The 144,179-nt window shown below is 42.1% G+C and overlaps 2 protein-coding genes and 1 pseudogene across 7 annotated transcripts; 2 read left to right on the top strand and 1 right to left on the bottom strand.

The window, feature by feature from the left end:
• Positions 1-8,270: 8,270 nt before the first annotated feature.
• LOC128413422 (60S ribosomal protein L31-like) lies at positions 8,271-8,666 on the top strand (annotated as a pseudogene).
• A 39,931-nt stretch (positions 8,667-48,597) lies between these two features.
• MYOF (myoferlin) lies at positions 48,598-125,328 on the bottom strand. 3 transcript variants are annotated; one of them, XM_053388730.1, is made up of 54 exons: positions 125,144-125,328; positions 118,050-118,105; positions 116,309-116,400; positions 108,363-108,471; positions 107,850-107,940; positions 101,846-102,006; positions 101,059-101,187; positions 100,512-100,574; positions 100,375-100,425; positions 100,139-100,169; positions 99,468-99,583; positions 97,895-98,021; positions 96,334-96,437; positions 94,748-94,816; positions 94,608-94,651; positions 93,363-93,445; positions 91,640-91,678; positions 89,328-89,452; positions 88,284-88,400; positions 87,557-87,734; positions 87,102-87,226; positions 85,699-85,805; positions 85,234-85,426; positions 83,917-84,069; positions 81,578-81,709; positions 80,847-81,010; positions 77,308-77,422; positions 76,475-76,580; positions 75,693-75,832; positions 75,373-75,546; positions 73,704-73,815; positions 72,864-72,941; positions 71,927-72,108; positions 71,675-71,833; positions 71,459-71,557; positions 69,957-70,118; positions 68,351-68,516; positions 66,907-66,983; positions 63,456-63,467; positions 61,905-62,003; positions 61,307-61,432; positions 60,983-61,138; positions 59,328-59,419; positions 58,468-58,638; positions 57,402-57,550; positions 56,873-57,012; positions 55,877-55,965; positions 55,063-55,158; positions 54,331-54,472; positions 52,822-52,921; positions 52,487-52,680; positions 51,730-51,839; positions 50,032-50,179; positions 48,598-49,267 (listed from the first exon to the last, which is right to left on the bottom strand). In XM_053388730.1, exons 1-54 carry the CDS (start codon positions 125,229-125,231, stop codon positions 49,223-49,225), a joined length of 6,186 nt encoding a protein of 2,061 aa, XP_053244705.1. In that variant the 5' UTR covers positions 125,232-125,328; the 3' UTR covers positions 48,598-49,222. The 3 variants fall into 3 exon arrangements, with proteins under 3 accessions (XP_053244705.1, XP_053244706.1, XP_053244707.1); XM_053388731.1 differs by lacking the exon at positions 91,640-91,678; XM_053388732.1 differs by lacking the exons at positions 100,139-100,169; positions 100,375-100,425; positions 100,512-100,574; ... (5 more) ...; positions 118,050-118,105; positions 125,144-125,328 and adding an exon at positions 99,248-99,326 and having other exon boundaries at positions 99,468-99,569.
• Positions 125,329-129,434: 4,106 nt separating this feature from the next.
• Positions 129,435-143,810, top strand: CEP55 (centrosomal protein 55). Of its 4 annotated transcripts, XM_053388726.1 has the most exons (10): positions 129,435-129,650; positions 132,101-132,292; positions 132,610-132,894; positions 135,902-135,961; positions 139,299-139,440; positions 140,608-140,912; positions 141,642-141,713; positions 142,576-142,701; positions 142,829-143,058; positions 143,454-143,810. In XM_053388726.1, the coding sequence occupies exons 2-9, from the start codon at positions 132,134-132,136 to the stop codon at positions 143,036-143,038; spliced, it is 1,359 nt and encodes a 452-aa protein (XP_053244701.1). In that variant the 5' UTR covers positions 129,435-129,650; positions 132,101-132,133; the 3' UTR covers positions 143,039-143,058; positions 143,454-143,810. The 4 variants fall into 4 exon arrangements, with proteins under 4 accessions (XP_053244701.1, XP_053244702.1, XP_053244704.1 ...); XM_053388727.1 differs by having other exon boundaries at positions 140,611-140,912; positions 142,829-143,810; XM_053388729.1 differs by having other exon boundaries at positions 142,832-143,810.
• The last annotated feature ends 369 nt before the right edge of the window (positions 143,811-144,179 follow it).

Here is a 144,179-nt window from a genome sequence, read left to right as displayed (position 1 = left end):
TCTACAAATAAACTAAGAGCTAGAATGATAAGTGTACAAGTCAAAAATCACCATTGCTAGAAAATCCTGGAAGAGGATAGAGAAAGCATAGGTGGACCAGAGAGGTGAATGTAGGGATCCCTGGGGTCTTGCAGTCATGTGGCCATTGCTGGGCCAGTCACTGGGGGCTGATGGAGCGGGGTGCTATGGCGCTCTGCTGTATGTTATGATGCAGGGCAGCCTTTGGTCCTTAGATGCTGTTGAACTGCAGCTCCCATCATCCCTGACCACTGGCCTTGCTGGCTAGGGATGATGGGAGCTGTAGTCCAACAACATCTAAGGAGCAAAGGTTAAGAAAGGCAGATGGGTGTCTCTCCATCATTATGAGTTCATTGGCTCCCATTGTGTATGGGTGGCATTGTTAGCACAATCCCTGATTGGTTGCCACTTGAGGTGTTTCCAAAGATGTCCCTGCCATTGTTATTCCTTTTTTGCAATTTCTAGCTGGGGCGCTGTGGGTTAAGCCACTGTGTCGCTTGGGCTTGCCTGAGCTCCCGTTGCTCGGTCCCTGCTCCTGCCAACCTAGCAGTTTGAAAGCACGTCAAAGTGCAAGTAGATAAATAGGTACCGCTCCAGTGGGAAGGTAAACGACGTTTCCGTGCCATGCTCTGGGTTTGCCAGAAGCGGCTTAGTCATGCTGGCCACATGACCTGGAAAAACTGTCTGTGGAAGCAATCAAACGCTGGCTCCTTCGGCCTGTAAAGTGAGATGAGCGCAGCAACCCCAGAATCGTTTGCGACTGGACTTAATTGTCAGGGGTCCCTTTACCTTTACTAGCTGTGTGTAGGATACTGATAGCAGTTCTGTCAGCCTGGCCCCAATCCCAGCATAATTAGAGGATATAATTTGTATTTTCCATTTGTTAATTTGAATTGCATTTCAGCACCTGTGGCCCAAGTCAGGGACAATAACAGGATTTGTCTGGAAAAGAAATGTTAAGAAAGATGCTGCCTTCAGGGGTGGAAATGTATTTTCCAGTCTTAAAGGAGGTGCTAAAACATTGCTAAGTGAACACCTTTGGTGTGTGTACTTTGCTTCCAGCACATTTCAATTCAGTTATGGAGATGGGCCATTCTGGCATCCCCATGAAAGGTGGAAATGTTTAAGGGATGATGAAAAAAGGATGTTTACCCTGGAAGAGTGGCAGATGAAGGTGATGGACTATATGGAACTGGTGGAAATGACTGGCAGAATCCGAGACCAGGGAGAAGAGTTGGTGGAAGAAGATTGGAAGAAATTCAAAGACTATTTGCAGAAACATTGTAAAATTAATGAATGTTAAAGTGATGCTGGATTGAAATTAAGTGGCATTAGCAACAAGGTTAATAAGAATATGTAAAAATGGATTGATAACGGATGAAAATATACAGTTATAATGTGTTGAGATACAGAGTTAAGATAAATGAAAGAGGGTAAGGATTTGCTGAACTAACCATGTGAACGGGAATACAAAAAAGGGAGGTGTGAAGAGGTTAGGGAAATAAGCAAACGAAATTTAAGATATGAAAAAATTGATTTGTTTTTAATTTTTTCTATTTATTTTTTATGTATTTTGTATCTTTTTTCTATGTATTTTTTGTATTTTTCTTCTTTTTCTTCTCTTGTTTTCTTTTTATTCTGTAATTTTCTGCTTTTTGTAAAACTTCAATAAATATCTTTTTTAAAAAAAGAAAAAGAAAAAAGGATGTTTAATCTATTTTCTGGAGTACTTTACACATGTTAATTGCCATCATGAAGATGTCAACATTTGACCTTTTGGGTACCAAAATGAGAGGACAAATTCTCGCAAACACACAAGAAATGTTTAAGCATGTTCCTTTGTACATAGAATTGTAAGATTAAATAATATGACCTAGTCATTTACGTAAGTTTACTTCACACTTGAAACCTCAATATTAATATGTAGCCTGTGCAGGAAATTCAGGTCACAATCCTATATGCACATACGTGGGAGTAAGTCCCTCTGAGCCCGAATAGAGTTTATCTCTGAGTAGATGGTAGCAATTTAGAGAGTTGTCCATCTTGATATCAAGGCTGTCTCTTGAATTTACCTTATTTTCCAGGGTACACATCATCAATGGCCCAGGATACAAAAAGGTTCCCCACTCCTGTGGTATTTGGTTGTGCAAATGAAACTGATTTGAAGGAGGTGTCTTTTGTCACCAGGCCATTGGAACATGGTGAACTGCTACGCAACTATCATGAGTTGATGATGCAGGAGGTTACACTAGAAGAGTTGTTCTGCCGCTTCATCTTGCTATCATTTGGTGCAGATTGACAGAGATAATGTGTGTCTAGACAGATGTGTGCCAACGAGGCAGATATGCAGTGTGTAGACATGCTTCTCAGAAGTAAAACACACTGAGTTCAATGGAGCTTACTCTCTAGTAAGCACGTCCGGGACTTTTACCTTGGAGCCAAATTGCATGTCTGTTAAGGTGTTTTGCATTTAATGTGACTGCTTTCAAGAAGCGAAGGAGCAGGGCAATGCTGATACTTGCAGTGGAGGAAAAGGGCATTGAATGCCTCCCACTTTTGCACCCAGAATGTAGAGGTATAAGAAAAGTCTTTGCTGTTCTCCTAGCTGGGCAGTGGCAGGAATAGGGAAATGAGAAAATGTCCTCTGAAAATGAAAGCTCTTCACCACCCCCAAAATCTCAATACTTATTTTGGAAAACATTCTGCATTAAAATCAGATGAACAATCAGTAAAACAACTGTCTGATAATCTGAAATGCTTACCAATTCCTTCCAATACTGTAACAATGACACAAGAGAGATGTAACTGTTTCTTGTTTCTTTTTTTATTGTGCTGCAACTATATATATATATATATATATATATATATATATATATATATATATATATATATAAACTTATCCTGGAGTGCTAAGGACACGGGTGGCGCTGTGAGTTAAACCACAGAGCCTAGGACTTGCTGATCAGAAGGTCGGCGTTTCAAATCCTGCGACGGGGTGAGCTCCCATTGCTTGGTCCCTGCTCCTGCCAACCTAGCAGTTCGAAAGCACGTCAAAGTGCAAGTAGATAAATAGGTACCGCTCCGGCAGGAAGGTAAACGGCATTTCCGTGCGCTGCTCTGGTTTGCCAGAAGCAGCTTAGTCATGCTGGCCACATGACCCGGAAAAACTGCAAACAAACGCTGGCTCCCTCGGCCAGTAAAGCGATATGAGCGCCGCAACCCCAGAATCGGTCACAACTGGACCTAATGGTCGGGGTCCCTTTACCTTTACCTTTATCCTGGAGTGCTAGCTGTGCAGGCTTCACACTGGCCCTGCCAGCAATGTGGGAACCAGGGTGAACTGAAAGTTCTGATGCATCTCTCCCTCCCCCCCCCCGCTGCCACCAAGTAGTGATATTGTGAGCCAGTGTGGTGTAATGGTTGGAGTATTGGACTAGGACCTGGGAGACCAGGGTTCAAATCCCCCACTCAGCCATGAAGCTCACAGGGTGACCAAGGGCCAGTCACTGCCCCTCAGCCTAGCCTACCTCACAGGGTTGCTGTGAGGATGAAACGGTGATACAAGAGCCATGTACACCACCATGAGCAACTTGGAAGAAAAAGGTGGAATATAAATGCAATAAATAAAATAATAAAATACATATGGGGTGTGAATGTAATACTGATAATAATAGTTTCTTCTTTGCTTGGATAGATAATAAAGAGGAATGTGCAAATGTGAAGAAACCAACCTGCTACTGCATAAAAAGTAAAATTCAGAGAGACATTGCACATACCTTTGTAAATCAAGAAAATATTTAATAAAAATATATTTTAAAAACAGTAAAATTCATCTTTATGGCTCTAGCCACTTCTGCCTCTTGCCCTGTTTACCACTGGCATGTTCTTCTGCCCCTGCCTGAAGGTTCCCCAGAAGGGAAGATGGGCCTTTGGTCTGAAAATGTTTGCCACCCGCAGTCTACCTCTGATTGAAAATGGCTTTCCAGGGTTTCAGACAGGGGTCAAATCCAGGCCGAGATGCTGGCAATTGAACCAGGGGCATTTCACCTGAGAAGCATAATTTCTGCCACTGAACGGTGACCCTTCTCTGTTTATGTAGTTAAGGCATATTCTAAAGACATAAGACCCAAAACATAAACTCTGGAAGCGAGTGATAAACACAGCTATGAAGGTGGTTAAGGAGACACCTGTGATGGAGGGAACTGAGGGCCCAGGTGCCATGTTTTATTGGGGCAACTGAGTCACACACAGAGGGCAAGCAAGAGGAAGCGGCCGTCAAAAGTTAAATAGAACCAATGGCTTTGTAACCACATGCTAGAGGGAGCAAGTCAGACCCTGGACTGGCAGGGATTGTGATCAAATGGAGAAAGACTGTAAGCCAAGGTGTTAAAGGAGCAGGTGATACAGCAAGCCTGGAGTGGGAATCTGAACCCCAGGTACATGCGGATTAAAGATGTAGCAAAGGGGCAATAAATATTGATACTACCCTTTTGTAATATCACCCCATGGGAAAGAATCTTTGCCGGATGTTCGGGCCTGAGAACGGTTGGGGCTGGGAGAGCTGTTTTGACAGCAAACAATGCGCTGCGAGCCTGAAAGAATTATATGTTCTGCAAGCAAACCGGAACACTGGAGGGAGAAGGCAGGCAGACCCAGCCGCCTGGGAACGCCAGCCTCCTGGGCGCTTTGAAGAGGCCTGAAACATAACCCTTTTATATAGAACCGACTAAAAAGACACAGCTGGTTCAGCAGTGTATGTCTTAAATAAAATGAGGAGTAATACTTTTCAGAGGAGAATTAGGGCGAAAGATTAACAAAAAGGATCCCAATAGCTCGAAGGTGTTTTGTTTTTAACTTGACGGTGCCCTTAACCAATAAGATAGCAAGGAAGTGTTTGGTTCCCAAGGTGTTCAGAGAGAATAAATGCAGGTGGGGAACTAGATACCCCGAGAAACTTCCCATGGAATCCTATACATGCCTACTCAGAAGTAAGTCTGCTGAGTTCAACTGAATTACTCCCAATAAGTGGATTGCAGCCTTACACCACAAGCAAGGAGGACACTGTCTCTGCGACTTAAAAAAAAGGGTGGATCATGTGGATTTAGAGAAGTACAGTAAAAGTGAACAATTTTTTTTTAAAAAAGTTTTTATTTATGTTGGAAAGCACCTAGAGTTGCCGGGGCAACCCATTCAGATGGGCGGAGTACAAATAATAAAATTATTATTGTTGTTATTAAAATAAAACCAGCTATAATCCTCTGGCAGCTCTCACCTGGGCTGTGTTCCACTAACTGCAATCTAATGCATGCCTGCTCAAAAGCCCCAGTGAGTTCAATGGGGCTTGCTCCCAGGTAGGCATGTATAGAATTGCAGCCTGGGAGTGGGGTGGTATGTGTGAGAAATGGGTAGAAATGCTTTTAGCATTGTGCTCACAGTGTAGGTTCCTCGAAACCTTTGGTTGTGTACTAGTAGTTCGAACTATAGGACAGAAGGAGTGGCAGTTTCTCAGCGCAAGCTTTTGCATCATTGCATGTATGAGTGACATGATTTGATCCCTGGCATTTTCCGTTAAGCAATCTTGTGCGGTCATGCTGATGAGATTTGAATTCAACTCTTCCAATGAGCATGTCCACGTGTCCCACAGTTGTCCATTACAGCACCCAAACAGCAGACTGAATGGGCACATAGGTCACCATGTCACAGCTGTATTCCAATGCAGATTATGGTAGCTATTACTAAATTTGCATATAAGGCAAAAATATACAACACATAAATGCAGATGTCATGCAAATCAGTGCGATCTAGTGCCCCTTTTTGTGTGACACTCCCATTTCCTAGAGAGTGGTCCAAGTGAGCTAGATGGCTCACTGATATAATACAATATCAACAATTCTCTACATACTGTAGGCCAGGGGTTGGCAAGGTTTACCTCGCCTGGGCTGGTTCACTCCAGCAGAGATCCCTCTGTGGGCTGGATTGTGCATGCGCCTGTGTCTATGTCTGCACAGACGTGATTTCCAGCACCTGCATCTGTGTCTGCATCTGCGATTTCCAGTGTCTGCACATGTGTAGATGCAATTTCTGGGGCCGCAGAAGCAAGTCCCCATGCTGCGTTGCACCGGTTTAGTGCAGCATGCAGGGACTCGCTGAATGGGTGGCTTGGTTCGGAGGCAGCTCGTGGGCTGGTTAAAAGACCCCTGTGGGCTGCTTGTGGTCCATGGGCCTTGGGTTGCCTACCCCTGCTGTAGGCTGTCTAGGAGTTCCATATCATTGGAGAGGCTCATCCCACTTGAAGAGTTAGAGTATTTCCCAGTGATCAGTTTCGAAGTGCAGAGGCACCTTATGAGACCTGCCATAGCCACAGTCTCAAGGATGGTCCAAAAATGCAGGCAGCAGTACCTCCAATTTCGTAGGATCAACGCAACTGCAATTCTGTGCACAGTTGATTTGTGGTAAGCTCCATTAAACTCAGTGGTCCTTACTTTCGACAGCAAAGGTCCAATTTGTAAAACACATTGAATTTTAACAAGGAGTTCTCCAGTGAGCTTTTAATTAGTAATGCAAATCATCTTGCAAAGAAGTGTTACCATTTAAACTGCTAGGGTGAAGTGAGAATCCCATCGAAGAGAAGAAACCTCTGGACAATTATTTACCTCATTCTTTTACTTCCTCTGTGCGAATCGGCCTCTTGAACTTGAAAGCCTCCTTATCACCGCATTCACTTGCCAGATGATGTCATCATTCCTGCTCTGAAAAAGTCCCAGAGCCGAACTTTCCTGCAACCCCCCCACCCCACCCGCCGGTAGCTCCTAGAACAGCTTGCCCATGAACAGCTGTAGCAGGAACAAATTTTAAAGTTCACCATCTGATGATTGCACGATGAAATCATAAGTACCTGTAATGTTTCTCTAAATGATTAAATGGTAGAACAGATTTCTTTTTTTAAAAAACCACCAGGATTTGGCAGCTGAATATTTATTTGCTTATTCGATAAAGATTTTCATTAGCTGCCAGCCCACTGTCTGCCCCATTTGTTTCCTCCATTGTTACGGCTTTTATTTGGAGAAAGCATGCTGGAACAGAGGTAGCCACTCATTTTAGGGCTGTATCTGATTGAGGCTACTGTAATAAGCTGCTAATGCTTGTCCCAGGACAATTGAAAGGGTGGAGCAGGAGAGGGCAGGAGGCAAGGTCGGAGGTTGGCTTCCTGAGTAGGATGGAGAACGCAGCAGTTTCAGACTGGAAGTGGCCTTGACACGCCGCTCTCAGTCTCCACAGAGCATTACGAGGGGGGATGGAAGGGTGCCCTCTATCCAACATTAGTCATTGTCATCTGCCTTAGTATTCATGTCAATATGACATTTTTGTAAAAGAAAAAGAGAAACAAAGGACAAGGAGCTCCTTCTCAGGATATTTGAACAAGTTTCCATCAAAAACTCTTCCTCCAGACCAGTGCTGGATTTACGTATAAGCTAAACAAGCTATAGCTTAGGGCCCCACTCTCTTGGCCCCCCCCAAAATTTTTAAAGGAAAAACAACAACACTGGATGTACATTTCCAAAATATAAGATAAAAAACAAAATACCGTATTTTTCGCCCTACAGGACGCACTTTTTCCCCTCCAAAAATGAAGGGGAAATGTGTGTGTGTCCTATGGGGCGAATGCAGGTTTCCGCTGAAGCCTGGAGAGCGAGAGGGGTCGGTGTGCACCGACCCCTCTCGCTCTCCAGGCTTCGCGGACCTCTCCGCAAGCAGCGGGAGCCAGCGCTGGGCTCCCACGGCTTGCAAAGAGCTGCCTGTTCTGGGGGCTGGGGTCGGGGGAAGCTCGGGCCTCCCCCGCCCCCGCCCCGCGCCTGGGGAAAAAATAATAATTTCCCCCCTTTATTTCCCCCCCAAAAAACTAGGTGCGCCTTATGGGACGGTGCGCCCTATAGGGCAAAAAATATGGTAAAACCTGCATACAGCAACAGTGTTTTGTGATGTGTAGGCTCCTATTTGTTATGTGCAAATGTCTTTAGAGACTTATTAGGTCCATCAATTTCCATATAGCATATATTCAATACAAAAAAAAACCACAACAGTGACAATTTGTTGTTGACAAAGGACAGCTGGACATATAAAGGGCCCCATTACCTTCAGTAGCTTAGGGCCTCATCAGACTAAATCCGGCCCTGCTCCAGACAGTTAGTCAGACCTAAAATCCGTCAACATCAAAAGCTCAGCTAAGGCTTTCTGGTCTGGTCCTGAGCAGGATGTCTCCTGGAAAGAAAGGTGGCGAAAAGAAGGACGATCAGCCATCAATGAAGTGGTTACTCGGGAATATACTATAAACATTCACAAATGGATCCATGGCTTGGGCTTCAAGAAGTGGGCTCCTCGTGCTCTCAAGGAGATCCGTAAATTTGCAATGAAGGTGATGGGGACTCCTGATGTATGTATTGACACCCGCTTGAACAAGGCTGTCTGAGCAAAAGCAGTAAGGAATGTTCCTTACCGTATCCGTGTGCATTTATCCAGAAAACACAATGAAGATTAGAATTTGCCTAATAAACGGTATACACTGGTCACATATGTGCCATTTACCACTTTCAAAAGCCTACAGACTGTTAATGTGGATGAAAACTAATCTTTCATTACAATAAAAATGTTATGACATTTTTTAAAAAAAGCTCAGCTAAGTTGCAACTAACGTGCTAAAAGCAAAGGGGCTTGGTCCTCATCATGATCTTTATTTTAGATCTTTGAGTGGGAGTCAATGGAGCCACTTTGTGAATGGAAGGAGTATCCATTCACAGAAGGAGAGTTACACTCCTGGAAGAGGTCTTTCCAAGAGTGTAAATCTTCTTCCATGAATGGAAGCTCCACACCATTGTATCCCTGCCCTTTGTTCTGGGGTGTACCTGCCGGCATTTGATGGAGGGAAAAGTAAGTACATGCTTGTTAGATACAGTATGATTGCATATCACCACCATGAGCCAAAATATCATGAATACACAATAAAAAGGACGTTGGGGTGTGTGTGTGTGTGTGTGTGTGTGTGTGCAAATACTATCTATAAGCCTCCTTTGGATAAAAATCGGAGCTGATTTGCTCCAATAGCTTTTGCCCTTGAGTTCTTTAAAATAGGACTTCTAAGAATCCCATATATAGTAGCTGGCTGAGCAATATAACATATCAGCAATTTGAAAACAACAACAGCTATTGCTTTTGATTTATTTTCCAAACTTTTTCATGATGAGGAGTTTCCTCTGAAGTGTCATACTTGTGCTATAAGTTTACCTTTGAAAAGGACAAGTTCATAGATTGCTTAAATGCTTGCCAGGAATAGTTAGATTTTTTTTTCTTAAAGAATGTGTGAGTAACTATGTGTTATTTGACTAATACTTCCAAATTTTTGCCCATACATGTCAGTTCAGAGACAGGTCATGATCTTGGATGACTGCAGAGAATTAGATTACTTCTCATTGTGATATTTCCCCTGTACTGTTACAGTAGCAGTAGCGACAGAGGATCCTAGATTATGTATTCATTTGTACAGACTCAAACACACATTAGCATGGTAGAAAATGTAAACCATACAGATTTATTTAGGGCTCTGAGGCCCATGTTAAAGGTTGCATGGGTTCATATGGGAGCAGGCAGTTTCTGAGATAGGTAAAAGTAAAGGTAAAGGACCCCTGAATGGTTAAGTCCAGTCAAAGGCAACTATGGGGTTCAGTGCTCATCTCGCTTCAGGCCGAAGGAGCCGGCGTTTGTCCACAGACAGCTTTCCGGGTCATGTGGCTAGCATGACTAAATCGCTTCTGGCGCAACAGGACATTGTGACGAGTGCCAGAGTGCATGGAAACCCTGTTTAGTTTCCCGCCACAGCCGTACCTATTTATCTAGTTGTGCTGATATGCTTTTGAACTGTTAGATTAGCAGAAGTTGGGACAGAGCAATGGGAGCTCATCACCGTCGAGGGGATTCAAACCACTGACCTTCTGATCGGCAAGCCCAAGAGGCTCAGTGATAGGGACATGGGTGGCACTGTGGGTTTTCTGAGATAACCTGGTCCTAAGTCACCACTGAATTCTGAAAAGTCAGCATCTTCAGCCCCTCCAATAAAATATTTGAGCCCCCCCCAAGTTGATGGGCATTGCCATTCAAATGATGTGTGTGCACTGTGTTATGTGGGGTGGGGCTTACCTGCCCCTCTATTTTATTCAAGTTGGCATCCCTGCTGGGAAGTGTAGTTTACCCAGTACCCTGAACAAACTAAGAATCTCTTTGGGAAAGTTGTAGGCTTTAATGTCATGTGCTTTCAGTGCCTGGTTTGTACACAGTCAACAAATGAGCAGTCGGTGTAAATGGAATGCAGTCGATTATATGCTCCTGTATGGATTGTGGAAATTAATCAAATTGGCATGTATTTCTTTTTCTTATTTTGCTTCTCCGTTAGTTGTGGGGCTAGGGAGATTGCATGGAGAGAAGACTGCAACAAGCCTTGTTTGGACATACTTTCATGCCCATCTTCACTGCCTTCAGAATGCCTTGCTCAATGCTAAGTTCCAACATAAGGGTTGGAGAAAGGCGAGGGGAATCATTTACTATGAGATGTCAGCAAAGCACATGACAGTGCATTTTGTCCACCCGTTCCCCTTTTATTCTGTCCCCCAAAGAGAAACTTTAGGACAGTAAATACATGGAATTTCAGCACTAGGCAATTGTGATTAGTGTGTACATTTTTTTATTTTTTTAAAGGGAATATATCATTTACCATTAACTCCCAGGCCTGGAGCATTTGAAATAGGATAGGAAGCTTTGGTCTTGTCACAAATGCTGCTGCAACTTGTCCTGAGGAAGCCTTCATAATGGGGTCAGGTAGAGTTCAATGATCTACCAGCCCAGCACTATTTCAGAAATGCTAAGGTGCTCTTTCTACTGATCTCCCCTCTCTCCTCTCTCTCCCTCTCGCTGCCTGATATTAAATGGGTAGTTTTTACAACATCAATAAAGAACTTTCCTACCCAATTGCCCCAGACAAAGAACTGAAAGCCAGGTTTTAAAACTATGAAAACTTTGTGTTAGGTTCACATTAGATTGTTTTGCTGTGTCAAATACTCATTTGAGTTCAAAAGTTCAGATGAACCATGAACTTTGTCATTTCACAGCAGGCTGTTCTACAAATATAGCCCCAAAAGCAGGACGGGGGCGGGGGGAGAAGGGGGGAGGGAGAGAAGGTGAGATGAGATCTCCTGCAATATTTAGGGTGCCTTTGTTTACTCTGCGCCTTTAATTGTTTATTTAACTTAAAGATGGTTTTGCCAGGTCAAACTATGGAAGAAAGAACAGGTCTTTCTAAAGAACCCAATAACCTCACAATGGTTTAAAACAACACACATTCAGTGGCTAGTTCTTAATGCACAAGCTAAACCCAGCTAATCTTCTTAATAAATTGTGAAGTCTTGTATGCCTCACGGGCTCAGCGATGGCTTCCCTCCTGTCTGGGACAGCACAGAGTATCCAAACAAACGGGTCATGACACTGTGTATTTGTTTAAAACGTTTGAATCCATGTTTTGTAGTGATACAGTCTCTTGAACCGAACAGTTACACAATGGTGTATGGCGCTTCAGTCAGGAAACTCAATCACGGGACACCCTTTTTCTTTCACCATCATCATTTTTTTAAAATGTGGAGGAGACAAAAATCTATTGAAAAAAGCAATTTGTGAGTTAGAAAGAAAGAAAGAAAGAAAGAAAGAAAGAAAGAAAGAAAGAAAGGAAGGAAACCAAATTTCTCAAGACTTGTGCCAAGATTTTCACTGGAACCTTAATTCAGTTGCAGGACGACCAGATACATTCATAGAAGAGGAGATGACAGCAGGGTTAGTTTTCTTCATCCCTGCTGCATCTCAAGACACACCTGTCTAAGGTCTTCTTCTCCATTACTGTGCAGAAGAGCCATGTAATCAACTAGAATATGTGATGGAGAATCGGTGGCCCTTCAGGTGTAGCTGGAATACAGATTCCATCATCTCTGGCCATTGGCTGGGGTTAATAGGAGCTGGAATCAAACAACGTTCCAGTTCTGGGCACCACAATTTAGGAAGGATGCTGACAAGCTGGAACGTGTGCAGAGGAGGGCAACCAAGATGATCAAGGGTCTGGAAACTAAGCCTTACAAGGAGCACTTGTATGTTTAGCCTGGAAAAGAGGAGACTGAGAGGAGATATGATAGCCATCTCCAAATATCTTAAGGGCTGCCACATTGAAGAGGGAACATGCTTGTTTTCTCCTGCTCTGGAGAGTAGCTTGAACCAATGGCTTTAAATTACAAGAAAGGAGATTCCGACTAAACATTCAGAAAAACTTTCTGACAGTAAGAGCTGTTCGGCAGTGGAACAGACTCCCACGAGAGGTGGTGGACTCTCCTTCCTTGGAGGTTTTTCAACAGAGGTTGGATGACCACCCATCATGGATGTTTTAGCTGAGATTCCTGTGTTTTAGGGGGTTGGACTAGATGACCATTGGGTCCCTTCCAATTCTAATATTCTATGATGCTATGAACATCTAGAGAGCTCTGCCATACTCTGTCTATCTCTCAGAATTATCTCATAAGACTTTCTTTCTTGGACTGGTTTTCATTATTACGCACTACGCTTTAATTGCCATATGCTTAATTGAATTCATTTCTTAAAACTTGTGAGCCACTTTGGAAGAACTTTGTTCCTAAAAGTAGGATATAAACAAATGAAAGATGCTGGTAGCATCAGAGACAACAGCGAAGCGCTAGATCAGGCATAGGCAAACTCAGCCCTCCAGGTGTTTTGGGACTACAACTCCCATCACCCCTAGCTAACAGGACCAGTGGTCAGGGATGATGGGAGTTGTAGTCCAAAAACATCTGGAGGGCCGAGTTTCCCTATGCCTACGCTAGATTATGTTGAACTGAGTATTGTGCTAGCAGACATGGGAGCATGTTCCTGCTTTAATCTCACCTCTGCCACAAACATACTAGATATAGCCTTGGGTAAACTACATTCTTCCCTGTCCTCCTTCTCAGTATGGGCTTGATTAAAAACACTCTGATCCATTTCCCCCCATTTTCAAATCTAACAAAGTTGCTATGTCAAACAGTGCAACGGAAAAGTAGTCCTCCTTTGCAGATGAGTAGCAGAGTTTGAATCCACTCTGCTACTCATCTCCTGGAGTACTTCAACACATGACTTCTCCTCAATAGCTCAGTTGATAGAGCACCAGACTCTTAATTCCAGGGTTGTGGGTTCAAGCCCCATGCTGGACTAGAAGACCCTCATGGCCCCTTCCAAGTCTATGATTCTATGAATCATTTCTCCAGGGTGCTCAGCTTTCTTCTTCCAGTGCCATGTTTCTCAATTTAGTTTTGGCTCCAGCAGAAATATTCAATAATATTTTACCTACTTTCACTTACTAACCATGCAGGTAGTCTTAGGAGAGGCTCTCTTTGAGACTCGCAAGGCCTCACATCATTCACAGATTCCTGCTTCCTGTTCACTCATTGTTCATTGGTTTCTGCCCTTCTTCAAGAGCTTCTTTCTTATTAGGAAGAAGATATTTCCTTTGACGGAAAGAGGGAGGAAGCTGGAGTACTTGGAAGGCGGTTTATATCGCTCCCCTCCCCTTTTACTCTCCTTCCTTCTGCTGAGGCCCATATCTTGGATACAAGTGTAGAGGCAGGAAGTGGGTGGGGAGGACTGTTAGTGTTATTGCCCACCAGAACATTGTGTACTTTGTTCCTCTTCAAGAACCGTCAGCCTTGCTTTTGGCCATCTCCTCCTTTTCCAGGTCACAATGAAAATGCATTTTTCTGGGTCAGGGGAGGAGACCATAGCTCAGGGGCAGAGCTTATGCTCTGCATGCAAAAGGTCCCAGACTTAGCTCCCCATGTAGAGCTGGGAAAGACGCTTGTCTGAAACCTTGGAGTCCCACTTCCTGTTCATGCTGCCAGTGGTCTGACTCAGTATAAGGCAGATTCATACATAACATAGGTGCTTTCAGTGCAGGTCAATGCAATTCCTACAGCGGTTTTGTTGTCTGTCTTGGGAGACAACGGAGGAGTGTGCCTTTTGGGGTGAAGTAAAACTGTTGGAAGGTTACAGTGCTAGCTGTGGCTGTAGAGACCAATAAGACATGTTTTGTGGCAGCTGGGGCAGATGAAGGTGTCCAGTTGTGCTGCTGCAGATGCACCATGGCATTTCTCCTCTCTGCTCTCCTCGCAGACGTCATTCCTCCTCTGGTCACTGCTGTGGAAGCACAACCTGACTGTCTACAGGAAAATGCTTTTGAAAAAATATAGTGCAATGCTGTATTAAGAACGTACGGAGCTGATTCCAGGGGTGGGTTTTTTTTTTGGGGGGGGGTTGCATCTGCAGAAGAAATTCTCCCTCTCTGTGTGGCTACCTCTTCTTCTATGGCACATTTGCTTGTCTATTCCTCTGTGCCCAATCGACAACACTTCCTAGGACAAAGTGTGCAAATGGCTGGCCTTGCTTCTTACTCCTCTCGCTCCTCTCACTGCTTGCTTATTCAGGAAGGGCAGATAAACCAGAAGCAACATCAAGGGCGATCAGCTGAGACAGAAGACTCCAGAGACTGGCAGTCTGCCCTCTACTGGATTGAGCCTTGGCAATACCTCTTTGAGGTTTTGGTTTGTTGGTTTGTTTATTATTTTGTTGCATTTTTCAAAACCTGCTTTTCCCTATCAGGTCCCACTGTGGATTATAAAAGCCTGAATATATAAATATATAAAACATATTTTAAAATGATAAAGCATAAAAACACAAGATTAAAACAGGGTGGCTTCATTCAGATAGGTAGACAGACAGACAGACAGACAGACAGACAGACAGACAGACAGATAGCCAAACGGCAGGGTAAAGAGGTGCATTTTCAGTACATGGCAAAATTTGCGAGACACACCTCTATGGAGAGGGCAGTCCACAGCTTTGCGTCTGCCAGACTATATAGAAAGCAAAGAACCACCTTCTGATCCTTTGATTTTACGTCAGGCAGCCAGACCTCACCCATACCGTGGTTAAGGTGAACTTGACCTTCCCAGTCTGCTGATGTTTGGGAAGCAATGCATCATGACTTTTTCTCTCCTTCACCTTTACTGTTTAAATATTACTCATCTGAAAGATTTGACCTGGGGTATGGCAGGTTTCATTTCTGTGCTCCTTGTGTGGGGAATGTCCTTAACAGTTGCATGTACGTGTGATCAAAGCCATTTATGGGTCCCCCCTTTCCTTTGACATTTTAGCCTATTTCCACATGATCCGCATGTGACAATGGAGCAGCATTTAGAATCATAGAGTTAGAAGGGACCCCGAGAATCATCTATCCTGCAATGCAAGGAACCCTGCCCTTGGCCATCCCTAGGTGGGATTGAACCACCAACCTTCTGGTTCACAGCCAGACACCAAGACCCATTGTGCCACAGGAGACTTGTACAGTAGCAGTAATGTGTGCAGCCACATCCCAGTCACATGACTTTGGAATGATTCTACTATGAGATCAGGGCTGATCAGGGCTGGCCCAGGATGTTTCGCTGCTTCAGGCAAAGCAGAAAAAGCCCCTGCCTCGTCTTCTGTCCCTGGCTGCTCCCTCTGCCTCTACATGTCACTGTCCTGAAGAGGTAATTTTTGTGGTGGTGACAAGTTGTGGCAAAGGGAACGACTGGGTGTGGAGGAGGTGGCAATGAACGGGGACAGAGGAGGACAGATCTACCGCTTGAGGTGACCAAGTGGTAGATCTCACTTCATGGGCGGGCCGGTCCTGAGTCTGATTTTGTGTAGATCAAAGTCCTATCACAGGTTCCCCATCTCTGATTTATAGTTATTGTTACAAGTTTTGTAAAAATCATTTTTATTAAAGCTTTTCTTGTGTAACAAACAAACAAAGAAAAGTACACATAGTGTCCAATTATGAAATGCTTTTTCTTTACCAATCCAGTTGAGTCCACTGCACTTAGTTCCTACTGATCTCAGTAGGGTTAACATTAAGTAATGATGAAGGGGATTATTCAACTAGCCCATTCTATCAGAGCTTATCAGAGCTTGCAGGGCAGCAGCAAAAAGGGTTTTCTTGTGTGTGTTTCTTGTGGCTGATTAGCTGCTCTCCCTGTGCAAAGGTCAGAGGGGGCAGAGTTTCTGTTGAGGTAGGTGATTAGCTGTGGGAGGAGCTTATCAGAGCTTTCAGGGCAGCGGCGCACGCAGTTTGATCCATCTTTTAGATTTAGGGGAGCTAGTCTCAAACGTTTGTTGGGGGAGACCTAGGTTTTTTTTGGGGGGGGAGTTATTTGTCCTGTCTTCACGCTTTTTATGATGGAGGACCGCTGTAGTCATCCCCAACGACACGTTCTCAAGATGGAGGGTGAGGGAACAGCTGCTGTCACCTGCGGTTCCTGCGCAATGTTTGCCATCTTGCCAAAGGTTGCAGGCAGCTTTACCTGCAGCAATTGCATGTTGATTGCCCTCTTACAAGACAAAGTCCAGCAACTGGAGGAATGTGTAGCTACGCTCCAAAGAATTAGAGAGCTGGAGCTCTTCTTGGAAGCAACAGAGCACACCGTCTCCACCAAGGAGGAAACAGGGGACTCCCCTGAGAAGGAGGCTAGTTCACCAACAGAGGAGCCAGATATATGGAGAAACGTAACTCAAAGAAGTAGGAGGCCCAGGGTTCACTCTGATTGTTTAGAAATACACAATCGCTTTGAGGTCCTCTGCCCTAGCATGGAAGACGAAGAGCAGACTCCATTTGAGGATCTCTCCCTCATTAGAGTCGATCAGGTATATGAAGATGAGCAGCAAAGTCAGTCCTCAGGGAATGTGCAGGCGACCTTGGAACGGACAGCTCACGGAAGAACCCCGACCAGACCTAAGAGGAGGCGTGTAGTGGTGATAGGGGATTCCCTACTGAGGGGAACAGAAGCAGTGATCTGTGGGCCTGACAAGATGTCTCGGGAAGTGTGCTGTCTCCCCGGGGCTAAGATCCAAGATGTAACTGAACGACTGCAAGGAATCATAAAACCCACTGACAAATACCCCTTCCTCTTGGTTCATGTGGGAACCAATGACACTGCAAGCAATAGCCTCCAGAAGATCAAAAGAGACTACGAGGCTCTGGGCAGGAAATTGAAGCAATTAAATGCACAAATTGTCATCTCATCTGTCCTCCCAGTTGAACGACGTGGCCCAGGGAGAGAGGGAAAAATAGTGGAAGTGAACAACTGGCTTCGCAAATGGTGTAAACAGGAACGGTTTGGATTCTTAGATCACGGACTGCAGTTTCTTAAAGATGGACTTCTGGCAAGCGATGGGCTGCACCTCACAACGGTTGGGAGGAATGTTTTTGCCAAAAATCTCAGAAACCTCATCAGGAGGGCTTTAAACTGACTAATGTGGGGGAGGGAGACAGTGCTCCTGAAGGTAGGAGTCTATCAATTGATGAAGATGATCATCCAAATGTCATAGATCAAATGGAGCAAACAGCATGCAGACCTAGTGGTGGAAGGAAAAAATCCTTAAATAAGAGACACGGGGGAATGATTAATGGACTTCAATGTCTGTACACTAATGCGCAAAGCATGGGAAATAAACAAGATGAGCTTGAGCTCTTGGTACAGCAAACTAAATATGACATAATAGGCATCACTGAAACCTGGTGGGATAAGTCCCACAATTGGAATGTAATAATGGAGGGATACAATCTATTTCAGAGAAACAAACCAGACAAGAAAGGAGGAGGAGTGGCATTATATGTCAGGGATGTGTATACCTGTGAAGAGATCCAAGATTTAGAACCTCAAAGCCAAAGTGAGAGCATTTGGGTCAAAATTAAGGGAGAGAAGAATAACAGTGACCTCATTGTGGGAGTTTACTATAGATCCCCAAGCCAAACGGAGGACATAGATGATGCCTTCCTGGAACAGATGGCCAAGCATGCAAAAGGAAGGGAGATAGTAGTAATGGGGGACTTCAATTACCCGGATATTTGTTGGATGTCAAACTCAGCCAAGAGCATAAGGTCAAACAGATTCCTCACTGGCCTTGCAGACAACTTCATTGTCCAGAAAGTGGGAGAAGCAACAAGAGGAACAGCCATTTTAGATCTGGTCCTAACCAATGTTGATGACCTGGTTAGTGGGGTAGAAGTGGAAGGATCATTAGGCGCGAGTGATCATGCTCTTCTGAAGTTTACTATACAGCGGAAAGGAGCAGCCAAGCATACTAAGACTCAATTTCTTGACTTTAAGAAAGCTGACTTCATAAAACTTAGGGAATTGCTGGGTGAGATCCCTTGGACAGTAATACTAAAAGGAAAGGGAGTTCATGATGGCTGGGAGTTTGTTAAGAGGGAGATAGTAAAAGCACAACTTCAGGCAATACCAATGAGACGGAAACATGGAAGGTACCTAAAGAAGCCAGGATGGCTATCTAAAGAACTTTTAACTGAGTTAAGATTAAAAAAGGATGTGTACAAAAAATGGAAAAGGGGGGAAACCACCAAAGAGGAATTCAAACAAATAGCCAGCACGTGTAGACACAAAGTCAGAAAAGCTAAAGCACAGAATGAACTCAGGCTTGCTAGAGAGGTTAAAAGCAACAAAAAAGGCTTTTATGGGTATGTTCGTAGCAAAAGGAAGAACAAAGAAACAGTGGGGTCACTCAGAGGAGAAGATGGTGAAATGCAAACAGGGGACACAGAAAGGGCTGAACTCCTCAATGCCTTCTTTGCCTCAGTCTTCTCCGATAAAGAAAACAATGCCCAACCTGAAGAATTTGGAGCAAATGATTCAGCAGAGGAAACACAGCCCAGAATAACTAAGGAGATAGTACAAGAATACTTGGCTAGTTTAGATGTACTCAAGTCTCCAGGGCCAGATGAACTGCATCCAAGAGTATTAAAAGAAGTGGCAGATGTGATCTCAGAACCACTGGCAGTCATCTTTGAGAATTCCTGGAGAACAGACGAAGTCCCGGCAGACTGGAGGAGGGCAAATGTTGTCCCTATTTTCAAAAAGGGGAAAAGAGAGGACCCAAATAATTACCGCCCAGTCAGTCTGACATCAATACCAGGGAAGATTCTGGAGCAGATAATTAAGCAAACAGTCTGTGAGCACCTAGAAAGGAATGCTGTGATCACCAATAGTCAGCATGGATTTCTGAAAAATAAGTCATGTCAGACTAATCTGATCTCGTTTTTTGACAGAATTACAAGCCTGGTAGATGAAGGGAACACAGTGGATGTAGCCTACAAGGCATTTGACAAGGTGCCCCATGATATTCTTGTAAAGAAGCTGGTAAAATGCGATCTTGACTATGCTACCACTCAGTGGATTTGTAACTGGCTGACTGACTGAACCCAAAGGGTGCTCATCAATGGTTCCTCTTCATCCTGGAGAAGAGTGACTAGTGGGGTGCCACAGGGTTCTGTCTTGGGCCCGGTCTTATTCAACATCTTTATCAACGACTTGGATGATGGACTCAAGGGCATCCTGATCAAATTTGCAGATGACACCAAACTGGGAGGGGTGGCTAACACCCCAGAGGACAGGATCACACTTCAAAACGACCTTGACAGATTAGAGAACTGGGCCAAAACAAACAAGATGAATTTTAACAGGGAGAAATGTAAAGTATTGCACTTGGGCAAAAAAAATGAGAGGCACAAATACAAGATGGGTGACACCTGGCTTGAGAGCAGTACATGTGAAAAGGATCTAGGAGTCTTGGTTGACCACAAACTTGACATGAGCCAACAGTGTGACGCGGCAGCTAAAAAAGCCAATGCAATTCTGGGCTGCATCAATAGGAGTATAGCATCTAGATCAAGGGAAGTAATAGTGCCACTGTATTCTGCTCTGGTCAGACCTCACCTGGAGTACTGTGTCCAGTTCTGGGCACCACAGTTCAAGAAGGACACTGACAAACTGGAACGTGTCCAGAGTAGGGCAACCAAAATGGTCAAAGGCCTGGAAACGATGCCTTATGAGGAACGGCTAAGGGAGCTGGGCATGTTTAGCCTGGAGAAGAGGAGGTTAAGGGGTGATATGATAGCCATGTTCAAATATAGAAAAGGATGTCACATAGAGGAGGGAGAAAGGTTGTTTTCTGCTGCTCCAGAGAAGCGGACCCGGAGCAATGGATCCAAACTACAAGAAAGAAGATTCCACCTAAACATTAGGAAGAACTTCCTGACAGTAAGAGCTGTTCGACAGTGGAATTTGCTGCCAAGGAGTGTGGTGGAGTCTCCTTCTTTGGAGGTCTTTAAGCAGAGGCTTGACAACCATATGTCAGGAGTGCTCTGATGGTGTTTCCTGCTTGGCAGGGGGTTGGACTCGATGGCCCTTGTGGTCTCTTCCAACTCTATGATTCTATGATTCTATGATCCACAATGGAACTTTGCCTTTCTCCTCTCACCCCTCACACACTCTTCCCAAAGCTGCTGTGGAGGGTTGGGGAACTCCCAGAATGGATTGAGGAGGTGCATGGGTGAGGAGGTGGGGATAATCCTTGCACTGGCAGAACAAATTAGCTGCATACCACCCTAACTTTTCATGTTGATTTCAATGGGATCTAAGTGCAGCTTAGTCCGGACCCAACTCAATATATTTCACATTTCATACCATTCAGTCCACCATGACAGTTCATTGGCTTGGCAGCAAGGTAGAGTGGTAATGAATCCTGTAGAAGCTCTCTTTCACTTTCTGTCTTTCTTCCCCTCCATCTTTCCATTAAAACTATTTATATTTTGGTTTTTTAGGCCACTTAACTTAACATCTGCCCAATATTATATAGCCGTACCTTGGAAGTCAAACGGCTTCTGATTGGCTGCAGGAAGCTTCTGTAGCCTATCAGAAGCTGCGGAAGCCATGTCAGATGTTTGGCTTCCAAAAATAATTTGCAAACCGGAACAGTCACTTCCGGATTTGCAGCATTCGGGAGCCAAAACATTCGAGAACTAAGCTGTTTGAAAATCAAGGTACGACTGTAACGTTGACTTCCCTCTCTCACTGGTTATGTATGTATACATGGGGAAAGGTTGTCACTTGGTGGTAGAGCATCTCTTTTGCATGCAGAATGTCCTGGGTTCAATCCTCAGCATCTCCAGTTAAGGCCGGGAGAGATCCCTGTCTGAAATGATAACACTGAACTGCATGGAGCAATGGTCCATGTAATGTATATGCAGATGTACAGATGTATATATGTAACACACACACACACACACACACACACTCTGCATAGTTTTCTGCTGTGAATGCTTACAGCTGAAGAGGAGTTTTGTGGAACATGGAAGCTTGTTTCCAGCCTTCTTAACGCTAGGTGATTGCAAAAAGTTACTACTTTGCTTGCACTGTTCTCTTTGTCCGTGGAGAGCAAGGCAACTCTCATGAATTTCCCTTATCAATTTGTTATGACCCGGGTGCACCCAGATTGGCTATTTCCTTCTAAAGCTTTAAAAAAAAATTGCTGGCACAAATTCTCAAAAAGGCATCAAATTATTTAAGATAAATATCTGCTATTGTAGACAGCTGCTAGAATACAAGTGGAAATCAACTGGTGAAAGGAAACTGCCCAGTTCATGGAAAGGGCAGCAAGGATATAGTGCAGCAAGCCCATGACACTTTGGGATACACATGCTGAAAGAGTTCCCCCGGCTGGCCTGCTACAAATCTCCCAGTAATTCATTAAGGGGAAACGCTCCTTGCAACATTTCACCCCTGTTTTAACACTCTTTGTCTTTACCTTCCATATTTGATGGGTTCATTCCTATGTCAAGTGAGCCTCAGAGAACCAGTCTTTCATTCTTCATAGAGAAGCCCTCTGTTTGGCTGGAGGAGAAGATGAAACGAAGGCTTTTACTGTAAGTAAAATGGTCTGCTGAGTTTGCCAAGGTTTGGGGTCAAAGAGAGACAGAGAGACAAGCACTTTTCGACCCAGTAAATATTGCAGGGGGAAAACACATCCTAGCATCTCTACTGGCCTAACAGATGTCTGTAGCAAATACATCTCTTGTCACTTTTTTGTTGTTGTAAGGAAGGACGAAGGGGAACGCTTCCGAGGGAGAGTGTCTGTATCGGAGGATCTCTGTGAATTGCATTAAATGAGAGAAAAGTCGAGGCCATTTTGCAGTTTCAAAACTGGAACCAGCATTGAAGTTGAATGGCAAATCCTTAATGTTTTCCTGGGATATTTGACTGAAATACTGGCGAAGAACTGAATAAGTTCTTGGGACATTCCTGGGTTGTTCTAAGAACAAAATAGAATCTTAAATCATTGGTGATTCTAAACAAAACAAAATAAAAAACCGCCCTTGATCTTTTCACTTGAAATTATTCAGATGTTTTTCCTGAAGAAGAATCTCTAAATTCAAATTTCACTTTGTGCAAAATTGGATGACATTTTAGGGATCAGATAGGGTGACTCCAAATTTAATTAGAATTTTGCTTCAGGCAAAATTTCAGGGAACATTCTGATATTCAATAATTTTTTTTTTTTTACACACCCTTTTCATAAAGCAGATTAAATTTTATGGAAGTATAGACACGAAGCATTGAATATTAAAGAACCACTCAACTTATGGACAGCACTCCAGCTTTCGTTCACAGAAACCAAGGCAAGCAGCAAGAGTCCACTGAGGAAAGTGTCCCTCATATCTGTCCTGTTCATATACTTTGGCTGCGGACACATTACAGGCTTAAAATACATCAAGGCAGTTCTTCTTCTCAATTTGGATGGAAGCTGGTTTGCAGAAAAGCAAGTAAGAAATGACAGGGTGCCTACATGAGAGATGTACAGTAGATTGTTCCCAAACCAGGGTCAACAGGTATGTGTACACAGCCTTTGTATCTTCCTTACCTAACCTTCCTCCATAAAAAGAGGCTTATGTTGAGTGACGTCATGTTAGAAATTTCCAGAATTCTTTTCTGCTCTACTCCTCTAATGGGAAGTAGTTCTTGGTCTGGTTCACATGCCATAGGAAGCCAAACGATGGCTTACTCACCCTAGTCCTTTTTGCTTCCATCCGGTGCTGAACCTGGACTTGTGACTAAGACCTAACCACAAGCTGTGGCCAAGAGAGAGCTTAACTATGACAACACACTGAGCCAAACCTTGGCATAGCCTGGTGAGGCACAGCGGTAAAATGAACCAAAGAAGAGCAAAGCATCTGTGAACTTCTCCCCTGGAGCCTTCACATTTGTACAGTCTCAGTAAACCATGGTTTGGCCTAACATTATGTGCAAACCTCTTTGTGGCTGACACAGACATCCTGGCAAGACCTTCTTTTTTTCTTTGGGACCGGGAAAAGTTGGTCCTATTTGCTTGTGCCGTTTGTATTTTAACAATACAATCATACCTTGGTTTTCAAACAGCTTAGTTATAGAATGTTTTGGCTCCCAAACGCCACAAACCTGGAAGTGACTGTTCCGGTTTGTGAACTATTTTTGGAAGCCAAATGTCTGACGGGGCTTCCATAGCTTCTGATTGGCTGCAGGAACTTCCTGCAGTCAATCAGTAGCCACACTTTGGTTTCCGAACGCTTTGGAAGTCGAATGGACTTCTGGAATGGATTCTGTTGAACTTCCGAGGTACGACTGTCCTATGAATGGACTTTGCTGTTGTTTTTACTACTCTCTGATTGGTTACTTCACATCTTATGCTCTGTCTTTTTGTTTTTCGCACTGATGGTTTTAACTGCCATTGGTTGGTTGTTTCTACTAATGTTTTTAAAATGTTTTCAAGCTCTGAAAAATGCACATAGTTGGGGTATGAAATAAGACCTGTGTTAGGAAGATCACGCCTCTCTGGCTTTCAGTAGTTTTTTTATATCTATAAAATATTAGGCACACTACTGAACAATCGCAGATACACTAAGATCCTGGATATCTGTTTTCCCCACTATGGGGCAGTGATTGCTTTTCCACCAGGGAAGACCCAAATCTTCCTCCTTCTCAAGAAGTTCTTTCTCTAGATTATGTCTCTGTCACCCTGACCTGTCCTTTGTCTAATTGGCTAGATCTGCTTTCCTAAATGTCAGCCATTGTCAAGACTTCATGCATTGGCTTAAAATCACTGGAAGGTGGGAGCAGGCTAGTTTCTCATAAAGCAAGTGAGGAACTTCTGGCAGGTCCCTTCCACCATTGCCAACAGGTCCACTGGTCTGGCCTTTCAGTGGCCCTTCAGTGAATCTGAAAGGGGGAGTTGTTTGAAGGCTCAATGTCTGTACCACAAGATGGCTGATTCATCATGTCCCTTGTTATAACAGAGAGGTTTTGAATGAAGGGGAGCTTTGCTATGACTAAGTGCATATTTGAGGCATGCATAATGAATGTACGGCCTGTATCATCTCCATAATGTTTGTGATGGACCTGTTCCAAAATCCTAGTTGGTGTGTTCTAGAGCACCATGAATAAATGCAGATTAGTCAGCCCTAGGGTTCACAATAACCTAAAAATGGAGAAAAATTAGGGTGGGGATTGGCTATATGGGTGTGATGCAGTCAAAGGCACAAACTCTCCAATCTACTGGCCTTCCTGAATAATCATGTGTTTGTTGCTTTGGGGGGGGGTGGTTGTGCATGTCCCTCTCCCCAACGTGGTTCACCTGTGTCTTCTTTTCCCAATCACTCTCAGCCACATAACCAGACTAAACATGCAGTTGGCAGAGTGGAAGTGGCGGGGGGAGGACAGGACAAAGTCTCTGCCTGTGTCTCCTTGTTACCCTTCTCTGTGCTACTAACCACATGTTTAATTTTAAACACCCATTAAACACATGGTCAGTCAATCACTCCTGTTTTGGCAGCCCCAGATCACTCTGGGTGGTCCAAGGCTACCTTGACCAGCTCCGGGTACTTCCCAGATTGACCAATTTGGTTTTGGGTCTGGGATTTGTCTAAAGCCGGTGCACTCCCATGGCACTCCAGAATACAATGAATCGTGTGATGCTGGTCAGTGAAATGGCAACTTTCCATTCTATCCTGCCCATCACTTGGAGGATTGATGGGTGGAAAGATAGTTGTGGGAATAACCATGTCTGGTCCCTGTGATTTCTTGTGTCTCAGAAATAAGTGATGCCAATGGAAAGCATTGCTATGTTTTAAAGGCGGTGGTTTCCTCACTTCCTGTTCTGCAATGTTTTGTAAGGAAATCCTATGAATTAGACCTTCCAATCGTAACCTAGGAGCAGGTCTGTGCTCTACTTTCCCCCCTTTATTTCCTCTTCCTCACCTACTTCAGATGATTTCATCAAGGGACCTTATTCATTATCCCATGGGCAATGGTAAGATGTACCATTTTGGGCTTTGGGAAGCACAAAAGGATTCCAAAAAGAGTGTGTGCAAGCAGGGGCGGTACATCCCATTTTGCTGCCTGAGGCCCCACAGAAAGGTGCTGCTTCCCTCTCCCAGCTGACACCTCACTTACCGGGGGTGCATGGCTGCAGGTGTAGCTTCCAGGTTCTTGCAAGATGTCTCCAGAAGCTCCTATCAGCTTCAGGTATTAGACACACCCATTATAATATTATATGTGTACACAGTATTTTGAAGGTTTCATGCAGCTCTTAGGAACAATGAGTTAGACCCCTGGTCTGTCTAGCTTCTTGTTGTCTGCATTGACTAGCAGTGACTCTCCATGATTTCATACAAGTGTCTCTTCCAGCCCTCCCCGGAGATGGCAGGGTGTGAACCTGGAAACTTCTGCGCGGAAAGCAGATGCTCTACCTTTGAGCTACAGCCTTTCCTTAAGGTTCCTTAAAGTCTTTCTCAGGAGTATCAACTTCCACAGTATCATTGAAGTTCTGATTCAGTTTCCCACTTCTCAATGCAATACCAGTGGCACTACTACCACTGCCACACCTCTGCTTCTCACCCCCATCATCCAGCCCCTCCTCCCATTAGCCCTTTCTTTGTAAGGCTTGTTTATATACTGGTACTTCGCAGATGATACAAGCACTGAGCAACATACACAACATGACAAGCTGTTTGTAACTATATGAATTCTTTTAAAAAATTCTTATTTGGCACTCTTCTAAGTCTTTCGTCTGAAACCTGCATACAAAGAATGCTAGAATTCTTAAAAGCATCTTCCCATGGAACATTACAAGACCAACATAAAAACTGAACAGATTGTATTTGCTGGTCAATCTGCTAGACACTAATTTCTTATAATATGTTTTGTTTATATGATAAGTTGGGCTACAGAACCACATATTTTGATATGACATGTTGAATTGTATTTTAAAAAGAATTAAGAAAGAATTCATATAATTACATACAGCCTGTCACGTTGTGTATGTTGTTCAGTTTTGCATTTATGTGACAAACGGTTTGATAGTGTTTTGATGATACAAGCACCATCAGTTTATTTTTTAAAAAATGTAAATATAAAGCCTATGAATGTGTTAGTACAGTGGGTGATTCAAACAATATAAATAATGGGTATTTTGGAGGTGCTATTTGTGGAAGATGTTCAGCCCAACCGATTCACTGTAAAGTCATGCAAATTCAAAGAGATCCATTTGAATTCTACTGGATCTGACTCCCACCCAGATCCCATGGAAAAGCAAAGTGTTTGTGCAGACTATTCCTGGTGGCAGAGTAGGGAGTGTGAGCCAGAGGAAGGGACGAGAAGCTACCAGAGAGGAATATGCTCAGGGCATTCTTTCAAAAGACCAAATGCGCCCACAAGTATCTCAAGCAAGTGTTGTGATCTCATCATTTCTGGACATCAAACTCTCTAGGGCAGTTGATTTTGGCCCCCTGATAAACCAGCAAATGCTAGCAGATCTCTGCTTTTATATCTATGCAGTCAAGATAGCATGGAGCCTGGGCAGATTGGAAGAGGCTATATCACTAGCTGGCTCAGGCACAACAAAGGAATGGACTGACTCAACTTTCAAAGAGTTTCTATAAAGTGACAACAAACTTGATGTCCCTCTAAAAGGCAGCGCTCATTTTAGGAATTGCGTAACTAGATAAAGGCTGCAATCTTAGATGCATTTTCCTGGCAGAAAGTCCCACTGTACTCGTAATATTTTGATATATTTAATAATGACTGGACATAAAATAAGAGAGCCACGATAACAAATGGAAGACCTGTGCACCCTCCAAAGTTTCAAATCGCAGGCAAAATGTTATACAACGGAAACAATTGGAGGACCCCATTTTATCTTGAACCTCTGCAAATGTTTAATGTGAAAAATGTGTTAATTAGTGTTTCAATACTTATATGCTTAAGGATTCATTACAATTGGCCTTTGTTCGTCCCAGAGTTGGCAGCACAGACTTACTACATTTGAGAAGGGAATGTTTGAGGGTCACTTAACATTGTATCGCCCTCGGTGATACAAGAGCTGTTGTAACTCTGCCAAAAAAGTATACAGAGTTCCCTCCAGTCAGGTTTCATCCTGATTTTGATTATTGTTTATAACTAGACCACGTCTGAATAGTTGTAGTAAAAGGGGAGGAAGTTTTACTCCTGGATTTGAGGTCAGTTTGTAATGAACCATGGTTTCAATTGCAAGAACAGCTGCTTCTTTTACAAGCAAAACGGGTTCACTTACAGTTCAGGGTAACACAGTAATAATTTAACAAGGAAGTGCCTGTGTGTGTGTGTGTGTGTGTGTGTGTGTGTGTGTGTGTGTGTACGTACGCACACACACACACACACACGAGTGCCTTTAGCAGATTCCATCCTGAAGCTAAATCCATTTTTAATGGTGTGGATTGCGGAGGGAAGGGAGTAATAGGATGACGACCACTTCCATTTTACTAAAACAGAGGGCAAAACAGGACACAGCTCTGCATACAATTTTCATATGCATAGATGCAAATCTAGGAAAAATTGCTATAATTTCAATACAAAATACACTGCGACATAGTGGGCTGACTGTAAGCAGGTGACCTGCCTACTTTCTTCCAAGAGAGGCGACGTGAATGTCTTCATATGGCTTACGTTTTCAAATCCTATTGAAGCTGGTTTCGGGAGAAATGCATCAAAAACACGGTATTTCTCAATAAATTATAGGATTGGTGTGGATTGTGGTTAAGTCATGTGTAGTCAGCTTTAGACCTTCAAATACAGGGCTTTTCAAACAGAGGATTGTCTTCCCAGAACCCTTTGAACAGAATATTGTGCTCTATAAAGTAGGACACATGTTTGCTCTTGAAACACTGTACAGCTATGCCTTTCAAATGCCAGATAAAAGGGACTTCCCCCCACAAGGGTGGCATTTATGATTTTGAAATTGTTCTTTTTCTAAGTTGCAGAATAATTTTTTTTAGTTTACTGTTTTTTAGTTTTTTTAAAATTGGTTTAGAAACTGCTTCTGGGTTCTGTTTTGTTTTGCATATGCAGATTCACATATTACAGACATTATTTTCCCATTCATCCCTCTTATTTTCTTTAAACAAATACTACCGTTTTAAAATTGTAGCCAGATGTCATAAAAACACCAGACGAGACAATGCTTTGAAAGATGGATCAAAAGCATTTGGATCAACCTCAGCAAGTAAGATCCACAAACTTCGAGCCACCTACCTTTGCACCTGTGACTTTGCTAAATGGAGTAATAAACCGAATTTAGCTCTGAAGCTAAACATTTGGTAGTAAACTTTAGTTATAAAATTTAACAATAAATTAAATACTGCTAAATACAGTAGTTTGACGAGTCTCTTCTTCATGCTTTGTACTTTGCAGATAAAGAACAAGTACAAGTGTGTGCTTCTAAAATGCCACCTTTAGGAATGGAGGAGGAGTAGAAATCCCCCCACTCACTGTCATATGCTGTTGGTTTCCAGCTCAAACTTGTTACCATACACAGTTAAGTCAAGCGGGTTTAAAAGGTGAATGTAACAGCTTTGAATATTTGTTATCCCTGTGCATTCTGGGTCACTCTTTTTGCCAAAACCCATTGTAGCTATTTAATCGATGTGTTTGCTTTTGGCAGTGCGTAGTTCACCGGAGGGTGAGCCAGCAGACCTCATCTGCGTGTTCTTGGCAGTGTCCGTCATCATGAGATCTGAGACAAGTCATCGTGTGGGCTAGATTACAGAGCTTCACATTCATTCCAGGTAAACCTATTGCTTTCTTATTAGTTAGCAATTCACAGCACAAGTGATGGGCTTGCAGACATTCTGAAATGCCCATCATTGGCGAACTGGTGATAGCAGCTTCTTGCCTGTATTATACAGTCTCTGTTTTTAACATCTTTGCTATGTAGACTCCAAGCCACACACAGCACCGTATAAGGTCTCCCATGAATTCACAAAAGAACTGAGGGATGCATGCACGTTGGACATGGAGGAAATATATACATCCTATGAATCGACCAACATATGTCTTCATTTTTAAGTCGAACATGCTTGTAAAAAAATAAAACACACGCACACAACACAACATGGTATGTCTGAAGATCAGGTAGGCATAAATCAGTTTCTATGAAAGCAATTAATTAGGTGAAGATCCCGGTGCGGTGAAATGGAAGACTTGGAATCGAGGAGAGCTAAGTTTAAATCCTTGACCTTGAACCTTTTAGCCTATCCTGTCTCACAAGGAACATGCCAATAGATAGCCCCAAGCACGTCACTCTGAGTTTTGTGGCGGGGAGTCAGGGACAGGCTTGCCCAGCTGGAGGAATGGGTCTTTGCCATGAGCACTGATTTTGTATTTGTTTTCTTTTAAATTTGTATTTTTAAATTTTAACTGGGGGTTTTGGTTTATGGTTGCTGTTGTTTTTGCTGTTTTTTCACACTGCCTTGATATCACTGTGTAGAAGGCAATTGATGATGATGGTGATGATTGTGGCAGCGATAATATATGAGACTGCCTTACATTAAATTGAACCATTGGCCTGTCAAGCTCGTACTGTGTACTGTGATTGGTGGTTCTCCAAAGTTTTGGATAGGGTTCTCTCAACCCCCCAGCCCATGGGTGTAGCCAGGGGCGCAGAGGGGGAGCAGCAGTCTTCCCCTAAATCAAGTAAAGAAATAAAAAATACTTAACTAAAAATAGAAAGTATCAGAATATTTGAAATTGAAATGCCCGCTGAGGTCACTTGGATGATGTTGTGGAGCAGTCTAGCAATGCAACAGGCAACCTGACTGAGCAATAGGCATGGCTTCAGTGAACTGACCAATCGCGTCGCAGGTAGCTTGGTTCTGGGACAGGACAGGTGACTGTCATAACATAATGACTTTGCCAATGCCCCAGCCATTTTACTTCTGATCATAGGGACCTTCTGCATGCAAAGCAAGTGTCCTTCTATTGAGCCATAAGCCTGGGGGTGTAAAAAATGTATATTTAACATAATCATTTCTTCTATTTCTAAAATTCAGAGTTGAGTGTAGATCTTTATATAGCTAAAGTGAAACCATCCAATTCACAATAGGGAAGATTTCAACAGTGGTGTTCCCCCCCCTTTAATGGGAACAATAAGGCGGGGGGACAGTCTTAAAAAACAGTCAGATGATGACTGTGTTCAGTGATCATGGAATGCTGATGGACAGTTGGAGGAAAATCATAAAAAGTCAGGTGGGAGAATGGAATGGTGTGCCCTAAAAACAGGCACAGCTGGAATTCTGGACAGAAGTCCTCCACATTGCAATGCTTTGTTGCAGGTCCTACTTGTTACTATATATATTTGTTACTGAGCCTGCGATGCTAACTAGGGTTGCCACACACCCAGAAATACCTGGACAAAGGAGTAATATGGCAGTCGGAAGCAGTGTCCAGGCGGAAATTGCTGAAATGTCTGGGGAAATCTAGACGCATGGCAACCCGTGTCGGAAGTCTAGATGTTTCCAAATTTCCTTAAAAATAGCTCAAAAACTCTAAAAAAGCTTTGGCAAAAGAGAAAAGAAAGCTCAACAACTTCTGTGTCCGGATTTTCACCTTTTGAAATAAGACAACCCTAAAATATACTTAACTGGTTGTAAGTCCTGTTGAATTAAATGGGGCCTTCGTTGTCCTCAGACTTGCATAGGATTTCACTGTACAAGTTTTAAAAAGAAGAGCTATTTTAAAAAACCAACAATTAAATACAATGTTTTTAAAATCCAACATCCCACTTATGGGATTTGCAAGCATATAAATTCTAACTTGGAGCGGACCACAAAGTGAACCAAACTGTTGTCCTGGCAAAGACAAATGTCACCCCTGACTTCAAGATCTGGGAACTGGCAGGAATCAATGCATTTGAACGGGATTTTCTGCTGTTGCTTCTGCACTGCTGTCACTTCTGTTTTGGTCATGCGTTTGCTGTATGAGAAAAGAGACTGTGCGGTGGGGAAATTTGAGCAGGAGCTAAACCAAGCAAAGAAACAAGAGCTGGAACTCCTGCTTGGTCAAAACAAATGTGTCAAAACAAGGGGGCGGGGAGCAGCTTTACAGTTAACCATCTTGGAATTGCTGTGAAAGCAGCTCACTGATAACTGCAATGTTTGCAATATTTACATTTTCTTTGCAGAGAGAGAGAGAGAGAGAGAGAGAGAGAGAGAGAGAGAGAGAGAGAGAGGCTCATGTTCTCATACAATGTGCAGCCTACTTCCATTATGATGGGTGAGCAAAGGAGTTTCTATAAGATCAGCTCAACTTCCCCCTATTTATCATAATTATAATTATTATTACTACTACTACAACCAAAGGTCCCAGGGTGGGTTACAACAATTAAAACACAATATTAAAAACAGTTTAAAACAATTTAATACGATCTTGACCAGAACCCTTACTTAGTGCTAAAGTAAAGTGGAAATAATAAATAGCTTGACAGTTATCCTCCTCCTCCTCCTCCTTCTTTCTTCTTTGGCAATCATTTGTAGCCGAGTAAGATTGTCTTCCATAAACATGTTTTTAACATAGAAAATGGTTAGGAATGATGGGAAGTTTAGTACAAAAACAACAAGGGGGCAACAGGTTTCCCCACCCATACTTCAACCCTGAAACCATATGATTCTTTTGCGAAAAGTACAATTTTTAATGGCATATAGTTTTTTTAAAATTATTTATGATTTTCATTTATATACATTTCAGTAGTTTTACAATCATTCTAACATTGCAAAATTCGACTTCCTTTCTCCTCTTTCTGCAGTCCCTTAAATTTATTTTGGACATTTCCTGCATATTCTAAATTAACTTGACTTATTTTTTATCCATCTACTTTAAATACATGCTCTTATAAAACTGCAGGTTATTACAATAATCCTGCCAATGTCCTTATCTGTTTACAGTTTGTTTGTAAATATTCAATAAACCATTTCCGTTCTTTTATGAAAAGTTTGTTATCTTGATTTCTTATTTTTTCCGGCAAATTTCACCATTTCTGCATATTCCGTAAGTTTTTGTATCCATTCTTCTTTCATCGGGACTTCTTCTTCTTTCCATTTTTGGGCAAGTAGCATTCTTGCCACTGTAGTCACATACATAAAAAGATTTCTATACTGTTCAGGTATCACCTTGTGAGTCAACACCCAGACACTGTTTGGGTACAGTGTTTCTTCTCTAACAATAAAGGCTAACAAATAGAGCCTCTTTCTGTTCTTCCCTTGGGATAGAGGCATACAGGGACACAATTGCCCATTTTTCTAAACTATTGATTATATATAACAGTGATTAAGCCCCTTTGTGGGAAGAAACATTGATTGTACCGAAACAGTGTCTGGGTGTTGACTCACAAGTTGATGTTGCTTCTACCAAACACATGAGTAAAGAAAAACACTACTTCTGTAATTTGTTTGTTTCTTTGTTTATACTCCTAATTGTGGAGCAGTTGCCCTTGGCGATACATTTTTGGGTGACTTTGGCTGTAGGAGTTGCCAGAAGGGACTTGACTTCTTAGCCTTTTCTTCTCCCGAAGATTTCCTGCAAGGCACTGGGTACAGATTTTTCCTTGGGGTTTACTCTTGAAACCTTTCTCACAAATTAGTTTAGCTACAAGGCAGTGGAGGTTTAGTACCAGAGTTTTCCTTCTCCTAGATGGGCTACTTTCCCAGGTTGACGAGCCCCATCTGCCCTTCACTTCCCTCTACAGCATGTGCAGCAATTACCTTCTTGACTGTTGGACCCACTATTGGTCTCATCCAGTGCTATTTTTCTAGAAAAAGGTGCAGGCCTGGAACTCACCAAGAACACCTCCCTTGTTCTCATAGAATGGCAATGGCACCCACCTGAGAGGTGCCAGAACTGAGTCCTGGCAAGTTCTGGTGAAAAAAAGCCCTGGTCTCATTCACTCAATCTGTCGGAGCCTAACTCTCCAAGGGGTTGTCCTATAAGCCACCCTCACCTGGTTTAGTCAGCCAGTTGAAGCAATTCCCAAGCTGTGGCCACTGTCGCATGCTGACAGCTTCTAGGACCCACAGGTGAAAGCTGGATGCAGGGTGGGGACCAAAGGTGAACATACTACCCCAGAAGGAGCACAATGTGTCCCCCATCAGTACAACCACTCCCTGAACACTCTATACACTGTTTGAAATATACCTTGGTTTCAGAGAAATATGAGAGGAGTTCAATTTACCCTGTACTTTGTTTGCCCCTTCCCTCCATAGTCCCTTGCAAGTCCCTCTAAAACTACTCCAGAGGGTCAGGGGACCCTTTAAAATGGGGGTGGCACTGGGGTCTGTTGCAGGTGGAAGCTCTGACAATTTTATGCTGACCTCCCACATGTTATAAAGCCATTGAGTCACCAATGGAATTGATCAGAGGATGCTAATGTTCTTATAAGCACCCTGTAATTATTTTTCCTGCCATGTTCTGAATAAAGCAATGAATATTTGGGCCTGTTTGGAATAGAACACTAGTTATTTACTTATCTGTTCATTAAAAGGGGATTGTGGTTTGAGGGAGGGATTGTTTTCCACAATGCAGACACATTGTCACATCTGATCAAGCAGGCCTTTCAAATTTTCAGAAGGACACAGGCCAAATCTGTTGAGCGGAGGTCAAAGTGGGGTGGATGCACACACTCTGAGCAGCAAACTGTTTTCAACTCTCTGAAAAACAACAACAACTGCCACCTGTCTGCAGCAGCCTGCTATTCAGTGTTAATGGAAGTCAGTTCTCTTAACAAAAAATCCTGCTTCTGAGACTGCAGAGCAGTCTGCAAATTAGCATCTGTTTAATTTGCAGGTACCACATTGATTTCAGTTATTCTTCTTTTTCTTTTGCAGAGATTTCAGTTTCTCTCTCTTTCTCTTTTTTCAGAGTTCAGGAACTGGAAGAGATGTAGAGAGAAGAAGTAATGAAAGCTAGGCTGAGGCAACCGATTATAGCAGCAGGGACTCGGAAGAGGCTAATAATTGTCCACAATGAAGTGCCATCCTTTAGCCATTGAAACTCTTCTTTGATCTCCCCATCACTTTAAATAGCCCATCTGCAGAAGATGCCTCTAGTTTACAGGAAGCAGAAGAAGCAGTGGAGCTATTGCTAGCCCCAGAGTAGGAGGTGCAGGAGAAACGTGACAGACATGATGAAATGACTTATATTATAATTTGGCAACCTATAATGGAAGTTTACTGAGAGCTTATAATCCACCTGAAAGTGGGGTGGTGGTGGTGCAAAGGAGGAAAAGGAAATACAGAGGTTTTCTATGCAGACATATCTTCTGAATTAAAAAAGCTCAATTTAAAACACTTTTGCAGAGTTCCCAAGGTGTGCAGTTTTAGTTCAGCCAACTGGCTACAGCCAGAAAGTCAGCTCCTGTATGCTAGATGCAGATAGTGAGAAAGTGGGCCTTGGATTTAGTACTTGGTGGATTAGAGTTTGATGTTTGCATCTCTCTCTATAGCAGTATTCCAGCATGTTGTGAATTGAGATTCTACACAAATTTGTGGGTGATCTGTGCAATATGACTTGTCTGCAGACTTGGTTTCTGCCGGATCTGAGAACTAAAGTGTGAATCAGTTGACTTCCCCATATATATATATTTGCAAAATGAGGTATAAAGGTGTGATTTGCAGACCATTTAGCTTGGTAGGACACCTGCACAAATGATCAAAGAAAACTGCTTTAGAGTGCTTTCTATTTATCTTCCTCGTGTTTCTTCCCTGGTTGCAGTGCAGCCCCCACCCCACCCACCGCCATTAAGGAATGAATTGCTTCCTACCGACTTCAAAAGGAGAATTACAACAGCATGTCATCAAGTCAAGGATATTTCAATTTCATCTGGTAATTGCGTTAATAATGGTGTGTTTAGTGGTTTGTTTACTGTGCTATGACTTCAAACCCAGGTAACCTGAAAAGCGCTGGTGCAACTAAAGAGAAAGGAATTGTAGGTGCTTCCCTGAAAGATTATGCCTCTGTTGGTGAGATTAGCCTTTCCCCCCCAAAAGAGTGTGCCTTCCTTAAGACTTCTGCATTTTTCAAAAGGATTCTTCTCTATATGGTTTCCAGAGAGGTAGCTGTGTTAGTCTGTTGCAGAAAAAACAACAGAGAGTCTGTCATGGAAGACTTAGAGCATCTGGCATCTCCAGGTAAAAGAGCCAATCAGTATATCGGAAATGGGAAACCTGTGGCCTAACAGATGCTGTTGAACTACAACTCCCAACATCCCTGACCATTGACTGTGCTGGTTGGGGCTGATGGGAGTCGGAGTCCAACAACTTCTGGAAGACTCCAGATTCCTCATCTGCACAGCAAGAAATAGGAAAGGTTCAATCCTGCAGAGCCAGTACTGTACTGTTATAGTAGGGAATACTGGGCTAGAGGGAGAAAAATAACCTGTCCAGGTACAAGACAGCACTCCACATTCCAGATTTCTTTCTCTGTCCTTTTAGAGAACTGTCTCTTTGGAAATGGGCGACGGATTGCAAGACCCACACCTCTTATTTCCTGCTACAGTGGTACCTTGGGTTACATACGCTTCAGGTTACAGACTCCGCTAACCCAGAAATAGTGCTTCAGGTTAAGAACTTTGCTTCAGGATGAGAACAGAAATCATGCTCCGGCGGCGTGGCAGCAGTGGGAAGCCCCATTAGCTAAAGTGGTGCTTCAGGTTAAGAACAGTTTCAGGTTAAGAACGGACCTCCGGAACAAATTAAGTACTTAACCTGAGGTACCACTGTACTGTGTTGGAAGAATGAGCTATAGAATGACTATTATGACACCATTCCTATTCCCAATCAGAATGCAAACAAAGATGTCATTTTGTAGGGTGATGGCAGTTTATTTTTTTTATCCACAAAATTTGCTGAACATGAACGCTGAGCTTTTTCAAGTACATGGAAATCCCCAGGTGTATTGTTTGCCCAAGCGTGGGGGGTTTCCAGAGATATATCAAGCCCTAGCTTAAGTTCAGAAGTGTGGATCTGCATCCTGGGTAAGTATATCCGTGTGACCTGTTATTGTAAAGGTAACAGATTTGCTGCTTTCTCCAGCTAATACAAGCATTTGGGGGGAGGAGATTAGCTCTACTGAACCCTGCTGAAAACATGTGCACAGATACGGAGATGCAGCTGAACAAGAGATGTACCAAAGGGGCTCTGTGTGTTCAATAAGGCTACTGAGGAATAGCAGGAAATGGTGCATGCAAGTACAGTATGTTCAGAAGACACTGAGAAATATATGTGAAAAGACAGAAGAAGAACAGAATTATCTCTCCATGTAGAACAGTGGTGTCCAAACTTTTTTCAAAGAGGGCCAGATTTGGTGAAGTGAAGGGCCGTGAGGGCTGGCCAAAGGGCCAACCAAAGTTGAGCTTTTTTAAGGGTTGAAGTGAAGTTGTTGAGGTTTTTTTTAGGATTTTACCTCAGAAAACAAACTGCCACAGGGGCCAGGTTTAACTGGATTGTACACCCGAAACAGACTTTGGACATGCCTGATGTAGAAGAACTGTAGAAGAACTGCAGTGGCCCAGAGAACCAAGTGGTAATGGATTAGTGGTGGAACCAAGTGGTAATGGGTTAGAACCAGACCAGGGGGATCCAATGCATGGCTTGAGGGCCGAGAGTGTTGGATTCAATGCAATAGAGAGAAAAACAATACTGGATAAATTTTAAATCTGTTCACCTTTCCTACAAAGACAAGAAACTGACTTTTAAAAAAAGCAACAACAAGGCTTTTATGCCTCTAACCAAAGTCCTCTCCACTAAACTAACGCAATGAAGCTATTTATTTATTTTGTTGCATTGAAAAAATGCACAAAAAGCAAAGGTCCTAGTGCACAAGGGGGAGCCTCCCTCAGTACGGATGTCCCATTTCTGAAGGGTGACCAGTTCATGGACAGTGACCAGCATGGCAACTGTGACGTAGAGCTCACATGCTCTTCATTGCAGGGTCCAGCTCACATGTTGTTAATACAAATGTCAAATATTTGAAGTGGGCTAAAGGGAGAGATTCCACTATTTTGGACTAACTGCATGTCCTGATGCTAGGGGGGAGCGGGTGGCGCTCTGGTCTAAACCACTGAGCCTCTTGGGCTTGGCGATCAGAAGGTCGGCGGTTCAAATCCCCGCGACGGGGTGAGCTCCCGTTTCTCTGCCCCAGCTCCTCCCAACCTAGCAGTTTGAAAGCATGCCTGTGCAAGTAGATAAATAGGTACCGCTACAGTGGGAAGGTAAACAGTGCTTCCGTGTGCTCTGGTTTCTGTCACTGTGTCCCGTTGCACCAGAAGCAGTTTAGTCATGCTGGCCACATGACCCGGAAAGCTGTCTGTGGACAAACGCCAGGTCCCTCGGCCTGAAAGCAAGATGAGCGCCGCAACCCCATAGTCGCCTTTGACTGGAATTAACCATCCAGGGGTCCTTTACCTTTACCCCCCCTTTTTTTACCTGATGCTACTATGTCTTCCACATCTGTGCATCATAATTTCCTGGCGACAGATCCCAGAAATCCTTCCCTTTCCATCTTGTGTATCTGAGTTGCAGAAAAGTGAGATTTCATCCTAAACTAGACCACATAATCTGACTTGAAAATCAAATCATATTATTAAGACCTACAATGTAAACTGCCATTTTCTTTCTTCTTGACTTTGCTTTTTGCCCAGGAGGCTAAAAATATGAGCATGTTGAAAGAAAGAAAGAAAGAAAGAAAGAAAGAAAGAAAGAAAGAAAGGAAGGAAGGAAGGAAGGAAGGCAGGCAGGCATAGGCAAAGTTCTGCCAACAAGACAAGCTGCAATTTGAAAATATTTATGCATTGTCAGGTTTGGTCTTAATCTTTCTCAATCGAATTGGCACACACACATGTCTACAGGTAATCCAAACTGTCAAGTGTTGTGTCTGAAAGCATGGATGGTGAATTTAATAAGGTCTAACTAAATTGCTGTGTGAAAATGCTGATTCTGAAACATCCTGTTTACCAATGCATGGGTAATTTTAATTAGAGAATGCAGCTCGGGATTTCATGTGGCCGAGAACTGCATTAAAACAAGTTAAACCAAAAACGTCTGCTTCCTGGAGTCCAAAATTTTGGATGGTTGTAGAATCCCCATCCTTGTTATATACAATAATCATTCTGTGACACATAGAGGGAAATATTCCACACACAGGATTGGGGGGGGGGCTTTCTTAAACATTGGGTGATTTTTCTACATTTGCCATTGCAGCTGATCACTTATGCAGCTCTTCAACTATGCTTGCTTTTGAATTTTCTCTCATTTTGTTCCATAAAACTACATCGCCTACCACTAATGCAGTATCTGTGATAACCCCTATTTCTTTTTGCTTGTTTCACGTGATTCTGTTTCCCAAGCAAGTCAGCTGGAGTCAACAAGAGGACCGTGAATGTATGTTGGTGTAACTTGGTTCAGATTTAAAACTGTGAAGGTAATAATAATTCTGCTTTGTAACAAGCAACCATGCGAATCTTTTAACAAAGTTCCAAAATACGCACAGAAATATCTTGCATTGTTTCCCTCTTTCTTGCACTAAACACTGTCAAACACACTTTATATTGTTGGTTCTGTAAATTCTTCACCCCTTTGTCTAGCTTCTCCTCAAGCTCTGGTGGCAACAGTAATGACTACAACCCCACCACCACTCAAATTTACTATAGTGCAGACATATGACCTTAAGTGGGTCAGAAAGGTGGGAATGTCCTCCCTCAGAAAGTAAAAAACAAATAGTTCTGCTTGATCTGTGACTCATGGTAATTATAGCAGGTTGGAATTGGCTGGGTTGTGCTTTGCAACTTTTGGCATATCTTTGCAGTACAGACACATTTTGGCAACGAAAGTATGTTAAAAAAACAACATGGCCTCAAAGCTGTAAATAAAGTGTTACACCCAGGAAACATGGTGTTGCTAGTCCCAGATTATGGCATATTGGTGCTTTTCCAGGATCATCCGAATCATAAATCAGTAGGTCCTGAAATATTTTGTAATCCTTGGGAGGTGCAAATAGGTGTTAAAATCTGCCGCAAGGCAGCAAGTCATCGCTAGGACTTTAAATCTCTCTGCTGCCTGTGAACTTGCTGATACTTTCTTGCTTCATTCTGTGTTATTCAATATCTGTCTCACTTAGCAGCATGCACAGTTTTAAAAGAAAGTTGCAAGGCGGTATGGCCCCAATCCAGCAGGGTTTAGTGCACTTAAGCTCTGATGCTCTTTGCGGTGTGGCAAATACTACTCTATATCTGCAGCAGTGACGGGTGAGAGTCAAGTGTACAATTCAGCCAGGTAATGTGATTTGATTCTACAGCAGTGCTAAATCTCCACCAATTGTATGGTTGGTACTTACGTTATAATTGCAATATGGAGCCCCAACCACTTTGTTGAAACAATGGGCTGTATTCAACTAAATTTCACTCCGAATAGGTTCATTGAAATCAATGGCCTTGACTAACTTAGGCCTACTTAGGGGTCTACTCTGAGCAAAAGCTTGTAGAATGCAATTCAATGTTTGGGCACTTACCATGGAAAAATACCAATAGACTTAATGGATGAGCCTAAGGCACATGAATCTAAGTCTAGATGACTATGCAAATATGGCCACACATATTCTTTTTTCCTCCCCCTAGGGTTTACAATGTAAATTATTTGTGCTTAACCATTAGAGCCAACTCCTTTCTTAATGGACATTTGTGGCCAGGTGTTTGACTGAGCATACAAGCTTTGTATTTGCAAACGTGTGTGCATGAAAGCCCCACCTATTAACTCATAGCCTCAGTCCCTGACAATCCCTATGTGTGTGTGTGAATATGTTTTTATTAAAAGATTTTCCACAAGTACATTCAATGTCTCTTGTTTTCAAATTGTAGAATGCTTCATACAGGTCAACTGCAGCTAATTCGAGATGTTTTTTGTTGTAGGCAATATGGGGTTGAGGGGGAAAGAGATGTGGGGAGAGAGGGAGGAGAAAATAGAAAGAGAGAGAGAGAAAGGGAAGGAGGGGAGATAAGGGAGACAGTAAACTTTTATTCTGAGTGGGGTATATAAGTTGAGCTTTTTGTCAGTGTCATGTGGCTGTTGGGATACTGCCAGGGAGGCAAAGTCCATCATAGCCCCCAAGCCTGCTGCCGGACGATCCATCGACCTCCCGTAGACAGGCAGTATCAGCAATTAGCGACACAAAGCCTCAGAAATAGATTGCCACATTCTTAGGCTGGTGCACACTCTATCAGCAGAATTCACACAGCGAAAGATGCACAGCAGGAGAGCATTTTTCCAAGTTTATTCAGCATTGATCAGAACAAAGAAAAACATGACTGCCTGTTTCGGTATGCTCAGGCAACAAGAGAAACGAAAGCAAAGACACAACAGAAACATCCTGTGAAAACAGGAAATACGCAGACTCTGTGACTCACAGCCTGCTCCCTTTTAAGGTGGAACGGAAATATCCTAACAGTGGCTAGGTGTCTTATTTTTGTTGGTGAAGCAAGATATCAGAGGACCCAAAGCAAAGGTTAGTTGCAGCTGATTAGTTGCAGTGTGTTTTGATTGTGTGTGGGGGGAGGGGAAGCATTGCTAGGTTAAGTTAGCCATATTGATTTATATGTTGTGTGTGTTGGTCATTGACTTGTTGGCCTGTGTATGTGATAAGAGAGAGCCACACTGGGGGACAATGCCTGTGTTGAGTGGCTGGGGCAGAGATCCTCCGTGGGTTGTGCCCTCCACCCACCCACCCACAGCTCCTGCCCATACCTGATTGCATGAAGCGTTCTGCTCATATTCAATAAAATGTGAATGGAATCTCACCACATACCATACACCATTTGAGCATTCATGTATTCAGGCAAATGCCCGAACCAGCCTTCTGGGTCCAACAGCTTTGTGCTGCAGGCAGTTGGAACTTTCCTTATTACTCTAGCTAGGGTCTAACAGTGGGACGCGGGTGGCGCTGTGGGTAAAAGCTTCAGCGCCTAGGGCTTGCCGATCGAAAGGTCGGCGGTTCGAATCCCCGTGGCGGGGTGCGCTCCCGCTGCTCGGTCCCAGCGCCTGCCAACCTAGCAGTTCGAAAGCACCCCCGAGTGCAAGTAGATAAATAGGGACCGCTTACTGGCGGGAAGGTAAACGGCGTTTCCGTGTGCTGCACTGGCTCGCCAGATGCAGCTTTGTCACGCTGGCCACGTGACCCGGAAGTGTCTCCGGACAGCGCTGGCCCCCGGCCTCTTGAGTGAGATGGGCGCACAACCCCAGAGTCTGTCAAGACTGGCCCATACGGGCAGGGGTACCTTTACCTTTACCTAGGGTCTAACAGTAGCTGCTAAGGCCAGACACAACTGTCAATAAAAAGTAGGTTTCTGCTTTAGAAGCTAGCCGGTATGTTTCTTTCCGAAACCATACATTTGCAACACATTTATAGTGCTTTAAAAGTTTGGTTTCTCCCAAAGAATCATGGGAAATGGAACTTACCACTCACAGGGCTAAAATTCCCAGCAGCCTCAACAAACTACAGTTTACAGCATTATTTGCGGGGGGGGGCAGGGGCTAATGTGCTTTAACTGTATGAGGTGGATGAGAAATAACTCAGAGACAGTGTAAGAAATATGAAAGTCTATAGACCCAAGGAGTCATGGAAAGGAGAATGTTAACTTTTTTAAACAATGATTACTGTTGTTTAGTTATACGTCACTTTTCAATACAAAGGCTTCCAAATAATGATAGCATATTGATACAACAAAAGATACAATAAAATGCAACAAATCCTCAATATAAAGATAGCAAAGTCACAAAACAGAAAGGGAACAAATTGGTTCATTTTTAAGTTGTGCAGTAGAGGGAAAGGTAGGATTTCATGTTGAAGAGGACTAGGAGGTGAGGTCATATTTACATAAAAACATTGCCTGCAGTTCAGGCTTTTACACTTGGAAATGAGATGTTTTCAAGTCTATTTTATTCCTATTGTTATGGACTTTAATTTGAATGGTACTGTGTTGGGAAGTCAGATTGTCTGCCTTTCAAATGCATTGAAAAGTATTTAGTTATTTACCATGGGTTTTAGCAGAAGACTGTTTACCAAGTGGAAGGTTATTATTTTTAACCATTTCCAGAGCAGTAACTGTGTTTGCTGGTTGCAGCAAAACAAAGAAAGAGCCTTCTGGCTTTGTAAAGTATTGATGCATTCATTAAGATACAAGCTTTCATGGATTACAGTCCATCAGATTTCTAATTTCACACATCTGCACATGTGCATGTCCTAAAAAGGTTTGTTGTCAAAGCTAAATGCTATCAGATAAGGCCTTGTGATATTCAGACGAAGGGCAGTATACAAATTTTGCTACTGCTACTACTACAACAACGACAACCACGGTAATACTGCTTCTACTTCCAGGAGTTCAAGGAAGTTTAGACCTTGTTTACTTGAACAGTGGCTGCCCCACGCTGTGGGGCAAACTTTTTTTTTAACACTGAGAAGTGTTTCAAAAGCAATTTGCATTATTGCAGAGGATGTCATCAATTAGGGTGCAAGGAGTTAAAATGCTGCATTGGCCTAGCACTACCCTCTTGCGGGAACCTCATTCTTCAGCCCTTGGGATTGTGTCCCAGGTTTCTAATTCTAGGTGACTCAGAAGGAAGTGGTTGATTTTGTATTTGTTTGTTTGAGGTACACACACACACACACACACAGAGAGAGAGAGAGAGAGAGAGAGAGAGAGAGAGAGAGAGAGAGTGTACTGTCAGAAGTGCCAGTTCGGACCCCCTCAGGTTCCAAATGCCTAAAGAGTACTAAAAACATTACAAAGGATGCCCTGAGTCACAGAATAGGCCACCTCTTTCCAGGTGATCCATGCAGTTTTGGAGCAGCTGAATACTACCACCTAGAGCAGGGGTCGGCAAGGTTTACCTCGTCTGGGCCAGTTCACTCTAGCGGAGATCCGTCCATGGGCCAGATCGCATGTGCACGTCATCACGCACACACGTGATTTCTGGCACCTGCGTCTTCACAGATGCGATTTCTGGCACGAGTCCCCATGCCGCGCTTTGCCGGTTTAGCACATCGTGCGGGGACTTGCCAAGTGGACGGCTCAGTTCGGGGGCAGCTCGTGGGCCGGTTAAACAACCCCTGTGGGCCGCTTGTGGCCCATAGGCCTTAGGTTGCTGACCCCTCACCTAGTGACAATGGCAGTTGCCTTGTTATTTATGTATCGGCAGGGCTGTCCTTTTAACTTCAGTGATTCAAAGAATCTTGCTTTTGCTTTTCAACATTCAAATGATTCTCTGATTGCCACAACCAAAGCATTCAGTTAGCTTCTTATTAATGTATCTTAAGAAGGATATCTATTTTCAGTTGAAGAAAAATGAGCCCAATTGCTCTGGATAGAACCATTGTATTTTATCACCATTAATTTCTATTCAGAGCAGCCCATTGAATTTAATGGGCCTAAGTGAGTCTGCTCCAAGTAGGATTATAATTAGATACCCCCCCCCCAAGATGCCAAATATTGGTACATTTAAAACAAGGAATATTTCAAAGCACTTTTCAGCTTTCATTATTGCAATGTGCATGCAGGAAAATTGCACCTTGAACTGTACTAGTTTTCTGAATGTTACATTAGACAGTTACAACATTACACAAATTACACATCCCTCTGCATGGGCACTGGAGTCTGTTTATGCATACAGTATATCAAAGTCATTTGACTGGAATTTTGGTGTGTATACTGACATCTTGTGACTAGCAGAAGAAATACAAGCAGATGTCAGTAGAGTCAGGATGGTGAAACTTGCGGCCTTCCAGATGTTGTGGGACACCAGTAGCTCCCATCAGACCAAGCCAGCATGTCTGGTCAAGGATTATGCAAGTTGTAGTCCAACAACATCTGGAGAACAAGTTTTACCACCCCTGCAGAGCTTTGTGTACAATGCATTTAGGAAGGGCAGAGGCAGGTGGATGGGTATTAGATTTTTAAAAATTGTGCTGTATACATTGAGCTGGTAAAGAGAGAGGAAATAATCACAGTACGTTGTTTGTCTAGACTTCTATTCAACATAAATGAACTCTTCCCACCAAAGGCTGGTATAGTTGAAAGAGAAGTGGTGGAAGGAAGAACAGAGCACAACAAAAACAGCAGAACAAAAGAATTGAGGATGGGACATGCATGTTTTGTTACATTAGGTCAAAGGTTGCCAGCACCTCCAGTCTGAAGAAGCAGGAAGCAAGTGGTGTACCTGAGAGGTGTCGCTAGTCATAATACCTTGCAATGCAGAAAGTCCCTGTTTTTTTGAAATGAACACCCGTTGTGGTATGTCTCAGTATGGACTGAAGCCATAGTGTTGGGGGAGAAGCTTTCACCCAACCACTTTTCCTAATTTAAGGCCATCAAGCTATTTGCACCACGGAAGAAAACATTGGAATACCAGTTGCCAGGGTGCAGGGAGGGATCAGTTAAATTGGGGGGGGGGGAATTGTACAGAGAAAAAGGATATATCCCTATCAGTTATTTTTAATTGCAGTGTTTGTTTTTTAACTTAAACAAGCAAAGGTGCACAAAATCCCAAACATGGAAGGTCTGCTTTGGCTCCAACAGTAAAGCGCTTTAGCTTGATTTAGTTAACTGTTGGATATGGGGTGGGGTGGTCTATAACAATGGTTCTCTGGGAATTAGTGATTTTGAAGCATTTCAAAATGGTTTCTAAGAAAATGAGGTTGTTTATAAACTAAGAAGTCATATGCTTGCCAGCGCTGCCGGAGAACCTTGAATCCAGATATTGACTGCAGTCCTCCAGGTCTATTTTTTCCTTGGGACTCTCCTTAGACCACATTCCCTCCCCAGGCCGTCAGCCACTCTCCCTATGTTGCATCCCTCCTTAGCCCTGCACTGCACCCTCCTCAAGGCTGAAATGTGCTTCTTGCTTGCCTGAATGGAAGTGGGTGCAGGTATAGAAATCTCTAAATCTGACAAAGTAAGAATCACACCAATTGCTCCCCCACCCATTTTTGCCTCTGACCCCATTTCCACCATGTGGTTCCCGCAAAAGATTCCCAAGAGGGAATGCAGCCCTAGTACTGAAAAAAGATCCCTCTCTCCTGTCCTAAAGGAATTCTATCCTTGGCAACTGCTTACAGGAGTGGGTTCACAAAATTTTATGAAATGCTCTTTCAGTACCCGCAACATCTGTTAAATACGTTAAAATGCCAATCTCAGCAGAGAATAAATTTTATTTTCACTCCACTAGCTTCTTCTTTGCTTACTGTTCTTCCCCTCTCCCTCCTCCCTTTCTTCATCTGCACTGTACATTTAAAGCACATGTATATCATGGGACGTGGGTGGCGCTGTGGGTTAAACCGCAGAGCCTAGGACTTGCCAATCAGAAGGTCGGCGGTTCAAATCCCCATGACAGGGTGAGCTCCTGTTGCTCAGTCCCAGCTCCTGCCCACCTAGCAGTTCGAAAGCACGTCAAAGTGCAAGTAGATAAATAGGTACCGCTCAGGCGGGAAGGTAAATGGCGTTTCCGTGCGCTGCTCTGGTTCTCCAGAAGCGGCTTAGTCATGCTGGCCACATGACCGAAAGCTGTACGCTGGCTCTCTAGGCCAATAAAGCGAGATGAGTGCCACAACCCCAGAGTCGGTCACGACTGGACCTAATGGTCAGGGGTCCCTTTACCTTTATATCATCATAACAGTCATGGCTTCCCCCGAAGAATCATCACAAAGCCACAGTTCTAAGTCCCCTTAACAAACTATTTGGGGGAAGCCATAATCTTTAAATGTATGGTATGGATCTCTCTGCCTTCTCTCCTTCTTCCTTTTCTTCAGTTCCCTGTCAGTGGCCAGCAACTGTCTTCTTCCTCTTTTTCACTTACCAGTTGATATTCCTAGGCCTCAGGTTCCTTCAGTCACCCAGCGTTCCACTGCTTGCCAACTGCAGACATCATGCTAACCATAAAACACAGACTATGGGGTAACTCTAACACCTTAAGTTCCAGCTTTTGGTTATCATAAGTTTATGATGCTATAGCTGTTTTAGCCAAATAGCCTTTCTCCTGCAACACATTTTCATGACTGAGGCAACAGGAAAAGCTTCGTAGGGATAGCTCCCTTAAGGCAGGGTACTCTTACAAAGCACGGTGCTTTTAAAAGTGTTTGAGCAAGTCGTAGGCATTTTTGCTGTAGGCTTTGATGAGCAGTTGTTACATATTGAAAAGATCTGCTCAATGGTTTTAGGGCTGTGAGCGGCTGATGCATTGCCAGTTCAAAAAAAATAACTTCTTGTCACCCTCACACTCCAAGTGTGAAGGATTGCTCAGGTTCCATTTTCATTATTGTTTCCCCCAGAATGGCGTTGACCAAATCTCTCTTTAATAGTATTTTAGCCTTTGGATGAAAAGCAACTCTTCTGTGTTTTCCATCCCCTGTTAAATTTGTGTCACTGACTGAAAGGCCTTAAATCAGGAGTGATCAAACTTGCATTGACACAAGTTGCTGGTTGCTGCCAGAGTATTACAATTTCAATACTGAAGTGACAATCCATGTGGATTGTGATTAGTTCCAGCTCTGAGCTGTCACGTTTAGGTCATGCCTCTCAAGTCGGTTCTTTCCAGTCCCAAATAAAAGGCTATTATATCTTGACAGCACAACCGTTCCACGCTGGCACATAACACTCCGCATTATGGAAATGATTTCCTGAAATTATACCCACCAGCTTACCTCAGAAAAATTTAGCTGATTATCATTTACCCACAAAAAGGTGCAAACCGACTGAAATCTACACATCTTTTTACACAGACGCAAGGTCTGCCCTGTCATGACTCATACCAATGGCAGAGAGAACCTCGTAACATCTATAGCTGCCATATTCTTATTGGTAGTGACAGGGCAAGCTGGCCTCCAACAGGAAATAAAGCCAAATTGCAGAATCCTAAATGTTTGCTCATAACCACACTTCACATATAAACATATGTTAAAACTACAGTTTAGGGTGCCCTACAATAGGGGTGCCTATTGTATTGTAACTAAAGCCTTTTCTTTATTTCGTTAGTGACATCTGAGGATGAATTGGGCAATGTCAAAAGAGGGGGGCTGGTTCACATGTGCACATATACACCATCTTGGTTATACAAGATTTGATTCCTCTCAGCTGCGTGTGTGGACTTGCTCTGTTTTAAAAGATTGTGCTAGATATTGGTGGGCATGAAAGTTCTGTCTGTGATGGCTCATTCACACATGTAAGTTACAGAGAGGGCAGGATGGACTTGCAGGATGTTTAAGGCAGCAATGCTATATACACTTACTGTACTTTTCCGCGCATAAGACTAGGTTTTATCTTAAAAAGTTATGTTAAAATTTGGAGGTTGTCTTATGCACGGATAGTGTATCCCTCCATTTTCTTAATTTGGAGTCCCCCCAAAAGGAGCGTCTTATACACGGGTGTGTGCGTGTGTGTGTGTTATACACAGAAAAATACGGTAACTGGCTAGCGGTTGTGGTTCCTTAGGGAGCAACAAAGCACATTCCCAGGTACAAATATAATGGGAAGCCAAGGTGATTGGATAGTGTACCCTCAACCTCCTGGCTTGCTGTAGCAGTCAATCCTATATCAGGGGTCAGCAAACTTTTTTCGCAAGGGGCCGGTCCACTGTCCCTCAGACCTTGTGAGGGGCTGGACTATTTTTTTTGGGGGGGGGAAATCTCTCCCCACCGACTTTCCCCTTCCTTCTCCACAGCACCAGACGAGCCCCGGTGGCTGCTTACCTGTGCCTTGCGAGTGCCAGGGGCTGGCGGTGGTGGCAGTGGAGGGATGATGAGTGGCACGAAAGGGGTGGCTTTGGAGAGGCGCTGCTTAAAATGGTGTTCAGCCAACCATGGCTCAACAAAGCCCAGCCCCCTTCCTCCTCTAGGCAGGGCGCGGAGAAGCCAGGAGGCGCCGCCACGGTGTGTGTGTGTGGGGGGGGGGGTAAATGGTGCGGCCCGAACAATCAGAATCCCCACACTGATCCACGCAGCGATTCCCGGACTGACCGTGGGCCGGATCCAGAAGGCTATTGGGCCGGATCCAGCCCCCGGGCCTTAGTTTGCCAACCCATGTCCTATATAGTTAATCCTCACTCACCCCATTCATTGATTTCAGTGGGATTATGGGTATCCAACTGCACAGGACTGTAATTATGATACTACCACCGTCTTGACATCCAATTTTTGCTGTTGTGAACACGTAATTGAAATTAGAAGTAACTATAATAATCACAATGATAAATCACGAGTTTATATTGCTTTATTTCATCGTTTTGCTCATAAAGTTGAACCACAGAGAATAGAAGCTTGTTGCTGTAAATATGACCTTTTTAAAAACATGAGGTTCACACAGCTGGTGAACAATTTTTATTGCACTGGTTTTTGGTTTTTTTTATTTCTAAAAATGTAAGTAGTGCCTGCTTTTTCCATAAATCAAGAGGCAGGATTTCAAAGTGCTCATGATAAAAAAAATACTTTAAATAGAGTGCATCTTTAAAAAGGAGAGAGAAAGAGAAAGCTTTCTGGAATAATGTTTTTGGAAAGTAATTTTTAAAACAGATGATAACATAACGAGAAAATGAACTGTTGTAGTCAAAACGCTGAACTGTAGCATAGTATTTTACAGTTGGCACCACCCAATACATCATACATAACAGTTCAATTCTTAGAAATGACCCTCTTCCTGGTTAAAAACACAAGCAGCTTGATTTATGCAGCGATCCTATCCAGGGAGTAAGTCCCACTGAATTCAGGGGGGCTTGTTTTTGAGTAGATATGTATAGGATTATCAGGTGGTTATGTTGGGTCCAAAGGCGGAGGTTTCAAAACCTTACTGGAATGTAACATTTTATAGAAAAGGGTATTCCTTAACCAGATGAAAATGGATTCACAATCTTCATTGACAGGTAGTTCTACAAAAAAAGAGAAGGAAAAGTGATCAAAGTGCATTCTGAATTTAAACACACACTTATTTTAGTTGAAGAGTGAGTAGCTAAAACTCAGTTCAACATACTTTTAATTTAATTTAGGCTCTTTATATCCTGTCCCACACCCACAGATCTCTGGGCAGGTAACAATAAAATTCATAAAACCACATTATCAATTAAAAAAAATCACAACAATACAATCAAAATAGCAATTGAACCCATTTCAAATGGCAGTGAAGCTATTGTCAAAGACCTGGACAGGACAGCCTGGCATCTAAAGATCAGCAGTTTAGGCACCAACTAGATTTCAAGGGGGAGGGAATTCCAAAATTAGGGCGCCACCATTCATATCTGCCCTTGTTTCCCAGGAAAATGTACCATTCTAATGCTGGGATGCTAAGGATCATCCTCCCCAGATGCATCATCTGTAAAATTTGGATTTGGCTGGGAAATGTATTGGCAGAGCTTTGAGAACTGGAGTAACTCGGCTAGTGGCCTCGGTCAACAAAGGAGCTAGCTGCTACATCTGCATTACATCTTGTTCCAAGTTATCTTCAGAGATAAACCCTCCAAAGATATAAAATACCCTTAAGGGAAATGACAGGCAATTTATTTCCTCCCCTTTCCAATGATGGTAATTCATGCACTGCTCCCTGGACAGGAGCATCAGGCTTGTATCCTGAATTTAAACCTATAACAGACGCAATGTCACAAGCAAAAAACACTATTACACATTTTTAAATGCTTACCGGCAGTGAGTACAGTAGAATTGCTACAAACAAGAGCACAATCAGGAGGAGGAGGATGCCAATGAAAACCCACTTAAATCTGCGCCACACAATGAACTTCATTGTCTTGCATGGATTTGTGAACCAAAGGAAAGATGTATCTGGTCGGCTATATTTTGGAACAACAACAAAAAAAAGTTGGTTACCTTAGCAAGGAACTAGGATACCAAGTAACTAGCATATTTATTGCTAATGAGCTGTGTTCTCGATTTTGTGTAAGACAACGATTGCCAACCTGGTAGCCTCTGAACAACTTGGACTACAGTTCCCATCAACCCCTGCCAGCAATAGTCAGGGATCATGGGAATTGTAGTCCAGCAATATCTGGAGGGTATCACCTTGGCTACCCCATTATAGTTGATCATGCTTAGAGCATCTCATACAAAGACAAAAGGCAGATGTTTTAAAATAAGACCAGTTTGAGCCAATTTGCTGTAAATTCACATTTCTACTGCCTTTATCTTCTTGTATGCAGGGTAGGAGTCTTCAGGTGAGAGTCTTCAATCTATTCACTTCTATGGAGCTGAGCCTGCTATTCCAAATATTGAGTTGGGGAAAGGAAACTGGGTTTCTCCCATTCAGCATTTTTCTAGCTGCATGGTGCCTTTGGAATTTTGCCAGCCCTGTAGTTGGGCCAACCTTGCTTATAAATCTTACATGGTAGTTTTCTGTCCCTCATCCTTTTCATTTTCTTGCAGTGTTTGCCTGGCCTTTACCTCTCTTGATGCCACTACCAGCTGTGCTCTGATGTCACACAGTTGTAATGGTTCCTCCATGACTTCCATTGCCTACTCTGCTCTGAGAAGGTTCAAACAATTCAAGAACTAGGGAGCCGAATCCCAATATGAAATCTGAATGCCAAGTTTCATTGACAATTTTTATTAATGAAATCACATTACTATTACCTACATGTTGCATTGGGCTTTTACATGACTCCTTACTGGCAAATCAGTCAAGTGGGGTTTAAATGAAAACAGACACATGATATTTGCTGCTTAGGTATAAAAGTTAAATTATCTGGAAACTTAGTAAAGCCTAGCATATAATGTCTCATATTTATAAAACTAAAGACCAGATAGTTCAGAATTTTGATTATGTGCTGCAGAGAGGGCCTATATATCATGGATAGATTCTATAAAGCATCCAGTATATTGTTGATGCTAAATGTTTTAAAATAGTTGATTTGTTTAATTCATATTACAGTCTGTTATTTCTTGAGAACACTGTTGGATCCTGACTTGGTCATACTTAGAATAAAATCATTTATTTCAATGGGTTTACATTAAGCCTGATTAAGGTCACACCCACACAATACATTTAAAGCACTCTTATATCACTTTTAACAGCCGTGGCTTCCCCCATGAATTGTAGTTTGTTAAGAGTGCTGGAAATTGTAGTTCTGTGAGAGGTCTCCTAACTTTCAACACCATTAACAAACTGTAGCTCCCAGGATTCTTGGGGGAAGCCATGACTTTTAAAGTGGTATAAGCGTGCTTCAGATGTCTAGATTTGGCATAGCATTCATTCATTTCCCATCTCCACAACTTCCATCATCCACAGCCAGCATAGCCAATCAGGGATGCTGGGAATCATAGTCCAACAACATCTGGATACTCAAGGTTAAAGAATATTGAATTCAAATATAGCAAAGTATCTTACTTTGGTTGCTCTAATTTGGGGTTCATATTAGGTTCATCTCTGCCTTTACCAGCTGGCCGTTCATCAATGTCTTTTTCACCAAGAACTTCCAGAGTCATCTCAACTTTACCCTTCAAATAAATGAAAATACCATCAAGGATTTCACAATGAAAGTAAAACAGACCTCCAGTGTCAGGCATTACAGATGAAGAAGAGAAATTACACAGGATGGGCTTGGTTCTTAATGCTTCCCATTAAGTTTTAAGAAACAAAACTGGAAATTTGTGTGTGTAGAATCCTTGGGTTTATATGCCACAAAACACTAATTATAATATATTTTCAAGCCATATAAAATTGGGGGGGGGGCAGCATGCATGGAGATATAGATCACAGCTCTTGAATCAGAAAATATTATGAATGCATTAAAATCAATGGGAGATAAGCTATTCATGTCAATTGGTCCTGGCTGCAATCACTGGATCTTGTTGTGCACATCTGGGGCAGGTTAATGGTAAGTTATTCCAGTCTCTTCCAACCTGGTGCCCTCCATATGTTTTTGACAATAGCTCTCATTAGCCCCAGCTCTGATGATGGACACAACATCTGCAGGTCACCAGTCTGAGGAAGGCTGATATTATGATATTATGATATTTTGCTCATGATATTTAAGGAAGGCGGAGAAGTGCTGGAGGGGAAGGGAGTTATAAGAGATTTAGAGGCAAAATGAAACCCTGGCAACTAATGATGTAATTATTTATGCATATTAACGGGGACGTACAGCCAAAACACGGGAGCCATCTTTTTCTGCATAGCATGGCCACCATCCTCTCATGGATTTCTGTTCAAAGAGTGAAGCAATCTTAGGGGTCTTGAGAGTGTTAGTTGGCTTGTATTCTGGAATCATGTCCAAAGAGCACTTTTCTGGAGACTTTGCTGGCACAATTGCATTGTGCAAATCAAGTTCAACAAAACCTATAGGAAAAGACAGAAGGGTGGGTGGGTGGGAAATCTGGTCACACACTTCGTTTCTCTCCAAATGAAAACTTGACAAAAATCTCCCCCTTTGCAAAACTCCCCACCCAACCAACCCATATTATACTTCAAAGGGCATACCAAGATAGTCATCCAAGGAAAACTTATCATTGTCCCATATTTGAATAAGCAGCTTGGGTGGAATTCTGAATTCTGTATTGTCAAGGCTCCAAAAGTGTTCCTAAGGAGAACAAAACCAGTAGAAAGAAATTGTAATTTTCATGCCTGTAGCGGTGCCCCAACCTGCCTCCCACTGCGCCTAATTCCATCTCTCTGTCAGCAGCATTTCCACAAATAGGGAGTTGTGACTACAGGAAATAAGCGTGTGCCTAAAGCTGGGTTGGGCAACCTTTTGGCCCACTGAGGGACCCAATTCCCCAAACCACATCTACCTTTCAATCAGCTAATGTTTGGGCAGGTGATCTCAGATGATGAACAGAGTTAAATTCTGCATTGGCCACACTCACCGTTTCCTACAAGGAAGAGCACTATGCAGCCACAGCAGCACGCTCAACATCAGCTAATGAGCAAAGAGTAAAATCCTGCTCAGTGCTCATTTGCTGCTTAATATGTCCCTCCCCCCACCTCTGCAGGTCAATTTTGATGAGTCAGACACCTGACATCATCATGACTGACAGTGAATGGCTCCACGCACCTGTCAAAGTTGACCAGCAGAGGTGGAATGAGATAGAGATTTGGTCTGCTGGCCAAAAAGGATCACATTCAAAAGCAATTCATTAGAAGGTCCTCTGCTTGCCTAAGCTGGTGAAAACTTTTGATGCTGCACTCACAGCAGACAAGTAATTGGTTTCCTTGCATCTGAACTGTCAAAATAGTTGCTTTTTTATTTTAAAGAACCCTACCTGAAATTTTCACACAATGAAACACTTTTATATTATGCAGATTTGTAGTTCTGGAGGTTTCTGGAGGTTCTGGGGTTTATTTTTTGTATCTTAGAACTCATTATCAGACATAGTGGAAAGAAAACTATCTCAGGGATATGCAAAGCAAGGTTCATAACAAAATATTTGCATTTTAAAATATTCAGGTGGCAAGGAGTGACAAATATTTTCTTGAATGTGTGAATTTGGTAAAGGCCACAATCTGACCTACCTATGGGCTACTCTAGATATGACATTACAGACACCTGTAATAGTTCTTCCAGTATTAAGGCTGTTTTTTTTAATATATGAAAAGCAGATGTGGGAGGCTGAAAGTTTCAGTGGAAGAACAGTAAGTGGGAAGGGCTTCTTAACCCTTTCTACTCTGGTCATTTCCTTCCCAAAATCATGTTCTTACACTCTGCTGCTTTTCCACCTGTGTCTTTTTCTCTATGGATGGAAAAGCATCTGTGCAGGGGAACAGCAAATCTGAGCAGAAAAAAACAAAGGAGGGGAAAGAACTTTTCTTCCATCCCAAAAAGATCTACCAAAACATGTGGCTGTGGAGGCTGCAGTTCGCTGTGTCGTTTTTATTTATTTTTAAAGCTTCGGGGAAAATCTACACACAACTCAGTGTCCTGGTGCAAGGCTTTTGGCTGTGAATGGCCAAGCTTAATTTTTATTATTAGCATAATCAGAGAAGAATCACCTTTTTTGAAACTGTACAGAGCTGCTCAGCTGGAAAATACTCAAAAGGAAAAATAAATCTCCAGTTGAAGTTCCCTTCCCCGTCTAGGGACCTGTAATGCACATCTGTTTTCTGCTTATTTTCTTCATGGCCAGGCATCCATCTGAAAGTCAGAAACAATGACATTTAGCTGTGCACAGTGAATAGGACTGATGGCTTTGCACAATGCAGCAACACTTCACTGCAGCTTCGGTGCGGTAATGTTTACGTTGCAAAACACCAGAACTGAAACAAAGACCCTGGCACTCTACTGTCTGATTTCATCCCAAATAGCTCCACTAATCTCAGTGTAATGTGGCCAGTTCTGCCATATTGCCAGTAATCGGTCCCAATGTCCCCATTAAACTTCCTACACCCAAGATAACAAAGAAGTCATTTGACAGGGCCAGCTCAAGACATTTTGGTGCTTGAGGACAACGTTCCAGCCTTTCATTCATTCCTTCTTCCAGTAATGACATCATAGGCAGCTGCCTTGTACCAAGTCCATCTAGCCCAGCTCTGTCTGCTCTGACAGGAAGTGGCTCTTCATGCTTCCAGACACGGGTTTTCCCCTCCTTGAGCTGCTGGGGATTGAACCTGGAAACTTCTGCAGTCAAAGCTCAATGCAGTGGTACTCTTAATGAGAACCAGACCTTTAAATTGATCTTACAGTTGTGTTCATCATTAACAAGATCTGGGATATGGGTCTCTTACCCTTTCACATAGATATCACTCATTTCTTCCCCTGTGATGCTTTTTTCATCCAGGATGACATCCTTTGTGTTCCACACAATTACCCGCAGCTCATACCTGGAATACAGGATTTGCTCTTAGGTTTATATCCAGCAGATCAGAGGGAGCCAATATGGTTCGTTCCTGATGTTTTGGACTACAGTTCCCATCATCACCACCCAGCATGGCCAGTGGTCAGGAATGGTTAAACTTGTAAAGGGTTCCCATTCATCTTTAAAGTCACAGTTATCATTGTCATGTAATTTGTGTGTCAGTATTTAAAGAAACAACAAAATGAACAGGACTCCTTGGCAGGTTTTGAATAAACATTCACAAACTTTTTATTGATAATATTTAGATAGATAAATTAAGGATCTGTACAGTTTTGTAACATGCAGAAAATAACATATGTTGGTAAACCAGAGAGAGGAGCTGAGGGAAGTCCGGGGGGGGGAGAAGGGGAGGGTGGGTTATGTTTTGGTGAGGGGGGAGGGAAAAAATAGGGGGGATTTAAGGATGATATGCTTTTTGATAATATGTTATGTTGAAATTACTAATAAAAAATATTTTTAAAAAAGGAATGGTTAAACTTGTAGTCCACAACATTTGGAAGGCACTTGGTTGGATATCCCTGTTGTGGAGTATAAAGAACACATTTGTATTCTAGCAGTGGAAAGGACTGGAACAGAATATGAAGTAAATGCAAACGCTGTGCTCATAATCATCACTGCAGTTAAAGAGTCAACATGGAAGTTCCAAAAAAGCATGCCACCTACCGTAATCCTTATTTACTTACTTCTTAGCCTTGCGAGGAGTGATGTTGAAAGGAGGGCCGGGTGGACCCATGCTTTTGGGGAAAACATCCACCCACATCTGAAGCTTCCCCTGTATCAAGTAAGGCAATCGTGTCAGGTCTTTTTTTTTTAAAAAAAAACCCTGTTATATGACATTATCAATATTCCAATTTGATATCATGCCCTGAATCCAAAGAACCATGCAGCTTATTGCATATGCACAGTTAGACCTTGGGCTTGATTCTCCACTCTTACACCTGCCTACCATGTCACATGGCAACACATGGTTGAAACACATGAGACCTTTCAAAAGTAATTTATGACATGGCATTGCTGGGTTTCCTGTTGTTTCAAGGTGAAGATGTCAGAAATTTCACTTGGAACGCCCAAGCCCTTGCCACAGTCAATACAGCGCTTGAAGTGCTGTGAAAAATTACAGGTCTTTACCAAAACATCAAGAACGGAATACTGCAGTGACCCATGAAACAGCTTCTCATACCACTTCATATAATAACAAAACAAAACAAACAAACAAACAAACAAACAAACAAACAAACAAACAAACAATGCTTAACATGCAGGGGGGAAACCAGAAGCTCACCCTGCCCCCAAATGACAAAATATGATAAAGATGAAAAATCCTCATCCAGCTCTAATTGTGTGTGGTATTTTTTTGAGGGGGGGGGGTTGATACAGCTAGAGGTCCCAGTGGATACACAGTGCACTTTTTTTCTTCTAAAAAATGTTTAGGGGTACTGTCATTTTCCTACTCCTATTGAAATACTGCCCCTCAATGAGGCCAAACTTAGATTCATAAAGTGTTTAGGGGTAGGCGTCCCCCTGCGTCCTCCCAGAAAAAAGCACTGTATCTACATCAGGTATGTGATGCCAAGCCAGTCACCAGGGGACTTGGTGGATGTAACTGATGTAGAGATGAGCTCCTTGAAAGAAAAGTGGGATATAAATGCAGTAATAAATAAAATATAAATGTATAGTACTTGTGAGATGTTTGGCTGGAAGGTACTGAACAAAGTTCTTGTCTCTACATGCTCAGGCACCAAGCCCTGAGTTCTGAGAATGTAAAGGGCAAGCCGTTCTTCACCAGGCCCAAGGTGTTCATGCAGTTTTTTGTTGGCCTCTGAAGTAAAGAAAGAAAAATGTAAATCAGTAGGCATTCACAGCCAAATACTGAAATTAGCAAGTATAAATATATACAATCATTCAATAGATTTATTGTGGACCAAGAACAGCCTGCTAGATCTATGAGCATATAGGGTTTTCACTGCTAGCTATGGAAAGGCAAAATTCCACTCAGTCATGCATTGCATCTCTTTCACTTTCCTATAGCGAACAATTGGAAAGCCCCAGTTCCACATGCTGATCTGGTTTTCCACGTCAAAACTACTGGCTACAATTGACAATGAAGTTTCAATTCTATATTCTTATAAATATAAATGCTCAAGGAAAACACAGTGGGGACAGCACAAACACAAATCAGCGAAACTCAATAACAAGGAGAAAACTCACCAAATTCTTCCAAAGTGTATTCTCTTCCTCCATAACTAATCCTCCTCCCGTTTTCAGAAAGGACTGGGGGAGAATAGCCTTTGACCCTGGCTAAATTTTGCAAGAGTTGTGTTGGCTTCAGTTGGTCTCTCCATGTATTGATACCTGAGCTTTTTTAGGAATTAAGAGAAATGTCTCTTAGCATGTCTCTTGGATACAGGCACATCATTTCTTAGTAACACTTTGCCATATTCCTCAATATGATGAATGAATGGATGGAATTATGTTGAATTTAAAAGACGGGAATTCGACTCCACAATAGGGTGTTTTGCGAAACTAAAATATGCTAGGCTATTTTGGAGCCCATGAGAACTAGTTTAGCCTTCTTCTGAGCCCAAGTGATTTTCCCTCCATTGCCAATCACCTATTTCAAGCCTGGACAAAGATTAACCACATTTTATGGTTTGGAGGATACACTAAACTGTGGCTAATCTAAAATGGAAGCGGAGCTTCTAATTTTTTTCTAGCCAAGCTGGAGGAAAAGAATGAAGTACCGTATATGAGTCTGGGTGGATGCTATGCTCATTCCTGAAACCATGGTTTAGTGTTATGTCTGAATGAAGCCAAACATACACACACTTCTAGGCTATATTTTTTGTTGCAATGAAAATGAAGTGCCCACATGAAGGATGCTTCCCCCTTGATTTCTTACACACACTGAAGCTGTAAAATATTATTTGGCACTGCTCACAAGGGCTTCCCATTTCCTGCAATGAAAGCAGCAGTCTTGGATAAGAATCCTTTTTACTTATGAAGCTGCCTCATTGAGAAGCTCACATGTGCAGGAGCTTCTGGGGCACATTGGCATATATATAGGATTCTGAACTGAGGTAAGTTCAGTGCAGACAATGCTTTAATCAGGAAAGTCATAGCATATCCTATCGCAGTCTGTGAAAATGCAGTAAATATGAGACGTTAAGTCCAGCCAAGATAACTGCTTCTAAGGAACGTCGTTTTCGCAGGGAGACATTTAATCATGGGCTTAGGTTTTCCATGTTTTTAATAGCTATAGCAGTGAGCAACTTACACACAGTACTGCTGTGGTATTCCACATTGAGATCCAAAGCGGGAGAGAAATCTGTTTTCCAAATCAATGATGGTTTCACCAACTTTTTCATCTCGAGTCAGCATATCATAGTCATAAACAGAAATTTTCAGATCCTTCTCTTGAGGCAAGAAGCAACTCAGTTCGTACATTCTAAACACAGGAATATTTGGCATGTTTGAAATTCAGAAAACTAACCACCCTGAAAACATTAGTGACACTCACAACAAATACGATCAGCATTTTTCATAAACCAGTAAGCCACTGCAATTGGAATTACTAGTTAAACTCCCTGCAAGGGTCACTATGGACCTGTGGACTGATAAAGATAATTAGCTGATAGAAAAAAAAAACAGCAAATGAGTACTAGAAAAATGCTTATTTCTAAATTATAAATACATCTTATTTCATCACATTCTGAGGACATTAGCATATCATTAGCATAAGGATTAAGCCCTCTACCTTCTTCCAAAATCCCCCACCCCTTTAAAAAAATTGTATACAATTCCAGGTTATTAACTGGAATATTAGTACTATCAGTAGAATATATAAGCATTTTTAAATGGGAGAATTTTCCTTTTCTGTAAATTGAGGTGAGTGTTATAGTCCATCCCTCATTGTGTTCTAATCCAATTCAGGATCCTTCCATAACAGAAAACCAGAAGAAGAGCGTGCCACACTTTTCCCCCATTCCCCTGACTTTTTTTTTATAAGTAAGAGTAAGGTGAAATAATGATTTATTGAAACAAAATTAAGGCTATAACAAGGCATAATTGTTCTTTAAACTATGAGAGGATTAGAGCCATTCTAATCACACAGAAGGAGGAAGTCTTAAAAGTTACCTGCCAAAAATTGGATTGGTAGTGTTGGGAATATAATGATCTCTGTCTTCCACCACTTTTTTGCCCAAGGTGATTTTAATATAAGGATCACACTGTTTGGAAACAAGGGTATTGTTAATTCATGTGCACTGTAGGATTGATAATTAATACAAGCCACATTTTCTACGAAGGTCCATGTCTATATATGGAGCTCCTACACAAGGAAATTTCCCAAGGAAATTTGGCAGACAGAACAGCTCTGGGCATGCAGCCTTTTGTGCAGATAGAGCTGGCCCTTTCACCTAAGAGGCTGGGGAACCACTCCAGCTCTTCCCAGCAAGGAACTCCATTTATGCCTTGGTGCACTGGTCCCTGCAAGTACGGTAATTGCTATGTCAGTCATTACAGTCCTTATCTCATCTATTGCTGTGACACCACTGTGAGGCAGGTAACAGATGCTGCTTTTTAAGAGATATAGATGGGGAAGTGACTTGCTTAGGAGCACCTGGGGGAGTCCACGTCCACCTGAAAATTTCAGCCCAGATTCTCAATTCCAAGTCTGGCATTCTCAGTCATGGTATTATTTTATAAAACATTTCAGTATTCATAGCTCTGTACAGTCCTACCTTGGATCCCAAATGCCTTGTGAGTCGAACGTTTTGGCTCCCGAATGCCGCAAACCCAGGAGTGTGTGTTCTGGTTTGCGAACGTTCTTCAGAACCTGAATGTCTGACATGGCTTCTGTGGCTTCTAATTGGCTTCAGAAGCTTTCTGCAGCCAATCGGAAGCTGTACCTTGGTTTCCAGCCCTGTATACCTGAAGGAGCGTCTCCACCCCCATCGTTCTGCCCGGACACTAGGGTCCAGCGCCGAGGGCCTTCTGGCGGTTCCCTCACCGTGAGAAGCAAAGCTACAGGGAACCAGGCAGAGGGCCTTCTCGGTAGTGGCGCCCGCCGTGTGGAACACCCTCCCATCAGATGTCAAAGAGATAAACAACTACCTGACATTTAGAAGACATCTGAAGGCAGCCCTGTTTAGGGAAGTTTTTAATGTGTGACATTTTAATGTATTTTTAATCTTTGTTGGAAGCCACCCAGAGTGGCTGGGGAAACCCAGCCAGATGGGTGGAGTACAAATAATAAATTATTATTGTTATTATTGTGAACATTTTTGGAAGTGTAATGAACCGGAACGGATTCCGTTTGACTTCCGAGGTACCACTGTATATATCTGCCTATTTCTTCCTGCAAAATTATTACTATTAATAATAATATTACCCGAATCCTGGTCTAAACCAGAATCCTGGTCCAAAGCTGTACTACAACTTGCAGACCAGGGATGTCTAACTGGTCAATCATAAGGTTCCGGTGTTGATTATGGGCTCCCTTGTGGTGGCATAAGAGCATCCGGCCCCTCCCCCTCCTCCATTCACGCATGATCGTTAGAACAGAAGACAGAGTTTTCACTGCGAGGAAGATTGTTCCCTAGGTGAGCGACATTTTCCTCTCCAAAATGGGACTTTCCTCCCTAAAAAAAGCTCAACAACTCAACACCTCAGGGGTAGATCACTGCTAGTTTTTTATTCTGTGAGTAGATTGCAGTCTCTTGGGAGTCGGATGTCCCTGTTGTAGACAATAGTGGTCTAATCTTAACGCTCATCTGGAAATGTTAACTCACCATTCCATTGTTATCCTTAGGCTGGAGTTCTAAGCCTCGGACTATATAAATCCGAATGATACACTCTTGAGGCCCACTGTCTGGAAGTTCACGGAACTGCCGAGGAGGAGGTGGTACATTAGGGTCATCTGGTAATGCGTAGATCCTAAAAGAGCCCTATGAAGTTAAACAAAAATGAAAAGGTAAGTCCAAACCAAAACAAGCCTTTTTTACTTGGTTATTACGTATCTGTTCTGTCTTAGGAATGGAGTACTACGCAGAACAGTACCGTACTTAAGCTTGGTTTTCTGCCTAATAATGTAATTTAAGGTGTGCGTGTTTTACCTTAAATTCTCCCACAACACTAGGGTCATCATTTTCTTCAGACCTGCCCCGATGCAGCTTGAAAGTATCACAAAAATCTGTTAAACCCCTAAAATCGGGTACATTCTCCAGTTCACTCTTGTACACCTTGAAACAAAAGTTAGGTAAAATTACAAAAAAGCATTAGAAACAAACAAGTGGCAAACTTCAATAAATGCACAACTTTGCAAAACATCCCTAAGTTTTAAAGAAAGTGACTGTGTGTATATATATATAATTCATGGTGCATGTGAAAGAACTTTAGATTGCCTGGGATAATAATACAGTAAGCAGCAATCTGTTATTTGGTGGCGTGATCTTGTCATTTTCCCATAGCACTCATGCAAAATGTGCAGTGATCATGCAAGAGAATATGCCTCTTTCAAGGTAACTTTGGAGTTTCCCCCCTGGGACCTATTTCACAACCCCTTGTACAAAAATAAAAAAGCAATATACCTCAAGTTTTTTTAAATTGAGGGTGGCAAGTTCAACCAAAAACAGTGCATTGAACTAAAGTCTGCTTATTTTTAAAGTTGCCGACATCTTTAAACAACAACAAGAATGCACTCAAAACAAATACCTTTAGCGTATCGTATCCCTTTGCAATATATTGTCCACATTTCTCAGTATCTCCTATTGAAGCATAAAACTTGCTCCACCAGTCGACAATTTCTTCCTCCTATATAAAAATGGGAGATTATAGGTGTATGTAAAAACAAACTGAAATTCCAGGATGATCTATTCTAGCCCATGGATGGGGACCCTGTGGCCCTCCAAATGTTGCTGAAATACAACTTTCACCAGCCCTGGCCATGTTAACTTGGCCTGAAGGGATTTAGAAGTCCAGCAATACCTGGAAGTTCCCCACAGGCTCCCCACCTCAGATCTAGTCCTTAGGTGTGGAAGCTAGGCAGCACACATGTATAGCAGGGGCCAAGCCTTAACCAATCACAGCAAGCAGAGGAAGGGGCACCTTAAGCTGGATATGTGTGCTGTAGACCTCACCAGAAGACATTCTGATTAAATGGCCAAAAAGTCTATGATGGGGCCAAGAGAGATTCACAGATCATACGGTTCCTGTAGCAAAAAGTTGCAAGGCAGAGAATGGCTCTAGATCTAACAGAGCCTCAAAGCCTCTGGAATGTTGCCAGATTACATTGGATATGCCAGAAAACCCTCTTCCATGAGATGCCTTTTCGTGGCATAGGACCTCTTCCCCCACAATCCCAGCAAGGGCTCTTCAGAGTAGGTGCACTCAACTGGCAGACTTGGCTCTGGGTGACCTGAGGGGCACAGAAAGGCCTCCAGTAGTTAATATTCACATTGGCACATCTATGGCAAGGTGTCGGGAGCTCTGCACATTTGCAGTTCCCTGACCCTAAATTTGGGCGCTGGTGACACTCAACCTGCTTGCCATGCAACTTGTACAGGGAGTGCACTGCGTATAAAAGGCAGAATATGTAAGAAGCTAAAGATTTAGTCCGAAATACAGAGCAGAAAACTGAAGTGACAAAGGTGCATCTGGCTAATTGCTATTGCTTTGTTATATCTCTTCATTTCAACAGAGCTTCAGTGGTTCTCTTGTGGATAGTTCATTAAAATAAATACAACGAGGAATGGGGAACTTTTCTTCCAATAGGTCCTCCTTTCAAAGCTGCTTTTTCAGAGGAAATGGGTGGGCAAAACTGCATGTAGCTGCACCCTTTTATTAATACAGTTGTACCTTGGAAGTTGAGCAGAATCCATTCCAGAAGTTTGTTCGACTTCCAAAGCGTTTGAAAACCAGAGCACATCTTCTAATTGGCTGCAGGAAGTTCCTGCAGTCAATCAGAAGCTGTGTAAGCCCCGGCGGATGTTTGGCTTCCAAAAGAACGTTCGAAAACTGGAACAGTCACTTCTGGGAGCCAAAACATTTGAGAACTAGGCTGCTTGAAAACCAAGGTACAACTGTATTCTTCCTTCAATAAATTTAAACTCATACAGCCGCCACTGACCAGGTTGAGACTGGTTAACTTTAACAATGTAAAGTTATTATGTGCTGTATTACCACATATTTTAGAACATGGTGAGACTTCTCAATAAGTACAAAGGGAACAGTTTACATAACCAAAATCAGGATAGATTTCATTACCTTTTCTGTGAGCTGTGCAGGAGGACACATCCAAAGGGATGGGGAAGGAAAAACCAAAGAAGAATAGTTAAAATTCAACCAATATTTCCCCCCGGTTCTATACACTGAATAAAATAAATTGTGGGTGTTTAATGAATATATTAAATGTGCAGGCAATATATTTTTTTATTTGTGTCTCTGCATATTGACCAAGTATTTATTAGGGTAGTATGTCCATTTCATAACCAACAGACCTGTTAATCCAACAATTTGATACTCCAGAAAATTAATGTAGCAATTTGATACAGTTGGAAAATAAAGCATTTAATGGAACTACCACAACGGCTCAACCTGATTATCAGCCTGGCAGTTCCAGGCAGGACTCATTCATTTGTTCAGAATCTCCCAAGTAACTAAAACTGCACTGGTGATCTGTTACTGTTAAAAGGTGAGTAGGATGTGTTATATAAGAATTACATTTTATTTTCAGTTTTATGAAGATTGCGGTCATACGCCATGTGATTCCAAATCCACACTTTAGATAGGCTTATTATTTTGAATTGCATTGTTTTATCACAGGGCTCCTTTGGGAGGGTAGTCAAGAGAGAAAGTTAATAAATAAATATCTAAGCACTTTACAGAACCACCTTCTGCATGTCTGTTGAAAAGTAAGTTCCAGTGAGTTTGACAGGACATATTTTGGGGTTGCATCCTTAATATCTGTTTTATTTTATTAGTTTACCATGATGTGAAAGCCAGTCTTTGTGCAATAAACACTTTCCACACAATATTGTGCCCTCAGCACCTGGTAAAGCTCTGACCATTCGGCTATTGAAAGTTGCAGTTCTATGAATTATTCTATATTGGTGGGGGGAGAGAGAAACTGTTTTTTTTTCTGGAGTAGAAAACTTGTCATCTCCAGATGTTGTTGGATTCCAACTTCCATCAGCCCAAGCCAGCATGGCCAATGATGAGGGACAATGGGAGTTTAGGTTCAGTAACATCTGGAGGTTCCCAGATTCCCCAGCCCTCCTTTAGAGCTTGAAACAGAGAGAAAGTATTGTGAAAATTATTATTTCAATTGGCATTCTAATGAAAGAGAGAGAAAACACACGCAAAATGAACCATTATTTTCTTGCTGCCCTTTGTACAGCTACCACCACCACTTCTGCCCTGATATTTTGAAAATATAAACTTGATGATTCCTTAAGTCTGTAAAACAAATTCCCACAACAAACTACAATTATAATCTCTAGCTGTGAATGCCACTGATTATAGTACAGCCCATGAACACTCATTGTGTCCCCAAAACCAATTACGTTTGAGATTTTGGAGAAAACATCCAGGTAGAGATCAGTATCATCTACTGCAGGGGTCGGCAAGCTTACTGGACGATGGGCCAGTCCGTGCTCTGTCCGTCAGAGGATGGGCCGGAGCGTGTGTGCACACTAGCACTTCCAGATCGGAGGAGCGCCTGTGCGCCTGCGCACACGCTATTTCTGGCACACATGCAGGTCGGAGGATGCTCATGCGCACAGGCACCATCAACCCGGAAGTTGTTCCCCGCACTGCGCTGTGCCATGCCGCACTGCACCGTGCCGGTAAGAGTGGGCGGCAGGGGTAGCAGGGGTCGCCATGGGCCGGATAGAGGAGCCCCATGGGCCTTGGGTTGCTGACCCCTGATCTACTGCATGTGAAGATAAGAATTTTCCTTCAATATCCAACTTAACTTTTTAAAAATATTTTTATTATGTTTTATTTGTATATGATTCCATCTTATCGTCAACATCCAAATCCACACCCTACGTGAATTGCTAATGTGAATGCAAGCTTTCCAGTTCCAAATGGAAATACTGCTCTGCAAATGTCCAAATGTGAATGGAAATTTATTTTCTAAGTAATCATTCTGCTTTAAAACCTGAAACTTGGTTTTCTCCAAAACCTCCCTGCAGAAGATTCAAAGGAGGAATGAAAGTTCAGTGAACCAAAGCACCTACGGCCCCAGGTGAAAGTGCACATGCGTTTTCTTCATACATACATGCACTGTTGTTGGAGAAGCCATTTTGCTGAGTGCTGTTGACATACCGCTTAAACACTAGAAATTGGAATGTAGTTTAGGAAAGTTCTACATCTGTTATTCTAGTCTGTTAATGGCATACTCTTTTTTAATGTTTGCTTCCCCAAGAAGCCTTTATTTTGTCTTACCTTTAAAATATCTCAAATAATTGAAGTCCATATTTTATTGATATATTGATTTTTTAATTTTTTTAAAAAAGTTTGCTACGTTGATCTCTTCAGGACCTGAGCATACCACTTCTTCCTTTTCATTCATAAGTGTAATCCTACAACCTCTAGGTAAAATGTGAAGTTATCAAGTAAAATATTACAAGCCACAGGCAGTATACAACCCTACAGTCCTTCCTTTCCCCAATCTTTCTTGATAGTGGTTAGTGAATGATGACCTCTAATTATTACAGTCGAACAGGAAGACTGACTGATACAACGAACATATGTTATTATCTGCAAGGACATGGACCTCTGTGGTTTACTTTATCATTCTGTTTACAATAACACAATGTTTGCTCATCTAATTGGCTCTCTCCATATGGTACAATTAAAGGGCAGCTATACTACATCAAAGAGTAAATGAAACGGCAGTCAACGAGGGAGAAGGGGCTTCTCAAAGCAAGACAAACACGGTTTTAAACAACCTGCAATTACACAGAAACAGATAAATCACAATTTTAAAGCTTTTGTATTAAATGAACTTCAAATATGTTCATCATGTGTTAGCACGCAAGCTAAAAAATGCATTAAGTATTAGCATTTGGACTCATATTTGCTATTGATGAACAATCTTGCATATTAGTTAACTGGCAATACTCAGTTTACAGTAAATAATATAGGAGTACGTATTGATGTTCAAAATCACTTTGAACTTGCTAAATGCAAATGTGCACTACATGCCTCTAATTGAGCCATTCATCTTGCCATGTAATTGAGGAAATAACAGGTAGGCCATGCAACTGACAGGTGTTTTGCTTAACAGCACCTGCATGAAAATGCTATTTGGGCTCCCTAAATTCAACCAAATCTAATTAATATTTCGGATTTTGAACCTCAAGGATTGCCAGTGAACAGGATAAGAGTTCAAACATTATTCATCAATTTATTCACTGAATAATTTTGAACAGCAAATATGTTCTAAAGCTGCTGGCAAACAATTCACAACCAGCATGAACATATACAAGTAAGAGATTTTCATTTCCACAGAGCAATAAAATAGTAAGACTGGAGAAATAACAAAGTATATGCCATAACATATACTTCTACATTGTATTCCCAGAGCTCCCTCCAACTTTTACAGACACTTTGCCTGGTTAGGTTTGTGTCTGCTGAAGTTGTAGGCTAAAAAGCCAATGAACTGACCACAAAAATGGAAAGAATTGAACCTGCAAATTAAGGCAATTACCTGCGCTGCTAGTAAAGGTTGCGTGTCTTCCACTTCAATGACCACATCTCGCCGAGGTGCAGCTGACAGAAGAGTAACTGCAAATCAAACATTCCATGATGATAAGCAACTCATGGGGGGGGGGGAATCACACCTGTAAACTTTTCTTTAGTCATAATTTTAGCCTTTATTTTTTCCAGTTCCTCCTGCTATCTCTCTTTGTCTAGAAAAGTCTAGAGCCTGCACCAAATTGTCAGCTGCCTAGAGCTCATGTACACACAAAACATGTACACACAAAAATATTCTTGAATATATTGTACTTTTGTGTGGATTTTATTGTACACCAATTTGGGAGAAAATCTTGCCTAAAAAGCAGGTAGTAAGTCAGGCTTTATGTTGGGCGGGGTGGGGGGGCAGAACTAAGATATCTGTAACGCAATTGGTCAGTTAGTTAAGTATTTTTATTTATTTCCTTGATTGGGGGGCAGTTGCTATGCCCATGTAGCCAACAAGGTTATTCCATTTGTACAATGGAATTCCCCCCCAAAATCTGTTCTGGGAGGGGGAGGAGAAGTTCTACTGCCTTACTGTGACAACTTTATTGGATACAAGCCACAATAAAGATAGATGGGTTGGATCTAACTGTTAGTCATACGTAGGTCTCCCTGAAATTAATGTAAAAAAATAGTAATGACTAACTTCAGCCCTGTTGATTTCAGTGGGAATGTAACTGGCTTAGGTTCGAGCCAACCCGTTTGCTTTCCACCAGGGAGCTGAAAACTTTTAACTCCATAACTCAGTGTGCAGAACAATTAAAAAGGTGGGACTGGGTCACAGCAGTACCGAGGGTGGCATTGCAAAATCATTTGCTAATATTCTTGCTACTTTCTCAACTTTCTATCATTATGTGTGAATACTAAGGATGGACTTATCAAGACTGTGACAGTTTTGCATGTGTTCATTCATAAGTATATCCTGTCCTGTTTCCACATTAATCTACATTTTTTAAAAAAATCCACACAATAACTTTAGATACATATTTTCTCTCAAAACATGTATTCCCTCAAAGCACCCATTTCTAAATGAATCACCCAACATGCAGAGAACTGCACCACAAAATCTGAAGAAGTATAAAAACCAAAGGAAAACTGCATTCAGGTCCCCACCCCGGTCCAGAAGATATTGGTACAGTCAATTTGTATCAAAATTCATGAATAATGATTTCCTCAAGCATCCCTAGTGAATACTGGTTCTTTAAAAGTGGTACTGCCAGGCGTGCTGAGTCAGTCTAACATCCATGGGAAAAGTTGACCTCTACAACCTTCACAAACGAATGGAAGCTACAGAAAAGTCGGTGTACATTTACTTCAAGAGATTGCATGTTTGCTATGTTTCCTGCAAATTGTGTTGATTGTTGCAAAACCTACATCCGATAAGAAAAATGTCATTATTATGGGAGCTCTACCTTTCATCTGTGGTGCAATGTCGGCTTTCGTCGCATAAGGATCACAGCGAAAACGCTCCAGTGCCCCAATGGTACATTGTCCCACGATAGGTTTACGGCCAAATTGCCTGTGGTCTATCACTTTAATAACTAGTGATGGCGTGTACAATTCCTCTTTGGGCAGCGACTAATTCAAAACAAAAAAACAGAACTCAGTTCCTTAACTTAAAACAAATACACACCTCACAGGATTCCTTTGCTTTCGAATGAGCTGTACAACCTGCCCTGATTCTGGCAACTCTTAAATGTATGTAGGTCTGTACCAAAGAGGAATGTGGGTGGGCCAACTTTAAGAACAAAAGGGATGCATGGATGGGGATGCTAAGCTTCCTCACATCCAAAACTTATTTCCATTCAAACTCTACCCCTGAGTGCTTCCCTTTCAGTTGGGCTCCAGGACTGGATAATGGAATAGTTTCTTTTTTTTTTTACTTGAAGGCACCCACAAGAGAGAGCTTTATACACCCGTAGTATAACCTTGAATCCAGCTTGGGAGCAACTAACAGCCAGTTTGTGAGTTGTAATCAAGAACGGATGGGAAATCCACTGGGCAAAAAGTGAAGCATTCTTGCAGTAGGCATGAATGCACATGCACGGGCATGCATGTGCTATCTGTGCTACGTGAGTTTCCCACCCTCTTACACAGCCCTTCCCTGGATGGGCATGCAAATATACATCCACATCTAACATCAGTGCCACTGAGCATGACCATCCATATGCAACAATGGCTTTACACAGTGCTTTGCTGCACACAGGACTCTCTAGAAATATTTAAATCACCTCAAAGGTAATTTCCAGGGTGGGTTCATTTACTCAATCAGAGCTGCCTCCCTTCATGAGGCTGGGTGATGCGTTTGCCTCAGGTGGCACTCCTGAAAAATGTGTCACCTCGTTCTGCCACCCAGCTTTGCCACTGGTTTCCCTGGCCTCTAGGGACAGAGAGGGACTGGCGGCAAAGCCTGAGTCAGCAAGAGGGGATGTGTTCCGCCATCCAGCTTTGCTGCCGGGTGTGTGGGGAAAGATCTTCCCCGCTTGGTGGTGTGGTGGGGTTTTGCACTAGCTTATCCTGAAGGAACAGATTCAAAGGCTCACTGGCAGGCAGGAGGGGGGATCCAGAAAGACTCTCCCCCCTATCCGTCCATCAGGGAAGACTCCTTATCGAAAGTCAAAGAGAACAACAAATACCAGATTTTTAGAAGACATCTGAAGGCAGCCCTGTTAAGGGAAGCTTTTAATGTTTGAAGCATTCCTGTATTTTAATATTTTGTTGGAGGCCGCCTAGAGTGGCTAGGGAGGCCCGGCCAGATGGGTGGGATAGAAATAATTTATTTGTTGTTGTTGTTGTTGTTGTTGTTGTTGTTGTTGTTGTTGTTGTTGTTGTTGTTGTTATTTGCACTCCCATCACGGGGATGACAGCAGGCTGTTTAGCCTCAGGTGCTAAAACACCTCAGGCTACCCGATATCCACTGCTATTGCTCTAATATGAGCATACTAATTCAAATTTCCTCCTTTACCAGCACCACAAGTGTGCTACAGATCTTCAATAAAAGAGAATTCAGCACCATACCACTGTCATGCAGAGAACAGATCCGGGAAAATTTGGTGTCTTCTTCAGGTTTTTAATCACAACAGATTCTATCATTTCACCTCCACACTCTATAATGAGACTAGGGGAAGTAACAGAAGCCATTTGGTAGCTTTTCATGTTGCGCAGTCCCCAGGCAAGGATCTGTTTCAAACAAAAAACAAAGCAAAGACCGTCAACGTTGCTAAAGGAAAACATGCTCTGTTGCCTGGGTCTCCAACCTTATCAGACCTGGGAGCACACTTAGAAACCCGAGAAACGCTCATGAGAACCACCTCAAAACAGTTCAATGATTAAATCTCCATGTTTTGTCACTCATTTAAACCACGAGTTAAGTTACAGTTGTATATCACTGGGAATGTTCTCAGCTGCATGCACTTACACAGAGCTTGGTGCATACAGTGCTTAAACAAGCCATACTTTATGGCATATTGTCATGTCTGCTTGTGACCACCATATAGAATACACACCTGGCCAATGTAAGGAAATGGGGGACAGAACTCATCCCCTCCCATCTGTATAATGAACAGTGTGCTGGGGCTGGGTTCAAGGAAGTAGAGGACCCACAATGGTAAGACTACATTGTTTATTAATTCAAATACATTGTATAAATGTCAGCATTTATGCAACACTTTTTGTAAGCACTCAGTGTCCATCACTCATGGGATCTCATTGCAGCCCTGTAAGATAAGCTGGTACTGTCATACCCACATCACATATGCAGGGCTGAGAGACATTTGCTAACCGAAAGCTAAGTTCATGACTCTGATTACATTTGGACAAGGAACTTCCCAACTCACTTCTCAAGTATTCCATTGGTTACACATCTGGTGACAGTTTACCATGAACAGACTTTTATCTGCTGCCAACCTGGCAACCTGGGGTAGAAGCTTGCACAAATAAAGCCGTATCCCCAAAAACATTCTGAACACTTTAATGCTTCTTGATCCAAAACAGCACCTGTTGTTTCCACACAGCCTTATGAATATCTCATGTTTTGGCATGTCTTGGTGTCTCCACCCCCATCGTTCTGCCCGGACGCTGAGGTGCAGCGCCAAGGGCCTTCTGGTGGTTCCCTCATTGCGAGAGGCCAAGTTACAGGGAACCATGCAGAGGGCCTTCTCCCGCCCTGTGGAACGCCCTCCCATCAGATGTCAAAGTGATAAACAACTACCTGACATTCAGAAGACTTCTTAAGGCAGCCCTGTTCAGGGAAGTTTTTAATGTGTGATATTTTAGTGTATTTTTGGTTTCTATGGAAGCCGCCCAGAGTGGCTGGGGAAACACAGCCAGATGGGCGGGGTACAAATAATAAATTATTATTATTATTATTATTATTATTATTATTATTATTATTACTACTACTACTACTACTACTACTAGCACCTGGCCTTATACATGCAGGTATCTATGAATTACTGTGAATCTTATTAAGCACATGGCCCTGTGCATCATTGTCCATTTTCAAGTAACAACAACAATACCTCAATAACAGTCCGTTGAACCACGGGTCTGATTCCTTGTGGCACCATGTAAAGGTTTGATGCTTTTTTTGAAGGAAGAATTGGAAGGTTGGTTCCACCCTGCTCAAAGATACAAAGAAAAGGGTTTCTTCATGTATATAAAGCCTGAGTCATACAGAACAATCATCTCGTCACGGTGGCTTTAAGTCTGAAATCAATATATTTGTTTTCTGTTACCTTTTCACTCAGCAAAAGCTCAGCTGCTAAAAGCACATCTCCACAAGCCTTGCCCCCATTCATAACTGGATACCAGAGAAGTTTCGGACTGATGTCAATATCTGGGTTGAGCTTGACCATAGGACAACAAGAGGTTCTTCCAAGGAACTCATCTTTGCCCTGCAAAAATGGAAGAATCCAAAATAGTGAATTTGTAATCACCTGCTGTCATTATATAATCAAGAGGAAATCTGGAAAAAAGCTGATACCTACCACTTGGTCACTATCGAAGAGTTCAACAACCACATGAGGAGGGTTTTGTTCTACCGTGTAGGGATCTCCATAGATTTCAATTTCATCAAATATGATAGTTTGATCCCATGTTGGGTTCAATGTTGACTTGATGGTTTCGGTTGTTTTGCTTCGGTGAAGGAATGAAACATGAGCATATGGATCTAAAAAACCACAGGAGAACAGATATGTGTATAGTGATCCATTTTAAAAGACTGACTTTTACATTCCCATTCTCTCTTTCTTCTATAATTGGCAAACAAAAGTTGATCTGACAAGCTGTAGATATGATAGACAATCCAATTTTAAATTATTCTTGTGCATGGTAACCATTCTTTAATACATTTGTATCTAAGGTAAAACACCCAAGGACACATGAACAAGAGAGTCATTCCACCTGCAACTTAAACAGTACATCCCACAAACTGAACACACAGATCTGACATGAGTCTAAAACGTAGTTATTTATGGCCTTATTATGAAGCAGAGGTGAATGATTAAAGAGCTCTAGGCCTCCTATTAGAAAGACTTTTAAACCATCAGTGTCTCTGAAGAAGGTACCTGATTATGGGTATTAGCATTTCCTGTACAAATTGTCATTACCCAGTGCTCAGAGCAATGTAAAATGTTAGATGGAGGCCATACTCACTGACCTCTTAACAAGTGATCTAATTTCATTTAACTTTTTTTGGTCGTTAACAAGAAAAGGTGTTAAATACATTCTTTGAAGAGACAGGTTTTCAGAGGGTTACGGGAGAAAAAATGGGATTGGGGAGCGGACATGAAAAAAAATCAAGAGAAACTCCCAAAGCCTTGAACATTTCAATCTAACTGCTGCAGAAAAAAAAAATAATGGACTTGCTTTGGCAGACAAATGTGTCCTTTGGATTTAATAGATCCCCACCTCCATCCTAAGTACCTGAAAAGCTGTCTTTATCCAAAGCTATTAGATTTCTTGCTTGATAGATATAACATCGAAGGTGGTAACTGTAGACTCCTTAAAAAGAAAAAGGAAAATCAGCTAAATCAGAAGGCTGTAGCAACTTCACCTTTTCAGCTCTAAACTTCAGCATCACTGCTTCCTCCCATCACTTGACTCTTGGTGTGCTTTCCATGGCCATTCCCCCACCCCACCCCGCCTGATTTTAGTGGTCCACAAGCTTCGTTCAAGTGGTTGAAGATGAGAGGTGACATATCCAATGCATTAAATATTCACAATGATTTTTAATTGTATTTTTTATTATTTCTTTAATTTCTTATATACTGCATTGTTTTTCATTTGTTCAGTGGAATTCAAACAGTAATGCAATGAAATACAACATGTAAGAAATTAAAGAAGCAGTAGAATTAAAAATCATCCAGCACCTAGGACAGCACATTGCAATTGCTGCAACACAGAGAAAAATCATGAAGTGGTTCACCAAGACCCTCAGCAATTTTCAAGTGGTCCTTAGGGAGAAGGTGTCTGAGAATCACTGGCTTAGCCTATTGTGCAACCAAAATCATGGTTAAGGTATCTGCTTCTTAACCACATTTTGTAGCCAAGGTTTGTCCCGGTTTGTTACAGGTTGTGGTTAAGGACGAGAGATCCATGGAGAGGCAAAAATAGTTATTAATATTTTGATCACACAGAGAAAGCTGTATCAGATGATGAAAAGGGTAAGGCCTTTAGAAAACTAGTCATGCAGCCAGAACAAAAAGTCTTGCAGCACCTTAAAGAAATATACAGTCTCAAATAAGGAATTTCACATGAACTTACTGTCAAAGTTGCAAGAGATTATAGGAGTGCTTGCACCGAATATACGTGTTGCTGCTGCCTCTTTGGTCTTCTCAGAAGATTTTTCTCCCTCATCAATGCTTGTATCTGCTCCCTAAGATTTTATGCATATTATTATTGTTTCTCATTTATAAAACTTGAACGGAAAGCCCAGTTATTGATTCAGATATTCCTGGAAGGAGTTGCAGTTGCTGTTTTAAAAAGTACACTAATATTTATTCACTCATGTGGGTTCAAAAGAGTAATGTCAGGACCCTAAACCAGTCACACCCAGAACACTTCAAAGAAAGGGAGAGACTGAAATTCACTTCTACAGGCAATTGATGATCATAGATAGTAAAAATAAGCAATTTCTATTCCTTGATCCCTTCCACCACTCCTAGACATAATTGTCCATTATTAATACATTCTTACAAGGTCAATGCTGTTAGATAAAAGTTCATCAAAAGACTGCATGAAAAGATGAAAAGTTAAGCCTCATGTTTAACTCCACATGTAGTTTGGGAGGAAGAAGACTGAGAGAAGACAGCTTGGGATGATCGTAAGTATTCGTACTTTAAAACGTCAAAAAACAGGATTCTGAAGGCCCTGCTTTAAGCTGAACTTTCTATATTGCTATTACAAGCTGCCGGATGAAAGCATTAGTTGATTTAATTGCCTTCACATAATCCAGCATTTTACAGCCTCTCCTTATACATTGCTTTCAATTATTCCATCAGCTATGGTAAAATATAAATACACTTCAAGCTCTGTCGCATTCCTTTTTCTCTCTACAGCAGACAGACTCATCTACAGCATTTTGGCATTCTGCTGAAAACTCTCCCACACCTTCAAGTACTACTTAGAATGCAGGAATATAGAAATTGCCTCATGAAGTCAGACCATTGATTTATCTAACTCAGGGCTTAGCCATACCTTTCACCCTGCTCTTTCCAAGCACAGGCCTGTGCTGTAATGCTCAATATCCAAGCCTTTTGCAGGGTTCCCCCCACCCCCAGAGAAAACCCGCTCTTTGAATCAGAACAAAGTCATTCTGGGTTTTCCACGGACTGCTGTTTGCTCTGGTTGAGCTTTAAAGAGCAGGTTTTTGTGGTGCACTCGGACATGGGGCTCTAAATCACGGACCGTGCCTGGAAAGAGCAGAGGAAAGGAAAGTGTGGATAAGCCCTCAGGGTTATCTACGCTGAGAGCTCATCCAGACTTGCACTTGTCCTGTGCCTAGAAAGTACGAGTCTGAGCAGTTTTCTGCTTATGAACAGTTTTGCCCTTACTCCATCACTTCCCCTGGAAAACTCACTCTTTAACAACAAATTGGAGCAAACATCAATCCAGAGAAAACACAATTGACATTTGCTTTAAATCAGTGGTAAAGATGGGGCTTTCCCAGGGGAAAGTGGTAGGGTAAGGGCAAGTCTGGGTGAGCCCCAACTGACACTGACTCTCCATGATTTCCAAAGGGGTCTCTTCCAGCCCTGCCTGCCGGCCCTACCAGCCAAGGATTGAACCCAGGACCTTCTGTTTGAAAAGCAGGTGCTCTACCACTGAGCTACAGCCCATTCCACTTGGTGATTCTCATTTAACTTTGAGATAATAATTAGTGCTGAAGTTAAGCGGCATGAACAAGCCAGCAAGTTAAGTTCCTCTTACTTACAAGAGCTCCTTCAAGCTTAAAGATGGCTGATGAACCACATGTGTCAGAAGGAATCATTTCTCTCCTCCACCGCCTGCGGCGGAAAGTGTCGGAACTGCGCTGCTTCCAGTGAAATTTCCATCCAATCAGTGATGCAAATTCCCATCCTTCTTGATCTTCATAGGGTGTGGTTGCCTAGAAGACAATTGCAAAAACTCAATCCACAATGGCCAGAATGTAGGGTTAATGACGAACTCTGTAATCAATGCATGCCTTATTTTCTGATACACCATTATTTTTCTAAATAAACATGCACAACGTTCTAGTAAATGCCATTTTACCCTTGATGAAACTGTTTGGTTTGGATCTTTTCTGCGTCTTCGAACCAGCCTTCTTCTTCTATGAGTATGATACATTTTCTCTGCTGCAACCCACGACTTGGGTTTATCGTCAGGGGGAATGGTAATTCCATATTCCCAAGCTAAAATAACACAGATAAAATATACACTGGTTACCATAACAGGATTTTGACTCAGTGACCAATATGGTAGCTGATTTATCAAATTCGTAGCTCTGACAAGCCAAACCACACTAATTCACTACCCCTAATTATTCAAATAACTTATTGTATCATGCTTCTTAACCTTGGTGTAGTTCCTTGGTGTAATTCTATGAAAAAAAATCACCATTTACCCCCATCAGTTCATCTGTGTCTTCTACATTTCCTAGAGGTTATACTGTTTTTCTAAATATTTTGATTAGACTAAAAATCACACAAAAACTAATGTAACTTATTTCTTTGGGGTACAGTGGTGTACATACTGAATAAGCAAAACCAAATGTATATTGATGCCCAAATGTGTATTGATGTATTGATGTTTGTGAATGCCTATGGGTCACACTGTAGGACTTCTGATATGTCCCTAATAGCTGGCACTTCACCCCATGCCATCATGCCAACTCTCCTCCAATTTAAACAGATTTTGCCATGCAGCATGTAGAGGTCTGCATTTCAAGGAACAGAAGTTCAAAGAACAATTTGGAATGCAGAAACAGTTGCCTGGTGCTAGCCCACGGATTAAGAATCTGACACGAGAGGTATTCTGTCCATTCTAACCCTTACCTTTTTCATCCACTGCTCGGTTTATATCGTATATCCAAGCATCATCCTCCCACATCCAACCTGGAGGACAGGTTATTTCACCTGGTGGTGGTGCTTTTTCTCCATTCTTTGAAACAGAAAAGGCAACACACACTTACACACTCCAAGACAGTGATACCAATACTTAAAAAGTAGTAATGACTAAACATAACACACATCTAAACTTAATAGGATTTCACACACAAAAATCAAAACAAAATTTTTGGACAACCTTTAAGACTTAAATCTAGTCCAAAAAAACTGATGTGGGAATAAATGTAAATGGTACAAGACTTTTTGTTGTTTTGGAGGCATGAGATCAACAAAAGTTGACCCTCAAAAGTAGCCTTGTTGTTTTTACTCTAGGTCTGCACAACTTGGGGCCCACCAAGCCAAATGCCGCACACCAGCCATGAATTTTGGTCTGTCTGGTGCTGGCAATGTCTGTTATTCCAATCCAAGGCATGAATCTAACACAGAAACTATATAGAGCCCCTGATGGGTGCTTAGTAGGCTGGCTTTGGTTTGGTGGATCAAAAGGTTGTACCTGTTTTACTGAAATGATGCCGTCCTCTGTAGGAAGTGGGAAGATGCTATGAAATTGTATTTCCACTTCCACTTTGTATGATCAGTTCACTCCATTGTCTGCTTTAAATTTAGCGGCATGCATTCTGTTTTTATACTGCAATTTGGATTTTAAGTATATTTTGCTGTGGAAACTAACAATCTGCCTTAACTTACATGCATTGCAGCTGTAACCTAAAGAGAGGTTATTGAAATTAAACACATTGGCTCATCAAAAGCGTGATCCTCACCACATCTGTAAAAGTGTCTTCAGCTGCTTTCCATTCTCCTCCAGGATAGCGGCTTTCATTTTGATACACTTCATCAGCAAACTCAGTGTGACCAGCATCTGCTTCCGTCAGCAAGCTGTGAAACCAGAAGCAGACCTTCCAACTATTGTTAGGTGCCAAAAGACGTTCACTGGACACATTGCACTGACAGAATCATGCTGTGCCCACCTGTCAAAGTGACTCACTGGGGTTCGGGAATTCAGGATCTGACCTATCTGCCAGATCCATTTCCCAGAGTCCCACAACCACTTAGGAACCACTTATCCACGAGCAGCTGCCACAGAGCTAGAAGAACGTTCAAACAAGCCACGTGGTCCCATGTGGGTAAGTGCCATGTGATCAAACCTTTTAATTTTTCTTCCAGATGCCAGGATTTGAAGCCAGTTTGACACCCTGATTAAGTGAGAACTTTTACGTAGCTTTAACTGCAGTCAACATTGCTGCCAATGAAATGCTTACAGGTTAATGCAGGGAGAGGCAAAAATTGTTTCCAGGAAGAGAGGGAAAGGCAGCATGTGTTCTTGTGGCTTATTATGGTGGCTTATCATAGTTAAGAGCATATTTGCAGCTAGGAATGGAAGGCTCTGCCAATTAAAGGTGTGGGGGGGACTTACTGGTTTGTGTGTTCTTGTTTTTATTCTGTATTTTGTGTTTTTATTTTTTATGTTGTGAACCACCCTGAGATCTGTGTATGAAGGGCTGTATCCAAACTTAATGAATAGTAATAAATAATAATTTTGGTTCTCCCATTTTCTCGTATTTTTTCTAGACCTAAATTCAGTTCCCTACATTTGGCAGCAATTTGCAATTTTCTTGTTCAACACTTTAGTGTGAATTTCTCCTGAGAAACACCTTTTAAAATGCACTTTGTCTAACGTATGCTCTTTTGCAAGCACTTTCCTCTTATATAATGCATTGTGTATGGCATTTTCACAAATATCTTTATTTTTATGCACATTTTCCTCCAATATCTGCATTTTTGTAAACACTGGTTAGTTGGAGAACTGTAGTGCAGAAGTTGGATGTGTGTGCATATGTGTATTTCAGAAAGTGGGGGTTTGACAGATTCAGTTTTAATTGCATATTAAATCAAATTTCTCCTTTGTTTGTAGCCAATGAAAACCCTAACATAGTTTTTTAATTTTACAGTCTTGATCCATTGGGCTGTGTTAGAGGAGAGCTTTAGGAGAAGAGGCTGACAGATCTAACACCCTTGTAGGCCACACCTGGGTATTTTAAATAATAATAATAATCCTAATTTTTATTGGGACCACAACATGTGGTGAGGAGGGGAGGTTTAATCCTTACCTTCTCAGCTGTAATCCCACTGCAAACAAGCCCTCATGCTGCAATTAGAATAGGGTGTCTGTGGAATCTGTATTAGGATTTTCTATTGTTAATTGCAGCACAGCTAATTGCTAATCACAACAATTAACACAACATATAGTCAGGTCCACAGTTTACCAGGGTGGCAGTCATGGAGAAAGTGGACTGTGTTGGAGTCTACCTAAGGGTGTTAGCTAATTGGGGTTGCCAATGTGACCCGGGCCAATGCTAACCACTCCAGTAAAGACTTTATCTGGGGGGAAAGGATGTTTCTCTGCATGGCTAGACTTGGTCCAAACCACGCTGGCAGTTTGTAAATAGTCTCACTAGGTAGGAATCAGTGGCAACATTTTTAAATATTTTGAAATCACGAAGCTATTCCAAAGTGCTGAAATGCATAGTTGCAATCTGGAAACTATTATTCCTTTCCTGTCTCCTGGGCACCGTCTAGATAAAGAAATGGAGGAAGAAGGCAATTAAGCAGGCTGCCAGGAATCATTTGTGGCACTGAATTTACAATGAGCTATAAATGATCTGCAGCCAGTACTGTAAACTGTTTCTTCCATGGCACAGTGGATCACATTATTCCATTAAGCACATTATCACTGATGTAGCACACTCTTATTAATATATGCCTTTGAAAAACACACACAAAATAAACACATATATGCAATGTTATAAAAAATACTACTACAACAGAGGAAAACACCTCATACAAAAGATACTCAGCTATTTATAGCGGGGATCAAAAAGAGCCTACAACTGTTCTATACTACCATCTGTTGGCCAAAATACAGTTTGTAGATTTTCCGCCCATTGAAAGGCTGCTTCTTATTACCTCAACCTGTCTTTCCGTCAGGCTTCCCTTTCCTTTGAAATAGCATTTGAGAGGCACTTCAATGCGAATGAACATTCTGGCCAGCATAGAAGAAGAAGAAGAAGAGTTTGGATTTGATCTCCTGCCTTTCACTCCCCTTCAGGAGTCTCAAAGCAACTAACATTCTCCTTTCCCTTCCTCCCCCACAACAAACACTCTGTGAGGTGAGTGGGGCTGAGAGACTTCAAAGAAGTATGACTGGCCCAAGGTCACCCAGCAGCTGCCTGTGGAGGAGCAGAGACGCGAACCCGGTTCCCCAGATTACGAGTCCACCGCTCTTAACCACTACACCACACTGACTCTCAAGATTTTCCAAATTGTGCTACAAATTGGATTGGAGCAAATTTCACCTCAGATGGTGAAAGCATCTTAAGGCTGTAATCTTGCACTCCAATCGCCACCATCCTCATAATGGTTTATTACAGATGATTTATTCTTTACGCCTCAGAGGTTCAAATCCCTGCTCAGCCACAGAGTATCACCGGGTCATCTTAGGCTAGTCGCCATTCCTAATCCAATTTGCAGGGTAGTTGTGAACATAAAGGAGAGGAACGATGAGCTCCTTGAAATTCAGGGGGTGGGATATTATTAATAAATATTTTGCTCCAAGCACTAATTAGAGCTTGATTACCACAAGGTCATTGAGAAAGCCTCGCATATCAAAGCTACTTCCAACCTGATGAGGAACCACTGTGTCAGAAAAGCATGTATTCTGTATGGAGCAGGCATAGGCAAACTTGGACCTCCAGATGTTTGGGGACTACAATTCCCATCATCCCTGACCACTGGTCCTGTTAGCTAGGCATCATGGGAGTTGTAGTCCCAAAACATTTGGAGGGCCGTGTTTGCCTATGCCTGGTATGGAGCATAGTTTGAGTGTGCTTTACACTTTGTTTAAAGAGGAAGGGTGGGACACAAGCAGGAAGTATGAAACATCTGTCCAGACTAACTGTGTAAAAGCTTGTTAAAATGCTGTTCCTCTTTTTTAAATGGTCTATAAAATAGTGACACATCCTGTAATGTAGCACAGGCTGCCTTGCCTCCCAAAAGACATCAGTAAAGTTATATTAATGAAATTACCAGTGTGGACATATCCAAAGACAGGACTGACTCCACTGTTACTCATGACAACTATAAACATCTTCACTTGGGAGTTCCTAATGGAGCTGTTTTGTACTGAAACTTGGCATTTTATTGCCTCCCTCTCTTTTAGCAAGAGTTTTGAAATTTCCTTAGTGGGAAATTACATAAGCCCCCCCCCTGTCTTATTTTAGAGGAATCCAAACAAGAAACTGACCTTCTTTCAGGATCAATGAACCAGTCGTCTTTCCAGTCCCATCCTTTGGGAGGCAGAAAGTACTCTCTTTTCAGTTTTATTTTTCCTGTGACATCGGAAAACTTGTGGCGGCCAACGAGTCCGGAAGTTCCCCACTTCCCAAACATAAGTGCCTGGTTTTCATACTGTTGAGAAAGTAAAATAAAATAAAAATAAAGCAACTGCACGGACTGCAGAAAAAAGTTTTCATAAATCAAATATCTATCTTCCTGACAGTATATGAAGCCTTCTGCTCAGTTAGACAACTGATTCCTCTGGGTCAGCACTGCCTACACCAGGCTAACATTTTTTTGGGCACATTTGAAATTTTGAGAGAGTGCCTTTAAAATAGTCTGAAAATGCTAATTACGGCACCAAAGGAACCACAGGTGTTAAAAGTGATACAAAAGTCTCTTCTCTTTGACGGGACTGCTGGGGCAAAGGTTCTCATGTACATCTGATCTGGCATTTTAGGGCACAAACCCTTGGGACGCTCTCCTCTGCACACACCTGTGAAATGAGTGGGAGCTGCACCAGCACAATTGAAATGGGTGCGCTTTTTGCATGACTCCCATTCATTTCAATGGTGCTTGTGCAGGAGAACTTCCTGGTGGACTGTACCATTACAATTCTTTGGGGAAGATGCAATAGATAAATAAATAAATTCAAATCCCTGGGACCTTATCTTAAATAGTAATCTTTACTGCACATACCATTTCAGCAAAGACGCTAAATGTTCCTTCTGCGAAGCTGTTAAACTTCTTTTCTACTGCACTCAAGCCAAGCCAAAAACTAATTCGCAACTGTGCGGGTATTTTGTTGCCATTGTTTTTGTCCTGTGGATACTAAACAAAACACACACATACACAAAAGCAGTTACTTTCCAATGTGTCAGAAGGACTAACAAAAGATATACAATAGAAATATTTGTAGTCTGTGCCCCAGTGACAGCTTATTGGCATGTATGTTCCTGGCCAACATTTTCCTGTGCCAGAGGTTACTTCATAATGGTAGGAAAAGTTAAGGTGTTGAAAATTCAGCAGTGTCCCCAAATCAACTTTTAAATAGAGCAGTTTCCCTACATTTAGTAGACAATCACAGCCAGATTGTTAATTCTTTTCCTGTTATTCCGTTCTTGGCTCTTATCTAACAATGTGTTTACTCCTGCCTATTTCTGAGAACTTGGCAGTACCAGTCGTTAGTATTTCCTCGCCATAAGTGGTCTGAAAAGCAGTTGTGTGATGTGATGTTTGCATGAGTGTATCCACCACTACAGATAGTGGGAGAGGGAGCCCTGACTACAAGAGGTCAACCCCCCCAAAAATGACTCACACAAAGGTGGGCAGCCATATGTTGGGGATGCCCCAGCTCTGAATTTCCTGCACCGGGCAGGAGGTTGGAACAGATAAGCCTATTCTGTGACTCTGCGCAGAGCTACAGCAGGCAGTCTTCATGAGAGAAGATCGGAATGAATGAAAGCAGTGCCAGTTAATGAGGCACAACATGGTGCCAGAAGGATAGGAGCTTTTCTAACCTTACTGTTCAGCATGGGAAGGTGGTGAGTGATGCAGACACAACCATGCAAGCATATGGCCACTGACCCTAACGACATTGGCAGCCTGTGCCCATGCCAGAATGACTAACAACAACAACAATTTATTACTTATACCCTGCCCATCTGGCTGGGCCTCCCCAGCCACTCTGGGCAGCTCCCAACAGAATATTAAAAATATGATAAAACATCAAACATCAAAAACTTCCCGAAACAGGACTCAGCGACTGTTGCTTGCACAGCACTGGCAGTGGCTGTCGTATACACATGCACTTCTACCACCATCTTTCCCAGCTAAAGGCAGGAAGCCCCCTTTCCTCTATTCTGCCATGCTGTACAGGTTTCACCTGGCAAACCGCTTCAATGGCCACCACTGACTGAATCATCAAGTCCCACCTGAGGCAAAGACACTGTGTGTTTACCCATCTCAGCAAAGCCAGGTTGGAAAAAGGCAGTCCTCCTGAATACAGGCAGAGACCATTTTGCATGGGGGTCTTGTTCTTGACCCTGTGTGCAGATGGTGGAGTGTGCATAAACCACCCCACCCTGCCCTGCCTCCCTCCTCTGGGTCTGAAAGGACCCGCACACTGGCAATTGCACATCAATTAGATGCACCTAAAATGGTCGCTGCCTGGAGTCAAAACCAGGGGTGACAGAGCTTGGGAAAGCTCCAGGTCGGTGGCAGCCCTGAAGTCCTCCGACCTCTGTTTGTTGTTTAGTCGTTTAGTCATGTCCGACTCTTCATTACCCCATGGACCAGAGCACGCCAGGCACTCCTGTCTTCTCCTGCCTCCCGCAGTTTGGTCAAACTCATGCTGGTAGCTTCGAGAACACTGTCCAACCATCTCGTCCTCTGTCGTCCCTTTCTCCTTGTGCCCCCAATCTTTCCCAACATCAGGGTCTTTTCCAGGGAGTCTTTTCTTCTTATAAGGTGGCCAAAGTATTGGAGTCTCAGCTTCAGGATCTGTCCTTCCAGTGAGCACTCAGGGCTGATTTCCTTAAGAATGGATGCGTTTGATCTTCTTGCAGTCCATGGGACTCTCAAGAGTCTCCTCCAGCACCATAATTCAAAAGCATCAATTCTTCGGCACCCTGTCCCAATGAGCACAGCATTTCTGCGACTGGCGGAATGCAACTGCCTCTGCTTCCTGCCCACCCCTGGTGAAAACACACAGAGGAGACACAAGCAGGCCCCTTCCTTGATAGATGAGAGCCTTTGGACTCTGAAGCCTCTGTTTATTTATTTTATTTATCACGATCCATTTGGCTATTGCAAATTAAGAGGAAATAGATCCGTACACAGTTTGTATGCATGTACATGGAAAGCATAAATTTATTTCAGTGTTATGCTTTCAAGCAGCTCTGCCAGGACTACTGTATTTCCAGTAGCGGCATTCTGTACCAGGCTGACTCTGAAAAGGACTGCTCTCCAGGCCACAGATTTGAACAAGCACTGGAGACCTAACCACGTTGGGCAGACAAATGTTTGGCTTAGGTTACCTTTAAGAAGACGGTCCGGGACTTCCCACAAAATTTCCCAGATGCCCCAGGAATTGTGGAATACAAAACCTCGTGGGCAGGAATGCGAGCGTAGGCAAGCCTCTTCTCCCCCCGGATCATCCAAACGATCACGTCAGGCATGCTGTTCTGTGGCTGTTGTTTTGCAATGAGAGGAGAAATGAGACAAAGTTTCCTATTAAAGGCATTTGTAGACTCACATTTAAGGGGGAGGGGGAAGGCACTACAGATAATTTGCTCTAAAGAATTATATCACATTATACAGTAACAAAAAGATATGGCAGGTCAGAAGACATTCTGGTATGTTTCATATGTTGGCCAAGTTTGTTATTGAGTGTGCACTCAAAAGGGAGTTACAGCCAATCCCAGGTCTCTGACGTGGGTGGCTGTATTAAACATGTAAAACAACAGGCAAAAACATTCTAATACGCAAGAGTTTCTGTCTTCAGCACAACTATAGGCTATATGGGAATAGAATATGGAGAATGTAATGTTTTTATTTCAAGACCATGACACATGAGTCACAGAATACCTTGTATCTACAGTGTTATTCTTCTGGTAAGTTGCCCTGGGAATGCAATTCCACAAGCAGCTACCACCTCCAAAAAGTCTGCCTTTCCTGTCACTACCAGTCGCAGCTCAAATACCAGGTGACTCATGCAGATCCTCAAAAGGTGACCTCAGTATGGCCTAGTTTCCATGTAATGCTAAACCATGGTTTAATAAATTACGGTTTGTCAATTCACGGTTTGTTGGGCTGTCTAAACCCTGACCAGCACTTTAACTGTGGTTTGCTTACTAACAAGACATCATGGCTTGCTGTTCACTTACAAACCTTGGTTTGTTTAAACTATGGTTTGGCATTGCCTATGACTCCTTCCTTTTTTCTTGAATTACTTCTTGCAGTAACTCCTGATCAGAGGGTGAAGAGGCACATTTGCAAGGTAAGAAGACCTTTGAAATGCTTTGTGCGTCCTCCCTATTATAGTGCTGGGGTAGGACAAGAATGCTGATGTGGGAGGCAAAAATGCTTCAGTTTTTCTCCACAATACAATATTGAAGCTAGCACTGTAGTGGGGAGCAGAAACACTGGGCACTGCTGGTCTGCCTGCCTGCCTGAATGTGCGAGTTTGCTTCTGCTTGCCTGCTGGAGCCTGTCTGCCTCCTGCCTGTATGAGTGATAAGCATGTGGCCTCTATGTGCCTGTCTGTCTGTTTGTGTACTAGCAATGCCCACCGCTAGCTTGCGACCCTCAGAAGAAAGAAAAAGTTAGCCCATTATCAATATAGAGAGAACAACCTCTTCAGATAGCAGTATTAATTTTTCCAGCCAATCCTCAATTTCTGTCAGTGTGGCCTTGATATCTGTGGCTTCACTCCTCATTTTCAGAGCTGCCTCCTGAATCTGTCTGATCGATTTCTCCCGCAGTTTGTAGATCTGTGTATCAAGGACCGTGACATTGTGTTTGCCTTGCTGGCTTGGGAATTCCTTGCTGAAAGAAGAAATGAGTAGGCTTTCTTAGTAACAAACATACCAATCAACCAACAGTTTGTGGGAACGGCTGTGAAACCTGACGTCCATTTTCAAATAACATCACAAACATTGGTGTGTAAGGCACCATGGTCCCAAAGAGACTCTGGCTCAGGAGTTTTGCTCCCTCCCTGAGGAACTGGGGCACTTCTTAAGCAGAAGGAACCAATCTCTGTAAGCAGCACTACTGAATTTCTGGGCAGTTGTGAAGAGGGAAGATACAGAGCAACTTACCTCAGGTCCTCCATAAGCTCATCTATTAGCTTCAGCCATGTTTCAGTCAACTGGTTTTCCGAAACCTTTGCTTGTATTCCTGATTTTAAGGCTGTCAGGTTTGTTTGCTATGGATTTAAAGAGTTGGGTAAGTCCATATGTGCTACTCATTTGCAACCTTTTCCCCCAGTGAGATTCTCTCATCGGTGTTACAGAAAACTGTTTGTAAAGAACACCAAACACATAGTCGGATCCAGATTTAGACATATGCAGAGCTGACCCACTGAAATCAACGGGGCTTAAGCCAGCCATTGTGACTAACTTAAGTCTCATTTGTTGCTTATTTTCATTTTCAAATACTATATACAGTCATACCTCGGGTTGAATGCGCTTCGGGTTGAGCTCGTTCGAGTTGCGCTCTGCAGCAACCCGGAAGTAACGGAGCGTGTTACTTCCAGGTTTCGCCGCTTGCGCATGCGCAGATGCTCAAAATGACGTCACGCGCATGCGCAGAAGCGGCAAAACGTGACCCGCGCATGCGCAGACGTGCCGTCGCTTGTTACGTTCACTTCAGGATGTGAACGAGGCTCCGGAATGGATCCTGTTCGCATCCCGAGGTACCACTGTACCGTATTCATAATACCAGAGTGGTTCACAAAATACACATTAAAACTATACCAAATACCTTTGGCATGGTTTTGTTCTGTTTTCATGCTGGTATAAGAATTTATACTGCTGTGACTGTTGTTATAATTGTCTTTGCTGTAGGAAAATTGTGGAGAAGTCCACACTGATAATTTCTTTAAAACTTTTAGGAAAGTTAAAAACTTGTATTAAAGGTATTGGGGGGGGGTTATTCAGCTGACATCAAGCCTGACCTCATGGCATGTGCCAGGCAAGCCTCCCAAGGGGCAGCGTTCCACAAATGGGGAGCCACTTTCCAGAAGAACCTTACCCAGGTATCTGCTCAGATCAAAAGTCCCAGCATATGCCTGTTAATACAGTGCCATATGTGGAGAAAAGTGATCCTTTGAGTGCCCTCATTCCATGCTGGAATGGACTTAAAAGTCATGAACCAGCTCTCTGAATTGGGCCTGGAAATGGACCAGGAACCAGTGCAATGTATGAAGCATCAGCATAATTTGTTCATAATGTCCAGGCCCAGTTAACAGCCTTGCAGCTGTATTTTATGCAGCTTATATCACACACAAAAATGTTTCTTGCATTTTTCACTGGACGAGACTGAAATTCTGCCTGCTGTGAAACCAGAAGCCCAGTTTCTGCCACAGTTTTGATTACATTGCTGCATGCAAGAATACAAATCCAAGAAGAAGCTTTATAACTTACTTACTTATTTTATACACAGCCACAACAATATTGTATATATGAATTATGGGAAAGAGAAACAGTTGTGATTAACTTACCAGTTTTTCCACTATGGCAAGAAGAAGGTTCAAAGGGTCCAGTCTATGACTTATATCCTCCCAATATGAAGTAAGTGTCACCACTGGCTTCGTGTTTGCCCATGGCAGGTAGTAATAGAAGTTTCCTGGAGTAAAATAGGCACATTATTTGGGGGAATATGTCCTCTTACAAAAATATATACAGTATAGCTGTTGGTTTTCAACAATCTTTATTCACATTATTTCAACCAAGACTAGGCAAGCTATTTTTCTACCTAAGGTGGAAAATGCAAATTAATATCTCAGGTTATTAGATATATATGTATCTAAAAATAAATAACTAATAACCTGATGCCCTACAATGGCACCCAAAATCTACCTCGCTCTGCCTAATCGGAAGTACAGATTTAAAAGTTACAGCCCCTACCCACCCAAATACGTCTTTATGGCTAGTTTTGTGCAGAAGTAATACTCACCATCAAATACAGCCCGACTGTACTGAGTTGTTGATGCCAGCGGTTTGCAGGTGGTATCAAATTTATTGCCATAGTTCCCTATGCTGACTTCAAATTGGATGGCTTCGCCAATATCTTGCAACATGGTGGCAGAATGGAACACGGCGCTGAGGCTGTACTTTCTTCTCCGTTGATATTTCTGTAGGTTCAAACAAGAACAGTGGTTTAACAAACAGTGGTTTAATTTTTGAAGCAAAACCCCACCTAAAATACATATAGGGGCACACACACACACATTTACCAGTGTGGAGAAACATTAAATGTCAAACGAAACCACACATTTTAAATGATTTGCTGGCTACCAATACAGTGGAACCTCGGGTTGCGAACATGATCCATGTGGGAGGCACGTTCGCAACCCGCAGTGCCACGTCTGCGCATGCACGGGTCGCGATTCTGCGCATGTGCGAGCATCAAAACCTGGAAGTAACACGTTCCGGCACTTCCAGGTTCGGCGCGGTGTGCAACCTGAAAACACATAACCTGAAGCGTCTGTAACCCTAGGTACCATTTATGTGGAAAATAAATGCAAAAGGAGGCATAGTATTCTTTTCTGCCCACTCCAAAGATATGTCTAGGGGTGTGATTTGCCTAACCACCTTATGAGATCGTGCAGTGGGCCTTGCCCAAAAGGAGCAAGATTGAAATATTTCATATTTCACATATTGGGGAACAAAACAGCACTTACCTCAACCACTAGTACATCATCACTGGGTATCATTTCAATCTTTTTAGAAAGCGGTTTGCTGTCAAGCAGTGTGGTTAGTTCAACCAGGATCCGGCCTCTGTAAGATACCCCCTCTCCCTGAAACACAAACGCGATACTTCAATCTATAGTACGTAAGCTGCAAAGCTAGTATATTCTTTTAAACTGTGAGTATCATCTCCACCCTCCAATTTGCATGCTTTATCACATCCCACAATAAAATAGGCTCCCCCCCCGACATAATTTAAGTCAACAATCCCAGTTTTTCTACTGAAACTAATAAACACGGGCCATTGGATACAATTTTATAATATTGATCCTGAGCGTATTTGTTTATTTGTTTGATTACATCATTTGAAGATCCCTGGGTGGGTTACAAATAAGCTCAGTTAAAAGCAATAAGATCATTAAAGTAAGTAAAACAGAACCACTTCTTCTCAGGCAGCTGGAATCGGGCCAATTAACTGCTTGGCAGGAAGGGGTGGGGAGATTGAATCCAGGCTGTTTTTGTGCCCTCCAAACAGTTGATTGATGTAATTCCAGCTTCCTTTACAGACCTAAGCATGCACAATCTTAGCTGCTGGGGAGAGAGGCAAGCAGCAATTTGTGTGAGAATCTCCCAATCCTGTTTCTGCATGCCCAGGGCCTAAAGATGGACTAGACTTTGCAAGGTGTGCATGTTACAAAGGGCCACAGTGGTTTTTGGTACCAGAGAAATAACAATATTTTATTTTTAGCATCAATACAATTTGCACGTTATGTTTGAAGACTACAAACACTGTGTTTTGAGAGTCGGTACTATTGTTGCTTGAAAATGACATCACCAAATCAAATTCTTTTAAAAGGTACACATTATTTTATACATGTGGTGGAGTGTTTAAAAGGACAACTGGTGAAGGAGTCATAACACTATATTCTCAATGGTGAACTCCCTGGCGACATTCTTTCTCCTGACATTGTGTGGAAGCAAGAGAACAGCAAAAAGCAGATATTTTGACTAAGAGATATTCCAAAAGATAAACAAACCTTTCCAGAATTTAGATCATCGTACGGATCTGGGAATCCAGTATATTCTCTTGGACTTCCATAAAGGTTTAGATAACAAGGCCCAAATGTTGGTAAGAAGCCCACTTCTGTCTCTCCGGTATTTACTGATAAGCAAACATCATAATTAAAACATGTTGTATTAGGGGCTACCTTAAGAGGGTGTGAACATTAACTCTGGATGCAGCAAACTAAAATGTTAAATGTTAGTTGTTAGTCAAATAAGAACATTTTATTCTATGGGTATAAAGAAAGTCCAAGTGCCGGGAATATCTCTCAATAGATTAACCATGACCCATAAACTCTTTGTGACTGGGCCATCTCTAATCCACGGTGACCAACCTGTGGTTCTCTTCATGCTGTTGGACTCCAAATACCCTCAGTCCCAGTTATGCTGGGAATTGTAGTCCAGCAACATCTTGAGGCCACACTTTCCCCACCCCCTCCTCTGGGGTGCACTGGGGTAAGGAACTGCCTGTCCCCGGGAAAATCTAGCCTCCCAAACAGGAACAGTGCAAAAATTTGGCTTCCTGCAAAAGAGCAGTGAGTGAGCAGGATCTATGGCAAGACCTGTTTGTGGATACACAAGGATGTCTCCATACACTTCAATGAAAGGAGCCCACTGCACATGACAGTGTCTGGAGAGCTCTGGGTCAGAGCGGTGATGCATACATTTGAATTTAGTCAAAACTTTATGGGAAAAGAACCCCATAGAATAAACTGGCTGTGCTACCTTCATGCTAAGAGACCTTCATTTATTCAAAAGAACCATAGCACTGAGAGATATGTGTCCTGTATTAACATCTTTTTTCAGGAGCCAAAGGAAGGCGATGTAAGCATAGGAGAGAACTACAGGCACAACCAGAGCTTTGACAGCTGTTATTCTCAGCGTAGGTTCCTCTGCAAAAAGAAACATCCAGAAAAAACTCCAGCTATACTCATAGTTCTCTCATCACTGTGCTTTTCTCTCTTCTTTAGTTCCTGATCATAAACATTAATGCATGACTGCTTTTCACACATTAATAAAACTGAAAAGAGATATTAGTCACACATTCTATCTAAACTACTGTTACAGTCACAGGTGAAAGGTTAGCGTAGATCAGTACATGGTTGTAATAACTGAGTTATTTAATTGTATCAGATGTTGCAGCAGAAGACTAGTAGAATCAGTTGCTGTTAAATGCTGGGCACAAATATCCAAACCAACTCATAGCCCCCTAGAAACACAACCACAGCTGCTCTCCAAACTGCAGAGTGAGAGCAATCTACGAAGAAGAGAGATTCAGAACTCTTCTTTTTTTGCATTTAGGGTGGGCAGATGCAAAGGAGGTTGGGGCTCCTGTAGTCACTAGTTGTGCAGAAGCAGGTGTAGTTTGTCACGATATAATCCCCTATGTTTGCCATGATAAAATCCCTATTATACATCACTAATAAAAGTGCAGGTGCACCCTCCTGTATTTCACCCAACCATCTTATTCACATTATTTCCGTAGGAGTGTAGAATTAGAAGTGTGAATCACTCTCATCCCACAACTCTTTGTAATGTGAAAAAAAATCTAATCTTTTCTTCAAGTAAATGTGCCGAGGTCAGGCAAATATAAAGTTACACACTATATATATATATATATATATATATATATATAACTTTAAAAGTATTCACTGATGAGGCAAAGGTTTCTTAGAAAATTTCACAGTATAATTACTGTTGCATAATTAAATTTTCAGTGCAATTCAGCACAGAAATGTGAATATTTTCTTTTTAAACTGCTGCTAAGAAATCTGCACTACATATTTTTAAATACTGGATGAGAAAACAAAGTTTTATGGGTACCTTTCAGAGGCAGATCTTTAATATTGCACCCATTTTTATGAAAGGTTTTTTTAATCTTTGAGAAATCAGGCACAGAATTTGAGGCAAATGTATACTGCCTGTGATAGTTTTCATAGATAAAATCTGTTTATGTGCTCTCATTAAACACAGCAAGCCATTAACGGCCCAAACCATCAAGCACTGTCTCCAAAGCTCCTGCATATATCTTTAGTACTACAAGTTGAGGTATAGAATAAATTAAACAATTGCATGCAAAAATATACAGTAAAGCCATGCAAAAGTCAAAGAAAATCTCATGCAAACGTGATCCAATGCCCAAACTGTTAAAAATTATCATCATAAGTATCATCGCAGCTGCTAACATTAATGTAAGTGTATGGGTTACACATTTAGGTTTAAAAGGAAATATTAGTTTGCAGAAAGGGCAAGAATTTGCATTGAACTCCAATATATGATTATGAACCTTCATATGATGAAGCCCCAGCTCCCGAAGATGAAAACTCTATAGATTATAAAAGACAACACATTATTTGGTATGTAGTACTGTACAGATAATGTACAACAAATAAAACATTTAAATCAAAGTGAATCTGGAGTCTTGCTCTAAAAATATGGTATGTCCTGATCCTAAGTCTTGCTTCTAAATCACATAAGTACTTAGGATGGGTTGTGCCGACAGCTTTGCCGGTATCAACCTCACAAAACAAGAAATTATAGCAGCATTTTACGGCTATTATGCAGGCATCACAGGATGACAGACAAGTGCAAACATTTAAGATCACAGGTGCCACTCTCATGCAGTCCTCAAAGGAACTAGTCCTCAAAGCTAAATCAGCTTCAGAAGAAAATATAGCACCCCATAGTGGTAAGGAAACTCAAGATAGCGCATGGTATGCATAGACCTATAGCAACCAGTTTTCATTTTTCAACAATAGTGTACTACACACTCATTATGAAGCATATAATGGATTGGTCTAAGAGAGACACCTCCAAAGAGTAGTAACTGTTCTTCCAAAATGTGGGAAATTTCACTGGGGGAGGAGGAAGGCCAACCAACTTTCATCAGGGCAACAACATCTATGGTGGGAAGCTAACCACCAAGACCACACTATTCCTGAAATAGTCCCTGTGGAGAGAAAATGACTACTCCAGGGGCCAGCAACCTTTTTCAGCCATGGGCCGGTCCACTGTCCCTCAGACCATGTGGTGGGCTGGACTATATTTTTTTTTGGGGGGGGGATGCATGAATTCCTATGCCCCACAAATAACCCAGAGATGCATTTTAAATAAAAGCACACATTCTACTCACACTGATTCCCGGACCGTCCGCAGGCCTGAGTGAGAAGGCGAATGGGCCGCATCCGGCCCCCGGGCCTTAGGTTGCCTACCCCTGGACTACTCTAGGCAGGAGTTACATGCAGACTCATATGGCACTTTGTACCAATCAGGTAGCAGGACGTATGAATAGGAATGTCAGAAGGAACTGAGTTGCTGCTTACCAGGAGGAGGTGGGACAAAGGAGCAGGGAGGTCAGTGCTGTGCAGGCATATCAGCAGGAGCATCAGATTGGCTCTGCTGATGTGTCTGCACAGCATCCAACCTTCCTAGCACCTGGTCTCTCTTCCCTCCCGGCAAGTGGTCCTTCAGTATACCTGAAGGAACGTCTCTACCCCCATCGTTCAGCCCGGACACTGAGGTCCAGCGCAGAGGGTCTTCTGGTGGTTCCCTCCCTGCAAGAAGTGAGGTTACAGGGAACCAGGGAAAGGGCCTTCTCCGTTGTGGCACCCGCCCTGTGGAATGCCCTCCCATCAGATGTTAAGGAAATAAACAACTACCTGACTTTTAGAAAACATCTGAAGGCAGCCCTGTTTAGGGAAGTTTTTAATGTTTGATGTTTTATCATGTTTTTAATATGTTGGGAGCTACCTAGAGTGGCTGGGGAGGCCCAGCCAGATGGGTGGGGCATAAGTAATAAATAATTATTATTATTATTATTATTATTATTATTATTATTATTATGCCAGAAGGCTTGGTATGTGACGCCACCACTCCTCTCCAACGGCTCCGTACATTGAACCTGAGTGAAGAAATACGATTTCTTACATTGTCCTTCCTTCTTCTTTCTTCTGTTTTGAACTTACAGGTGCTCCTTTGAAGAAACAACATTGAAAGAGAAACTAGCTTACCTTCAACTTCTCCCCCCGAAGCAGCAATTTTGGAGAGGCTCAAGTATGTGGTGCCTACAACATCATTTCTGGTGAGGCGATCCCTTCATGAAATGATGTAATCGTCAGTATTCATTTTAAATATTCAGATGTGGGTGTGGTCTTAAGCATATAAAATTGTAGTACTATATAGGTACTGTTTTAACCATGTTCTGTATTGAAAATTCTATATTTATCACTAATACCACCATTATTATTTACTGCATTTGTAAAGAAACTAATATATATATATAATATAATATAATATATATATATATTGCCATGGGCAAATCAGTCAGTTTCAAGTTCTCTCAGTTTCTCATTTTTCAATGTTAAGGTCAGTTTACCACATTTCTGCAAAAATACCCCCCCCCCAAAAAAAACCCCTCCTCACAAAATCTTTTGGCACTTACTACAAATTCCTCCTAATATATAATTTTTTATATACTTTTGCAAGCAGTTTCCCCAGATATGATGCATTTTGTATGTTATTTTAATTAAAAAACCACACATTTTTATGCACATTTCCCTAATATATGCATTTTAGTACACTTTTTTTTTTGTTGGATAACTGCATCACAGAATTAGGAGAATTAGGAGAAATTCACATTTTGTTTCAAGAAGTATGAATTAGGCAGACTTGCACTAAAATACAAGCTGAACCAAATTTCTCCCCATTCCTAATCCCAGGTCAGCAAGGTTAGGAGAAGACAACACAAAAGGTGTTGCTACACTCACCTATACGTCCGTGACAGGATTTCAGTTCCACCAGTAGCCATCAGATGGCACAACGCGCACTACTCAATTGTTAAAGGATGTACACTTTTAGCACCTTATAGAAAGACTATGTGCCTGTATTACCCCCTGCCTTGACAGCTGACAACCCTGACAGCAGTAAGCCTAATGGACATAATTATCCATGAAACAATTCTAATGATCTCTATAATCTTTATAATGGTTCAAGCTGAGTAGCTAATGAATGAGAACTCGTGGGAATTTTAAACAGGCAGGCCTGTCATGCTCCATAACAGCGGCAATTATTAAGAACACCAAGCTATAACCAACTTCATTACAAATAATCTGAGCACCACTCTGCAAAGAGCACTTAATTAATTCTGCGATAGCTTGTGCGGCACAAGTCACCAACGTATGTTAAAACCTTTTTGTTTTGAAGCATTGTCATTGTTGCTTCGCATGCAACTCTATAAACAACAAAGGAGAACTCACCAATCGTACACCACCAGTCTTATTTTTTCACACATCGAAGGGAACTAGAAAAAAGAAGAAGGCTGTACTAATTAATCAAAGTCTTATTTCTAAATAAAACAACAACATTGTAATAGTTTTTTGTACGGCAACAAACCAACCTTGATCTGAAGATTAACAAGTTGATTCCACACTGGGTTAGCATTTTTTTCAATTATATTTGTGCAAACCTGGAAAAAAAATCCCCATATGAAAGTTATGAACAGTTCTATGTCTAGGAATAGCTTTTATTCAGACATAAGGAAGATTAACAAATGCTCACAAAATATAACGGGTGCTCTGCATAGTAACTGTCGGTATACAGTCGTACCTTGGTTTTTGAGCAGCTTAGTTCATGCCACAAACCCGGAAGTAGATGTTCCAGTTTGCGAACTTTGCTTTGGAAGCCAAATGTCCAGCGCAGCTTCCATGGCTCCTGCAGCCAATTGGAAGCTGCACCTTGGTTTCTGAACATTTCATAAGTCAAACGAACTTCCGGAACGCATTCTGTTCAGAAACCAAGGTATGACTGTGTTCAGTTTTTGGCAGGCATTGGCCTGAATGCTAGACCAGGAGTCACCTATATGGCCCCAGAACACAGGAACCAATTCCTAGGGGCTGAGGTCCCTTAGGCCTCCCCAATAAAATATTTGAGGGGGCTGCCCCCCCGCAAGTTGATGGGCATTGCCTTTCAAATGGTGTGTACACACTTTGTCTTGTGATCAATAATGCAGGGCGGAACATACTCCCCCCCATATTTTATTCAAATTTGCACCTCCTGCCCCAGAAGTACATATGCAGAAGGTGTAGACAGATGCCTACCCTGGTGCCCACAGGGTTGTCTCCTCCCACTGAAATCAGGTTTAAAAGAAGCATTTCATTGTAACCAAATGAATGTGCTGGTGTGTGTGTGTGTCCATCTGTGGTCATGACTGTTTATCCATTTTGCAAATGTGCTCACAGGTCCCAAAAGTTTGGTGACTCTTGGGCTAATCTATAGCATAACGTGCACAAGACTTGGATTTGTGTGCAGCTGAGTGAAGTTCAGGAGCATCTGCTTGCATTTTCAAATAACCACAGTTTGCTATTATGTTCGAATCAGAAATTATGGTTGGCATTAAATGGTTTCTTGAAACAAGCTTGGATCATTAAACATGATCTGAAGTTGGGTTGTTCCAATATCCCACAAAACCAAGCACATTTTGTCCAGGTTCAGATATAACAAAAACCCTGCAGTTAGCTGAACATATCACTATAAATGTCTGAGGAGGGGAGGAAGAGGAAGAGAGGGAGGGGAGAACACATGACCTCAGTGTGCAAGTCCAAGGCTTCAGCACATAATGGGAAACTGTGTTGTGTCTCTGAACCCAGGCAAGATGTGACTACAGTGGTATCTTAGGTTAAGAACTTAATTCGTTCTGGAGGTCCATTCTTAACCTGAAACTGTTCTTAATCTGAAGCACCACTTTAGCTAATGGGGCCTCCCACTGCCGCCGCGCCACGATTTCTGTTCTCATCCTGAAGCAAAGTTCTTATCCCGAGCTACTATTTCTGGGTTAGCGGAGTCTGTAACCTGAAGCGTATGTAACCTGAGGTACCACAGTATTCTTATGGCTTATTGAAACAAGCCAACTTCAAACAATGATTAATGATCCTGACTGGTTTCAAGCATATTTATTTATATAGTTCTGTTATTAGCACTGAATACCTTTTTCCCAGCAAAGCAAACTTCCACAAATGGATCCACAAGGTTTTTCTTATCTGCTTCTCCACCAAATATTTCCTTTACAGTCTGTGCAAAAGCATCATCCACTGCACAGAAAACATACAGGAGAGAAAAAAATGGCAATTATTTTTCACAACCAAGATCTTGGAGCCACAAAGTTGGCATATTTCATGAACATGCAGCAATGTGGCAGCTGGGTATGGTATTGTGGAACTTAAATAGCATGATAGTGAAAATCGAATCCAGCAAATGAGGGATCAGCAGCCAGAAACATGGGGCTCAGATATGGCCCTTTCTGGAGTGATGTCTCGCCATGGAAACACCAAGCTAGAGGTAACAGAGAAATGAGCAGGGATGGCAGCAGCTAAAATGACCCCAAATTCAGGGGCAATATTCACTACAATAGCAGAGGGGCTTACTTTTAGGAGTGGTGACAACTTTTTGGCTGCTTTTTTTTTTAAATGGTGGCTGCCATTTTTTTGCAGAGGCTAGCTAGCCATTCCCCTACGATGCTTTGTCCCACAATGCTTTGGAATGAAATAAAATGGTGGCTGGAACTGGTCATTCCTGGGTGGATCTGAGCCCTGTCAAAAGCAGCAGTGCTGAGGGGGTTCCAGCAGGGAGCTCCAAACTAGTGGGGCTTGCATTTGGCACCAGATTAAAACAATGCTGAACACAAGTCCGAGCTGCAATGCAATCTGGAGAACACTTTAAGACTCTTGATTTTTCCTTTGATGCCACAACTTTACCTACCCTGCCTTTGATGGCAGGTGGGTGTAGCGAGGCCCAAATGACCTTGTAGGCCAAATTGGTCAGTTTGGCAAGCCTTGAATTCTACACCCATGGTAGTAGAAGAAGAATAAATCTTTATTTGCATCAGCCATTAGCCACAGCAATAAAACAACAATATGACACACACAGAGTAGAAATAAAAAGTCAATTATATAAAATACATTTTAGGGTTTTGAATCTATAGTCAAATAGTGGATTTTATTCTAATTGCCCCAGCTAAAAACCTTGCAACCTTTGCCGTCACCTGCTCATCTTGATCTGCCAAAAGAAAGGACACTGTGGCAGTGGCTGGGTGACCCAAAATGGACAATGAAAGAGGGGTGATAACCTCATTCCTCAAGTCTTTATAAAGAGTGCAAGCCAGAAGGACATGTGCCACAGATTTGGTACTGACATCTACACAGGGACATAAGTGTTTTTTGTGTGGAATCTGTTGGAATCTCAAGTACAGCCGAGGTCAAAACATTCAATCTTGCGAGAGTAAAAGCGCGTCTATATTTTATAATTGCTAGTTATGCAGATATATGTAGAGGATTTTTTAAAAAAATTAAAAAGGTTATACAGTTATATGAGCCCCTAAATGAAGTTTGAAGCAGTACAGCCCAGACACAGGCTTACCACATAGGTAAGAATTGATTCTTAAGCATCTCTTGAGCTCTCAAGAAACTAATATTGGTATAAAAAAAATCAGTTGCACACAATTCCAACTTTAAGAATGTGTAACTCAGAAAATAAAACAAAAAGTTTATACTCTGAGGAATATCTTCAGCTCTGTAGATCTTAAGAACGAAAGTGACCCATCGGAGCACTATCCCAGCCGGTAGCAAAAGATTACTTTCTACATCATCGTTTTCATTCTCCCGTTCTCTATTTTCCACCTGTTGGAGAAACATTCAAATGCATTATTCTTCTTCCCCTAGCAAACAGCAAGCAAGCCCTTGTTAAATAGCCACTACCTGCAACCATTTCAGAGTGAAGTGCAGAGTTGTGTGCATACAGGGCATAACTCTGGCAACTTCACTTTGAAGTGATTCCTCTTTGCCCCTAAACAACCGCAGCTTGCAAGAAAGCTGTGCCTTTCACAGATCATAGAATGCTGGGCTGTGAGCTTGTACTGGAATTATGCATGCATATAAATCTTAGAAGACCACACCCAGGGTGTTTTCACACAGATGATTTAGCCACCACATGTCACCAATGCTATTCTCCTGCAAAGTGGCATTGGGAAGGAGTAATTGGCAGGGCAGCAAAGCTAAGCAGAGGTTCCCCTACTTTCCCCTGCTAGCTGTTTTTCCTCTGTTTCACAATCACAAATCCTATGCAGAACCTATAAAAGCAACGATGTACATCATACAGTGTCATTCTGTCTTCTATTCAGCATTAGCTAAATACATGGTACAAAGTGTGTAAGAGGCTGCAAGGCACTTTTTAGTGTCTTAGACAAGGGTCTAAGAACTGGAGGGTCAAAGTTTTGAGGAAACCTTCCATAAGGTCAGTTTCACTAATCTTCAGTACAAAAGAATGTGAGGATTATCGGCACAAACCTTTAGGCTGACTAATATGTCCAACAATTTGAATTTTGCAGGTCAAGACTTGCACATAAGATTATGTAGCACAAGTTTAGCTAAAACATGATTGGCATTTTGTTTGCAATGTATATAATCTTAAATGGGAAAAAATGGGCTCACTCTACACTGGATTCTTTCCGAATTACAATTTTTTGACATTTTAGAAGTCAAATTTAATGTGAGAATATTGTCATAAAAAGCAACAATAACAACATTCCAGAAGATTTTTGAAATGATATATATTATTGACCATGAAATATTGCCTTGGGCTAATCAGAATCCTTCAGCTTTACGCACCTTACAAAGCTATTGTGAAGATAAAATGGAGAGGGGGGGTGGCATGTATCCTTGCAGATTTGAAGATCTACCCATTTTAATAACACTCCCAAGAGCATCTGGAGAAAAAACCCAAAATTCAGTCTTTTCTGTGACTGAATGAAGCATCTGGGAACAGCAGAGGGGAGAAGCAGTACCATGAGCAAGAAGAGGCTGTACCCCAAAGATGAGAAATTGGGAGAAGTTAAGGGGAGATGTACCTTTGAAAGGCAGCGATGCAGAAGGCCATGGGAGAGAAGCGCTGTGGCGATAGGGTGGAAAGTAGCGGAGCAAGCAGAACTGGGGAAAAGAAACATACAGTAAGCAGGTTCGGTCATTAAAGTACCTTCAAATGTAATTTCTGGCACCAACATAAGCACAGATTAACCTGTGTGAAGCATATTAGTAGAAGGAAAGTATCTATTTATGAATGAAACTTACAGGTGGCTCATCTCCTGTTCCGAGAACGAACATGCTGACTTTCAAGTACCCTTTGGCACCTGAATTTGAATCTTCAGGGTCATTTAGAAGCAGCCATTTTCTCATGGCCGCGTGTCCTGGAAATAAAAAAGAGAGAAGATAGCATCCCTTCAGGGAAATAATATTCTAATTCTCTCAAATAAGCCATATGCAGGAGGTGTTTTTTCTTCTTTAAGGAGTCACATTTAAACTGTGATGATAACTAGTGGCAGTGAGAAGCAGGAGTGTCAAATGTGGAGGGGAAAGGGGGAGGAGGCCATAGCTCACTGGTAGAGCATCTGCTTTGCATGCAGAATGTCCCAGCTTCAAGTCCCAGCATCCCTGGTAGGGGCTGATAGATGCTCCTGCCTGAAACCCACTCCAGAGAGCTGCTGCAAGTCCCTATAGACATTCCTGAGCTGGATGGAACAACGACTTGGTATGAGCTGGATATGATTGGTAGGTGGAGTGGGGCAGACCAGACCAACTCCAAAGATGGCTGCTGTTGCAGGAGTCAGCACACCCGAAGTGCAATGGATGACCCACACCCTAGGAAAACCACCTTCATAATCATGGTCTGTCCCCTACCAGCTATTCCCCTTTTTTCCTAGGAGGGAAATACAGAAGATAGTGCCTTAAAGGCACATACTCACCAGGTTCATCGTAGACATAGCCAATGTCAATCTGAAACAAAGGTTTAGCATATTAACACTCCAGAAACAACAACAACAAGGAAAGTACCATAGCAGGAAGTATAACAGTTTTCACAAATAAAACTTCAGAGCCTCCATCTTTTGTGAGAAATGTGTTCCCCTTTCCCAACATTTTCATTACAAATCTGGTAAGAGGTTAAACAGAAAGCATGTGGTGAGACATCAAGAATACTTACTTTAAATTCCCCCATTAGACTGTCGGCACGTAAAGAATAAGAGTCATATACCTATAATTGAACGATAGGAATGGAATAATGTATTACTTTTATTCAATAATGAGGCAGTTATAAAGAACATTGTTCGTTTTACTTACCCGAATGCTTATTGTTTCATCAAAGAGCTCTGAAGGGGTCATGTGGACATTGTAGTAAAACATCTGTTAAGTCATGGGAGGAAATAGCTTGGTTATTAAATCTGAATATTCATGGGAGTTAAAAGACACCAAGGATTCAGATGAGGAATTTTATTCATGATGGAGGAAACTCTCTGTTTGAATCCAGCACAAATGCATGTTACATTTCTTCATATGACTTTCAGTCCAAGTTCTTTAATCATTTTACAGCGCAAAATGGGACTTCTCAGTATAGGAAAGCCCAATGATTTCAACAGTTTACTTCCAAATATGTTTGTTTAGGATTTAGCCATCTTATCCATCTCTCTCATAAAATATGGCAACTCGACTTAGATTGTGCACAGATAAGAAAGTAGCTTTGCTTTACTATTTTTTTACTGAGAACAGTTAGCCACAAGGAGTGGGGTGAGAGTTAAAGATAGAAATAGATAAAATAAGTTTTTATTTTTTTCCAGGTAAAAAACCTATGCCTTTCAGCTAGGAGATTATCAAATATGCAATACAATACCTCATCAAAATAAGGATTGTTGCCTCTTTTGATTCTTGTTCTGTGTGTCTGGCCACAAATGTGTACTTTCACAACTGGCTTTATGTTATTCCCAGAGAACTGACGTCCTTCAATGACCCTAACACGAATCTAACACAGGGAGAAAAACAAATGCAAATATTAGATCACTGATGTGTTCCTTTTATCGGCTGGTTTCTCATCATGTCACATTGACAAAGTGTTTCTTTTCTTTTATTGTTAAAATAAACTAACCAGCAGTACTGGAATGTATCAACCAAAGCTAGACAAGCCAGAAGAACATCTCATTCCAATGGGCAGAATCTAGAGTTTCCACTGGCTATATGGAACATTCCTGGGCCCAAACAAGAAAGAAAACCACTAGATTTATGGAGTGCTGCATCCTCACTTTTAGCTCTGCTGCTTATCAAATATTGATGAGGGGGGCAGGAATACTCCAGACTTGACTTTTAAATCCTGAGATTTATTCATACTGTTCCTTTGCTATTCTAGACTGGAGCCAAGAGACATTACACTAGGGGAAAGAATCTTCCAAGATTTAAATGAGAGCTTCTGAAACGTCTGGAGATTCCGGAACAGAAAAATTACACATGCTTACTATGCATGAATTTTCCTTTTCACTGATATTTATCATGCAATCCTATGTGTTACACCACTGTGTTCAGTGAGGCTTACTCCTTGGCACCTGTGCACAGGATTGCAGCCTGCGGTCATCCTGAAATCTGGCATATTAGGTCTTGCAATGCATATGACTTATCAACTCTACAACCTGGAAGTCTTGAGGCTTGTTAGAAAGCAGCTTCCGGTTTTGCTTTCCTTTGGCAATTCGACGAGCAAGCTGAGTTTCGCGGGTGGCACGTGGACCGCCCTGGGGAACGGGACCAGCTCCACCATCAGGCGACTCCTCATCACCTCCGTCTTCTTCGCCATCTGCCAAAGATATAAATCAGTGCGGTGACTGGAGAAACAAGATGAACATAAGCAAAAACAACAAGGACTGGTGTGCTCATTCCTACGCCTGCAACTACACAGCGTGACCACAACTTTACCTAAATACAATTGAGCGTATGCTGCTTGAAGGTGCAATTAGGCAGTGACCTCATTTATCTATTATAACCAACTTTTCTATACGAGGATATTCAAGGCAGTTCACAGCTAAATAAAAAAGCATCGATCCGAAAACCAAAACCATAACAAAAAAATTGCATAATATAAAATGTTATACGGGCTACCGGGGAGGGGGGAATAATACCGAACATTAGGATAAAATACACATTTCACAACAGTTCAAACTAAAACAAGGAGCAACTTAATGGGAGGCTTGTTTTCAGCTATTCCGCCCCCGCCCCTTTGCCTTTGGAAGCCTTATAAAAAGTTTCTGCAGGAGAGAGACTCTGAGCAACATCATGGAGGGCTATTTCTAGGACCAAGGTGGAACTGTCCAGCTCCCTTGCTTTTTTTGCTGATGAGAATTGCTAATGTAAACTCGCTACATTTATAGTATTGAAATGTTGCTTCTCGTACGTTATTATATTTGCTATTGTGTTGTTTTGCTATGTTATTATGAAATTGCTTTTGCACTTTGATTTTGAAATGCTTTCCTGTTTTCTTTGTTGTAAAAGCCACTCAGAGGCTGAGAAGGGGTTTTTTTTGGGGGGGAGGTTTAAAAGTGGCATATGAATAAAATTATTAAGTTAATTAAAAATCATTATCAGTAGGCATAAGACCCAAAGCGTTGTTGGAATAGCTGTGTCTTCACATATTATACCTCCTTTAGAAAAGTTTTTGTTTGTTTTTTACAATTCCCATGTCACTTTCGCATGCGCCTAAATAGCTCTGGTCATAGAGGGCATTTGATGTTCCATTGAGATAGAGAGTCAAATAGGAAGTTCATAAAATATCCAACTCTCTGGCAATTTAGGCCTGTAAAGGTCAAAAGCAGCACTTTGAATTGGAATGGAAACAAACAGGCGACCAGGGAAGATGAAAAAAAGTATCAGAGTGATATGTTCCTGTTTGTATGCTCCATTTAGCAATCTGTCAACTGCATTTGACCCAAGTTTCGTTCCCACATTGTCATCAAAGGCAGCCTCACAAGGGGCATGTTATAACTCTCTAATCCAGAGGTTTTCAACCTTTTTGAGTCCACGGTTCCCTTGAGCAACTACATTCTTTCTGTGGGACCCCTGTGGGGCTCAGGGGCCCAGTTACGTCACTCCTTGCCTGCCAAGTTGGCAGCCTCTCACCCTTTTTCGAACACCCTCCCTTGTAGAGTGTTCCCCCAGCCTCTGCTTCTCTTCCCTTTCCTTGGGAGTCCTCCAAGCAGCCACCGCAGCAGCACCCCCTGATCTCTGAGCTGCCTCAGCTCCTGGCAACCAGCACTCCCTGGCCAGATCCAGAGGCACCATTTGCCTGGGGAGCTTGTAGCCAGGTGTGCTGCAACCTGTGCAAGCCATTGGGAAGCAGAGATGCGAGAGGGTATCAGAGGAAGGGAGGGAAGGAAAGAAGGGACAGAGGCCAGCGTTGCCCATGGCACCCCTGACCATCAATTCAAGACACCCCAGAATGCCACGGCACACTGGTTGAAAACCACTGGTCTAATCTGACTCTGCATAGGATATGAATGACAATTGCATAATCTGCACTACCATAACATTGCACTACTCTATGTGAAACCATTTTATTTGGAATAGGCTGGGCTGAAACACAGAAATAGAATTTACTTCAGGATCCTGGTTTTGACCTATAAAGCCTTAAACGGCTCAGGACCGCAATACCTCAAGGACTGCCTCTTCCCATATGAACCTATCTGTACCCTGAGATAATCTTCCGAGGCTCTCCTTCGTGTGCCTCCTGCTCAAAAGGTCTGGAGGGCGGCAACACGAGAATGGGCCTTCTCTGCAGTGGCTCCCCATCTATGGAATGCTCTCCCCAGGGAAGTTCACCTGGCGCCTTCATTATACACCTCTAGGTGCCAGGCAAAAACGTTCCTTTTAAACCAGACCTTTGGTCAATCTTATTGACATCCAACACCCTTTTAGAATGTGGTTCTTTTTTGGGGGAGGGGGTTATTGGGTGATTGTTTTTGGTTTGATTTTATATGTTGTGGTCTTGTTTGTGAACCGCCCTGAGACCTCCGGGTATAGGGCGGTATATAAGCTGAATAAATATCTAAAATATAGATCCTCTCTTCCAGGTAAATATGATATTGTGCATCCATCTTCAACCAGGAACTGAAACTGTGACATTCACAATAGTGTAATAAAATGTGGCAAATCCTCAGAAATTCTGAATTACAAAACTTTTCCACAAATAATTAACCCACAAAGGGTGTCTCCCATAACGTATTTACTCATGATACCTAAATAGAGGGTTTTGAATAAATTTAGTAAGACTTTATTGGGAACTCATATTGTTTATTCATACTATTTTTCTCTTTCAAAGTAGATTTCATCTTCACATACTTTACTGATCAGAAACCAAATTGATAATTAAAAAAACCCCTAAGTATCTGCTTATGTATACAAGATACAAACAGCTGCCGCAGAACTTCCTAATAATAATAACAATAGTCAATTGTGTGATTAAACTATCTGTAGGCTGTACCACTTCAAAGTATAGATGAGGGGTTGCATGTTGTGTTGCAAAAATACCTTGCAAAAGTAAACTCTTATTTTCAAGCAGACACCTGAAAGCAATACCTCCTTCTGTGTCACAAAGCACATTTTGCATGAGTGCTTTTCTGATCTAAGAGAAGTTAATGAAACATTTCTCTTGTTTAGGCCAGTTCCTACCTTCCAGCATGTTCCGTTCCTGGGGAAAACACAAGAGCCTACCAGATTCACTTTCCACAATACAATTTAAAGTTTAAAGGTGACGCTACTTGATGAAAACTGGAAGAACAAGTTTCTGTAGCTTGGGGAAAGGTTACACCCTGGCCTCTAAGTATATATTTTTAACTAGCAAGATCCTCCTTTCTCACCTGGGAGTCAAGGCCATACAACCTCTGACAATACATGAGGCTTTCTGTAAACTAACAAATTGGTTTTCAAGACATAAAAAGCTAACATTTGGGAGAGGCTTTAAATCATAACAGTGACTATCTTCGGCAGTAACTGCTGAAACAGAGAGCTTCAGGCATGAATTTGATTTATAGAGGCAAGCAAGGTGACACCTTGAACATTTAGTGAAGTGGAGTGTGTCATAACTCTGAATTAGAAGAGTTAACATAGACTTTGGGATGGGGCCGGCTCAAGGCATTTTGGCACCTGAGGCAAGCCACAAAATGGTTAGAAACAGAACTGTAGAGTTGAAAAGGACCCTGAGAGTCATCTAGTCCAAGCCCCTGCAATGCAGGAATGTTTTGCCCAATGTGGGACTTGAACCCACAAACTGAGATCAAGAGTCTCATGCTCTACTGACTGAGCTACTTAAGGAGTGCCCCCTCCTGCCAGGGTACAAGGGGGTGAGCAAAGTTCTACATAGGGAGCAAGGGAGGGAATATAATCAACCTTACCCAATGGTTGAACTGCGAATCAAAGGTCATCATAGGGGGAAAGAGGCCCACTCTGAATCATGCTGGTTGGATGCAAAGCCTAAGAGACCCCAGAGGGCAGACTCTGCCATTTCCTTCCTAAGGGTGGGAACAGAGCAGCAGTGCCTCCTATTTGCCAAGAGGCCGCTGTGGAGGCAGCATGGGGAGGCTGTCAAGGAGGTGGTAGTTCCAAGGAGCATGTGGCAGTCACAGCTGGCATCACAACATCCGGCAAGGTGTTCCTTGGAAGCTGGATTTGTCACCTTGCCTGATGGGTGGGCCAGCCCTGATGTTGGGGATTTACAATATGGACCTTTGAAACTTAACTTGAGGTACGATTACGGGCAACTTTACGGGGGTGGGGCATTTGCTTCCAGAAAAAAACGCATCACTTCGAAGGAAGAAAGGAAATGGGGGGAAACAGAACTCCTCTAAAATACCAGAGAAAGTGACTGGAAAGGATAAAAATTGGTTTGCAAGTGTCCCAGGTAGCTCACCTCCCACAGTGCATCCCCACAAGCAATTTTCTCCTCAGCCAGCTGAGCTGGGTTGAGCTAAGAAAATGTGCTGGTGTCTGGGTGGAGCCCAGCTAAAAAAAAATGTTCCTGCACCTAGCATATCCTGTCTAGTTTGGCTCTGAAGGACTATCATAGAATAGATAGGCTGTTTTATTTGTTTCCTATCAGCCCCATTTGGATGTAATGGTAACTTTATGGCCTCCTACACCTTTACCAGCCCATCTTATGGCACAGCCATAAGGAGGTAAGTTATACTTCCACTAACCAGAGTTCCAGTTATATTTAGGCTATGTACACATAACTGGCTTAAAGTGCAACAAGGTCTTTCCCTCCCTGCTGTGCTTCAAGCCACATTTGCATGTTGCCAAACACACCAGAGAGGGCGGGCAGATGTCTCCACCTGATGCACATCAAGTTGAAGCTCTGGCTTGAGGGCAAATGCTTCAGACAGCAGTATTTCTCAAGAAACCGCAGGATGACTCCGCATCATGGGTAACGCCTGTGTACACCAATTTGAGAGCTAGTGGTGGGAGCACAGTGGATCCAGAGTAAACAATAATGTGCACACAGCCTGGTTACTCCGAATTATGGTTAGTTCACCCAGGCCTGTGCCTAGAAATACAGAGCAAAGGTAAGTCTGGAAGAGCCCTAACTTCTGTGTAAGCTTTGTGCAAGCAAATCATCCTGAATGCTCAATAAACAGGGTTGCCAGAAAGGGTCTGAACTGTGGTTTATGGCCGTGGCATGTCCTGCAGAGTTCAGAAGAGATGGGAATCCCTGGTCAGTTTGAAAGCAGAAAGATCTGCCCCAGAGAAGGAGAAGGAAGAGGACAGGCAATCTGTGAGCCCAAGGTTTATCAATTCTCCATAAGAACCTCACCCCCTGGCTGCTTGGTTTTCCTTCTGGAGGCTTGTTGTCTTGCTGTGTGCTTGTAAGAAGGAGATTATTTACCTAACGTTCTTAGCTGACTATTGAACTCTGTTGGTATTTAGAATATGTAGGAGTTATTTCTTAATCTTATGGGATCTGTTAGGGTACCAAGGGGTTGCTTGAGAGCAAGTAGGCAAATGCCTCCCTGCTCGGCTGTGAAGCCTTGCTTTTGATGCCAAAATAACCTTTCTCTGTGCAGAGCGCCACTCTCCCATGGCTGGCTCATTCATTCACTGACAGAAGCTGTGAGTGGGCAGTCCTTAAACCTTCCCCAGCAGAGTAGTTTCTTGACACCCAATCTGCGCCTCCCCCCTCGGCGCGGAAGCCTACTGCGCAGGGAGGGCGTGGGTAACGGAGAACCTCTCTCCTCCCCGCTTTGCCCAGGCAAGGTTTTCCTGGCACCGCCTCGCCTCCTCCGAGCCCTGAAGCTCCTCTCCACTGGAGGCGTGGTTACTCTTCTCCGCTGAGGAGGTGCTGCTTCCCACGATCTTTGGGGGCTCTCTGTAATCCATCCGGCTTTTCCCCTCTCGCCCCTGAGCCGATCGCAGTTCCCTGACAGGATCCTTACCTCTGCTCTTTAAAAAAATAAATTCCATAATATATAAAGGTGAGGAATGGCTTTTACAACCAGTTGAAGTCCCTTTCAACCTCAATAAAAATACATTTTTTAAAAAAGGAAACAGTCTGGCTAGAAACTCTCTCTAAAAATCTAGTGACCTTAAAAAACAACAACATTCCTGTAGGGAACAGAAAAGGAGGAAGGATTCGGGGGGTGGGGGGAGCTGAAATACCTTCAATGCCTTGTGCATCCGTTCCCCCTGGGTCATTTGGATTCGGAGGTCCAGCTGGTGGCTCATACCCCACCACCAAATCAATTGTTGCCTAAATTAAAGGAAAAGAAAAATCACAAACATATAGGATCGAAAGAGCTACTTAGGTTCATGCAGAGGGATCGGGCAAAAGCCTATGAGGCCGCCAGCCACTGATTTCATGTCACAATAATTCTTTTCAGATTTTATTGTGCTTCAAAAGAAACATAACCCAAACTCTTGTTTGATTGCAGAAACCAATGTGCATAATGGATAGGAAATAAAATTGCACCTGATGCCCAAAAAACTGTGCAAAATGGCACCCTCCTTACCCACCTTAACACCTACCTCCACACACACTTTCCCTCTCTATAGCAATTTTTAAATTGATCAATGCAGCTTCCATGAAATATATGTTGCCAAAATGTTTCCTGTGCTGTTGAAATAGATTATACTGTAAAACATGCAACTATGAAAAGTAAGGAGGTCACTCACGCCGGTTTCCAGTCCCTTTTCATTCAGCAGTGGAACGAGCTTGAATGGAAGCGATCTGCTTTGTGTGCCTACTAGTTCTTTGAGGGATACAGTTGCTGTGCCAATTAACCTGGAAGACAAGAGGGAAGGACGTTGCCCAGGGATACGCTTAGCGTCTTATATAAAGGACAGAAAACCTTTCTTTGATCAGTTGCCATTTCTTGACTGGCATTTTTGGCAGGAGGGCTCAAGTCAGTTCTAAAAGTTTAGGTGTTGTAAATGAATATGGTACAATTTATTGCATTAACAAATAATGACAATTTAAGATAGACATAATATATCACAAGAACAGGAAGAAACATGATGGACAGAATAATTGCCACATACAGGAAGAACAAGGAGAGAGTTTGAATGCTTCACCTGTAGGTGTATAAATCATTTAATGTGTCAATACGAAGGGAAGTCATTAAAACTGCAGTTGCGATATAAGGGATTGTTATTTTGATGGGAGCGTAATTGGAATTTCTAAGATTTATAAATTTATAAGAATGCAGAAATAAAGTAAATAATCAAACCATCAATTCTAGCACGCGGGGGGGGTCACTTAAATTGCATAATTTGGCATCTCAATGATTGGTATTATTAATTGTATTATGATTTGGCATTGTTATAATGAGGCTTTTATTGGATTGTTGTGATTGAAAACTAATAAAAATATTATTTTAAAAATAATAATAATCACAATTTGTTAAGTTTTTGGTTTTTGCATTCAAATGCATATGAGATATTAACAAGGTGCTGGGAGATACTGGGCCAAGTTTTGCAGCTTTTATCTGTACAAAAGAATTATTCTTTTGCTTCCAAGGTCATCAGCACTGATCACCTTTTAACAACACTTGTCCAGGTGTTGGAAAGGGAGGGGAATGGCATTCCTATCTTGGTCTGGGTCCCCAACCTCCACAACAATTATCAGCTCTGTCAAAGCTGACATAATATATTTTCTGTTTGATTGTATTTTCACTATGTAAGAGTAAGTCCCCACATGAAAATCCTACATGCCCCATGTGCAAATACGACATTATTTTAGCTAAGGGAAAAAATACAGTGACCGTGCTCCAAAGTCTTGCCAGCAGATGAGACCTTGTTCTTTCCTCCTCCTCCTCCTCCTCCTCCTCCTCCTCCTCCTCCACCTCCTGCAGTCCTTGCACCCTCTTGATCTGTTCTAAAGGGTCCCCCAATGCTTCAGATTTTGGAGCAGCACAGGGGGTTGCATGAAAGAGGGGAGGAAGGCTAAGTCTCATTTGCACAACTGGACTGGCACAGCTGGATGTTGCCCAGCAATTTCCACTTAATGTTTGTTACAGCAAGTGTGACTTCTGTACGTGTAATTGAAATACTGTATTTACTCGAATCTAATGCTCACTTTTTTGGCCAAATTATGTTGTGAAAATTAAGGTGTGCATTAGATTCGAGTAAATCTGGCAATACCTATTCTTTCCTAGTCTACTCCTCCCCTTACCCTCTTTTCTCCCTGTGGTGAATTATAATATTGTAAGCTCCTTGGAGACAGGGGCCTGTCCTCTTGTACAGTGGTACCTCGGGTTAAGTACTTAATTCGTTCCAGAGGTCCGTTCTTAACCTGAAACTGTTCTTAACCTAAAGCACCACTTTAGCTAATGGGGCCTCCTGCTGCCACTGTGCTGCCGCTGCACAATTTCTGTTCTCATCCTGAAGCAAAGTTCTTAACCCGAGGTAATATTTCTGGGTTAGCGGAGTCTGTAACCTGAAGCATATGTAACCCGAGGTACCACTGTACTGTGCAAAGCTCCACACCCAATGATGGTGCTATAGCAATAAACAAATAAATAATAAACCAGGATTCATATGGAGATGTAACCCTAATGCATGAACAGTTGCAAATTAAGACGGCACTTCATATATTGCTGAAACTGTTGTCCCCATAATTTTAAACGTCACTGAAAATGGAGGCGGCATTCAATTCATTTCTTAAGTGTAATTTGGTTAGACAGTCCCTCACACTATGAGGAAATGGTATCGAAAGTTGGAAAATTTCAAAACCATCCTGACTGTAAATCTGTTCTTACCCAGCTGTCATAAGGTACAAGGGTGTGGCTGCTCACACTGTCAACAAGATGAGACAGCTTCATTTCCATTATCTTTGTTTAAAGACATTTCCTTACAGAAGCCTGCTTGTATTCTCAGACACAGAAGTGACATAGGTAACTGCTTTTAATTTGGGCGGGGGGGGGGATGGATCACTTCAAGCTGCATTTGTACCACTGCATTTGTACAAGAAGAATTACAGGCCCACAGCTCTCAATCTCCACATCATCCTCTTGTTGAGGCACATGAAGGAAGAAGTGACGAAGCAGAGGTTTCAGACTGGCCAGTTTCTCCAACAATGCAAGCACAAGGACCATCAGAGAGGCGTGTGTGGAAAAGGCAGGTTCCAGGTTGCATGGCGACCAGTTTTACCCTTCCAGCTTCTCCTCCTTTGTGTAGTAAAGTGGGCATCTTAGCTGGTCCTGAGTAGGGGTGAGGACTTCACCAGGATGGTTGCCTTGGGGAGAGAAATTCTATTCTGGGTTTCCATCTATTTCTGTATGCTTCGGAAGCCTGTTGTGCATCTCACTTCCTCTTTTTCAGGGTAGGAGCCACAGTTTCCATTTTTGGACAAGTCTGTTTGAAGCTCCTTGAACATGCACATTCCTGTCAGCTCTTATCACACTACTGTACACAAGGCTGTGAAAAAAGTTTGCAAGAGTTTTGGGTTCTCCCTGGATTCAGCTGACTCGTTTTGCATTATACATTTGTGTGGGCTTATCTATAAATTGCCTCTAATTGCAGAACAGAAGCTCACTTGCACATTCTATTTTATAGTGTTAATTTAGAGCTAAGGACATTGTGTTTCTTAAAGGCTGTATTTTAAAAGAAAGAAAGAAAGAAAGAAAGAAAGAAAGAAAGAAAGACAGAAAGAAAGAGAAAGCTCATACAAAGGAGCCTTCCTAGATAAGTATAGCCATCCCCATTTTTCCACCACACACTTTAGGGCTCCAAGAGCAGCTGTGTTTAGAATATTCATTTCAACAACATTTCCCATTCCAAAGTTGCATCTGTGCCCATTAGGCTGCATGCACACCACACATTTAAAGCATGTGACTCTCCCCGCCTCCCGGAATTTCTGAAACTGTAGTTCACCCTTCTAAGAACAATAATTTCCCGTGCCCTTAACAAACTGGACTTCCCAGCATTCCTTTGGCATGTCATGTGCTTTAAATGTATGGTGTGTACACAGCCCAAGTCTCAACAGCTGTCTTTAGGGAAATTGCTTTCATGACTGAAGGATTGATTACTTTAATGCTCTTATCTAAGATGCATAATCCTTCTCTCTAGGCATCACAGATAATAACAAACTCCTCCCTTGTTGAGTACTATTGTCCCTACAGATCATATTCTGAATTTTACATTACATGCATTGCAATCTGTCCCTTTGCTGCCACTGTTTTTGTTGGACACTAATGGGACTTAAGCAACCTTCGTGCCAAGTAACTTCTAACCAATTTTCCTTCCTGCCAATCAGTTTGTTTTCCTTTTGCCCTGTGACTTCATTCACTAGGCGAGGTTATGTGGATGATCCCACAAGATGCATGGCCAGGACTGATTTATCTCCAGACTGGGTTATTGTTTAGTTTGTTTGTTTGTTTGTTTGTTGGTTGGTTGGTTGGTTGGTTTGGTCTACCAAAATAGTTGCATTATCGAACAATTGTTAGGGATAACAATAGAACAATTATGTCAATGCAAATTGAAGAAGTGGGGGTGAACCTCAGCACAAAGTGCTGCCTGTAAGTGGCATTTGCAATGTTCGTTTTATGAGACCCCCCTCGCCAATTCACACAGGATTTCCTTCATTTAAAGCAGATAAAATCTAAACTGGGGGCATCCCTAAACCAAGATGCATAAACTCCTATTGCCTAAGGTTGTTGAGTGGCAACTTTTTCCTCTACCTCCTTCAACATTAAATGGGTCAGGATATAGCCTAACAAAATTTCTCATAGGATTGCAGACAGCACAGAATCTCTACTACTTTCAACACAGGTGAAAATTCAAGTGGTGTTTCACATACCATTTCTCAGGCTAGTGAAAAGTTATGTGCTTACCCAGGTTTGGTTTTCTTTGGGTGTAGCTCTCTGGAGGCTTGTTGGTATATTGTATTTATTTAGAAATATAAAGGCTGAGCACATCTTTAACACTCTTACCAAGCAGCTACTCATATTTCTAGAGAGACAGAGATCACCTGACATAGCTGCTTGAGGGAAGCAATGTGCTTTAAAATATGGTATGTAGTAAGGGATGGGATGAGGAACTGAAAATTATTTGAATAGTTTCATTTACAAATCTAAGACTACAAGCTTATGGGCAATTTCCTGGGAATCAATCCTATTAAATGTTGGACTTACTTTAGACTAAACATGCAGAGGACCAGAGCTGGAGAAGTTAACTGTAAATTTACATTCCTCACTGTGAAGAAATGACTGTTTTCTTGAGTAAAAGTCTGACCTACCACTTTTCTCTTCTGTTACTAGGCTACCAACCTTTCAGTGTCTGGAAAAATATGTACGACTGTTCATTTCTCCTCCCACTTATGGAATAAAACCACGTGACACATATTTTTGGTGCAACTTGCTTTCTGTAGCATGAACTTCTATTCTATACTATGCAGTAGCAGAAAATTTCCCCCCTGTGTTACACTTCTTTTGTATTTCTTTTTTACATGTAAAATAAAAGAATAAGAAGCTGCTTTAGCTAAATGACAGACTTCAAAGTGGAAGCTAACATAACAGAAAGCAGATGTGTGTGTCCCCCTCCATCCTCTCTCCCATCTTCCTTAAAAGGGAAAACTTAGCTGTGCAAATCGTCACGTGAGCTGGACCTTCAGCAACTTTTGTATCATGCATGTTAGCATTTTTCAGTCAGGGCTTTTAAAATTGCTTTTCCAGTGAGGTAAAGCGTCTGTTACAGCACCTGCACATTAAGCCTGCTCTGATCTGAAGGTACGATAAAAGTTTCTGCAAGTCAAAGCATGTTTCAGCTTCCAGGAAAAGGGGGCGGGGGCGGGAATATGAAGTGGCTGTGTTGGCTTTAAATACTGGGACAAACATGCCACAGCGATGAGTAGTTTGCTGGCAGTACACAACTGCAAGGAAACATTTACCAGGCTTATTCTCCAAAGAGCAAACTCAGTAAAGACTTCAAAAAAAAAACCACGAACACTCCTTCCACCCTGGGTTTCTCTGCAAGGAATTTCCTCGATTTGTGTTGCTTTGGCACAAATGCAGTTTGAACTTCACCAAGACGTTTTTCTGTACCAGCCCTACCGGAATGAGAACATCTTGGTAGATTTTGCTCAGACAGAGCAAGTAAAACAAGAACTATGACAGACCATGAGGAAAAGATGTTCCCCCAATCTCAACATTCATGTAGCACAGGCGTGGGGAATTTTTTCAGAGCCCGAGGGCCACATTCCCTTCTGAATGGCCTAAAAAGGGCCAAACGCTAGTAGTATGCAGGGCCCTGAGGCAAAAGCGGGTGAGGTGAAAAAATTCAGGGCACGAAGCAGGGCTAGTGAGAGGAGTTGCCTGAGGAGATTTATGAGGGCCAGGTAGAGAAGTCTGGGCCTGAAGTTCTCCACCTCAGTGTAGCACTTCTAGCAAGTCAATTTAATGCAGGGCACAACACATCCTTCTTTTTTAAAAGAGGTTTACTACTACAAGAAGAGAGAGAGAAAGGTGTTGTATGAGAGGCCTGAGTGGGCAGGGAGAAGCTACTTATTCCCAAGAAGTTTTCTTTGTTTGCTCATTATTTTTACTTAGCATGACAAGCTGGAAGCCAACTCCCTACTCATAAATAAGAAAACCAATATTTGTAATGATCAGCACTGGGTCATCATGTGAAACACAAACAGAACAAGTGGATAGCTGCAACCATGCCCTTCGTCTAGAAATGGATATATCTGGTTTAGAAGGGGGAAAGAATCACCTGGAATCCGAGGACGGATGCTTGACTGAACCTGTTCAAGAGTACAGATAAGGATCTATCCCATTTTTGTGATCTCATGAGCATTCTATTATAGTCAGGAGGCCTGTGCCTGAGTTTCTCTCACCAGAAAACACATACCCCAAAAATTCCATGAGATTTGAACTACAGTGTACTTTCCTAGTATACGTAATTGGAACTGGCCCTCTCATTAAGCAAACTGAGGCAGCTATCCTGTGGATAGTGGAGGCCAGCCCGGTTGAAGTAAGATTCGACTGAATGGTATTGGGGATATCAGCATGTCCTTCACCGCAGACAGCAGAACGTCTTGGACTGGCCCTAGTTATCCAGGTAAATGAGAAGCTCTAGAGCTTTATTGCCCTGGTTGGTTTTTAAGTGTCCCATGAATATTGTATATTCAGAATATTCAGAACTGAATGCAGGATTAATTTTATCTCATTCTTCTTCTCAAGTTAACAGCGCAATTCTATGCACATGTACTCAGCAATAAATCCTTCTGTGGTCCATGAGGCCTACTCCCTAATAAGTGTGTTTATGATTGGAGCCTAAGGTTAAAATCTCATAGACTTACTCGAGAGTAACCCCTTTGAATTCAATGGCTCTTACTTCTAAATAGACATGTGAGGAATTACACTGTAAACATATCATTATTATTTCGATCTGTGTGTCTGTTTCCAGATATTAAAAGCTCTAAGTAACTGGGAATTGCCTTTTTCTTTCAGAAAGTAGAAATTTTGTGATTTGGTTCCCTAGCAGCAAAAGCAAATGCAGTTTGCTTAAAATGTGTTGCAAAGTGAGTGAAAGAAAGAATTGTTTGCAGGAAGTGGGTTTTTTAAATAAACATTGCTTGGTGAACTTTTAATCATTTCCTAGGAACAATATTTTTACCCATGAATCAGAAAGCAAACTGTACAATATGTTAAAGTTCTAAAAGAACTTTGCTTTCCCTTTCTGACATCCTGAAATGAAAGGGTGTGTCCATAAGGACTAGATCCAACTGTCTCACACACCTACGCTGGTATTCAGAGATAAAAATCACAAGCATAAACACATCTGTGACGCCTCCAGCATCATCTCCATGCATATCTCCACAACAATGGGAAAATATAGGGAAACACACTTTGCAAAGGTAGCTGGTTTGTGGCTGTAGTCCTCCTTACAATTAGGCTGTTTAACATCCCACTGAAGTATATCCATAAGATGTATGGCCTGGGCTACTCTGATTGAATCCCTTGGACACAGCTGCAGTCCTGACCCAAAACATACGGAAGAAAGCAACTCATTGCAGTTTCTCATCCCTCTTCCAGATCTTTTCAATGGGCATTGCACAGGCTAACCAACCTCTCTTGCCACACATTGACAAGCTCCATGCCTTCTGCAAAGCATTATAATTAGAACAGCTACTCCACCCACAACTTCAAAACTCACTTCTTCAAAATCTTTCCTGAACAAGCCTCATTTCCTGGGCACTTCTCAGTTACAGATTAACTCTCTCCTGAACGCACCCATCCTTCCTATACTTTCTTGAGGCCACCTCTCAGCATCACTGTTGCCTTGCGACATTATATTGTAAGCCCTCTAGTGTGGGCTCCATCACTGTTACATTGGGTGCAACACGCAACGTATTGTCAGGATGCTGAATAAGAAAACGTTATGTTTACAGAGATCTTGTCCTCCCATAGTTCAGAAATATGGCTGAAAGGTTAGCTGAAGTACAAGGCAGAAGAGCCAACAGTAAATGATCCAGTAAGATGTCTGAAGTCCTTTCTAACCATACACATGTGCTGCAAAATTAGAGCAATTAGTTTTTAAAAGACACCTTTTGCACGAAGCAAATTGCACTGAAAAAGAAATATATCCCTCCCCTTCAAAATTTCAAAAAGTCAACATACTTGTTTTGCCCTATAGTTTCGAAATCTTTCACAATAATCTGCAGGACTGACGAAATATCCAGAGCGATTCCTTTCAAATCAAACTCAAGAATCTGCGCAAAAATAAAAAATAGAATAACCCTTAGAAGTTGAAACAACAACATAACCATGCAATGAACAGGCAATAAAAAAAGATTTAAGGAATCAACATTTTTCATCAGTAACACAATTAAATAGATAAGTGCAGACTATATTTGCATGTAGTTATCTAGGTTGAAAATGCCTGTAGAACTCCAGGCCACTTCAGACAATATCAAATGTGTAACTGCTATATGTTCATGGGGGTGTACAAATGTACATCTATGTGCACAATGGGATAATCTACCAAAGGTTAGTCATGACTATGTCCCATTGAAAGGGATGCATAGTGAATACAATGGAACCAGCTTCCAAGCAGATGTGGACAAGATTGGGCTACACTACGGCATGATTAAGAAAGCCCCACTGATTTATCTATTATTAGTTCTGAGTCTAACTGACCTTTGCTAAACTGTCCAAGTATGCTGGAGTTTTGCAATCTTTCTAATATTTATAAAGTGGAAGGTGACAGGAACGTGACAAGAACCAGCTGTGGAGGAATACACACAAGCTTGTGTTGCCCTGCCCTACCATGCATCTGAAGTATGTTGTTACTACTTTTTTTTTAAAAGCAACCAAAAAGTCTGGAAAAGACTTAAAATAATCCTCTGCTGGCACCTTGACATCTAATGTTGAGCAAGGTCTTAAGATTCATATATGGCATTACAATATGTGTAGTTTGGGGTTCAGCAAGCAGAAATCAAGATATTAGACTAGGTTTTAAACAACAACAACAAATTATTTATACCCCACCCATCTGGCTGGGTTTCCCCAGCCACTCTGGGTGGCTCCCAACAGAAAATTTACAGCACAATAAAACATCAAACATTAAAAAATTCCCTAAACAGGGCTGCCTTCAGATGTCTTTTAAAAGTCAGATAGTTGTTTATTTCCTTGACATTTGATGGGAGGGCATTCCACAGGGCGGGCGCCACTACCGAGAAGGCCCTCTGCCTGGTTCCCTATAACTTGGCTTCCCGCAGGGAGGGAACCACCAGAAGGCCCTTGGAGCTGGACCTCAGTGTCCTGGCTGAATGATGGGGGTGGAGATGCTCCTTCAGGTATACAGGACCGAGGCCATTTAGGGCTTTAAAGGTCAGCACCAACACTTTGAATTGTGCTCAGAAACGTACTGGGAGGTCTTTGTGCAGGTCTTTAGAGATGCAGACAATGCAGTGGATGATCTGGGAACACCAAATGCTCCAACATTAATGAAGCTAAGCAGTTGCGATCTTGATCCATGATGGAAGCTCACTTGGAATCCCATAAAACAAGACATAGATAGAATAAATCAGGTTGCAGGTCTAAGTCCTCATATGTGGCAAAAAGCGCTATTGAGTTCAGTGGGAGTTACTTCAGCATAGGGTTGCATCCAATAAAGTTATTCCACCTGCACAAGGACTTCTCCCGCTAAAGTGAAATAGGGAAACTGTACCAGATATTGCACATCTCCCCTTAGCAGGAAATGTGGAAGTTTTGTTTCTGGATACAGAGAATCACAGGAACAGTCGGTTGTGACATGTGATTTCTTGTTCCATAATGTCATACAACAGAGAATAGGGCTGAACTTTGTCACACATGCTATGCCTTATCACATACAACAGAACCAATAAAAAAAAGTCACCTCATTCCAAACAGGGTTGAGTTCACTATCAATTTTCTTTGTTTTCTTTTTTTCATCTGGAAATAAACAAAAGCGTGCTTACTGATTGGAAGATATATAAAACAGCAATCACAATATATTAAAATAATATTTTTTTAATGCAAGAGGGCTGACTTGATTTATTTGGTTGCTGGCCATGGTAGCTAATCTATACAGAATATTTTGTGCTTGTGTACATAATAAACCTGCCTCCCAATAAAGTTGTTTTGGCCTAACTATATTGCCAGCTCCCCCCATACCTTTCAAAACAGATATTTTCTGTTAGTGTACATTCTGCTGTGTCTGTGGTGAAGCCGCTGTTTAAGACACACCTTGATTTAACCTCATTCACCACAAACAATGGTGCAGCAGGGTGTTGTAGGAGGACAATAGCTCAGCAACAGAGCATCTGCCTTGCAGGCAAAAGGCCTTGGGTTCAGCCTCTGACATCTCAGATAGGCTGGGAGAGACTCCTGGCCCCAAACCCTGGAGAGCTGCTGTCAATCAGCGTAGAGACAACACTGAGATAGATTGACCAATGGTCTGAGTTGATATAAGGCTGTTTTTTAATGACTGCGACCGAGTGATCCAGTAACTGCTTTACTTTCAGGAATTGTTGAACTATAACTCCCACCTTCCTGAGCACCAGCCACACTGGCTGAGCCAGCTGGGAATCTGAGTCTAGCAACAACTGGAGGGGTACAGGTTCCCCATCCCTTCATTACAGTGTTCATAATCTCTGCACCTTTAATGGATCATGTTGAATTAAGGCTAACACAGGTCTCAGAGAGTAAGACCCACTGAACATAGTGGGGCTGACTTCCAAGTTGGCACGAACAAGATTGCACTGTGTGTTGAGGAGGAACACAAATCAACAAGTTCCCCCTTCCCTTCTCTGTCTAACACTGAGTCAGTCAGCTCTAATGTACTCCTGATAGTTCTCTGCTGGATATATGGAGGAGGCGATGACAATTAGCCCTTGTGCAGGGAGTGAGGAACTGACTCACATTCCAGTAACAGGAATCATTTTAGAAAGACTATGCAGGACAATGACTCAGACCAGACCACAAAAACTGTAAATTTGCAACTCGTACAGGAAAATATCTACCACAATGCTATAAGTCTAAACTGAATTATATTGTGGCTCATTGTGCTTTAACATATATTTAGTAATATCAGGCATTGGTCCAAACTAATTGTTTCATGTAGAAGAAATGAATGGAAAAAGCGGCAGTAGCCAAGGATGCAATTTTCCTTTGGCAAGGACAGGGGCTTATTATGTAGGGCAGCTAAGTGACACGGTGATACAGAATTCTTTGTTATCGTCTTTCTAATTCAGGGTTGGGGGTGCTGTGGCCCTCCATATATTGGTAGATTCCAGCTCTGGTCAGCCTCAGCCAGCATGATAAATGGCCATTGCTTTAAAAACACTTGTGGGGCGGGGGGGGGGAGCTACAACACTTTGCTGGCAGAAGAAAAATGGGGCATGTGGCTTTGAATAGGGATTATTATTATTATTATTATTATTATTATTATTAATACCCCGCACATCCGTCTGGGTTTCCCCAGCCACTCTGGGTGACTTACAGCATATCTAAAAACATAATAAAAGCATCAAACATTAAAAAACCTCCCAATTCAAGGCTGCCTTTAGATGTCTTCTAAAAGTTGTATAATTCTTTATTTCCTTGACATCTGAGGGGAGGGTGTTCCACAGGGAAGGTGCCACTACCAAGAAGGCCCTCTGCCTGGTTTCCTGTAACTTCACTTCTCGCAGTGAGGGAACCAGCAGAAGACCCTCAGAGGAGGACCTCAATGTCCAGGCTGAACAATAGGGGTGGAGACACTCCTTCAGGTATACTGGGCCGAGGCCGTTTAGGGCTTTAAAGGTCAGCACAACACTTTGAATTGTGCTCGGAAACATACTGGAAGCCAGTGAAGATCCATTAGGTCTTGGTGGCCACTCCCAGTTAACAGTCTAGCTGCCACATTCTGGATTAGTTGTAGTTTCCGAGTCACCTTCAAAGGTAGCCCCACGTAGAGTGCATTGCAGTAGTCCAAGTGGGAGATAACCACTATGGTAAGACAGTCTGCAGGCAGGTAAGGTCTTAGCCTGCGTACCAGATGGAGCTGGTAGACAGCTGCCCTGGACACAGAATTGACCTGCACCTGCATAAACGTATTTGGTCTAACTCAGTATATGTTCCTATATGCTTCCTATATTCCTTTTTGCCATTATCAACTGGCAGTCAGAAGGACAAGCAGGACCTTCAACAGAACCTTAACCAATGTGAAGTGTGTCTTTTCAGTATTGCACTCAGTCCATCATGACCCCCTTCAGGATTCTCTAGTCCATTCCCCCTACCAGTTTTTCTGGTTTTGCCCCTGTCAGTCAGCATTCCAAGGCTATTGCTCAGTGGTTATTGGGCAGTTTTGGAGACTCAACCTTCCCCTACCCAGATGCAGTGGCGTAGCATGGGGGGTGCAGGGGGGGCCGGCCGCACCGGGCGCAACATCTGGGGGTTAGGGCAAATCCACGGGTTAGGGGGCGCAAATCCACGGGTTAGGGGGCGCAAATTAGTTGCCTTGCCCCGGGTGCTGACAACCCACGCTACACCACTGCCCAGATGAAATGCCCGTCTTGTGCTGCACCAACACTCATGCCTTAATATCAGAATTATTATTACATATTTATTTATACCCCACCTTCTTCCCTGATGGGATTCAAGGCAGCTTACAGATAAAAACAAGAATTTCTAAAGACATAGAAAAAACAGAAATAGATGGAATTGTGATGATACTGTTTCTAAATATTCTGCTGATCAACCTATCCCTGTGCTTGCTGCTGGTAGGATATTCTCCTGGTTCCCAAATCTCTCTCCTTTGCTTGTTCTTGACTTGCTTCTACTCACACTTACGTTTGGCTCTGATCCTGTAAATACCACCCACATCCCAGGCCCTTAGAGGCTCTAGAATTACTGCATCTTTGGACTACTTTGCTGCTTTCCCTCTCTATTGAAGCTATTCACTTAACATTTTCAAGAAGAAAACGACATTTGGTGAAGAACCATAAGGATACACCTTTGCCCTTTTATCCAAACTTCTTCTCCAACAATCTGATTCAAATTTGCATGTGGAAAGTCAGTAATCTGCCTGGTCCACCATGAGCTCAGAAGGCCTTAAAGTCTCTCAATCTGTGACTTTATGCATATGGTTCAACTTCATTAAGGCTGTGGGCTTGAAGAACGCTGAAAAACCCATAAACATGCCAACACATTTTTGGTGACTGTATTTTAAGTATCCTAACTTCAGCTACAGAATTGTAGAGGAAGACAAATAATATGAAACCTGCACATCTATCTTTCATTGCATTCAACCAGGGTGAAAAAGACACAATTAAACATAACAACTGATTCACTGCCTCAAAATGTTTTTTATATAAACTATATTAGAGCATGCAAGGGAGAGTTCAAGTAGAAGAGAGGAAGACGTGATTCAAGGGCTTTAAAATGAACTTTTTTTAAAAAAAAATCCTGCCCTCAGGAAATCAGGCCTTCCTACATTTATTTATCTACTGAGGAAATCGGGGCATTCTGTGGCATGTTCATTTGACACAGGAAGTTGGCTGGGCTGTGGTCCTACCATCACTCTCCACAGACCATTCCCCGGGGCTACGCATTAGTAAAACTGAGGAACAAGTGGTCTCTCAAAGAAGGGTGTCAGCAATTATTGAGTTTTGCATTGTGGAACTTCTGTGAATCTTCCAAAGAACCCCAGGGGTCGTAGGAACCAGTCCTCATAGCTGTGCCCCCCACAGCTACATTCTTTCTAAGTTTAAAGAGCAAAAATGAAGTTGTGACTAATACAGACAATTCAATATCAAGCTGCCATATCTCTCTTACTCACTCACACACCAACTTCAACATTCAGCCTTATGAGGAGTTCTGGTGGGCTCCAACGCTTGCTCGCTATTTTGTAACCTTTTGGCTGGCTGTAATTAAGGGATTTTTTATTTTAAAATAAACCAAAAGGTGGCAGCTTAACCCTTAGCCATGCACGATAATATAACGTACGTCTTTCCCTACTTAGTTTGTTTGGTAGATTTGTATGCGAGAGAAAAAACTTATTTGGCAGGCAGAGGATTTGCACATGGCGCCTCAAGAGATGACCTTGATGGAAGAAGTGGAGGCTCTGCTACACTACTGCTAGGAAGGTAATTTAAAAATGAAACCTATATTACGTACTGGACAGGGGCCCTTTTAAAGGTCAAATCCTATCTTTTGCTGCAGATTCAGCTATAGGACATTTGCATTGTATGTAGAAGGTCTAAGGATCAATCTCAGGCATCTGCAGGTAGGGCTGGGAAGGTCCCACACCTGAAACCCTGGAGAGCTGACACCAGTCAGTGTGGTCATTACTAGGTAAAGGTGAAAAAATCTAAAGGACCCCTGGACGGTTATGTCCAGTCAAAGACGACTATGGGGTTGTGGTGCTTATCTCTGCTTTCAGGCCAAGGGAGGCTGCGTTTGTCCACAGACAGCTTTCTGGGTCATGTGGCCAGCATGGCTAAACCACTTCTGGTGCAACGGAACACCGTGACAGAAACCAGAGCTCACGGAAATGCCGTTTACCTTCCCGCTGCAGCTGTACCTATTTATCTACTTGCACTGGTATGCTTTCGAACTGCTAGGTTGGCAGGAGCTGAGACAGAGAATGGGAGCTCACTCCATCACAGGGATTTGAACCACCAACCTTCTGATCAACAAGCCCAAGAGGCTCAGTGCTTTAGACCACAGTGCCACCTGCATCCATTACTAATCCAGATAGACCAATGGTCTGACTCAGTATGGGGTAGCTCTTTATGTTCCTGTGAATTTATTCTCACCTGTTTTTAGGCAGGCCAACAGGCAGACAGAAGAGAGAATTAGATTGGGAGAGAGAGGGTGTCTTTAATCCTTACGCCATGTGGTTTTTATCACCTAACACACCCTACACCCCTCCCAGCCCGGGCACCAAGGTAAGCTGCTTTTTGTACTGCTGAGGGGAAAATAGTAAATACAGATAACGTGCAATATATCATTTGACCCCCTATCCTACGATTAAGCTACCCATACACTGCCTCGTGCAAAAATCCAGCTAGCTAAGTTTTTTTTTTTTAAAGGTAAATACACCTTGAGCAAGCTCAAATATGGACTGTGTAAACCATGAATGAATCACAAAAAAAATCATGAATATCATACATCAGCCTTTGGCTTTTTCACAAAGCGATGTCTCAGAAAAACCAAGAAAGGTCTGCAAAAATGTAGTTTAGGGGTGTAATCCTATGCTGCAGATCTACTGGTTGAGAACTTGTGGGGTTCAGCGGAAGCCTTGATCATCCAGGGGAATACCAAATGCAATGCACCAGGACAGACACACTGGCGGAACACCCTTGATATGCTGGTGGAATAGCCGGGGGGGGGGGAGAGATGTGGGAAGAACAGGGGAGGAGCACATTCCACATCCTATACTACATCAGTCCATAGCCACACCCGCATAGATGGCGCAACTTTGCACTAGCCCCAGGCCTAACACCAATAAGTTCCCTTCCATTGCTTTCAAAGAGCTTTTAGAAATAACTGAACAGCAGTAGTATATCTTAAGTCCCATGGTAATGTGAATAGAAGGCTTGCTCTGTCGGTTTGTAACTACTGCATTTATTCACCCATAAATTCCTGTTTCACAAGCCACCATTTGAATTTTATGCAAAGGCAGAACAGAAGGACTGTGCTGAATATCCTAAAATATGGCAAGTAGACCAGGCTTCCTCAATCTCGGCCCTCCAGATGTTTTGAGACTACAATTCCCATCATCCCTGACCACTGGTCCTGCTAGCTAGGGATCATTGGAGTTGTAGGCCAAAAACAGCTGGAGGGCCGAGTTTGAGGAAGCCTGAAGTGGACAGAAACCTTTTTTTAAAAAACCAACAACCAACCCAACTAGGAGTAGAGGAAACTATGGTTCACACCTTTCCACAATGCCATTCAAATATTCCAGTAATAAGGTTTTCAAGTATTACGGTACAAACCAACTTCCTTATTGCACTGTATTTCCTTATTTAAATAATCTCAGCCTATTGTAAACTCAGTATCCTGCAGTTATCAAAAACCTATTTTTCAGTTCAGCACAGGCATCCAAGAATAATATATCTAAACTTCAGGCCACTGTCTGTTCAATTAGGGCAGCCATACGTCCGGAGTTTCCCGGACATTACCGGGATTCCAAAGGCAGACATCAAGAGGAATTTCCGAAAGGCGGTGCTTTGTCCTGGATCTTAGGCAAGTCAATCGAAAAAAGCTCAACAACTTCTTTCAGGGTGTCCTGGTTTTTACTTTTTGAAACATGGCAACCCTAGTTTAATGTATGTGATGAGCTATAAGGCAAACTACTCTATATGGACCTTAACATAACAGTATTACAACCATCTACTTATGAGGATAGGAAGTAGCACAAACTGAAATTCGTCACAAAGTTTACACCAAAGGAATAAATCTGTCAGTTTCACACTTACGGACAAATGCAAATGAGCTTCCTTTTTTCTCTCCCTCATCTTTTATTACTTTGCTAAGCACAAAGTCTGAAAAGCAAAAAGCCCCCAAGGAGGGGGAAGGAGTCTAACAACATAGATGATTAATGTTCTAAATGTTTTTAAAACTATTTTAAGGCAAACAGGAAAAGAAATCTGTGTTTCCATTTTTTTAAAAAAAGTGAACTAAACACTCAAAATCACTATTTGCTGTTGCAAAAAAGAAATTTCTTAAGGTGAAATTCACTTACACATTAATCCAAACTAAAAAGGGGCTCTATCTATGTGCGGGCGTAGATGCAACAAGCCTATACAGAAGTTTAGAAAGAGCCGCTCCACAAAATGCCACCCTACTTCTTAAAAAAAACCTGTGTTGTACAAAAGTTACTACTTTCCTCAGAAGTATGTCATTTGCAAATTACCAGAACTGTTACACTTTTTATCATGGCATCTTGGCACATTGAAAAACATCCTTGCTTAAAATAATCTTTCACAAGTTAGCTTTCCTTACCTTTAAAAATAACGGACACGATAGGATCTGGTTTTCCGAATGTATGTCTAGGGATATTGGAAGCAGATTCCACAATTACCCGAAGCATGGTTTTCAGTGTTTTTTAAACCGCAGCAGTTTTCAAAGAAATGTGTACTTCAGACTCTCTGCAGCCTCCAGTCTGAAGTGCCAGCAGGAGGAGGCTGGAAATGGCTCTGTTACAGTAAAGTGCAGCTGATGGGTGGATCTATGACGAGTTTAGTTACTAAAGGCTGGCGGGGGGGGGGGAGAGATTTGTGTAAACTGACTCCCTGTGGTATTAGAGAGAGTTAGTTACTAAAGGCTAAGTAGGGGGAGGGTTTGTGTAAGCTGACACCCACCATTCCTGTGGTATTAGAAAAAACTGGTACCAACTTGTGAATTCTGGCAGTGCAAAGTAAGGAATTAGCTAAGTATGGTGGTTGATAAAGAGATGGGAATCTTTTTGCATATGAATTATAGTCGGGAAAGAAATATGAATGTAACGCACAGAACTACACCCCCCCTCATTTTGCTATTGATGTGAAAAGAAGTTAATATAACTTTTGCAATAAAACATAGCAATATTCTCCCTTTTGAAACGAACTTCTTTCCACATGCCATCAGCCGGTAGACTCCTGTCAATTTTTTGTTTCTTTTTCATTCAGGACTTCAATCAATCAATCAAAATAGCCTTAGATTGCCCCCTTCTGGAGGGATCAAAAATAACCTGGGAAATAAATTTGTAAGATGGTTATGTACAGTACATGTATTTTCACCAATCAGTATATTAGGAAAGAAAGCAAAAAAACAACAACATTCTTTTTTAAAAAATAAATCTGATTTTTATTTATAACAAATAAACATTTCAGCAAAAAAGGAAACAATTCTTATATATAAATCTTCAACTTCCACCCCCCTCTTTCTGTGGTTCTATAAATGTGTTCTCTTTCTTTTTTCCTGCATATCCAAATTATCTCCATTTATTCCTTTTCTCATCCATTTCCTATATGTTTTAGAAACTGCAAGTTTTTACAATAATCTTGCTAATGTCTTAATTTGTTTGCAATTTGTAATTCAACAAACGATTTCCATTCCTTATTCAAAGTTTGTTATCTTGATTTCTTATTCTTCTGGTAAGTTTCGCCATTTCTGCATATTCCATTAGTTCCTGTAGCCATTCTTCTCTCGTTAGGACTTCTTACTCCTTCATTTTTGGGCAAATATCATTCTTGCAGTGGTAGTTGTATACATAAATAAATTTCTTTATTGTTTAGGTAATTCTGATCTCAAAATCCCTAAGAAAAAAGCTTCTGATTTTTTAAACAAATGTTATCTTAAACATCTTTTTCAATTCATTATAAATCATTTCCTAGTAAGCTTTAACCTTAATACAAGACATTTTTGCCAGTCTACTAGGTGTTAAGTACCATCTATATAACATGTTCATATATTTTTTTCTTAAACCATAACATGCTGTAACGTTTATATCCATTTTCCATAATTGTTCCCATGCCTGCATTTCTTTGTTATGACCCATATCTATTGCCCAATGTATCATTGAAGATTTCACTTGTTCATCTTTTGTCTCCCATTCCAGTAACATCTTACACATTCTAGACATCACTTTAACAATACAATCTAGCAGGTCTCTCTCTTTAATTAGTCATCTTTAATTAGTCATCACTTGAGAATCAAAGGAGCAGGCCAGGCCACTGGAATAAATGGCATTTTAAAGTCCATTGACCTGTGCAAGGTAAGTACAGCCAATTTATCCCTCCATGTTCTTGCATGCCATGATGTCAGAATTCCACGCACACTAACAATAGAGAGAGAGATTAAATTATAGTGATATAATAATAATCAGGATAAAGGCTTTTCTTATGGGTCTTACTTAACTTACCAGTGACAGGATGTCTGTGTAATCCCCAATGACGGTTTTTGGGGGGTTTTTTGCAAGGCAACAAATAGCCTTTTTTGATGCTGATACATAGAAAACACAGCGAGTTTGTTTTCTCCTGCTCCAAAGGCTAGAACCAATGCATCCAAGTTATAAGAAAGGAGATTCTGACTAAACATCAAGAAAAACTTTCTGACAGTAAAAGCTGTTTGACAGTGAAATGGACTCCCTCGGAAGGTGGTGAACTCTTTCTTTGGAGGTTTTAAAGCAGAGGTTGGATTTAACTGAGATTCCTGCATCCCAAGGGGTTAGACCAGATGACCTTCCAGCTCTACAATTCTATGATTCTACTGTTAATAGATGGACAGAGCACTATCAAGAACTGTACTCGTTGGAAAAAATGGTCTCCAAGGCTGGATCTAGACACGTCAAAGAAGCGATTCAGTTAAACGCATTGTAAACTTATACACATGGGGACGCGGGTGGCACTGTGGTCTAAACCACTGAGCCTCTTGGGCTTACTGATCAGGAGGTCGACGGTTTGAATCCCGTGACGGGGTGAGTTCCCGTTGCTCGGTCCCAGCTCCTGCAGCCTAGCAGTTCGAAAGCATGCCAGTGCAAGTAAATAGGTACCGCTCCGGCGGGAAGGTAAACGGCGTTTCCGTGTGCTGCTCTGGTTCTCCAGAAGCGGCTTAGTCATGCTGGCCACCTGACTGTCTGCGGAGCGGACAAATGCCGGCTCCCTCGGCCTGTAAAGCGAGATGAGCGCCGCAACCCCAAAGTCATTCACGACTGGACTTAACTGTCAGGGGTCCTTCACCTTTACCTAACCTTATACATATAGAGAAAGATGGGACTCCACAGCACCATCTGGTGTCACCGTGTTATTCATATACAGTGCATATAAAACACCTTTTCTTTACCAATCTATCTGAGTCCCAACACAGCAACTGATAGCATCCGGATTCTGCCTGTCTTGGAAGAGCTGGATTTCCCTCCCTCCCTTGACAAGCTGAAGCTTGTCATCAACTCTCAGGCATGTGGTAAAGACCAGGGCAGGATGGAATCCCAACAGAAGTGCTGAAAGCCTTAAGTCCTCCCTCATGATGCACCTCTACAGCCTTCTCTTGCAGTGTCGGGGGAAAGGATCTGCGCCACAAGACATGTGCAACCCCATCATTGTGACCCTATAAGAACAAAGGTGACCACCATGATTGTAACAACTGTGGAATACCCCTGCTGGGTACTTGGGGAAAGCTTTCGCCCATGCAGTTCTCAGCAGATTAGAGTTACACGCTGACAGGATCTATCAGGAGTCACAAGATCCTCCCAAGGAAATAACATGGAGTCCAGACTTTTTATGACGGTACAGGATTTAGGCTATAATCCTGTACCATCATAAAAAGTCTGGACTCCATGTTACTTCCTTGGGAGGAGACGTGTGTCACCTTGTTAGTTCCTTGTGGTGCTTATTCGTATTTTCCAATCTCAGGTACCAAAACACAAAGGAAGCATATCTAGTCATATCAGTAATGTCTACACAGGCCGGCAGCAGCTGTCTGGGATTTCACACAGGGCTCTCCACCAGCTCTAAGTGGAGATGCCCGGGGTCAGAATCATCTCCATGTCAAACGGAGGCTCTGCCATTGATCCACAGCCCTTCCCACACGTCGTGCAGCCCTTACTCTCGCGCACGCCGGTGTAACCAAGTGAGCAAAATCTGCACCATGTGGCAAACCTGGTCTCTGCTCAAGATTGCTCGAGAGAAGCTCCGTCTATTATTATTATTAATCAGTGCTTTTTTCTGGGGGGACGCATACCCCTAAACTTTTTGTGAATCTTTGTAGTTTTATCCATTTACTGTATTTATTTCCCCAACTTGAACTACAAAATGGTGATTTTCTTGAGTCAGAATGAAAGCACCTCTAAACATTGTTTTTGTTTGTTTTAGAAAAAAGCAGCGATTATTATTATTATTTGCTTTGCTGTGTTCTTTCTCACGAGGTTACACACGAGCTAATCAGCGTCGATCCGCTCAGACTTTCCTACATTGAAAACCACCCATACCAGAATTGCTGATGGAAATTTTAAAAACGCTTCTGCAGCGGCAAAGGATGCTGAAACTGCAAAATTCACAGCAGGGCAACGCATTCCATTAAAATACACCAAAAAAGGAGGCGGGCGCGCAAAATAAATCGCAAGCTTCCAACGTCCTCCTCCCCACTCCTCTTTCTCCGCCTACTTCCTTCAACCCCGCCCCTCTCGGAATCACCGCCATTCGCGCCGCCTTCTCCGCGCAAGCTGCAGCTCCGCCGGCGTTTCGTCTAGTTTTGACCCTTCCCGCGCCCCGTCGCTTTCCAACTGAAACGGAAATGGCGTCGAGCGGAGCCGCGGCATTCAAACTCCCGGAAACAAGCGCTCGGGCGGGGCCGGGTTCGAAGAGGAGCGGTAAAGCGGCTCCCCTCCGCGTCCCTCCCGGAGAGGTGGAAGGAAGGGAGGGGCGGCGGCGCCGTTGTTGCAGCAGCAGCCTTGACGCTGCCCTGTCCGCCCGTCACTCGCTCGCCGGGTGTCTCCACAGTTTCGCGACCACCCGAGGCTGAAAGAAAGCGGGTAAACGGGGCGGAGTGGGGGAAAGAGAGCTCGGCTCGGAATGGGCGAAGGAAGGGGTGGGTTAGGTCAGGGAGAGAAACGCGGGTCCCCAGAATATTGGGTTGGCTTAGCTGTCTTGCACCTGCTCTGCTTTTCCATAAGGCGCTCCAGGGGAGAGGGCGTTATGCTTTTGTTATTGCAGCAGGGACAAAACAGAAATACTGCACATGCATGCATGCATGCAGTGCCGGATTTACGTATAAACTAAACAAGCTATAGCTTAGGGTCCGCTCCCTTGGCCCCAAAATTTTTAAAAGGAAAAACATATGTGTTACTAAAAGAAACTTCTGTTATTGCTAAATGCCAATGTGTTTGCATTATCAAGTTTTGTTATGAATAAAAAATCATTTTAAGTTAGAGATTAATCATTATGTCACTATTAATATACTTATTCTCAGTTGTATTTCACTATTAATATACTATTAATATACTTCTATTAATATACTATTAATATACTTATATTTCAGTTCAATAATTACTTTGTTAAAATACATACTCTATTTTGTTATGTGCAGGTGGCTTAGATACCTATTAGGTCCATAAATTACCATGTAGCATATATTCAACCCAAAAAACAGTAACAATTTGTTGTTGACAAAGGACAGCTGGACATATAAAGGGCCCCATTACCTTCAGGAGCTTAAGGCCTCATCAAACCTAAATCCAGCTCTGTATACACCCACGGACAAAAGGCCTCCTCAGCACTGATATTCTCAGTGATGGTCTAGGAGGTGTGCGATCCGCCTTGTCCAGCTTTTGCCTGCCTACATAGCGAAACCTCCTCCCTATCCACCTCTTTTTTGACTTGTCCGCTAGGCGTTTTCTAGCCACCTCAAGTTTCCTACCAAATGCAATACTGTGCTGCGTGGGAGATCTGCTAAATCCGGGGGGGGTGGGTGTGATTTCTCTCCTGGAGATGAAATGACTGTAATCTTTCCTCTATGGGACAAACAATAGTCAGGGACCAGTTTTCATTGGAGAAGTGGCAACACCGTAGGGGTTTAACATGATGGCTCTGAAGAAATTTGCAGCCTCTTGCACCTGCACCACATTTCCGGTTGTTGTTTTTTTAAAAAAATAACAAAGCGAAGCGTTAAGAAAATATGCCTGCAAGTAGTGAAGGGAGGGGGGAAGGTGGAAATAGACTATATTGTGCTTGAGCTTCAGATGGGAGAGGGATCTGATGCTGGGAGTAGCAAGCTGCATAAAATATCTGATGCCTGATTTTAGTACCTATTGTACTTTGTAACGTAACGCACCCTGGAGCTTCTGGTAGGTAAGACATTCTAATGATAATAAATCATAATAATAAGGCAAATGCTTTGAGGTGTTACAGAAGGCAGCAAATTGTTATTTAATTGAATTACTACTGTGTTGTTATTGGCAGGGATGAAGGGGAAGTACTTGTGGGATTTTGTGCCCCAGGTATCAAAATACTATACAGCTTGCATACTATACAGCTTGATAGGGGGATTTTGCTGGTGGCAAAATGTATTGTGTCAGCCATTCTCTCAGAAGTCTACAAGTAGTTTCATATAATAATAATTTTACAGTATATAATAAAATGTATTAGTCCCTATGACCTTTCAGTACTTCCTGTTTCCTTTGGGCCACATTTTCCAAGCATCACATGATGTGGCAGACACAGCTGCATTTTTAATATATTCCGTTGTGATGTTTTGTTGCAGACTAGCTAAGTATTATAATTGTAACAGGGATCACAAATATTTCAGAATTATTTTTTTTTGCAGTTATGTTGTTGATTCTAACTATCAGCCCACAAATTCTACGCATTTTTAATTTTGCTGCTCTTAACTTTGGAAGGAGCACTGCCTATTTCAGTGGAAATATTATGTTCTTTGAATGGGGATTTTTGTTCTATTCAAAATGTTTGTGAGTCAAACTTACTACTATAATCCTGTTTTATGCATGTTTGGGACCAAGTGTGGTATTCAATTAAACATTTGTGCAAAAGGATTAGTTGTCACACAGTGGTACTTCCTCCCCCCCCCCCAACCTTTCCTCCCTTGTGCACCCTTCATTGCCTCCAAATCTGCTTTAGAGGATTAGGGGAACTCCAGAACAGATTTAGGGAGGGGAGAAGGAGAGAATGTTCCTTTGCCCAGTGCGAAATCTAGCATTGAAGGAAAGTTCTCCATAGTGCTACACTGACTACAGCTCTATGGCTCCAAATTTTTAAAATAATTTCTATAGAGGAAGTCCCAGTGAATTTGGTTAGACTTCTGAGTAAGCTTGCTTAAGATCAGGCTGAAAGACGAGTTATTCAGCTTATTTAATGAGACTTGAATTGAGGCTTTATTACAAGCCACTTGGGACACTGCAAGGAAACATACATAATGAAAGGACAGAAGAGGCTGTTTCTTCAATGGTACCTGGTTATTTATTTTTAGAAAATCTGAAGGACATCAAAGGACATCAAAGAGATGAATATCGGCAAGTGGGGATTGAAGTCTGGTGATTCCAAATCTGAATCTGAGTTGCAGGTATATAAGAAGGAGAATGCAGCCCTTAAAAAATCTTTGGAAGACCTCACTAAGGGCAAAAGAAAAATGACACCAGAAGAAAAGAACAGATTCCTGGAGGTGATATAAACATTTCTGCATGCAAAACGTCCTGTCTTGTGCTGTTAACTGTAAAGGAATCACTGAAGATTTAACAAATGAAGTGATTTTGTATTGCATATTACTTAAAATCTGAATGTTAATTTTGAACATTTAAAGTGTCTTCGCTCTCAAAGTCAGAACTTGGGAGATAATAGTTACTTTGCCACAAAACACCAATTTTACCATCATAGTTGCTAACAGTATCGGTATGATTGCTTGCCCTGTACAATTAAGAATATTTAATTTCAAAATTGGCTTGTTAACTGTGATAATATGCTTGCTTACATTTCATGTAGAGAATACTTGCCCTTGAAACAGAAAATGCAAAATGTAATAATATCCTTGGAGAAAAAAATCAAGAAATTCAGCTCCTGAAAGACAAGCTGAAGATCAAAAGTAAAAATGGTGATGTTACTTCTCTGCTTAGTCAACTAGAAGAGAAAACACAGGAAGTGGCAAAGAGAGAACAGCTACTTCATTCCCTCTCAGAAGAGGTGGATCGGTTGAAAAACCAGTTATCTGCAGTTACTACAGATTGTTCAGACCTTGAAAATAGAGCCAATAATGTGCAGATTTCCCAGGTAAGTTATTTTGGCTGTTGCTATATATTTATTACCCCACCATTTTCCATGACAGGACAAATGACAGCTTACAGATAAAAATGAGAAGTGCTTAAAGCATAGAAAACAATTTTAAAATAATTAAACATTGATAGAATTAAAGCTATATGTTGTTGTTGTTTAGTCGTGTCCAACTCTTCGTGACCCCATGGACCAGAGCATGCCAGGCACTCCTGTCTTCCACTGCCTCCCGCAGTTTGGTCAGACTCATGTTTGTAGCTTCGAGAACACCATCCAACCATCTCGTCCTCTGTCGTCCCCTTCTCCTTGTGCCCTCCATCTTTCCCAACATCAGGGTCTTTTCCAGGGAGTCTTCTCTTCTCATGAGGTGGCCAAAGTATTGGAGCCTCAGCTTCACGATCTGTCCTTCCAGTGAGCACTCGGGGCTCCTTCAGAATGGATCGGTTTGATCTTCTTGCAGTCCATGGGACTCTCAAGAGTCTCCTCCATAATTCAAAAGCATCAATTCTTCGGCGATCAGCCTTTTTTATGGTCCAGCTCTCACTTCCATACATCACTACTGAAAGCCATACCATTTACAATTAAAACAGCATTAGCTTAATGTTCTTGATGGTAAGGGCAGTTTGACAATGGAACCAACTGCCTACAGTGGTGGTGAGTTGTTGTTGTTGTTGTTGTTGTTGTTGTTGTTGTTGTTGCATCAGGCCTTCAAATAGAGGCTGGGCAGCTATCTATTAGGGATGCTCTAACTCTGGAATTCCTGCACTGAGCTGGGGGTTGGGTTAGGTGGCTTACGGGGCCATAGTCACTCTTGACCGTATGGACATCCCTATTCTAATTGATGCATAGCATCAGCTTAGATCAAATTCTTTTAACATAAGAAGCGTAAAAAGAGCCTGCTGGATCGGGCCAATGGCCCATCTAGTCCTGCATCCTGTTCTCACAGTGGCCTGTGGGAAACACACAAGCACTCTGCCTACCTACTATTCCCAGCAACTGGCATTCGGAGACATACTGCCTCCGACAGTGAAAGTAGAACACAGCCATTGTGGCAAACGGCCTTTGATAGGCTCATCCTCCACCAAATTGTCCAATCTCCTTGTAAAGCCATTGCTGTCTCCTGCTGGAGCAAGTTCCACAATTTAACAGCTTTGCTAGCCCGTTAATTATCCCATTGCTAACACCGACAGATTTTTAGCATTGCTAACATCAGCAGATAACCTTAGTAATCTCCAGCTTGGTAAATGGAATGTTGGTGAGTCTGATTCCTTGCAAAAGGCTTTTGATTCGAGGTAGAATACTGTGGAAAGCAATTATGGCAATACCATGGAGAGAAGGTAGGTGGCAATAGAACATCAGCTACATTGTGTGAAACAGCATATACAGTGGTACCTCGATTTACGAACTTAATCTGTTCCTGAAGTCCGTTCTTAAACCACACTTTCCCTAATGAGGCCTCCCACCACCGGTGTCCTTCCACTGTTCAGATTCCATTCGTAGACTGAGGTAAAGATCACAAACTGCAACACTACTTCCGGTTTTGCGGAGTTCGTAAACCGAATAGTTCGTAAACAGGACTGTTCGTAAACCGAGGTACCACTGTATAAGTTACAGGCTGGCTGTGTGTGTTCTCAACTGGTGATCAAACATTTACAGGAAAATAAGTTAGTCCTGATATTTTAGGGCCAGCGACAAGTTAGCGCCTTGTATAATTTTTAGTGTGCCATTTGGGAATCCTAGTATTTAAAACACCTTGGCCGCAGTCCAGTACAGAATTGAATGCACTTAAGCCCATTGATTTCAATAGCTTAAGCATACTTATGATTATATGGGATTGTGGCTAGGATGTGCAACTGTTGAAAATGTATCTTGAACGCAGGTTACGTTCAAGTCAGATTAGCCTTGTGCTAGAAGGGAATTAATTTCTGGTAATGGGCAATATACTTACTCCTGTAGGACTGAGTTTAATAAACCGAAAAGGCTTCCAAAGGGTGTGTGTGTGTATATCTATCTATCTATCTATATATATATATATATATATTCCCCTAGTTTTGCAAAAGCCCTCTGAATCCCCATTTGGGTTTGGAAAGCGCAGATTGGCAAATAACTCGGTGTGTAACTTAATAGTGTCTGCTGAAAATAGTTCCCAATACCTAAAATATGAAATCTTTTGAAATCCATTTTAGCAGGAGCCCCTGTTACGTAAAAGTCGCAACTAGTGCAAAATGCACCCCAGTATGTTGGTGTGGCCTGCCACACCAACTTTGAAGGAGTTGCACTTGTTGGTATGCTTCTGAGTCCAACATACATTCCTAAACTGTTTGGCGCTTAAATATACGACAGAATGCCTCTTCCCTCATGGTTGTCCCATCCCAGGTGAAGTAGAGGGATGGGTGTAGGGGTTTTTATGTCGTCATCTTCCCCCACCTCTGGAACAATCTATCCCAGAGGTGCATCTAGCACTGCATTTATACCCTTGTTCTAGTTGCTGAAGGTGCCCCATGCTGCAAAAGCATTTGTAGAACTAGTTTTCTATGAAGAATATATTAACCTAGCCTGTATTGCTGCCATGGTGCTTGCTTCAAGTGTATTTGCTGAATCATGTTGCATTTTAATTGGTTTTCATGTAATGTTGATGTGTAATACTTTATATTCTTTGGGGATGTAGTTGGTCAGAGCAATCAAAGCAATATCATTGGAGCTTAATCAAAGGAATCTGGGAGTTTGGGGGCATATCCCATAGTGAATTTAATGAAGTTTTTCTATTGCAGGTAGTTCCTTTTCAACCCACAATACAGCAGAAAATAATTCTTCAGAAAATATTTGATGTAGTGCACATAAGAAGTCAATTGGCTTTTTAAAATGATGCTTTTCCTATTACATAGAACAAGTTGGTCTTAGAAAAATGCATGCCGTGATGTGGTTGTATATATTCCTGTCTAAAAATAAGAGACATGTACACCCAGCTTAGCAAAATCAAACTGTTGAACTGGTTTGTGTTTTGCAGGAAACTGCTATAAACTGCACTGGAACACCAACAAATGAAGTTGAAATCCAACTGAAAGATGTAAGATTCTTTTAAAAACTGTGTGTGTGTGTGTGTGTGTGTATACTGTTAGTTTCTGTTTTGCCACTGTGCAGCTGCTTGGAGTCACAGGACTCTGTTTACATTCCAAAGACCTTCCAGGCTGTTGGAAGTCTCACGGGAGACAGGAGACAGATGTGACATTACTGGTTTCCTGTTTCCTGTTCAGTTGCTCTCTGCTCTCACAGGGAGAGGATGTATTTTTCTGCCTGCGTAGTAAGAAATAAAGCATAACGATGTAGCCGTAAATCTCATCACTTCTGCTGCTTTGATTCTCTGCTGAAACGGGAATGTGCCTGAGGCCTCATCAAAGGCTCAGGTCGTTAATTATCGTTGGAGGCGATTCTGGAGGAAAATGAGCTTTATCAGCTTGGCCGAACGGAGATCCCGACATATACTACTAAAGAGAAATACCTAATAGTTCAGGCCAATCCCTTGCATGTTTACTTGGAAGCAAGTTCCAGGGCCTCGAAACGGGGCTTGCTCCCAAATAGATGTGTATGGTAGAGCTCAGTGGCAGAACATCTGCTTTGCAGGCAGAATGTTGCAAATTCAATCCCTGGCATCTCCAGGTGGGGCTGGGAAATACCCACGTTTGAAGCTCTGCTAGTCATTGTAGACAATAATGAGCTAGATGGACCCATGTTATCCATGTGAATAAGGCAGCTTCCTATGTAAATTTAAGAGTGCAAGAAGTGGAACCACCATGCTAGATTAGACCAAGGTCTATTGTCTAGTCCAGATTTACATTCACAAGCATCTGGCTATGTTTGGGAGACTACTCAGAACTTGAAGGCAACAGCTCCAGCCCATTATTCACCCGCAACTTCACGTAAGAATTCCCAGGCAGGTGAAGCAAGCAGATATGAAATGGTACTTTACGGGCTGCTTTGCATTAAAAGGCAAGTAACCTTTAAGACGTTAGCAGTGTTCTAGCTGGCATTGTAAGTGACACTTCTAATTATACTTGTGCCGCAGAAATGTGAATTGGCAATGTTTAGAGTGCTGTGTTTGGGCCATGTTCAGATCTCTACTCGGTCTCCTCACTTGGGGTGGGGGCAGGATTCAGTGAGCTATACCTGCTTCCATGAGTCTCCTTTACTTGACCATAAATGAGAATTATACAGCCCAGCATTTCTTCAAAAAATGTTGCACAAACTAGTAACTGACTGGCTTGTGGGATTGTCTCGGCACTGCACCACAGATGACGCCCTATCGATAGGCTGTGCTTCTGAATCCAGGTTTATGTTCAGGTGTTTTAAGATTCCTTCAAATAAGGGCAAGTTTCCCCGATCAAGCTTTACGTGATGAATGTGCTGTGGAAAGGAGAATTGTTGGTTTATTTTTGTTCTTACTATGCATTTTGAGTTTTTAATATTGTAACTTCCCTGAGATCTACAGATGAATCCTTGAATTTAGTCACCAGGGTGTTTACATGCAGACCAAATTTTCTGGTCTCTTTGGCATCTGCCATTGTTCACTTGCTCAGATGGAGCTACTGCCCTACCTGTGTCAGGGCTTCATTCCTTGCTACACACCTGCATCTAAGTATGATTAATACTGTGCATCTTTTAGAATTATTATTTTTTAAAGCAAAAGGGACAGTGACAGGCGAACAAGCTTTGCATTAACCTCCATGGGTGTGAAATAACACAAAATAATGTTTCAAGACTGACATTTACCTTTTGACTGTGTATAAGCCTCTGCTACTACACTCTCAGTAAACTAGCAATTAGAGAGGTTAATTGTATAGAAATGCATATCTCAAAGCTTGAACTGTTCTATAGAGTTGTAGGCGAGCCTCAGGACTGAATGCCTATGATTTTGGGCAGTGTCCAATGAAGTAGTTCTGTTATCACAAGGATTTATGGCTGCACAACAGAACTTTCCCTCCCTACACACCCTAACTAAATTTGCTCTGGAGGATTGGGGGAACACCCAGAGCAGTCTAGGAAGTGCGCAGAAGAGAGGTAGGGAAAGTCACATTGTTTAGGTGGAAGTCCTTGTGCTAACAGACTACTTTGTTGGATGCTGCCCTTTATGTTGGTGTAGCTAACTTTTCCATATGTCAAATGCACACGCACGCACACACACACACACACACACACACACGAAAATAGTACTGTGAGCCTTGGAAGAAAGTATATAATGCCCCCTAACTGCAGCCACTGGGATGCATACAAACTACTCCAGAAATTAAAAACCATTTTGAAGACTGTTCAGTATGACTTGGGAGGTGGTGGTTCAAGAAAAAGTCAAATTTCACTGCGCTAGCACAAGCCTGTTTTGCGGGCCCAAGTAGTTCTTTGGATCCTGGCCAAAGTTAACGTAGAAAGGAGATTTACCAGGTAGCACAGGTACAGACTGTTTGGGCTGCACGGAGCCATAAATTTTTATAGGTCTTGGAATAGGAAACGCAACCTCCTACCACGCTTTTGTAACTGCTTTGCCTATACATAGCCAACTTCACAGCTTGTTTGGGGTGCCTATTTTTCTTTAACATTCAAAATATGCAATTATATTATAAAATAATAATTTGCTGATCTTATTAAAACAGTATAATTAACTCTTGGAATCGTATGTTGAAGCAAATATCTTGAGGCTTCATAATATGAATAAGTGTGGTTTCAGTAGCATTGTCATCGTTAGAAGTGAATCTTAAGAATAATACTTGCTTAAAAGTGCTTTGGAAAATCTCTCAGGTAGCTTCTGTTTCCCGGAGTGTTTCACAATCTGTATTGTTTGCAAGAGATAACCAATGACATCAGCAGATGGTATGCCTATACTCGCCCTATCTTTACAAGGTTTTCCTGATCTTAAATAAAAGCTGATCTGGTTGTTTGATTAAAAAGTAAGTTCATTTATGTGTATTTAGTTTCTGACATTGCGAATCACTTTAAGGAAAACATGTGATGGCAGCACCTCTTAATACCCAAAGGGTGTTTCTCAGGCATGTCTCAGGTGGTACTAGGCATGTTTTATCAGGTTGATAAAACAGCTAAACACCTCTTGCATAAATAACAGCAAAAACAGGCATGTTTGAGTGATTGACAGAAATTCCAAGTTACACTTTGCAGTCAAAGTAAAGTTGAATTTTATTTATTAAAACTTGTGTTCACATGATCTTTAACAGTTAAATATTTCAAAACTGGTAGAAAGCATAAAGTTGAAAAACACAGTCTTCTTTAGGCTGAGGCTCCTGTGCCAAGTAGGATGCTTTTCGTGTACTGATAATACATATGACTTAGAGAAAGGTAAGTTATCAATACTTTCCTTGAAGCAACTCTTAACCAACTTACTTTTTATCTTCCCTCTCAAGGCTTTGGAGAAAAACCAGCAGTGGCTAATATATGACCAACAGCGAGAGGCCTATGTTCAGAGCCTTGTGGCAAGACTCTTTGAACTGGAACAGCAGCTGGAAACTGTTAACCAGCACCAACCAAATGAAACCAGGGCAGAAGGTATTAGCTGGATTTTCTTCAGGCTCAACAGATTGCACGACAAATTAGTTTATGTGGAGAAAGATATCCCAGATCAGTTTTCTGGTTTTAGCTATGAACACTTACAAGCATAAAACTAAATTAAATTATCACTCTTTTTGGATACTTATACACGTGCTGTAAAAATAAAATAAAAAATGGTGTACAAATATATACTGATCGTTGCTTAGCTGCGAATCATGGGTGTTGGGATAAATAAATATTGAGTTGTCTTGGCATTGCTCAAGTCACCAGCATGTGACATTCGTTTTTGTAGCAGACATATGAAGTTGTTTTGTAGGTGTGGATTTTTAAGCATGGATCATTAGAAAAAATTACGACTCTTATGGAGTGTGTGCATCTCTTAAGAACTAGCTACCTCCGTAGAGCAGAAAACTTGTGGAGAAACTTCTTGATAACAGATCATTGTTGCCTTACAGTTTGCTTGCCTGTGCTGATTTCATATCCATCAAATACATAGTGTCTGGTTTCTTCCTGGAAACCAATCGGTTTTCTCTTGTTACTATAAAACACGCTCATTAAGCATCTGGTGGTTTTTAGCCGATTTAGCTGTTGATGATCTATAACCTGGCTGTAGCGCTGTGAGGAAGTCTGTCCCATGATTAGCTCTGTGGTGGTTCTGTGAGTCCTCAGTCATCAAAGGGATGGACTTCATGGAATCATCAGGAAGTGATGGGGCTAACCTTGTCCTCTGATAAAAGGCGTGTGCCTTGGTCCTATTCAAAACTTTTGCCAAGTTGCTTGAGGACTAAAGTTGGGGGCCCTTCATGGTGCCATTGCTGCCTAGCCCCGGCAGCTTGGCTGTGTAGAGTCTGCTGAACGTAGAAGGAGCCCTTCTTTCCCCTCTCCAGGAATTGCAAGATTGCCACATAGTGGCGTGGATTGGATCTGCCCCCTATCCTGGTGTAGAATATGTTCTTCTTTAACAACGTATTAGTGTCTTAAATTTCCTTCTGAGTAAGTTTGAATAAGGAAATACAGCTTACTGCGAGGGGCAAGGCAGAGTCTAGAATAAGGCTGTTCAGTTTTGTTTACAAATACATTCTGCGGGTGTGAGTTTGCTAAGGATCTTCGTTGAAGCATCCCCCCCCCCCTTCTCTTCCATGTTCTGTTGTGGGTTCCTGCCAGAAGATAAGCAACGATATTACGAGCAGTTGTTGCTAGCCGCCAGAAATGATCTAGAGACAGAAAGGCGTTCCGTAGCCCAGCTGCATTCTGACCTCATTGAATTCAAAAGGAAGTATGACGAAGCCAAGCAGGAGGTGATGAATTTAAATAGTCTACTAAAGTCGCACAAGCAGGCTGACATTCAGACTCTTCAGGACGAAAACAACCTCAAAGGGCAGATGCTGCAGAGGCTTACTCAAGAAAATGAAGTGACCAGAGACCAGCTTGAGGAAGAAAGGAAACGAACGCAAGCACTCTCATCTCAGGTTGGTATATAGGGGATTTGCTGACTTCACTTTCACAATGTACACATCTATGGAGTTGGGGTGGAAGATGACCTCCAACATGATCCCTACCCCTTTCCCCCTCCATAATTCAAGGGGATGTGAATTATATCAGATGCACATATAAATGTGGTAAGTGCCAATGCTGATTAGCCACACTGCATTGCTTTCAAAGGGATGTGCATTTCAAGGGCCCTTACCACTGAAATCAACCAAGTGTGGACAGGCAGCATCTTTGCTTAGATACCTGTCCTATATTGGCAAGCAATACGTGCTTCCATGCATGGGTCTCCTTGGGTGTGAGTTGAGCAAAGAAGCATGGGGGAGAGGAGGCAGCAGGAAAAGGAGGAAATCACTGTTCTATACCCTGTCCCTTTTTCTTAGGTGAGATGCATAACCAAGTAGAAGCAAAATATTGTTAATTTAATTTATTACCCGCCCTTCACTCTGAAGTCCAAGGATGGGTTACAACACTTTAAAGTGCAACAATAAAAGCAATATATAACACAATTCCAATAATAGGTTTGTTCCTAAAAATACTTGTTCAGCATGCTTGAAAACTTTAAAAAGCAAGGAACCTGGAGCAGCCGCTCTACCATCTTACCAGTAAGGATGCATAAAACCAATAAACCCATAGATTGACATAGGTTGATTATTTGAAACCACCTTATAGAATTGTCTTGTTAATATAGTCTTTTACACATGATATAGGTTGAGATGCTTCAGAGATCTTTGCTAAAACAGCAAGAAGAACACACAAGGATAACAGCTTTGGAACAGCAGGTACCAGGTTACACACTATTATTTTAATGACACTTTTCAGTCAGAACTAAAACCCATAGGCAAAATATTCATGTTAATATTTTAGGCAGTTTTATTACAATACAAGCAAGTAAGCTGTTCTTCCTAATATTGAGATATATTGTGCATTTTTCATGATAGTGATTTGTCTTGGTACTTACTGCTGATAGGAAAGTTTTGAACTAAGTGAGAATTTAAAATCCATTCATCATTTAATTGACATCCCTCTGTAGAATCTCTACTCTTTTAATTCTATGGTTATGGTAGTGAGGTTTTTTGAAATATTAAAGGACTTAACAACTGTGTGTGTACATGCAGTAAGGTAAAGGGGACTCCTGACCATTAGGTCCAGTCGTGACCAACTCTGGGATTGTGGCGCTCATCTTGCTTTATTGGCCGAGGGAGCCGGCGTACAGCTTCCAGGTCATGTGGCCAGCATGACTAAGCCGCTTCTGGCGAACCAGAGCAGCGCACGGAAATGCCATTTACCTTCCCGCCGGAGCAAGTACCTATTTATCTACTTGCACTTTGACGTGCTTTTGAACTGCTAGGTTGGCAAGAGCTGGGACCGAGCAATGGGAGCTCACCCCGTCACGGGGATTCGAACCGCCGACCTTCTGATTAGCAAGTCCTAGGCTCTGTGGTTTAACCCACAGTGCCACCCATGTCCCTGTACATGCAGTAGCAGAACATTAAAAATACATTGCACAAACCTTTCAAAATAGGCTTTATTTATTTGCTTTAGATCCAACCTTTGGTTTTCCTAAGGAGCTCATGTAATTATAGCATGAAATCCGGCATGTGTAATAGACTCTCTGGTTTTTCTCCCAATGTTTCTTGCCAGATCCAGGCATGCACATCCGATTTTGAGAATGAGAAGCTCGACCGTCAGAACTTGCAGCATCAGTTGAGCAAAGTCCTTAAGGAGCTGCGCAAGGCAAGGGACCAAATAACTCGCCTTGAGCCCTCAGTGAGTAGGACTGTGTTTCTAGAGTCATTGGGTGGAATCAGTGTGGTGCTAAGAGGATTGGCTGGACCTATAAAGGAATATTACTAATTTGTAATGGGAAATGCACCAATTCATATTTTTTTTCCAGAAGCTTCCAGAGTGTGGAGGATGTACAGAAGTCTTGCACAACTTCCAGGCTGCCTTTGAAGACAAGCTGACGATACAGAACAAATGTCCTTCACCCAAACGTTCAAATCTTCTTGATGAAAGTTTCCTGGAGTGTCCCAAATGCAAAGCACAATATCCTACAAGCCAGCATAGGGAGCTGTTAGCCCATATTGACTTCTGTGCAGATTAAATACAAGGACAAACTTGTAGGTATGTCCTGTCGCTCCCATGTATTTTTGACAGAAAATAATGGCTTGTTTAAAAAAAAAGCAGCAAGATTCTAAAGGACCACAGTTCCTATTCCCATGATAGGCACTTCTATTCTCATTATTATTGTTTTACAAAGGGTTAGTCCTTAACAGTATCTACGAAAACAGGAAACAGTTTTGTTTTAGAGTGGTAATGTAAATTCTAAACTACTGATTGTGCCGTATTTGCACAGCCGGAGCCAGTAGAAATGGTTTGATTTTATTTTCCATGACCAAATACCCCCATGCAAATAGTCAACAAAATTACTGCCAAACACTCCTGTTTCGATCTTAAAGATATATGTAGTTTGTTTTACTGGATTAATATTTTCTGCTTTATATACTGTCTGTTTCCAGAAATGCATTTTCAGAATCTTGGGGCAGAAAGGAAAATGTTTCTAATATATGAGTCTCTGGGAGGATGTAGCCCACCTGAGGGAATGTGTGGCAACAATTGCGTGTAGCAGAAAATTTATATAGTACCTCTTCTACCTTCCATCAAACATTTTGTGTGTGTGTGCAGAAAGAAAAGAGTGAACCCAAAATTCAGAGCATCAGGGTGCCTCTTAAGACTGTTGCAGCCATTTTGTTTGCTTGAAATACACTCCTGTTTGCACTCTGCTATCCCACAGCTAAAAGCTGGGGATATAATTTATCAGGGAACCTGTATGAGGAAATGGTTTTTAAATGAATAAAACAGAATTGGCTATGCCACCAACGCTCTCTGTGTCTTTTTTTAATAGCTGGTGAATGTTAAGGCAAATCAAACAGCTAGGCAAATTGTATCTATGTATGCAGTGGTGTGTTTTTCAAAGTTCATGAAATCATCCTCTCCTAACCCTTAAAATACATGAGATCACCTTCATTTGCCTTCAGTTCCTCATCCCTGTTTTGCCACTTCCTTAACTCTTCTCATTATGCCACCTCCCCAGCCTAAGTGAACTTGACTGTAAACAGTCACTGATCGTTCTCAGAAATCCCATTGGGGTGTAATGCCTTATATTTTGGAAATTCCTGTGCCTTGTGTTTGTAAAATCGCTACCCAATTTGGCATGCAAACTGTTTGCAACAAACCACCTTGCA

The sequence above is a fragment of the Podarcis raffonei genome, chromosome 5, assembly GCF_027172205.1.
Source record: "Podarcis raffonei isolate rPodRaf1 chromosome 5, rPodRaf1.pri, whole genome shotgun sequence".
Taxonomy (NCBI): domain Eukaryota; kingdom Metazoa; phylum Chordata; class Lepidosauria; order Squamata; family Lacertidae; genus Podarcis; species Podarcis raffonei.
The sequence above is the reverse complement of the archived record's forward strand: the minus strand, read 5'-3'. Positions and strand labels throughout refer to the sequence as shown.

Coding starts and splice junctions, on each gene's coding strand:
- CEP55 (XM_053388726.1), top strand. CDS start 132,134: ATGAATATCGGCAAGTGGGGATTGAAGTCTGGTGATTCCAAATCTGAA. Junction 135,962..139,298: donor TTGAAATCCAACTGAAAGAT/GTAAGATTCTTT, acceptor TTCCCTCTCAAG/GCTTTGGAGAAAAACCAGCA. Junction 141,714..142,575: donor TAACAGCTTTGGAACAGCAG/GTACCAGGTTAC, acceptor GTTTCTTGCCAG/ATCCAGGCATGCACATCCGA.
- MYOF (XM_053388730.1), bottom strand. CDS start 125,231: ATGCTTCGGGTAATTGTGGAATCTGCTTCCAATATCCCTAGACATACA. Junction 100,575..101,058: donor ACAATCCTTATTTTGATGAG/GTATTGTATTGC, acceptor ATGACTTAACAG/ATGTTTTACTACAATGTCCA. Junction 75,833..76,474: donor CCGAGCAGTGGATGAAAAAG/GTAAGGGTTAGA, acceptor GTGTTATTTTAG/CTTGGGAATATGGAATTACC.